Source organism: Schistocerca cancellata, chromosome 3 (genome assembly GCF_023864275.1).
Source record: "Schistocerca cancellata isolate TAMUIC-IGC-003103 chromosome 3, iqSchCanc2.1, whole genome shotgun sequence".
Taxonomy (NCBI): Eukaryota; Metazoa; Arthropoda; class Insecta; order Orthoptera; family Acrididae; genus Schistocerca; species Schistocerca cancellata.
Genome location: NC_064628.1, coordinates 617,074,352 through 617,196,247, shown reverse-complemented (window position 1 = coordinate 617,196,247; position 121,896 = coordinate 617,074,352). Strand labels below are relative to the sequence as shown.

Below are 121,896 nucleotides of genomic sequence, written 5' to 3'. Positions count from 1 at the left end.
TTATCTTTTCAAAATCAGCTGCATACAGTGGAAAGAGTTGTTTTGTAGAAATGTTAAAAAGGTCCATTTATTCTTAGCCATTGAATTTTATTTACATTGGTTAGTGTAGCTAACAATCCAGAACTGTTGATTCTGTATAAATAATTACTACTTTTAGAAAATATTTCACATTTTTCACAACAAAATATTTTTACTTTAAAGTGCTGCTGATGTTGATCGTAGTATAAGCTCATAGGCATGCATCACAAGCACACACCTTATAGTAGTCCTGTGAATTAATTCATTTCTTTTTTTTTCATTTTATTACTGTATGTACTGTTATTTTTCTGCTATACTGGAGGTAAGTTTCTACCAGGATCACTAACTGATGCTAGCAATGAATAGCAGATACTAAAGATTCAGACTATTTGATGATATTACACTTTTTAAATACAGTTGGCTTTTGTGATGAGATGGCACTTAATAAAAACTGAGTAGATGATGTGCATGTACCTAAGATAACTGAGAACACATCAACACTATGTCAGCATTAAATTTCACATGTTCCTTATCTTAATCTTGTAGCATGCACGGATGTCTTTGGCAGAAAACAACAGGTCTTATCTCAAGGACAATGATGCTGCTGGCCTATAAGCAGGCAGTATTTCTACAACTGGGCAGTAGTTGCCCAGCTGTCGTGTAGAGCACTCAGTCCAGTAGCTAGCACACAGTGTCCCACTTGTTTCCACCATGGAGTGTACAGTACCACCACCTGACAGACTCCGCAGACCCCTGGTTATCCCATACAAGTACATGATGAGTGCCGGCCCTTCAAATGCCTCTGCACGTGTTCTTCATGCTCTTTCCAACCCTATTATTGGTCCACTACATAAGGAAGCATATGAGGTGAGTCTAATTTACAAGACAGTAGAATTAATAAGCATACAAATGGTACATTGTAGCACTTTGAAATATTTAGCTTATTTGCATCACTTGTCCTCAGTACATTTTTAAAATGATAATAAGAAGAAGAATAATAACAACAACAACAACAACAATAATAATATAATAATAATCTTTAGTTTCCTGTAATAACACTTGAACATCGTCATTTTTGTACATTTACATTAGGAAATGAGTAGTAAAAGTAGTAGATGAATTTTGCTATTTGGGCAGAAAATAACTGAAGACAACTGAAGTGGAGAGGATACATAATGTAGACTGGCAGTGACAAGAAAAATGTTCCTGGTAAAAAGAAATTTGTTAACATTGAATATAGATTTAAGCATTAGGAAGTATATTCTGAAGACATTTGTCTGGAGTGTAGCCTTGTATGGAAATTAAATCTGGATAATAAACTGTTCAGATGAGGATAGAAACTTTTGAAATGTAATGCTACAGAAGAATGATGAAGACTATATGAGTAGATCATGTAACTAATGAGGAAGTACTTAATATAATTGGGGAGGAAAGAAGTTTGTGGCACAGCATTAAGAGAAATCAAAGGATCACCAATGTAGTTTAGTATTTAGGAGTAGTGTGGAGGGTAAAATTGTGGAGGGAGGCCAAGAAATGAATATATTAGGTTGGAGTATAATAAGCTCATAGCATTTTTCCATAAATTTAATAATCACAACAAATACACATAACAGAGACTTTAGTCATCAATAATATATTCTCCTTCACTATTTACAACAGTCTGCTAAGCTGGGGTAACTTTTTGATTCTGCGACTGTGGAAACCATGTGCTTTTGAGATGAAGAACTTGTCAAACCATGTTCAGAACATATTTTCATCCAGTAAGGAAGTTCCTTGAAGATTGTTCGATAGAGAGCGGAAAGGGTGAAAATCTGATGGTGCAAGATGAGGTGAATAAGGTGGGTGAGGAATGATTCTCAACCCAACTCCTCATTAGTGTTTTCTGTCAGTCTAGCAGAATGTGGGTGGACATTTCGTGGAGTAGGTGTGGCACTGAGTCAAATGATTTTCAGACATCAAGAAATACAGTATCTGCTTGACTGCCTTGATCCAAGGCTTTCACTGTGTCATGTGAGAAAAGTAAGAGTTGGGTTTCATGTGATCAACGTTTTTGAAATCCATGCTGGTTGGCATTGAGGAGGCTATTCTGTTCAAGTACCTCATTATGTTTGAGCTCAGAATATGTGATAAGATTCTGTAATAAATTGACCTTAAGGATATTGGACTGCAGTTTTGTGTATCACTTCTGGTACCCTTCTTGTAGACTGGTGTGGCCTGTGCCTTTTTCCAAGAACTGGGCATGGTTTTTTGTTTGAGGGATCTGCAATAGATTATAGTCAAAAGAAGGTAAACTCAGCCACAAGTTCAGTATAAAATCTGACAGGGATTCCATCGGGGCCTGGAGCTTTGTTCCATTTTAACAATTTCTGCTGTTTCTCAACTTCACTGATTCAAATACTTATTTCATTCCTCTTTTCAGTGGTACAAGGATTAAATTGGGGCAATTTTCCTGGGGGTTTCCTTTGTAAAGGAACATTTGAAAATAAAGTTAAGCATTTCAGCTTTTGCTTTGCATCCCTCAGTTTGTTCCTGTCTCATTCACTAGGGACTGGACACGAACTTTGGTACCACTAACAGCCTTTACATATGACCAGAATTTCTTTGGGTTCTGTGAATGATCAATTCACTGTATTCTGCTATAGTAGTCATTGAAGACATCATGCATTGCTTTCTTGACAGGCAAATATGTTTCACTCAGAATCTCTCTATCTATAGCCCTACACTTTATTTTACACCTATTATGCAGTAATCTCCATTTCTGTAGATATTTCTATGCTATGAACATTCCTTCCCATCTTGAACTGTTCAACTGGGTACACATTTTTTTTCTATCCAGTACATGTTAATTATTCTTTTAAACTTCACCCAGAGTTCTTCTACATGCTCCTGACATGTGCTGAGCATTTCAAGTTCCTCACTGAGGTAAGACAGTATTGATTTTTTATCTAGTTTACTGAATGTATATATTTTTCTGCTTGTTTTAGTTGTCCTTTGTACTTTGGCACTCATTGGTGCCACAACTGTGTTGTGGTCACTGATACCAGTTTCTATGTGGACATCCTCAAAGAGGTCAGGTCTATTTGTTACCATTAGATCCAATATATTTCCATCATAAGTGGGGTTCATAACTATCTGTTTTCGGTAGTTTTCAGAGAAAGCATTTAGTAAAGTTTTAGAAGATGTCTTATCATGCCCACCACTAACAAAACTGTAATTTTCCCAATTAATTGTTGAATGATTAAAGTCTCCACCAATGATTATAGTATGACTGGGGAACTTGCATACAAGTGAACTGAGGTTTTCCCTAAAGTTTTCAGTTACATCAGGAGGTGAGTCTGGTGGGCGATAGATGGATCCCATTTTCATTTTATGTCCACCCCGATGCTTTGTCTTGCTCAAACAACCTCACATGCAGTTTCAGTTTCTACCTTGGTGGATCTGAGTTTCTTGCCTACTGAGACAAATACATCACCTCCCTTTCCCATTTCCATATCCTTTCCATACACACTTAAATTTTCCCCATTATTTCAGGTCTGACCAGCACATACTTAGCATCTTTAAGTTCTGACTGAACTTCATGCATTGCATATGGTGATAAAACGTTCACTAAAATTGACTCACATTTTGTCCCAGATCATAAGGACTTGTTCTCAAATGGGTCTCAGATGTGAAGACCTGTGCAGTCCATTGAAAGGAAAGAATGATTGTGTTTTGCAGTCCAGATCACAAACAGCCTTTGTTTCACAGTGATAAGTCTATGTTCCTCTGTTTGCAGTTTATTTGTACTTACAAAGAAATTTATGCTGCTAGAAACTGCCAACAGGTGCTTCTCTTTCTTAATGTGCTGCATTATATCAGCATGTCCTCCACGTTCAATTGAAAAAAGTGAATGACACACTGTACAATCTAACTTCATAGTCATGGTTTCCTTCAGAAAAGGGAACTCTTCTCTCAAACATTTTTGAGAAAAACACTTCCTTTTCCCATATTAATGGCCATAAGTTAGTTTCACCCACAGCAAACAACAGACAATGGAGCGCACTAACGCAGGCTCACCAAAGCTCGCCAAAGCCAGTGTTGAAACTATTGCCTTCTTCTCATTGTTGTCTGTAACAGTCCAAAGACACTGTGCCAGTTGCATCTACTACAAACTCATGTCATCTAACAGTTAACATCTAACTCGTAACTGCAAATACAATTGAGTATTGATAGCCCTATAAAGTTATTTAATGAAAACTTGTTACATCTGTCCACCATTTTTGCATTAGCAAATAGTTGATATGAATTGCAAAGCTCATGCGTAAATCACTGACACTGAACATTATGATGAAAACTCATCTGTTCATATCTCTCCTCATCCCATGACCAAAATAATACTTCTCCATTCCATCATAGCATTCAAGAAAACACAAGACTCAATAAATTTAAAAAAAACTATGTTTGTGACACTAAATTGACATATAAATAAATAAAAACACAGAATTAAGCAAAAATTTGAAGTTTACTGCTGATTATGAAGAAACAAGGCTTTTGCATGACACTGGGAAATGGAACAAATAAAAGGACAGTCCCGTTAAAAACAGGATGTTTGGTCACCCAAATCTATATTGATACTGGCAAGATATTGGTCCCAGGAATTCCAAGACCATATCAACATCTCTACAGTAGTTCCTCAGACTAGAGATGGGCAAAGTAACTCTTTCTATGGAACTATACCTTTTGAGGTAGTTACTAGTTCACAGAGCTAGTTCAAAAGAACTGCGCAGTTCATTTTTATTGTTAAAGTATCAATTAGGAAGAACAATTAGAAAAATTCTTAAACTAATAAAATGAAAAACAAAATTTTGGAGTGAGGTGTATTCAGTATCAAGAGAAGTGAGATTCATTTGTAGGCATTCCAACTTTCAATAGATAGGGGAAGTGAGGAGTACATGACCTGCAGTTCACTAAAAGAAAGACCACTCTGAACAGTTCCTCTCCCAGAATAGTTCATAAACTACACATCTCTACCTCAGGCTAGCTCGGACATACAAGAAGAAGTGAGCAGTGGACTTCAGTTTATCTATAGAGAGAGAGAAGATTTAATAAAAAAAATTTTATTTAGACTAAAACCTAACTATGACTTACATTTTATGTTTGCAGGCAGTAATGTTCACCTGATGGATGATGAATGCAGTGTACATTCAGATAACAAACTGATATTTCCTTATCTGATATAATTACAATTTAACAAGTTTCAGATTTGTTACACCTTACTTTCTGCAAAAAAATACTTTATAGGTTTTGATGAGAGTCTGCAAGTATCAAAGTATGTGACATAATGACCACATCTTTTGATTGCATTCATTTAGAATCTTAAATTATTTACACCATAAAGGGACCATAGACTTTAGTAAGTGACATAAATTTGAACTTGATACACCAACCTGTTCCAGAGGAAAAGTGGTTTTAAAACATGAACAGACAGATGGATGAAAAATGACAAAAATAGTTTTTGTGATATATAACTACAAATTAACAGTTTTCTGATTTTTTCCTTTACTTGTAGTGTGAAAATTTGCTTCTTGACAAATTTCATGATTCTAGGTCAACGGAAAGTATCCTATACGTTTTCATGAGTGAGTTTACGAGTATTAAAATATGTAACACAAATGGCCATGTCTTTTCACTCGACTGACTTAAGAGTCTCTATGTTTTACATTGGCTTCAATATCTGACATAAATTTTAACTTGATACATCTGCCCATTCCTAAGAAAAAGGGTTCATAACAGTTGGACAGACAGACAGATGGACGGAAAACAAAGTAATCCTACAATGGTTCTGTTTTTACTGATTGAGATATGGAACCCTAAAAGTTAAGTAAACTGTTTATTATTCCAAAAGCTGTCACCATAACTGTTAATATATTTATCCCACTGTGAAACGAGATGGTCAATGCTACCATAAAAAATGTTTGCACTTGTCTACAAAACCATGATTGTACCCAGATGTGCACCTCTTCATCTGAAGCAAATCAATTGCCACAAATGTCTTTCTTCAGTACTCCAAAAATGTAAATCACATGGTGAGAGAGTAGGCTTAATGGAGGATGTACATTGGTTTCCAAGTGAAACTTCAGTATTGTATCTGAAACAATTTTGGGAACATGTGGGTCTGCCAAGGCTGTTTTGACTTCAATGCAAAAGTTTTGTAGGAAGCCCTTAAAAGCCCTCCATACAGTCCCACTCTCTCCATTCAATAGCCCTTTTTGAAGCCCTGAAGAAAGACATTCATGGCCATTTATTTACTTTGGACATAGAAGTGGATGCCTGGGTGCAATTTTGGTTATATACATAACTGCAAAAATTTTTGCGTGAAAACATAAGACTAGCTTGTCTCACAGTGGGGTAAATATATTAACACATATGGCAGTTACTTTTGAATTAATAAACGTCTTCCTTAGTTTCTTTCCATCTGTCTCATTTTTATTTGGCGGCCACTTATACATCACAAGACACAGCCGGAATGGAAATATCAGTGAGGCAACAGGGAAGCAGAGCCATTGCAGCTATAATGATCCAGTCACTTCACATCCACGCCATGGACTTGTTATGGCTTGTGTGAGCAGAACTGATGCAGTAGCAAAACAAGTACACACAAACCAGTGTAAATAACCCTCTTCAGACTCCACAACTGCTTGCTGTGACACTGCTGATTGTGTCATATCCAATGCTGTAGACTTATGTCCTCCAGCTGGCAGGTTACTTCAACTGCTGCCATCTTCCACCCTGGAGGTCTCTGGTTCCCATCTGGGGCCACACAGCCATTCATCCATCATCAGCTGTATGGCTGGACTCTGATGTTGGGAGCTGCCACTTCAGCACGGGTTCATTAATGTGATCATGCCTGCCTTGGCTGTCCCCACCTGGGGCTGCTAATGGCTTCTAACAGGCACATCTGATTCATAGATCCTCTCCTGATGGGTCAGAGGCCTTACTGTACCATTGGCATCTGCAATGGCAAGTTGCAGTGCCTTCCCTGCCAGGGCATGTGCAGTTCGTGTCCCATGAGTGTTGGCATCATAGGGCAACACGACACAAGTACTTGGAATAATAAATGATTAGTTCTCCATTCATTCTCATTCATCTAACAGGCACCCATTCACTATGCCACTGCAATGCACACCTGGGTGGACAATTCCCAAAATCCAGGTAGTCCACCACCCACCACAGCAGCTGACCAACTTGGTCATTGTATTGGTATTGGTTTTGGTATAGTATTTATTGGTCCTGTTGTCTACAAAAACATCTTTTGCGTAAGACATTGGACAATTCAAGTTATATGTACAGTTCTGAACGTGATTTCTAGGCATACTTATTTAAGATTACAGTAAAACACTTCATGCCTTAAGTATTTATATAACACACTTTATAAATTTAAATATTCTTCAATAAAGTAAAAGCAGTGGTGTTGTAAATATGACTTTGGAGATTTTCCAAAGGTTTTGATCTCAGTAATAGCTTTTATGTTTTCAGAAAATGTGTTATACAGTTTAAGTCCCATGTTGGAAGTACCTTTTTGACACAGAGATGTGTTGATTTAGTTATATGTAAATTTTTGTTTTTTTTCTGTAAAGTGATCATGTATATACAGTTTTCTTGCAGGCTGCATTCCTTTCCTATTACATTTATTTTAAAGAATATAAGGGTTTCCATAATGTATACAAATGATAATGGGGGAATACCAGATATCTTAAACAGAGGTGCGCAAGAGACTCTAGATTTGTGCCCAAATATGATTCTAATGGGCCTTTTTTGTAGTCTGAAAATGCTGTTAGCCATTTTAGAGTTTCCCCAGAAGGTGACTCCATATTTAAGGTGATAATGAATTCGTTACTGTTTTCTCGCTACAGACTGATTTTAGTCTCTTGCTCAGTTCTACAATAAGGTATTCACTATGATTCCATTTTACATTCCTCTGCAGCCAAAGTCCTACAGATTTAGTTTCAGTACTGTTGCAAACTAGTTCATCATTGTTAGGGACCAATGGGATAAACATGCCCTTGTTTGGACCACTGTGAAATTTTACTGCAATGGTTTTTTTCTATTTATTCCAAGCTGATTATTCTGTGCCCCACTGCTAAGTTGTCCCATAACTGATCCTTGGGGTACACCATATTTAATTTGTTTATAGTCTGATAAGTGTTCAGATATAGTTTTACATGGATATTTGTGTGCTTGATGCACACTTCCTGCTTATGGTTGCTCAGAAAGCAATTGATCCAGTTGTTGGACAGACTTGAATACCATATTTTTCAAGATTTGAGAGCATAATCTCATGGTTCACCATGCCAAAAGCTTTTGACAGGTCAATAAAGACTGTTATTGATCCCTGTTTCTTGTCCCTCAGGCTTAATATGGAGCTGATACACTAATAAATAGCAGTTGTTGTTGACCTCTTATTTCTGAATCCATGTTGTCCATTGCATAGTATATTGGTTTTATTTACAAATTTCATAAGTTCATCCTACATAACATTTTCTAATACTTCACTATGATTCCATTTTACATTCCTCTGCAGCCAAAGTCCTACTAATTTAATTTCAGTACTGTTGCTAACTAGTTCATCATTGATAGAGACCAATGGGATAAACACACCCTTGTTTGGACCACTAATAAACTAATACACTAATAAATAGCAGTTGTTGCTGACCTCTTTTTTCTGAATCCACGTTGTTCATTGCATAGTATATTGGTTTTATTTACAAATTTCATAAGTTTGTCGTACATAACATTTTCTAATACTTTTGAAATGCAAGAGGAAATTGTGATGGACTCTAGTTATTTATGGTATCTTTCTCACTGTTTATATATACTGGAATGACTTTAAATGTTTTCAATAAATCAGGGAAAATGCCTGTCTGAAGTGAGCATTCACATAACTATGTAAGTAATGCAATTAGGTTTGATGAACTCTTCTTTAAGATTGTTGAAGGGACACCATGAATGTCTGCAGAGTTGGAATTTTTTTGTCCTTGTATTGCAGTAGCTACTTCATCTTGTGAAACAGAATTGATGTACATTGGCCCCCTACAAGCACTTGTTTTGTATTCATTGCCTTGGGTATTCCTGTGTAACTTTGATTGTTTCATATTATCAGCAACACTTGTGAAAAAATTGTTTAAAGTACTGGCTACTTTTAAGAGTTTTGTTACTTTTTTATTTTTTTGTGATAGTGTTATATTTCTGCAAGATGATCTGTGTTCTCCAGATTCTTTTTTTATAACACTCCACACTTTATTATCTGACCTATAAATGTATTTCTCATTATGCATTATTTTTGCCACTCTTATTTATTTTAGTAGTATTTTCGAGTAATTTTTATAGTGTATGTGTCTTTCAAGTTAGGAATTTTTTGATTTACACATTTCATGAAGTAGTCTTTTTTTTCTAGCATGAAACCCTTATTACCCTTGTGATCCAGCTATTTGTTCTAGGATTCCCCCTTATGGTTATAGTATTCAGTGAGAAGGTAGTTTGAAAGAAATGGGTTAACGTATCACTGAAAGTGTTGGATTTTTCATTGATATCATTAATTTTGTAAACCTGTGACCATTTTTCTTTCTGTAATAAGCTGTTGAAGTAATTTACATTATCGTGAGTGTACCTTCTGCTTGTGGTTCTTAAAGACATGTTGTTAATAATATTGCCTTTCATTTTTAAGCCCAAACTTTGAGCAAGATGTTCACTAAAATGTGCACTGAAAATTTTTAGTGAAGTATTGTGTAAACTTTTCTCAGCTAGAAATTGATCTAAACAGCCCCTTTGCTTCCTTATAGGCTGATGCAAGATTCACAAGGGCCTGTCCACTTCTACTGTTTGTGAGGAAATAAATATTGAAGTCACCACAGATCATCAACTCACAATCCATTTTATTTGCCTTGTTTAGCAATGACTCCATTCTGTCTAAGAAAAGTTCAAAATGTACAGATGGTGATCAGAAGACTGTAGCAATAAACAGGTTGAACTGAAGAATTTTTATAGCTGGAATTTCACAATCCTTTTCAAAATTTGTTCTAGTTAAGTCAGGTAGGGTAGTAAAATCTATATTTTCTTTTATGTAAATTGCTACCCCACCCTTCTTGCCATTTTTCCTGCAGTAGTAGAATGACAAAATGACTTTATTTATTTTCATATTCTAAATTAATTCTGGGGTAAGGCCAGTGTTCAGAAATGCATAACAATGAGATATCTTTTAATTCATCAGTTAATAGTATGTTAATTTCATCGATATTATTACACAGGGATTGCACATTATGGTGATAAATTTTTAGAGTGGGTGTATTCACAACTTGATAGTTGGGAGTCATAGTTACAGCATCACATACCTTTAGTTTAAATTAGGATCACCAGCTGTGTTGTCTTTTCATTCTCCTTTCTTGCTCAGTTTACTTTCCTCACTTTTGCCAGTGGCATGTACAGGAAGCTGATAGATTGTTCTGTTCCTTAATACTGACAAGGGCAAAATTGATGTATAATACTTTGTGTCAGTTGTTTCTCCCTATTTATATACTGGTCAAGGTCAGTAATTTTTGATAGGTCAGCAAATGTTGTCTAATCAATTGAACTGGAAACATGTTACTGATTTTATTACTCCATTTTTGTATTATTCATTAAGAAATCTACTTACCAGTGATTAGATTTTATTTATTTATTTATTTTTTTAGTTTTGAACTTTAAAATAATTTTCATGGAATTACATTTTACAAAACTCATCAGGAGAAATGAACTGAACTGGTTGAGAGTTTTTGTTGGTGTTGATTCATCCATGTTTCTCTGTAAGTGTTTTATGCATCCATCCATTCACAGTGTGTCTAATAAATCCTGTCATGAAGAAGCACTAGCTGGGAGATGAAACAAGTCAAGTTATACATTAAGAAACAAAAGAAGCCACTGCAGGCTACTGCTGTAAAGCATACTGACAACAAATTATGCTTATTGCTAATTTAGCAATACTGATAAATGGGAATTACTTAACACATGGTTATGTATATTAGGTAAAAAACAAATACTTTGGGAAGAAAAGGGGACACTGTTCCTCCCCATCTAATAATCAGCTGCTGTTTTCCTCAAATTCTCCAGACGAAGTATTTATGTAACTTTACACGAAACACTAGTAGCTGTCTGCAAACTGGCGAAATCAAAACCTGTTTAGTATAATCAGAGCTATGCTGAATTTGCATCCCTGAGTCCAAATATTCTAATAAATTGGAGGAAGATATGCTAATGATGTATTCCCTTGTACTTTCGTTTTGAATTTCTGTGGATTTTCTGTTTCCTGCCTGTCTGCTAGTTACCTGTAACAGACTTTTGCACCACAGTATACAACTACATTAACTACTAAATACAGACACTGCTACCTGTTTGTTTAACGTATGCTAATAATGAATCACAAATAGTGGTAATCTACTGATATTGATAATTATATGGATTTCTTCCAGATTACTTTATCGACATACACAGGCGTTGGACAAAAATATAGAAACACTGCATGAAACACATGCTTGACCATTAATGCAGAAGCTAGCCAAACTTGCAGGTTGTGCTGTCATATTTGACCATGAATTGCACCTATGCAATGTCCTCTTTGCATTGCATGTTTCATTTGTAGTCAGATCAGTGTTCTATGCAGTTGTGATGCATTATGTCAGAGATAAGTGAATCCAGTGTGGGCACATTGTTGGTGCTCCTATGGTGGGTGCTGCCATAACCAAGATACTAAAGATTTATACTATATACAGGGAAAGCAGAAAAACATCATCTGCTAAGTTGCAAAGCAGACAACTGTATGTTGAGGGATCATGACATATAAGCATTGAAGTTGCAATCCAAAATAAGAGAACGACAACTGCAAAAGTCATTACAGAACTGAATGTCACACTCTGGAACTCTGTCAGCATCAAAATACACTCCTGGAAATGGAAAAAAGAACACATTGACACTGGTGTGTCAGACCCACCATACTTGCTCCGGACACTGCGAGAGGGCTGTACAAGCAATGATCACACGCACGGCACAGCGGACACACCAGGAACCGCGGTGTTGGCCGTCGAATGGCGCTAGCTGCGCAGCATTTGTGCACCGCCGCCGTCAGTGTCAGCCAGTTTGCCGTGGCATACGGAGCTCCATCGCAGTCTTTAACACTGGTACCATGCCGCGACAGCGTGGACGTGAACCGTATGTGCAGTTGACGGACTTTGAGCGAGGGCGTATAGTGGGCATGCGGGAGGCCGGGTGGACGTACCGCCAAATTGCTCAACACGTGGGGCGTGAGGTCTCCACAGTACATCGATGTTGTCGCCAGTGGTCGGCGGAAGGTGCACGTGCTTGTCGACCTGGGACCGGACCGCAGCGACGCACGGATGCACGCCAAGACCGTAGGATCCTACGCAGTGCCGTAGGGGACCGCACCGCCACTTCCCAGCAAATTAGGGACACTGTTGCTCCTGGGGTATCGGCGAGGACCATTCGCAACCGTCTCCATGAAGCTGGGCTACGGTCCCGCACACCGTTAGGCCGTCTTCCGCTCACACCCCAACATCGTGCAGCCCGCCTCCAGTGGTGTCGCGACAGGCGTGAATGGAGGGACGAATGGAGACGTGTCGTCTTCAGCGATGAGAGTCGCTTCTGCCTCGGTGCCAATGATGGTCGTATGCGTGTTTGGCGCCGTGCAGGTGAGCGCCACAATCAGGACTGCACACGACCGAGGCACACAGGGCCAACACCCGGCATCATGGTGTGGGGAGCGATCTCCTACACCGGCCGTACACCACTGGTGATCGTCGAGGGGACACTGAATAGTGCACGGTACATCCAAACCGTCATCGAACCCATCGTTCTACCATTCCTAGACCGGCAAGGGAACTTGCTGTTCCAACAGGACAATGCACGTCCGCATGTATCCCGTGCCACCCAACGTGCTCTAGAAGGTGTAAGTCAACTACCCTGGCCAGCAAGATCTCCAGATCTGTCCACCATTGAGCATGTTTGGGACTGGATGAAGCGTCATCTCACACGGTCTGCACGTCCAGCACGAACGCTGGTCCAACTGAGGCGCCAGGTGGAAATGGCATGGCAAGCCGTTCCACAGGACTACATCCAGCATCTCTACGATCGTCTCCATGGGAGAATAGCAGCCTGCATTGCTGCGAAAGGTGGATATACACTGTACTAGTGCCGACATTGTGCATGCTCTGTTGCCTGTGTCTATGTGCCTGTGGTTCTGTCAGTGTGATCATGTGATGTATCTGACCCCAGGAATGTGTCAATAAAGTTTCCCCTTCCTGGGACAATGAATTCACGGTGTTCTTATTTCAATTTCCAGGAGTGTAATATGAAGGGAGCTCTCTTTGCTGGGAATGCAGGGTGAGCAAGCATTTCAAAATCACTAAGAAGTGATGCAAATGTCCATAACAGATAAACTTGGTCCTGCAGCCATAAAACATGTACAGTGGAGCAATGTAAGAAAGTCATTTGGTCAGATGAGCCCTGTTTTATGCTGTTTTCAACTTCTAGACAAATTTACATCTCAAGAATGAAACAAAGACAGGGTTTGGTGATGATTTGGACAATTGTATCATGGTATTTCATGGGCCCCATGATTACTCTATAAGGATTATGTGACCACTTTGGCTGATCATGTACATCCCATGGTACAATATTTGCTCCCAATGGTGGTGCTGCATTCCAAGACAACAGTGCCTCTGTTGACACACCTCACATTGTTGAGGGCTGCCTTTGTGAGCACAAGGATGAATTTTCATGTCCCATAGCCACCATAATCAACAGATCTCAAAATTGTTGAGACTTTGTGGTATACTTTGGAGAGAAAGGTTCATGACTGCTATCTACTGTCCTTGTGGTTGCTTGAACTTGTCACTATTGTGTTGGATTAATGACTAAGAAACCCTTGAGAACCAAACATGACCTGTATTTATCCAATCTGAGACAGTTGGAAGCTATTTTAAATGTCAAAGTGTTTCCTGCACTATATTAGGTTTTTGGTGTTTCCATATTTTTGTCCAGCCCCTTGTAAGCCCTTTGCAATTTTACATACAAGATGACCAGCTGGCTATATACTGGTAAAGATAAAATCTACTGAACAATAATGGAAATTCCTGGATGGGAAGACACATGAAATAAGATAAGAGCAACCATTCACCTATAGCAGACTGATGTGTGCCACATAGAAACATGCAACAGAAAACAGTATTCACACTAGCTGTCGAGCTCTTGCTCTATTTCTAGCAGAAGTACACACATTCACACACACCGAAATGCACACTCCTACAGCCACAGCATAGAATCTGAAACCAAGATGGGAATCCACAGTCCATATGGAAATTATATTTTTTATTTCTAGTATTGTGTGTCTGTAAATTTCACAGTTCATCTTAAATTCACTCTTGCAGTAGTAAGTACAAATACTATAAGGGAGAAAATGTGTTAGTATGTAAACATAAGAACCCCAGTGTCCCAGAAAGCTTCTACAAAATGTTCAGTTATTAACTTAACATAATACACCTTAACTGCACTGTACCAGAAAATTATGCCATAGGACTGTACTGAGTGGAACTATGCAAAATATTCCAACAATTCTGTTTTCAAGTCAATATAATGAGAGAGATATCTAATGTGAGTGCAAAGCAGGCAAAAAGGGCTGTTTTGTTAACTTATGTACATTTTGTGTTATCTCTGTTGTCCACCTATCTGGATGGCTAGTAATTTCACATATGGAACCTCATAAAATGTGTACTCGTTGACCTCTACTTCTTATACCTTTAAATCATTTTTATTCATTTGGAACTGCATAGTATTAGCCATCTTTAAGAACAAGCTTTTAGCCATTTGATATGAACGAGTTGTAACTCTGTTTCTGGCTGTATCTGGTATGAATCTGTTTAGGTCATTTATCATTCTATTTCTAGCATCAGTTTTTGAAGAACCCTCCAGTTCCTGTGGTAAATCATTTGGCTAGCTCAAAAACGAATGCGCGAATTGCCAAAGATTGTGGGCCAACATACTTAATGCTTTCACATTTTGAATTTATTTTTATTCATCTGATAACATTGCTAAATGTGAATCTCTGTTTCTTGTTGTTGAGATATGCCACCATCCATGTAGGGGGGAGGGAGTTATTTTAATATCATATTTTCATTTCCCTTGTAGAACTGTATAATCTGCACAAATGAAAGCCTTGACAACTCACATAAAATGCCAACAGGGTAATTTTCTTCTTCTTTAGTTTTACCAGTGTTGAGCTCATGGGATTCACATACTGACTTCTCTGAATTCTGACTGTATCGTTTAGTGTCCATGACCCAAACTGAATTTCTGTAGACAATCCTTTACAGAAGCCAAATTGAATACTTGTTATTATTATTGACAGAAAAGTGGTTCAATATTTTGTTATAAGCTACTGTCTCCTAAGATAATGAGAACATTGGAGTGATTGGCCTTCATTCACTTGCTTATTTGCACTTTGGTAAATGAATGATCCCACCGAAGACTTCAGTATTTCAGGAAATACACCTGATTCCAAAATTAACTCAGAGTGGTACTACAAAGTCAGGGCTAGTTTTCAGTACTTTGGTTGAAACAGCTTTGTAGCCAGAAGAGGTACTACTTTAAAGTGACCTGATGGCTTTTGCGGTCTTTCTGACAGTTGACTTGGTATAACTGCTGTATGGTAGTGGAGTGTCTATGTAAATCTAATGGTTCTGCTTTTTATGGCTGATTTTTTTTGTCCCTGTGTATCCAGCTAGCTTTTGGAAGAATTAAGTGAATTAATGGCTAATTATTTGTATCTAACATTGTCTCACAGGCAGTGTCATCTTGGAATTGAGTCTCATTTACGTCTTCTTTTTTTTAACTTTTTTCCATTGTTCAGCCAATAATTTCTCTCTGAATAGTGTGTGTGAGTGCTTTTCCCTTTGCAGCTGAATTTGACTGATGAGGATGCTTTATTGCTGCCTTTTGACTATTATGGACAGACACCTATTGTATATGGGGCTCATATCTATTTGATGAAAGATAATTGGATTTGGAATAAATTATCAATTGCTGCTGACTATTTCCTGTTCTTTTTTGGGATGTTACTGTGGATTATAAATCAGAGTTAGACATCAGTATCTTTGCATGCCCTGAACCAGTATTATTTGATATTAAGTATCTGTTTGTAATATCTTTCCAGTAATTTCTACTAAATCTAATTAGTACTGTCTCTGGTTGCCTAATGAAGGTGACATTTACTGTTGGGGGTGGTACACTCTCAGATGCCATGTCATTTATGCTTCCAAGTCTATTACTTATGTGGAGCACTTGAAAATTTGTTGCCGGACACTGTGGCCGAGTGGTTCTAGGTGCTTCAGTCTGGAACCACGTAACTGCTATGGTCGCAGGTTCAAATCCTGCCTCAGGCATGGATGTGTGTGCTGTCCTTAGGTTAGCTAGGTTTAAGTAGTTCTAAGTCTAAGAGACTGATGACTTCAGGTGTTAAGTCACATAGTGCTCAGAGCCATTTGAACCATTTTGAAAAGTTGTTCAGTGCAGTGCTTAATTATATGTATGGCCTCAAATGTTGCTCTACTTTATATGTACACAGCCAATCCTTTTCTCTTATTTTGTGCCTATAGTAATGTGATACTAACTCGTATCAATCTAGGTAGGTTTATCCACTTTTTATCACTGCCAAATGATGTTCTGTTATGAATAACACATCTGTAGAAATGTGTTCACATTTTCAGTTTCCTAACTAGTCTTCTTATGTTTTGATGAAAAAGTCTAAGTGTATTTTGTTTGTATTTTTAAAGCTGCAAAATCTGTAGTTTAATTGCTTCTCCAATAATTGCTACAACTGTTTCTACAGTTACTGGAAATCATGTCTTTTGAAATATGTATCCTGTGAAACTATTGGACAGACAGACAGTACTCACATTACTCTGAATGCTCTGAGAAATATATTGTGCAAATAACTGGATACTGGAAACATTCAGATGCAGAAACACACTTTGTTGTAGACTGTGTGAGGGATGAAACATCAGCCATGCCCACATGTGATCACTCCCATTCTGCTGAGCAACTCCTGAAGATCTGCAGTTATGGCTTTCCTAGAACATTTCATTCAGGACTTATTGTATCACTCAAAGAATTATATAATCTTCACCTTAATGTGATGAGCTTTCTTAATTGTGTGCCTGATGTCACCCTCAGAATCATAGTTGAGATCATTGAAACCACAGTTCATTTACCCCCTCCCCCCTCACCGTCCCCCCAAAGTAATCACTACATGATTTTCTTCACCAAGATCTTGCACCAGGGAACCTAAATGACAGGTGACATCCCTGAGCCCTACAGTTCACCTTAAAACTACTAGTTACTTGGTATTTACCTACCAAGCTCTGAGAACTGCACTAACTCTGGCTTTCCCCTGCCTTGACTACTTACCAACAAAAGGACATTCTTTTAGTCCTCTGAGAGTTATTATCTCAAATTTGCACTTTTCCCCCATGTTGTTGGACTGTTCCTGGACTCTTTAGGTTGCAGCAGTTAATGCTCAATGATAATGCGAATATGAATACTGAACTCATCTTATGCACACCCTGGGTCCCACATTGCTAGTATGAAATAAAGAAGATAAGAAAGGAAAACAAAGACTCTTGGGTAAGTAGAAAATTCAGATGAAAGTACCTTCAAAGCTGAAATACTGAGCAAAGGTAAAATGACCAGTAGAAAGAATGACATGAACGCCTCATCTATAATATAAATGAAGTAAAATCTAAATTTATACTGTTTCAGACATATTAAATGAATACTTTGTGAAAAATCCCATAGGGTCCAGCCAGTGGAATGACTTAGGCAACTGGCAACAGGGTAAACTTCAAATTTGTACTGTCCCCCTGACCCCTCTCCTTCCATTAATGACAAATATCCATTTAAAAATGTGTGCAGAGCATACCCTTTACACTTCCATTGAATTTCTTCACTTTGCATAACAAGAGTGGTTCCATCTAGTAGCTGAAAACAAGTCACAAGTGTCTCCACACCAGGGTGAGATAGGTCTTAAGAAACTGTTAAAATTTTTTGGAACATTGTTCCAGAAAAAAACAGTGATCTATTAATATTATAGCTTATTTCAATACCGTAAGTCATGATCACATTTAAGTTGTTTATTTTTATTTTTAGATGACTGATTTTGATCTTCTAAAAGAGAATCTTCAGATCATACGTTCCTTAATTACTGTAGGAACCATTGGCATGGAGGAGGTCCATCTGTGCAGGCATAGAGAACACTGCTTGAACAGTGTTCTCCATACCTGCACAGATGGATCTGCTCCATGCTAACGGTTCCTACAGTCGTCAAGGAATGTAAGATTTGAAGTTGATCTCATAGAAGATTGAAACTGATCATTTAAAAATAAAAATAAACAACTTAAATGCAATCATGACTGTGTGTATTGAAGTAAGTCATAAGGAGCTGCTGCTCAATACAATATAGTCAATATATATGTAGACTGAAGCAAGAAGTAAATTTATACCAAGGCCGGGATTCGAAACTGGTTCTCCTGCTTATTAGGCAGATGTGCTAAACACTACACCACTCTGGTGCAGTGGCTTTGCACAACTGAAGGAACTACCCTGTAATGCCTCCTCCCTCCTCAGTCCAAATTCTCATTCACACCTCAGCCCACTTGGTATTCCCTGTAACCTCAAACAACATTGCAGAGGCTCTCCAACTATACTGGTATAGCACCTCAGCATCAAACGTAACAGGGAACCCTACCTAAAACCCAGGCATAGATGCTTGAACCAAATAAAACTATGTGGTCCCAGAAACCTTTTCAAGTCTCAAACACCTATGATGTATATCTACAGACTGAAGCAACGGGTAAAAATTTGTACCAAGACTGCGATTCAAATCCTGGCATTGGTATAAATTTTCATTCATCGTTTCAGTCTGCAAATATATATTATAGATGTTTGAGGCTTGGAAAGTTCTCTGAAACCATATAGTTTGATTGAACAATTAGTTGGAATCACCTCATGATTTCCTTTCATAAATCTTCTTCTTCTCCTCCAAACCCCACCCCCTCTGCCCTCCCTCATCTACTTTATCCTTCCTCTTTCTCTTTTCCATTTTCTTCTTGATTAACATTGCTGACTCTCAATCACAGAGCCCTGGATTCAATTCCTGACTGAGTTGGGAATTTTCTCCATTCAGGACTAGATGGATGTGTGTGTTGTCCTCATCATCATTGGTGCACAAATCACCAAAGCTGCAGCAAATAAAATCACTTGAACTAGACCAAACTTCCAAGAAGGAGCTCATGGCCAAAGATGCCATACACACATTTCATATTTCCTATCTCCTCCCTCCCCCTCTCCTCGTCACAAAGCTGCATCCACAGAAACAGCCCCTATGGTATACGCCCTAACTGCCATACTCTAACCAAACCAATGGGTCCAACTGGATTACAAATTTAAATGTAGTCAACTCAAGGAGAATGTAATCCACACACACACACACACACACACACACACACACACACACACACACACACACACACACACACAGCAAGGCATGTTTTGCTTTTAGAATTCTCCGTAATTCTAGTGGCATGAAGGCCATGACATTTTGCTCTCTGTTATCTTATGAAGTTATCTTCTACAGCAATGTAACTAAAATAAATAAAAACCAATCATGTAGTTAAGTGAGCATTAAGAATACTGAAAAGTAGACAAGCAGGGCTGTAGTCATTCTTCCTGCACTCCATTTGCAAATAAAATTGGAAGTACCCATAATTTATGATACATTGAAAGTACCCTCTGCCATGCTCTGCACAGTGATTTGCAGAGTATAGAATCAGATGTAGAAACATCCATGTAGTCATGACAGTATTTAGGTGGTCATGACAAATAAACAGCAGCTATTTACTGTAACTGTCGATGCACTAGATTTTTTTTAAGTGAGGAAAAATTTTGCTATGTAATATTTAACTTCATTAAGTGTAATTAGCTTATAGCAGTTTAAGTACAGTTAATTATCAATAAAATTTTCAAACTGTTTCTCTTTGTTAACGTAGTGCATGGCTTGTTCAGTACCCCCAAAAGTTCTCCTTTATGGTGGGATCTATGGAACAGGATGAATAAGTGAGTGTGTGAGTCAGTACTGTTAACACATTAAGATTGTGCTATAATGATAGCACTGAAACACGTCAAAGTCCTGTAAAAGTATATACCCTAAATTAGGTTCCCTCAGCCCATGAAATATAGAATAAATCAAGAGGAGACATTACAGCAGCACACAGAAGAAAACTGGCAGCAACATGTTGCCATTTTGTCTCTCTCTGACTTTCTTGGCATGATCAATGAATGGTGTACTTCTGGGTGTTCCATTTTATAGAAACAACAATTCAGCTGTACACCCAGAAGTATAACATTAATGTGGCTATCTTGCTTATTTATTTTTCATGTTGTTTCCATGGTCATCAATGACTGAAAACTCCTCGTGAGTGTCTGATATGTAGTTATTGTATACGTGTTCAACAGAGCTTAGAGTCACTGCCATGAAGGGCGCATCTCTCCTTGCTGATCATTCTGTACAGCACAAAAGTAATTGCCATGCCTGTTTCCATACATGGGTATGTGGCCTCATCCTCATAGGTGAGGAACATGTGATTTGTTGTCACCACTCACATGGTCATGACTTACATTTATCAGTCCTGTTGTTATCTACTTCCTTTCCATTCTCATTCCCACATTTCATTTCTTCCATAACTTCACTTTGTACTGTTTCCTATTTCCAGCTCCTTCTTATATTTAGTTGCCTCCCTTGTCTTTTCTTTCTATGGAAGCATTTTCACCAGAACATTATTCCTTCTTGTGAAACTCAGCTTGCTCTGTTCCTCCATGAAATACATAGCACTGTAGACAACAGTGCTCAGGTTGATCCCATGTCCTTTGACTTCAGATAGGTATTTGACACCCTCCCACACTACTGTTTAGTGAAGAAAATATGAGCTTATCAAGTATTGGGCCATATTTGTGACTGGATTCAAGACTTCCTTGCAAATAAAATTCATGTTGCCCTGAATGGAATAAAATCAACACGTGGAAGGGTAATTTCTCGAGTACCCAAGTGAAATATCATGCATCAACATCTGCATACATACTCAAGCCACTGTATGGTGCATGGTGGAAGGTACCTTGTCCACTACCAGTCATTTCCTTTACTTTTCCACTTGCAAATAGATCAAGAGAAAAACAACTGTCTGTATGCCTCCATATAAGCCCTAATCTCTCTGATCTTATCTTCTTGGTCCTTATGTGAAATTTACATTGTTAGTAGTACAATTGTTCTGCAGTCAGCCTCAAATCCCAGTTCTCTAAATTTTCTCAATAGTGCTCCTCAAAAAGAACATTGCTTTCCCTCCAGTGATTCTTATTTGAGTTCCTGAAATATCTCTGTTATACTTGTGTGTTGTACAAAACCACCAGTAACAAATCCAGCAGGCCACCTCTGAATTGCTTTGATGTCTTCCATTAATCTGACCTTGTGCAGATCGCAAACACTCTATCAGTATTAGCAATGGTTAGTACTAATGTCTTATATGTGGTCTCCTTCACAGAAAAACCACACTTTCCTAAAATTCTCCCAAGAAACTGAAGTATACCACTCACCTTCCCTATTACAATCCTTACATGCTCATTCAATTTCATATTGCTTTGCAATGTTATGTCTAGAAATTTAACCCATGTCACTGTGTCAAACAGAACAATACTAATACTGTATTTGAATATTATGAATTTGTTTTCCCTACTCATCTGCATTAATTTACATTTTTCTACATTTAGAGCTAGCTGCCATTCATCACACCAACCAGAAATTTTGTCTGTCATCTTGTATGCTCCTACAGCCACTCAACAATGACACCTTCCCTTACACCACAGCATCTTCAGCAAACAACTGCAGATTGCTGTTTATATTTGTCCACCAGAACATTTATGTATATAGAAAATAACAGTGATCATATCACCCTTCCCTGGGGTACTCCTGGTGATACCTTTGCCTCTCCCATACTGGGTTCTGTTACTTAAGAAGTCTCTGGACCACTCACATACCTGAGAAGCTATTCCACATGCTTGTAACTTTGTTAACAGTCAGCAGTGTGGCACCATGTCAAACACTTTATGAATATCTAGGAATATGGGATCTGCTTGTTGCCCTTCATCCATAGTTAGAAGGATCTCATGTGAGAAAAGAGCAAGCTGAGTTTTGCCTGAGTGACACTTTTTAAAACCATACTGATACATGGATAGGAGCTTTTCCCTCTCAAAGACATTTGTTATATTCAAACCAGTAATATAGTCAATAATTCTGTAGAAAACCAAAATTAAAGATATTGGTCTGTAATTTTGCATGTGTGTTCTTTTACCTTTTTTTTATATACAGGAGCCATCTGCACATTTTTCCAGTTGCTCGGGACTTTGCACTGAATTTGCAGTTCTGTAGAGTACTCTTTGTAAAAACCAAACTGTGATTCCACCAGGAGCTGGGACTTACTTAGTTTCAACTCTTTCAGTTGTTTCTCTATATCAGTGATGCTTATTACTGTGTCCTCCATATGGTGGTCTGTGCAATGTTCAAATACTGGTATGTTTGTATGATCTCCTAAATGAGTGATTTCTCAAATGAGAAATTTAAAACTTTGACTGCACTTTTGCTGTTGTCTACTGCCACACCAGACTAGTCAATGAGTAACTATACAGGGTGTTACAAAAAGGTACGACCAAACTTTCTGGAAACATTCCTCACACTCAAAGAAAGAAAATATGTTATGTGGACATGTGTCCGGAAATGCTTACTTTCCATGTTACAGCTCATTTTATTACTTCTCTTCAAATCACATTAATCATGGAATGGAAACACACAGCAACAGAATGTACCAGCATGACTTCAAACACTTTGTTACAGGAAATGTTCAAAATGTCCTCCATTAGCGAAGATACATGCATCCACCCTCCGTCGCATGGAATACCTGATGCGCTGATGCAGCCCTGGAGAATGGCGTATTGTATCACACCCGTCCGCAATACGAGCACGAAGAGTCTCTACATTTGGTACATCTACATCTACATCTACATTTATACTCCGCAAGCCACCCAACGGTGTGTGGCGGAGGGCACTTTACGTGCCACTGTCATTATCTCCCTTTCCTATTCCAGTCGCGTATGGTTCGCGGGAAGAACGACTGTCTGAAAGCCTCTGTGCGCGCTCTAATCTCTCTAATTTTACATTCGTGATCTCCTCGGGAGGTATAAGTAGGGGGAAGCAATATATTCGATACCTCATCCAGAAACGCACCCTCTCGAAACCTGGCGAGCAAGCTACACCACGATGCAGAGCGCCTCTCTTGCAGAGTCTGCCACTTGAGTTTGTTAAACATCTCAGTAACGCTATCACGGTTACCAAATAACCCTGTGACGAAACGCGCCGCTCTTCTTTGGATCTTCTCTATCTCCTCCGTCAACCCGATCTGGTACGGATCCCACACTGATGAGCAATACTCAAGTATAGGTCGAACGAGTGTTTTGTAAGCCACCTCCTTTGTTGATGGACTACATTTTCTAAGGACTCTCCCAATGAATCTCAACCTGGTACCCGCCTTACCAACAATTAATTTTATATGATCATTCCACTTCAAATCGTTCCGCACGCATACTCCCAGATATTTTACAGAAGTAACTGCTACCAGTGTTTGTTCTGCTATCATATAATCATACAATAAAGGATCCTTCTTTCTATGTATTCGCAATACATTACATTTGTCTATGTTAAGGGTCAGTTGCCACTCCCTGCACCAAGTGCCTATCCGCTGCAGATCTTCCTGCATTTCGCTACAATTTTCTAATGCTGCAACTTCTCTGTATACTACAGCATCATCCGCGAAAAGCCGCATGGAACTTCCGACACTATCTACTAGGTCATTTATATATATTGTGAAAAGCAATGGTCCCATAACACTCCCCTGTGGCACGCCAGAGGTTACTTTAACGTCTGTAGATGTCTCTCCATTGAGAACAACATGCTGTGTTCTGTTTGCTAAAAACTCTTCAATCCAGCCACACAGCTGGTCTGATATTCCGTAGGCTCTTACTTTGTTTATCAGGCGACAGTGCGGAACTGTATCGAATGCCTTCCGGAAGTCAAGGAAAATGGCATCTACCTGGGAGCCTGTATCTAATATTTTCTGGGTCTCATGAACAAATAAAGCGAGTTGGGTTTCACACGATCGCTGTTTCCGGAATCCATGTTGATTCCTACATAGTAGATTCTGAGTTTCCAAAAACGACATGATACTCGAGCAAAAGACATGTTCTAAAATTCTACAACAGATCGACGTCAGAGAGATAGGTCTATAGTTTTGCGCATCTGCTCGACGACCCTTCTTGAAGACTGGGACTACCTGTGCTCTTTTCCAATCATTTGGAACCTTTTGTTCCTCTAGAGACTTGCGGTACACGGCTGTTAGAAGGGGGGCAAGTTCTTTCACGTACTCTGTGTAGAATCGAATTGGTATCCCGTCAGGTCCAGTGGACTTTCCTCTGTTGAGTGATTCCAGTTGCTTTTCTATTCCTTGGACACTTATTTCAATGTCAGCCATTTTTTCGTTGGTGCGAGGATTTAGAGAAGGAACTGCAGTGCGGTCTTCCTCTGTGAAACAGCTTTGGAAAAAGGTGTTTAGTATTTCAGCTTTACGCTTGTCATCCTCTGTTTCAATGCCATCATCATCCCGGAGTGTCTGGACATGATGTTTCGAGCCACTTACTGATTTAACATAAGACCAGAACTTCCTAGGATTTTCTGTCAAGTCGGTACCTAGTATTTTACTTTCGAATTCACTGAACGCTTCACGCATAGCCCTCCTTACGCTAACTTTGACATCGTTTAGCTTCTGTTTGTCTGAGAGGTTTTGGCTGCGTTTAAACTTGGAGTGAAGCTGTCTTTGCTTTCGCAGTAGTTTCCTAACTTTGTTGTTGTACCACGGTGGGTTTTTCCCGTCCCTCACAGTTTTGCTCGGCACGTACCTGTCTAAAACGCATTTTACGATTGCCTTGAACTTTTTCCATAAACACTCAACATTGTCAGTGTCAGAACAGAAATTTTCGTTTTGATCTGTTAGGTAGTCTGAAATCTGCCTTCTATTACTCTTGCTAAACAGATAAACCTTCCTCCCTTTTTTTATATTCCTATTAACTTCCATATTCAGGGATGCTGCAACGGCCTTATGATCACTGATTCCCTGTTCTGCACTTACAGAGTCGAAAAGTTCGGGTCTGTTTGTTATCAGTAGGTCCAAGATGTTATCTCCATGAGTCGGTTCTCTGTTTAATTGCTCGAGGTAATTTTCGGATAGTGCACTCAGTATAATGTCACTCGATGCTCTGTCCCTACCACCCGTCCTAAACATCTGAGTGTCCCAGTCTATATCTGGTAAATTGAAATCTCCACCTAAGACCATAACATGCTGAGAAAATTTATGTGAAATGTATTCCAAATTTTCTCTCAGTTGTTCTGCCACTAATGCTGCTGAGTCGGGGGGTCGGTAAAAGGAGCCAATTATTAACCTAGCTCGGTTGTTGAGTGTAACCTCCACCCATAATAATTCACAGGAACTATCCACTTCTACTTCACTACAGGATAAACTACTACTAACAGCGACGAACACTCCACCACCGGTTGCATGCAATCTATCCTTTCTAAACACCGTCTGTGCCTTTGTAAAAATTTCGGCAGAATTTATCTCTGGCTTCAGCCAGCTTTCTGTACCTATAACGATTTCAGCTTCGGTGCTTTCTATCAGCGCTTGAAGTTCCGGTACTTTACCAACGCAGCTTCGACAGTTTACAATTACAATACCGATTGCTGCTTGGTCCCCGCATGTCCTGACTTTGCCCCGCACCCGTTGAGGCTGTTGCCCTTTCTGCACTTGCCCAAGGCCATCTAACCTAAAAAACCGCCCAGCCCACGCCACACAACCCCTGCTACCCGTGTAGCCGCTTGTTGCGTGTAGTGGACTCCTGACTATCCAGCGGAACCCGAAACCCCACCACCCTATGGCGCAAGTCGAGGAATCTGCAGCCCACATGGTCGCAGAACCGTCTCAGCCTCTGATTCAGACCCTCCACTCGGCTCTGTACCAAAGGTCCGCAGTCAGTCCTGTCGACGATGCTGCAGATGGTGAGCTCTGCTTTCATCCCGCTAGCGAGACTGGCAGTCTTCACCAAATCAGATAGCCGCCGGAAGCCAGAGAGGATTTCCTCCGATCCATAGCGACACACATCATTGGTGCCGACATGAGCGATCACCTGCAGATGGGTGCACCCTGTACCCTTCATGGCATCCGGAAGGACCCTTTCCACATCTGGAATGACTCCCCCCGGTATGCACACGGAGTGCACTTTGGTTTTCTTCCCCTCCCTTGCTGCCATATCCCTAAGGGGCCCCATTACGCGCCTGACGTTGGAGCTCCCAACTACCAGTAAGCCCACCCTCTGCGACTGCCCAGATCTTGCAGACTGAGGGGCAACCTCTGGAACAGGACAAGCAGCCATGTCAGGCTGAAGATCAGTATCAGCCTGAGACAGAGCCTGAAACCGGTTCGTCAGACAAACTGGAGAGGCCTTCCGTTCAGCCCTCCGGAATGTCTTTCGCCCCCTGCCACACCTTGAGACGACCTCCCACTCTACCACAGGTGAGGGATCAGCCTCAATGCGGGCAGTATCCCGGGCAACCACAGTCGTAGTCCGATCGGGGGATGCGTGGGACGAGCTGGCCGTCCCCGACAAACCCCCATCCGGACCCCCACAGTGATGCCCATTGGCAACAGCCTCAAGCTGTGTGACCGAAGCCAACACTGCCTGAAGCTGGGAGCGAAGGGATGCCAACTCAGCCTGCATCCGAACACAGCAGTTGCAGTCCCTATCCATGCTAAAAACTTGTGCAAAGAACGTCTGAACTAATCTACAGAGAGCGCAAACAAAATGACACAAAATTGAAGCGGTTATTAAAATACAAGATTGCCTAGTAAATGCAGTAATGCTGCCACTTGTGCACTGCTGACACACTGCTCGGCGGCGGAAGGAGACTATGCGATTTAACACTATTCGAGTACTAAAACGTGATGCTACAACTCTCAAACACTATAATACGCCCGAAATTTATGAATTAAACAATGCAAGTACCAAAAACACGCAAAGAAATTAAGAATTAAACTATGTAACAAATGAGTGAGCTAGGAGTATATGACTTGCTGCTGCAGCTGCTTATCCAACAGAGGCAGGGACCGGGGTTGCGTAGACAAGAGCTTTCAAATGCCCCCATAAATGAAAGTCAAGAGGGTCGAGGTCAGGACAGCATGGAGACCATGGAATTGGTCTGCCTCTACCAATCCATTGGTCACCGAATCTGTTGTTGAGAAGCGTATGAACACTTCGACTGAAATGTGCAGGAGCTCCATCATGCATGAACCACATGTTGTGTCATACTTGTAAAGGCACATGTTCTAGCAGCACAGGTAGAGTATCCCGTATGAAATCATGATAACCTGCTCCATTGAGCGTAGGTGGAAGAACATGGGGCCCAATCAAGACATCACCAACAATGCCTGCCCAAACGTTCACAGAAAATCTGTGTTGATGACGTGATTGCACAATTGTGTGCGGATTCTCGTCAGCCCACACATGTTGATCGTGAAAATTTACAATTTTATCACGTCGGAATGAAGCGTCATCCGTGAAGAGAACATTTGCACTGAAATGAGGATTGACACATTGTTGGATGAACCATGCACCGAAGTGTACCCGTGGAGGCCAATCAGCTGCTGATAGTGCCTGCACACGCTGTACATGGTACGGAAACAATTGGTTCTCCCATACCACTCTCCATACAGTGAAGTGGTCAACGTTACCTTGTACAGCAGAAACTTCTCTGACGCTGGCATTAGGGTTACCGTCAACTGCATGAAGAATTGCCTCATCCATTGCAGGTGTCCTCGTCATTCTAGGTCTTCCCCAGTCGTGAGTCATAAGCTGGAATGTTCCATGCTCCCTAAGACGCCGATCAATTGCTTCGAACGTCTTCCTGTTGGGACACCTTCGTTCTGGAAATCTGTCTCGATACAAATGTACCGCACGACAGCTATTGCCCCGTGATAATCCATACATCAAATGGGCATCTGCCAACTCCGCATTTGTAAACATTGCACTGACTGCAAAACCACATTCGTGATGAACACTAACCTGTTGATGCTATGTAGTGGTGTAGAGCAATGAGTCGCATGTCAACACAAGCACCAAAGTCAACATTACCTTCCTTCAATTGGGCCAACTGGCGGTGAATCGAGGAAGTACAGTACACACTGATGAAACTAAAATGAGCTCTAACATGGAAATTAAGTGATTCCGGACAGATGTCCAAATAAGATCTTTTCTTTATTTGTGTGTGAAGAATGTTTCCTGAAAGTTTGACCGTACCTTTTTGTAACACCCTGTATAATAGCCTTAGACCCACTCAGCAATGTTATGTTGGACCAGAATTTTCTCAGGCTCTTGCAAGATCTATTGCTAAGGTATGATAGTAGCAGCTATTGTAAGCTTCAAGTATTGATCTTTTTACTGATGCATGAGTTTCTATTAACTTTTGCCTGTCATCATTTCCACATTCTCTTTTGAATCAGGAATACTGAAGCCTTTGCATCCTCATCTTTTTTTTAATTTCATTGTTAAAACATGATGGGCCTTTTCTGTGCTTAATCCACTTACTTAGCACATACTTCTCTGGAGTACGATTTACAATCCATTAAAAACTTTGCCCATAATTCCTCTACGTCCATCATACTGGAAGTAAATCAACTGTTATTGTTTTCAATGTATATAAATGATCTAGTAGAAAGCCTCAGATGCTCTTTAAGACTGTTCACAGATGATGGGGTTGTCTATAACAAAGAAGCAGTGCCAGATGACAGTATCAATTTGCTGAATGACTTGCAGAGGATTGATGAATGGTGCAGGCTGTGGCAGTTGACGCTGAATGTAAATAAATTTAATATACCACGCATACCTAGGAAAAGAAAGCCATTACTGTACAACTATATTACTGATGGGAAAGTGCTGGAAACAATATCTACTGTAAAATATTTAGGGGTAACTATGCAGAGCAACCCTAAGTGGAATGATCACATAAAACAAATAGAAGGAAAAGAAGATGCCAGACTGGGATTCATAGGAAGAACCTTAAGGAAAAGTAACTCATCCATGAAGGAAGTGGCCTATAAGGCACTTGTTTGGCTGATACTTCAGAGTATTCTTGGTCAATATGGGATCCTTACTAGGTAGGACTGATAGAAGAGGTAGAGAAGATCCAATGAAGAGAGGCACATATCATCATGGGATCATTTAATCAGCACAAGAAGATTACCTGGATGCTCAACAAATTCCATTGACAGATAATACAAGAGAGGCATTGTGAGTCACAGATAGGTTTACTATTGAAATTTTGAGACAGCACTTTTCGGGAAGAGTTGTAGAAAATACTGCACCCTCCCACAAACATTAACAAGAATGATGAGAAAATTCAAGAAATTAGAGCCAATACACAAGCTACAGACAATCATTCTTCCCATGCAGCATTTGTAAGTCTAACAGGGTGGGTGGAGTGGTGGGGGTGGATGGGGAGCTGGTCAGTTAGTGGTACCAGGAGTACCCTCCACCACACACCAATAGGTGGCTTGTGGTGTGTAAAGATGTAGGTATAACTTTTCTCTAGTGCTGCCCTTTTTCCCTCATTAGCACTTCTATTTCCCAATAATTGTTCTTCAGTTACCTATTTCAGCTTTTGACCATGCTCTTCATAATTTCTTGTTTCTCTTCTCTTCAATTTATTTTCATGTTTTTTTTTTTTTTTTTTTTTTTTTTTTTTTTTTTTTTTTTTTTTACTCCTCTCCCTGATTATCTGTTGTATCTTCCTTGACATAACATCATATCATGGGTGAATTCCCTACTTAATTTCTGAACAGACTCAACGGACTCATTTACTTCACATCTTTTCTCTCTTTTGTCTGGTGGTACACAAAACATTCTAAAAGTTTATGGTTGTATCAACTTTTGGATGTTATTCTACTTCCTATGACTTTACAAATAGCAATCTGTTTCATTTTAGTACTCATTTCTGCATAGATGTTTTAGCAAAAATGTGAGAAAGAATATGCAGACAACATAATTACTGTAGTTTATTTTCATTTTACACTGAGGTGACAAAAGTCCTGGGATAGATATGCACAATGTATAAAAGGGCAGTGCACTGGTGGAGCTATCATTTATACTCAGGTGATTCATTTGGAAAGATGTCCAATGTGATTATGGCTGCACAGTGGGAATTATCATACTTTGAATGCGGAATTTTAGTTGCAGCTACACACAAGGGACTTTCCATTTTGGTAATTGTTAGGGAATTCAATATTTTGAGATCCACAGTGTCAAGAGTGTGCTGAGAATACCAAATTTTAGGAGTTCTTCTCACCACGGACAATGCAGTGGCTGACAGCCTTCACTTAACAACTGATAACATCCTTGTTTGTGTAGGGTTGTCATTGCTAATAAAAAGCAACACTTTGTGAAATAACCACTGAAATCAATGTGTATTGTATGATAAACATATCAATTAAGACAGTGTGGAGAAATATGGTGCTAATGACTGAAGAAATTTGGTGCTAATGAGCTATGGCAGCAGACAATTGACATGAGTGCCTTTGCTAACAGCACGGCCTTGCCTGCAGCAACCCTCCTGAGCTTGTGACCATATTGGTTGGACGCTAGATAACTGGGAAACCGTGGCCTAGTCAGATGAATATTGATTTCAGTTAATATGCTTTGATGGTAGGTTTTGTCTGTGGCACAACCCCATGAATTCATGGACCCAAGTAGTCAGTAAAGGACTGTGCAAGTTGGTGGTGACTCTGTAGTGGTGTGTGTTCTGTTATATGGGATGGATTGGGTCTTCTGGTCCAGAGAACTGATCATTAAGTGGAAATGGTTATGTTTGGCTATTTGCAGCCATTCATGGACTTCATGCTTGCAAATGACAACTGAATTTTTATGGATGACAATGTGTGATATCCATGAGCCACAGTTGTTCATGATTGATTTGAAGAACATTCTGGACAATTTGAGCATGTGAGCTGGCCACCCAGATCACCCAACATGGACATAATCAAGAGGTCACTTCATGCACAAGATCCTGCACCAGCAACACTTTCACAAATTATGCAAGGTTAAAGAGACTGTTTGGCCCAGTATTTCTGCAGGGGATTTCCAACAACTTATTGAGTCCATACCATATCGAGTTGCTACACTATGGTGGCAAAAGGAAGTCTGATTCAATATTAGGATATATCCCATGATTTTGTCACCCCAGTGTAGTATGAATAGCACTTAAACTATAAACCATATAGTGGAGATGCTGAGTCACAGATAGGCACAACAAAAATATTCTCACAATTATAGCTTTCAGCCATTAAGGTCTTTGTCAATAATACACACACACACACACACACACACACACACACAAACACACCCACACCCACACATGTGCACACAAACGCAACTGCAGTCATGTGTGTGTGTGTGTGTGTGTGTGTGTGTGTGTGTGTGTGTGTGTGTGTGTGTGTGTGTGTCTATTATTGAGAAAGACCTTAACTGCCAAAAGCTATAATTGTGAGAATCTTTTTTATGTGCCCAGCTGCAACTCAGCATCTTCGCTCTAATATTGTTACATTCCTTCCTGAATTTTCCATTGTTTGACTCATATACAAAAATTTTCGTTGTGTCATCTAGAAAATCTTGTAAGTATGGAGCTATTTAAATAACTGAGCATGACAGGTAATTTAACAGATCTGTTGATGTTCTAATTTAGGTGCTGGATGATATAAAAGCTGGTTTGCAGTACGTCTTCCAGACAAAAAATGAGATGACTTTTGCAATGTGTGGATCAGGTACTCTAGGAACGGAGGCATCTATAGTGAATCTGTACGAACCAGGAGATACAGTTCTTGTTGCCTGTAATGGAATATGGAGTGAAAGAGCAGCAGATATTGCTGAAAGACTTGGTAAGAATAATAATTATTCCTAGCTTATAAAATAATTCTCAATGTTTTCTTGCAGTCTGCTCATTATTTCTGTAGAAAATGTATTTCATAGCTTTTCTGATATTAAATCATTACTGCTAAATTAAATTAGTTCTAACTGCATCATTCTATAATGTTGTTGTTGTTGTTGTTGTTGTTGTCTCCAGGCTGAAGATTGCTTTGATGCAGCTTTCTATACTACTCTATCCTGTGCAAGCCTCTTCATCTCCAAATAACTACTGCAACCTACACCCTTCTGAATCTGTTTACTGTATTCCTTTCTTGATCTTTTCTTTCAGAAAATACTTCCTGACTTTTAAATCTATTTTGATGTTAACAAATTACTTTTCTTCAGAAACACTTTTTTTGCCGTTGCCAGTTCACATTTTATGTCCTCTCTGTCACCATCAGTTATTTTGCTACCCAAATAGCAAAACTTGTCTACTACTTTAAGTGTCTTGTTTCCTAATTCAGTTCCCTCAGCATCACCTGATTCACTTCAGCTACATTCCACTACCCTTGTTTTACTCTTGTTGATGTTCATCTTATAACCTCCATTCAAGACACGGTCCATTCCATTCGGTTGCTTTTCCAAGTCCTTTGCTGTCTCTGATAGAATTACTTGGTTTCCTTCACTAGTTGTTCCATGTACAGCCTGAATAACATTGGGGACAGGATAGAATCCTGCCTTGCTCCCTCCTCAAATATTGCTTTCCTTTCTTTTCCCTCGACTCTTATAACTGCCATCTGGTTTCTGTACAAATTGTAAATACCCTTCCACTTTCTGTATTTCACCTCTGCTGCCTTCAGAAATTCAGAGTATTCCAGTCAACATTGCCAAAAGCTTTCTCTGCACCTACAAGTGCTATAAACATAGGTTTGCCTTTCCTTAACACGTCCTCAAAGAGAAGTTGCAGAATCAGTATTGCCTCATGTACTCCTACATTTCTCCATGATCCAGATTGATCTGCTCCAAGGTTGGCTTCTGCCAGCATTTCCATTCTCCTGTTAAAAATTCATGTTAGTGTTTTGTAACCATGAATTATTAAAGTGAAAGTTAGGTAATATTCACACCTGTCCACACTTGTTTTCTTTGGACTTGGTATTATTTTATTCTTCGTGAAGTCTGAGAGTATTTCACCTGTCTCATACATCTTGTACACCAGACAGAAGAGCTTCTTCATGGCTGGTTCTCCCAAAGCTGTCAGTAATTCTAGTGGAACATTGTCTTCTCCTGAGCCTTGTTTTGATGTAGGTCTTTCAATGCTCTATCAAAATCTTCTCACAGTATCATATCTCCCAAATCATCTTCATCTATCTCCTCTTCCATTTCTATAATATTGCCTTCATGTTCATCCCCCGTGTATAGACCCTCTATTTACTCCTTCCACCTTTCATTCTTTCCATTTGAACTCTTAATATTCATACAGCTGCTTCTCTTTTCTCCAAAAGCCTCTTCAGTTTTCCTGTAGGCAGTCTCTGTCATTCCCCTAGCAAAATATATATCTAAATCCTTACATTTGCCGTCCAAACATTCCTCCTCAGACATTTTGCACTTCCTGTCAATCTCACTTTTTACACATTTGTATTCCCTTTTACTTGCTGCACTTACTGCATTTTTATATTTTCTCCTTTCATCAATTAAGTCTGTGGGATTTCAGTTGGTTTGTAGCCCAAGGAAACACGCTCATTTCTGTAAGACTCAGTATATTTCATATGGTTGTCCACATTACAAGCTGTACAGTGAACCAAACAAGCAAGATGGCATGGGCCATTAGGTTACAGAGTCAAAGAACTTGCAATAGTGGAGATATGTCATTCGTACTTGTCGATGCCACACAGACAACCCCCCGCAGCATGGAGCACAGTTTGAGCACAGTGGAAGGAGGGCATTTCAGGCAGTGAAGGCGGTGAGGGAGATGGCAGTGATGTGATGGGGATGTCAGTCTCTGGAGGTTATCATGGCAGGGACCATGGTGGGACGTCGACATGGAACTCCTGTACGTGGTGTGGGCAGATGAGGCATTGGCCCCCGTGTGAGGATTGTGTGGTGTGGAGAGGGACTGTGTCCCACATGAGATTGACTGGCAGCATTTGAACAGTTACCCTCCCTATGGGGGTGACTGTAGCTTGGAGGAGCATGTGATCGACCCTGGGTGGGAGCAGGTGAGAGCCAGCGATTAACTGATGAACTGGGTCCCCAGTCAGGTGGGGCGAGTTGTCTTGTATTTGATTTGATTTTAGCAGGGAAGCTAAAGTAGCTTTGGTTTAACCCGCCACTGCCTGCACCGAAACCAAGTTTATTGTGCGGTATCACTTCCTGTATATCTAGTAAAGCCAACCAATGCCCTTAAATAGTGCAAGGAGTCCCTTTACCAGTTATTTGTTAGTCACAGTTTCTTCAGGTCTAATTGTCCTGAAAAGTCTGTGCCTCTTGCTCTCCAGTGTAGTGCATTCGAAGATTATGTGTGATGCAGTTTCTTCACTATCATCACAGATCCTACATTTAGGGTCTTCTTCTGTTATACCCATTGCATGTAGGTGTGTTTTGAAAGTCCAATGGCTGATCATCAGTCCAACCATGAGTTTCATCTCTTTCCAGTTCAAGCCCAGGATTACAGAGCTACTTTTAAAACATGGCTTAGGCATCAGTATCTTGCAGTGTTGTAAGACCTTGGTTCAGTATTCTACAAGCTGTCTTCTGAGCCAGTTTTGTAGTTCTAGCTCAATCATAGCCTTGGTGATTGTCAGGACAGGTTCCAGTCCAATGAATGGAGTCTTTGCCCCCATCCTGGCCAATCTGTCAGTTTATTCATTGCCACTGATCCCTGAGTAGCCAGGGACCCACACTAGGTTCACCCTGTTGCCTCCCCCTAACTCCACCAGAACGCTGTGACATTCTACAACAATCTTAGATCTTGTTGCAGGAGCTGCCAATGATTTCAGGGCTGTCTGAATAGATGCAGATGTTGCGATCCTTGTAGCACTTATGCACATTCTCCTGCACACACATCCTAATGTCAGCTCGGAGTACTGAGGCCAATTTTCCTAGAGAGCTGATGCCCTCCAGTCTTGGCTGAACTTTGTACACCCTGGCCCCAGTGCCTTGGTCTGATTTTGACCCATCAGTGAACCAGACAATGTACCCCATACACTGTTGAACTGTTTTTTTCGCTTGCTTGCTGCTTACAATTATTATATCGTAAGGCTTGTTGAAGCAGTTGCGAGTTACTATATAGTCAGGCAGCATTTCACCAACCATTCCTATATTTACCTCACTCACTATTTTAGTGTGTGTTTCTGGATACCCAATGAGATCCAGTTTTTACCAGTTTTGAGTCTGCATGCACCAGCTGCTGCCTCCATCTAGACCCAAAGGTGTAATGGAGAGATGTCCAGCATGGTTTCCATCCCAGCAGTTGGTGTTTTGCTAATTCCATCTGTTATGGCTAAGCAGGCCAGTCTCTGCACCTTAACAAGCTCCTTAGCTGCAACCTGCTGTTCTATTTCTTCCACCACACTACAGCCCCATAGAAGATCCTAGGTCTAACCACTGTGGTGTATATCCAGTGCATACATCTGGGGCTTAGGCCCCAGTTTTAGCCACAAGCTCTTCTGGTGCACGCTACTTTCACGTTGGTGCATATGCTCTTAATGTGAGGGTCCATGTTAGTTTCTCATCTAAGGTTACCCCTAGATATTTCACTGTCCCCTTCACAGGTAGAGTTTCATTGAAAAGCTTTAGATTCTAACTTTGAGTGTTGGATATGCTTCTTTGTGAATGGTATCACAACAGCTTTGTGAATGGTATCACAACAGTCTTCTTAGAATTAACCCTTAGATCCTGTTTCCTGCATCAATCTTGTACAATGTCCAGCGCACTTTGTGCCACATTCCTGACTGTGTCAGTAAATTTGCCAAGTATTACTATGAAAAGGTCATCTGCGTATCCTTGTCAAAAGCACTGTCTGGAATTTAGTTCCTCAATGAGTTATTTCACCACTAGATTCCACAATAAAGGTGACAAAACTCCTCCTTGTGGACAACCTCTAGTGGTGTTAATTACCATCTTTTCAATCATGATGGTGGCCTCTACCTTCCTTCCACTAAGTATGGCCCCAGTCCACCTACATATAGTGGTCCCTAGATCATGCACCTCTGCTGCCCTAACCATGGAATCAAAGGTTGTGCTACTAAAAGCCCTCTCACTGTCCAGGAAGATGCAGAGGGCTATTTCCTGAAAGTGAAGTTCTTTCTCCACCTTCCCAATGAGTTGGTGAAGAGCAATCTTACATCATTTACCTGGTCGATATACATGTTGGTTTGAATGAAGAGGAGCCCTAGATAGCCTCCTCTCCCCGACATATACATTAACCAGTTTTTCCAATGTTTTAAGAATGAAGGAGGACAGACTCATATCCTTGGCCTTGGTATGATCAGTCTTCCCTGGCTTTGGAATAAAGAGAACCTTCACTGCCCTCCAGGCATTCCTGCAGCTAGGCTAACCCTGAGTAACTTGCGTAGGACTCTTATAAGATTCTCTACTGCTTGTTGCAGGAGAGCTGGAAAGATTCCATTTGTGGCAGATGACTTGAACATTTGGAATGATCCCACCGCCCATTGGATTTTTCTGAAGTCGACATACTCCTTGGCCAATTCCCAGTCCTCTCTTCAAATGCCTGAGATTCATTGTCTCTCAAGGGTTGCATTCTGGTCTGTGTTATGTACCAGAGTACAATGAGGGAAGTGAGTTTTGAGGAGCAATTCCAGCATCTCATCTGCTGTCTTTGTGTATTCCCCATCCTCCTTCCTCAATGTACCTCCTGGATTAGTTGGCACTATAGTGAGGATTTTGTGAAGCCTGGCTTGAGCAGCCAAGCCCTCCACTTCCTCAGAGAATTCTTTCCAGGAAGCCTGCTTTGCTTGTCTAATTGCAAGGTTGTAGTTGACAAGGGCCTTACAATATTTGCCCATTGTCCTGTATGTTTCACAGGGTTAAACAGTCTCCGTTCCATCTTCTTTGTGTTTCCAAGTTGTTGTTCCACCAAGACACACTCCTATTTGTGCACTTCTCGGTGACTGAGCAGTTGTCCTGGTATGACATAATTATGGCAGAGGTTACAGCCTCTGCTACTTCCTCAAACTCTACTTCCTTATTGAAGTTTTAGTTTCCAATAAGCTTAAGTCAAGGTCCCTCCTATATGTCTCCCAGTCTGTTTTCCTGGGATTCCTATAGGCCATGGTCTGTCTGATTCCCATTTCAACCTTGAATTTAATATACATGTGGTCCAATGAGGATGGCTCTGATGCCACATTCCTTTGTTTGACATAGCTGCCCATCATCATGAAACCTAAGGTTTTGTCACTTACTTCTTCCCTTCTGCTGTTCCTGAATGTATGTTCATCACCCCTATTCAGCACCTCCAAGTTGTTAGACAAGAGAAATTCAAGGAGGGACTCACCTCTACTGTTGGTGTCCTTGCTGTCCCGCACTAGCTTGTGGGCATTGGCATCACATCCAACCAACAGCTGGTCACCTTGCCGATGGCAAGCTTCCGTCAGTCTTCTCATCTCAAGAGGAGGAGGAGAGCTGTCTTTGTAAGGAAGATATGCTGAGGCCAAAACAATTTCCCTCGTGATACCTTCCTCACGTTGCTGCTTCCTGATGGTCAGCCGGTCCCTAGAAAAGAAATCCATCACTGGCATGAAAGAAATTCCATTTCTCACATAAATACATGTTCTGGAGTTTCTTAGATTTCTGTCATAAATCAACTTATCTCCTGTACCACTGAGGTCCAATACACCCCCTTTATATAAGTAGGGTTCTTGTATCAGGACCATGTCCACATCCTGTCTCCCCAGGTGATGGCTCAGGGCAGCAGTGGCACCTTTACTTTGCTGAAGATTGATCTGCAGCACCTCAGGTCTCCATCTTGCTGCTATCATTGCTTTTGAGGTCTTTGATTACCCTGACAGCAACCTGCAAACCCTAAAAACAATTCAGGTCTTACTCTTGCATTGCCTTCGGGGACTTCTCTGACCTCCACCACCAGGGTTCCTTTTGTTTCTGTTCCCTGAGAAATTTCCTCCTCTGGGCCCCAGACAAGGCTTTAATCTTGACCTGGTCCAACTTCTCAGCTACAGTTCCCACTTCTTGCTCAGGGCTACACCCTGATTCAGTAGTGAGAGTGCATTCCATCAGTCCTGACCCCAATGACTGGGGGTCTGAGGTCTTAGTTTGCCCCTCAGTTTGTTTTAAATCATTTTCATCAGTCGGGTTCATCTTGCTCCCACGAAATTTGGGGATCTACATGGTCCATACCACGGAAACCTTGCACGGTGTAAGGCTCCTTACTCAGGGAGGTCGCCCGGTATCCGTAGGCTTCATTTGCGACACATCTTCCTGTGTGCCACGCACCCCGTGGCACAGATCACATCATACCTTGGGTTGGGAAAGGGAATTGGGTAAAGACTAGGAGTGGATAAGGAAGACAGGACATTGTGGGACACTCTTAGTCTGATCCATCAGCTAAGGCCTTTCTGGCAGTAGGTCCTCTACCTTCAGCATAGCCCTCAGCTTCATGCGGATATGCAGGCCTCTCCGACCACATGGACAGTGTGCTTTGTTAAGGGGTGTCTCCCAGAGAGGTGCAGCAGGATGAAGATGTGATTGTCATCGATAAGGATGGTGATATCCTCCACATGTTTGGACAGTACATCGGTTTGCAGAACCACTAGAGGGGGTAGAGGGGATGAGGTAGAGAGAGAGAGAGAGAGAGAGAGAGAGAGAGAGAGAGAGAGGGCAAGAACCCGAGGAATGGCATTGATGGTGATGCAGATGCATGTTCAGGTGAAGGTTGTGGAGGCAGCTCTGAGGGGTCATAGCTTGAAGATGAATCCTCCGTGCTAGGAGGCTGCATAACATCATCAGACGTGAAAGACACTGGGTTGAGGTGTGAAACAGAGAACCTCGAACAGCATTTGAAGACAGTTGGTGGTGTGATAAGAAGTCAATTCCCAGGACTGGTTCTGCGATGTCAACCACAAGGAAGATCCAGGTTTCTGCATGTGGTTGAGACACACCCTTCAGTGCATGTGTCCAGGCCAGAGGTGGTGCAGCATAATACACTAAACAGGCTCATACTGCCGAGTTCTTTGTACATTTGGCTCAATTTTATAATACACTTCAGCCTAAGAAGTTTAATTTTGTTCCCTTTTCCCCTTCTGGGTGCTTCCTTTTTTTGTCAGGCAATGTATATATTCCTAAATGAAATTTATGATACATATCTCTTTTTCAAAGAAACAGCTCAGTGTGTGTAATCAGTACTAGAAATAAGGACAATCTACCTAAAGATATGAAGTCCATTATTAAGCCACTGTGAGAACGTTGTTTTGAAATATCACATTGCATGTGCCAAGGATGAGCTTGCTGTGATCACCGCCCACATCAATTCACACTGCTTGGCAGCACCAACACCCAAGCCTTCATCCACCTCGCCTGACAGCTCTGCCGACAACAGCACACAGGTTAGAAACACAAAACCTATCTCGTGTGACCCCAGTCTGTTTGTACAAACATGTGACACCACATTTGCATGAAATTTGGTATACTCCGGTCCTCCATAAGTATTGCCCACAAGAATTGTACTGCCCCATGTCCTTCAGCTTTGGAGTATGTTTCCAGTTAGCATGCCATTTCACTCCCAACACTGTGATGCACCTTCATTTATACCACGGCATAGCTGTGGCTCTAGGAAACCCAGAACATGTACACTCTTTCAATGCATAACTCTTGTTGTGCAATGGTCTCAGCATGAGATGACATGTGTACCTTACTTTCTGAAATCAGTTATCAATTTTCTTAGCACCAACCATAATCTGTTGTTAGTATACTTCTATAAAAAAAAAACCAAGCTCAGGGGTTGTAATATGTCAGAATGCTTGAGAGTTAAGGTTTGGGAGAGAGGGGTGACTCATGCAAAAGCATGCAGAGAAACATGGGCAAATGTGTAATTGACTTTATTACATTGAATGTACACAACGGGCCTTCCACTGAACTTGGTGATGCACAGCATGCATGCATGGGTCAGCACCAGTGACAATGCCGGAATATGCAGCATCTGCATCTGGTTGCCCAGCAATGCAGACATAGCACTCCTGCTCACACCACGCCTAAGTGACCGCTGTGTGCATTAGACACACCGATGGCCTGGAACATGGCTGACTGCTTCCACAAGTGCAACTTATGGATCCCATGTAGAGCGCTGGAGGGAAGCAACTGACCACTGTGATTTTAGTGAGCCTTAGCAACTCTGACTGTCCACCCAGAGCAGCTCGATTAGTGACCACAGACAGCTCTACACTTAGAAGGCTGCAAGTTCATGCCCTAGCTCTGCCCCTGCGGATGGCAGTTTGCAGTCAGACATTATCACCCAGAAAGTGGAGGCCATCAGTCCTCTTGTTATCAAACCAGTGCAGCTGCAAGGTGCAATGCGCCCCACCACAGCTATGATGCAACTGTGCAGCAGAAGTTGGTGGTAGTTTCAGTGGGCTGGTTGGCACTATAAGGTCATCATGGTTAGCCTGCAACTTCACCAGTGATCATTCTCTCCAGTTCTAGACACAGACAGAATGATGACACAACTGCCTCCTCTGAGCCTCTGGGCTCATATATACGTCTTTTCCCTACACCTCTGGTGTATCTCTTCTGGAAGGGACAAGTGGAGTGCTCTTTAATAGTTAGAATGTCAGCTCTTCTCAGTCTGCTTTGGCCCCTACACACATGTCACTATGCACTGTTGCAACTGCAACATATGGGTTCTTCACAGCATGTCAGTGCCCAGTGCTGCCCTGATTACTTCACACTTGTATACTGCCACTGGGTCATGCCTCTACACCCGCGAGTGGTGTTGTAAACCTGTCTCACATAATCATTTGTTAAATATCAGCACTGCCCATGCCTGCCATCTGGTGTTCCAAATCAGTCCCTTAACTACTGTCTTCCATCCATAGCTGCACAATATTTACAACAATTCTCCAAATCCATGCCTGTAGATATTCATGGCATAGCATACCTCCTCCCTTCTGAGAAGATTCATCCTGAATCTTTAACATTGTACTCCACTTATCCATCTTAACTCTAATAATTTACTTATTGAGGTCAGTCTCCCTAATTCATGATACCGGACTTCCACTCACACTTTACCTCTACCACGTACCCTGTATCATACCCTTATACACTAATCAAGGCCTTAAAACTAATTGCAGCCCTGACTAATGCTGGTCAAACATTCTACTGGTAATTGGTATGTTGGCATGCCCACAGCCTGTGCCCTCTTATGTCTTACCCTGAAATACAGTATGCAAAAGTGTGCTAGAAACATGCCACAACTGATGGCCAATATGCTCACCACTAACACTTTGTGCTCCTGTTCTTCCAGGAAATGGTGGATATTCTGTCACATTTGTTCCATCAAAATTCTCTGTACCTCAGACATTATTAATATGTCCAACAACTGCAAAAGCTTTGGATTGAGTGTGCTATTTAAATATGTCAAATTTTGAATGGGTAATACCCTCAAAGATACTTCTGGCCAATACAACATATTCCACAACAACATTATAGCAGTTGAGCCTGTAAGCATAGCCAGAAGACCAAAATCCATCCCAACTATCTCACAAGTTGTGCTATTAATGATCATTCTGCTTTCCTGAAGCTCCAGTTATTTTAGCCCATCAGTCTGCCTCATTCATAACATTTCAACCATACAGTTTTTGGCATGCATATGGAGTATAATCAGCATTTACGCACCTTCTGGAAGTATGTTCATGCTTGCAGAAGTTCCTTCCCACAACTCATTCCATTTGATTCCTACAGAAACAAACTTGCCTCACATGTCTACATATCAGTCTGTACTTAGCCTCCTGGACAGATCACAAATTGCTCTATCACCTCCTTCCTCCTTCTGAGAATGCACAGTCCACAAACAACAAATATCCCTATGGCAATAAAAAAATTCATATTCCCTGATATACTAAACCAAATAAAACCCAACAAATTACTATTATACAACTTACTTATTCTACCTCAACCCATACAGCATACCATGCATCTTACATTGCTCACCAATTCCAGGTTCCTTCTTTTTACTCTTTGTTAATTTCACCACCTGGTCAGCTACTGATGACTGTGGTATCCCCTCTATCATTCCTTTTGACCAGTGAAGCCATTTCCACGACCTGGTATGATCCCTGGTATTTTGTTAAAAATTTCTTCATTTTGCCCTTTGACTTATAGGGACCAGTGACCATTAACCACTGCCTAATGCAATATTACATCAATTTCCAAATGCATCTGTTCAGTTGTTCGTGGCATTCTAACCCTCCATGTTTGTCTTTTGTACATTCCTCCAAACTTGTCTAATTCTCCTGGCAAACTTCCTCACCAACTCACCATCTTGTCCTAATTTAGGAATCAAAACATTAAAAGGAGATAGCATTTTCCTCCTGTACACCAACTCAAATGGCAACAAGCCTGTTGCAAATATGAACTTTTGAATTACACACACACTGTATGTAAGGTAAAATAAGTGTCCCAATCATTGCGCCTGGAACCTATTTAGTAGCTCAACATCTTTGCGACTGCCTTGTACATGTGTTCCAGTCTCTCATTAGTCTGCAGATGAAATGGGCTCGTCTGTAACTTCTGTACACACAACACTTGTCATAGTTGTTTCATCAATTCCAAGACAAAATTTGTACTTATGGTCTCAGGCAACCTGGACTTTAATATCCAGTTGTTTACTAAGCTTGTGCTACAGTATTAGCCTGCTGGTCCAGCATCAGTACCATTGGAAAAAATGAAGAAAAATGATAAATGATCATGAGAAAATACCTATTTCCTGCAGGTGCTTTGTTGAATGGGCCAAGGACATCCAATCTTACCATAGAAAATGAACTGGACACTCCTGGTAACCTTTGCAGCAGCACTTTCTGATGTGTAATGTCGACCCTCTGTGTGCAAGGCACACAATCCTTAACATACTGCTCCATGTCACCCTTCCATTCCTCCACCAAAACTGCTCTGTTACATATCTGTCCATTGCACATTGCCCACCATGACCTGACAACATAAGGTTGTGAGCTTGAGGTGAAACTTCCTTCCAAACACCCTCTGGAACAACCACATGTGGTCACACATCATTTTTCTACACAACAAACCCTCATGCATAAGAAATATGGCTGTTGCGTAAATGCTTGACACAACTTATCCCTTTCCTATGCCTGCTGCTACTTTTCAGTGCTCCTCTTTGGTGTACTTAACATCACCAACCCGCAGCTTAACGAATCTGCATTTGCATGTGATTTCCCTGGCTTAAAGATCACCTCATACTCAAATTCACTAAGCTTACCTGCCCGCCAAGTTAATCTACTAACTGGATCTTTCAAAGTGAGCAATGATTTAAATGAAGCATGGTCTGTCATGACCTTAAACTTCCTACCATACAGATGACACTGAAAATATGTAATACCATATATGACCACCAACATCTCTTTTTCTGTTATTGAATAGCTACACTCCATTTTGTTTAACTGCCTTGAAGCATAAGTGATCGGATGTTCCTAACCATGTACCAACTGTCCCAAAACACAACCAATTGCCTCATTTGAAGCATCACATAAAAGGATAAACTCTGTCTCAAAATCTGGAAAAACCAATACTAGATCTGAAACTAAAATTTCTTTCAGTTTTTCAAATGCTTTCCAACATTCCTGTGACCAATGGAATTTTGTCCCCTTTTTCAGTAGCTCGTTGAAGGGTACGGCTATTACCGCAGAAACCTTCACAAACCATCTATTATAATTACAGAGGCCAGTGAATGACTGTACCTGCTTACAATATTATGAAAGGAAAGTTGCTGCTTACCATATAGTGGAGATGCTGAGTCACAGATAGGCACAACAAAAAGACTCTCAGAATTAAAGCTTTGGCCTTTGTCAAAGCTTTGGCCTTTATCAACCTCCAGCAAAGTTATCCATACTATTGGGAATTGTCTATTCCCCATTAATGTCACTCACATGCACTAAACTCTTGGAGATAAAACAGTGTGAACTATCCAACAGCTGGCCACTGTGGCCAAGCAGTTCTAGGCACTTCAGTCTGGAACCGTGCTGTTGCTATGGTCGCAGGTTCAAATCCTGCCTTGGGCGTTAATGTGTGTGATATCCTTAGGTTAGTTAGGTTTAAGTAGTTTAGGTCTAGGGGACTGATGGCCTCACATGTTAAGTCCCGTAGTCCTTAGAGGCATTTGATTTGAACTATCCAACACTTCATTGTTTAAGAGTAGGTCAGTCACATATAATGTTTCCCTCAGCTAGTTGGTTTCCACTGAAACCCACACTATCTTTCCTGTACCTGTTGGTATTTTATCCTGCTGATTGTTCTTTACTGAAAATGTATGCAGTTTAGTTGGTCTCACCCCCATGAAAGATGAACCTTGTGTCATTGTCTCAGTTGCAATTGTTTCCCCCAGTTGAAACAGAGTCCCACTGAGTTCCACTGGGCATTGCATAAGATCAATCTTAGCGTGATGTTTATTGAGAAAGTCTAGCCCAGAACTCAATGAATAATCTTTGCCTAAGCATGACAACATCTCCATGTATTCACTGCACTTAATTTTCCTGCTCAAAAACTCCAGTGCTGCTGTACCCAAGTACCCAACGATTCCACCCTTTATCACCAACACCACGTAACCTATTTACTTTGGTGGCTCTGGTCTCCATTTTCTCATGAGGTCCAGACTGATAATGGACACATTCACACCTTTGTCCACTAAAAATCTGTGTTTCCTGCCACCTACTAATCCCTCTAAGCTACATTCTGTCTGTGCATTAACTTATGCTGTATTATGGTTTACTGGGACTGCCTCTTGATGGTTGAAGCAGTCCCATTTGCATTTAATGGCTGCTTGCCTTGTTGGTGCTTTCCACCCTTCCCACATCTAAACTCAAATTACCAGTGGTCCACTATGCCAAATGCATAGCACTCTGGTTGCTTACAGTGCTTCTGTACATGCCCCTCCCGACCACATTCATAAAATTTGACTTCAGAAATGAACACGCAGTGGCCCACTCTCTGCTTTGTCACCATGTCTATCTCCTTTATAAGTGTTGTGATCCTAAGAACTGACTCTTCTGGGTTCTCCATCCATATCTTCTGTGACATTTCAAGAAGTATACCAAGCAAAAAGGCCGTTGCTCTATTTTCCTCCTCCTGTAACAGCACCATATTAGCTCCTGCATTCTGGGTCTGTACATATGTCTTTGCATTTAGTTTATGGATTCTATCCAAGAACGCTTCCACAGACTCATTGCACTGCATCGACATCTTACTTAATTTCTCCCCAAAAAATCACTCACTGTTCTGCTTGTGGTACCTCTGACACAATCCAGTGGCCCACTCCTGGAATGCATGTTCTTTGCTCAATGTCTCGTGGTAGATAACACACGCTTTGGCATCCTCTGACAAATGCATGTTAGCAACATATGGGTTAGCAACATATGGGGTTACCATCCATGTACTTAATGAATGTTGTCACATCCTCCATTACCTTACCCAAGAAGGGATTGACCAGTGTGACCACTGCCAGGTCATATAAAACAGAAGGCACCCTTAGTCCAGACTTACTTTCCTGTTGTGACTGATCATGACACTCCTTAAGAGCCTCTAACTCACAATTAAGTTCAACATATCTCTCTTTCATGCTCTCAAATTTCTCTGTTAATGCTTGCACTTGCTGAGTTAAAGCTGCAACTGCATCCAAGGTAGTAGCACATGTTTCCACCATTTTGTGTCTCTACTTCCACCTTAATTCAACTGATATTTTTCAAAGACAAAACACAAACTCCCGTTTAACCCTAAAAAAAAAAAAAAAAAACGTAATCACAAATCAATTTCTCTAGTGAATCATCACCCATCTACACTAAGTACAACTAACAGACAGATTACCAGTATGCCTACATACAGAACAAACATCTGCGACAGCTCTGGTAAACAGCAATCTGTGCTCAGACAAATTGCAAAATGAATACCTCAATGGCACTAAATTACCACATCCATCATTACCTCTAAAGAAAGATAAGTCCACAGGTTCCTATGGTTTCACAAAAGTAACTCCAAACATCTTGAATCCTAGCTCACACAGCTAACTCTGACAATAACTGCAGACATCAAAAAATCATAAATAAAACTTAGACTCACCATACTACATTGTGCTGAGCTGGTACCTACGTCAAGTGCCACTGCCTCACTCACCACTCACCAAAACCAACACTCCCACCCAGAACTTAGTGTTAGGCATGGACGGACACTTTCTGACACAACATTTTGTATTGGAAAGCAAAACAACCACTTACTGATCCCAAATTATTGCAACCCCCCAAACTCAGGGGTTTTAATATGTCAGAACAACCAGGAGGTATAGTTTGGGAGAGAGGTGTGACTCATGCCGAAGCATGCAGAGAAACACCAGCAAGTGTGTCACTGACTTTATTACTTTTAAGGTACACAGCGGGTCTTCTAGTGAACTCAGAGATGGTGCCGCACAGTGTGCATGAGTGGGTCAGCGCCAATCCCAGTGCCAGATTCTGCAGCATTGGCCTTCTGGTCATCCAGCCTTGCAGATGTAACACTCCTATTCATGCCACAGCTAAGTGGCCGTCACATCCTTAAGCTGTGCCCGTTGCCCTTAACATGGCTGACTGCTCCCTCAAGTGCCACTTGTGGGCCGCATGTAGAGTGCCAAAGGGAGGAAAGTGACCACCATCATTGTAGTGAGCCTTAGAAGCTCCAACCATCTACCCAGGGCAGCACAGTCAGTGACCGCAGACATACAGGAAGCCGTGAGTTCACTCCCTAGCCTAATCCCTGCCAATGGTAGCTTCCAGTCCAGTGGACAATGTCACCCAGAGAGTAGAGGCCAGCAGCCCTCTTGCTCCTCTTGCCGCTGTGGCTCCAAGGCGATGCAGCAGAGGTTGGAGGTACTTTAAGTGGACTGGTTGGTCAACAATATATCATCAAAAGTTCATTGCGGTTGGCCTGCAACTTCAACAATCATCATTCTGTCCAGTTCTAGACATGTACAGAATGTTGACACAACTGCCTCCTTTGAGCCTCCACACTCAGTTATTTATATGTCTTTTTCCTATATGGAGGGGAAATGTGGAGTGCTCTTTAATAATTACGATGTCAGTCTTCCTCGGTCCACTTCAGCTCCTACACACAGGTTGCTAGGCACTGTTGTAACAGCAATGTATGGGTTCTTCACAGCATGTCAGTGTCTTGTGCTACCCTGATTACTTCACACTTGTATGCAGTGCCAGCTGGGCCATGCCTTCCCACCTGCGGGTGATGTCACAAACCTGCCTTGCAGAATCGTTTGCTAATTATCAGCATTGCCCACACCTGCCACCCAATGTGCCAATCGGTCCCTTAACTACTACCTTCCAGCCATAGCTGCACAAAATTTACAAGTGTTCCCCAAATCACAAAGAAGTAATCTGCTGCTTCTGACTGCTAATATACAACCTTGACTCGTTCCTCTTTCTTGATGGCTCTCCTTTATGGTGGGATTTACAGAACACAGTGTATGAATTAACACATTGACTGTCAACACATAGTGGTGGATGTTTCACTGCCAGGTCAAGGCAGCCACAGCACCAGGTGTGAGGCTTTGCTGTGGCTGCCGGTGGACAAATGGTGTCAAGTGTAAGGTTCTGCTGTAGCTGGCCATGGCCTTGTGGCAGTCAATATAGTAATGAAAATTAATTAAAGATTGAAATCTAGCTTCCATATTCTGAGTAGAAGCTTTATCACTCAATTGAGCCACAATTAATAGCTTGACAAGTTTTATTTTGTATGCAGTATATTAAACACTTTACTGGATGATTGTTATTTGTTTCTGTTGGTCACAATCTTATTCATTCAGTTAAAAATGAGTTAATAGAGTATAGCTTCAGCAGTTGGTGAGGAAGTTGATCACTTCTTTCCCAGCATAGTTTCTAGACTTTAATTTTCACTTTCGTTTAGAGTTTTTAAATACAATTTTAACTGAAAAAGTATTATACTTATTTTAAGTTTCATCATTTAAAAAAAGTCGGTGTGGTTATATTTTTCAGGAGCAAATGTACATACAATAGAAACAACTCATGGAAAGACATTCACTTTAAAAGAGATTGAAGATGCATTACAAAAGTATAAGCCACAGATATTTTTCATAGTGCAAGCAGAGAGTACAACTGGAGTTTTTCAAGATGTGCAGCATATAGGACCACTGTGTCATAAGTATGTATTTGCTAAACATTTTTTTTTCTTCTAATGTGTGAAATGCATCAGATTGAAACTAAGAAAAGTACAGCACTACTTTATTATCAGTATTACTGCTACACAATAGCTGTATTGTTCTCACTGCTGACTGTAGCTCTTATGAATGTATTTCATTGATTTTTCTTTGTTTGTATTTGTAAAAAATTAGATAAATAGAATCATTAACAGTTGAAGTTCATGTATAATTTAGTTCTGAAAAAGAGTGAGTTTTATTTCAAAGCAAACAGTTATCATAATTTGCCTCTTGGTTAGTATAAACAATTTAGTTTTGACAAAGAGTGAGTTTTATTTTTGAAGCAAACCATTATTATTATTTGCCACTTGGTTAGTCTAAATTGTATCACAAAAATTTTCTGTGACTTAAACTATAAAGGCACATCATAGTTTACTGGTATATCTTACACTAATGTCCAAAAATAGACTGAGCACAAGCACTAGACATTACTGCCATGAGCATGGCAGTATCTTCCAGATATAACTGCTGCTTCAGTTTCATTCCCAGCCAATAAATTATGTTAAATTTGGCACTATAGGGCTCATCTTCATAACCTTTGATCTTCTTACCAATGGAAAAATAAATTTCAAACTTCTTTGTGAAAGGGTGGATCAAAATAAACTTTTCAAAATTATGAAAGAAGGGAAAAAGACAGAAAATTAGAGTTTAATACAATGTTAATGACTGAGTCATTGGAGACAGATTACAAGCTTTAATTGAAAAAGAATGTGGAAGGAAGACAAAAGTGCAGTTTCTCTTGGTATAGATGTACTAATTACTGAAAATTAAGGAACCTCATATCTGGATGGCCAGATAGGATTTGAGCATTTTTCTTCCTGAATGTAATTTCGGTTCCTTAACTGTCATGTCACTTTCATTATTATTCTCCTGGTGCTATATTATAACAGCCATTGTATTATATGAAACTATATTAAAGATCCAATTAATTGTCTCTATTCTCTCATATATATTCAGCCATTAGTGAATGGCTCTGAACTAAATTGGAATCCACTGAATACTGGCAGCGCACAGTGACAATTGGATATTCAGATGTAAAGAAGGACAATAAATTACAGATGTCTCTGACTGACTGCTGTCCTCCTTTAGATTTCAATGGCCATCATTTCAAGAAAATAACATCAAAAATTCAAAGACTGCTTTGTGAAAAACTCAGTTGCAAGATATGTTCCAAGTAGTGCACCAGATCCCATGCTATCAGCATGAGGTACACCAGCTCTCACAGCAGTAACAGCTCAATTTTGTGCATTGTGATTAGGTTACATTTTTATGTGCTTCTGATTGGAAGTAAGCAGCAAATAGTAACTGTATGTTTGTAGTGCTTTTAATCTCGAAATTTGTTTTTGCATTTACCATATTTCTAGGATCTCACATATTAGACATGCAATGTATGACAGTGCAGCTATTAGCACAACTGTTATCGATTGTTTGATACAGCAACCAGAAGTATCATTTAGTAGTTCCTCATGTGCCTAGGGATTCTGGCCATCATGAGGTCATGAAGAAGTTGACTACTGTTCATGGACAGCTAGAAGCTGGCTTCATAATAGTACTGCCTACTGCACCAGTAATGGAGTAGCAGTGTAGTTTCCCAATGCAGAAACACCTGGTGTGGCATTGTGTGGTCAACTGATGGTGGCTAGAAAGAAGTTCACAGGTGAGTAGCCTTTTCATGAGGAAGGTTGTATGTAGGTGATTGCCAGAAGTCTCTAGCAAATAGGCTTGAGACATTGCTTGCTGTTGATAATGAGAAAGAGCTAATGAGATTTTTCTCTCCTGTTTATATAGTGGTCTTTCTTCTATGATGGTCAGAATACCCACAAAGGAGGAAGAAAGGGCTGCTAGTGGTTGTCAGTCCCAATGCTGGGCATTTGATGGCTCCCCTTAGGGAAATACCATCACAGGAGAAAATCAGACCAAATAGCACTCACTGTGTATTCCAGGAGAAATTGTCCACCAAGTGGAAGGTGCCATGCATGACAGTTGTGCTGTGTTGGAATAGTACAGACCTGCCTCATCGACCTGCTTTGCTTATCCATTATGCACCCCCCCCCCCAACACACACACACACACACACACACACACACACACACACACACACACACACACACAAATAAAAAAAACACTCGGTTTTCAAGTTTGAGAGAGAGGAGGAGATGGACAGAGAGGGGGTAAAAGAGTATGAACATGGAACATGGAGAAAGGGGCAAGAGGGGTTCAACAGAGAGGGGGGGGCAGGAGTGGATGAATAGAGTGAAGGGAAGAGGAGGACAGGGACAGGGAGAGAGACAGCAGGAGATGGATAGAGATAATGGAGCAGGAGGAGATCGACAGAGAGAGAGGGGGAGGAGGAGATGGACAATGGGAGAGGGGCGTGTAGATGGACAGAGGGAGATGCAGGAGGAAGAGATGAGTCAGAGAAGGGGGGCAAGAAGGAGATGTACAGAGGGGAGAGAATTTGCTGACAGAGAGATGAGGTTAGGAGGATACAGTCAGTAGGAGATGGTCAGAGAGAGGAGGAAGTGGAGATGAGCTGTGAGGGAGAAGGAGATGGTTCAAGAGTGGCAGAGAAGTAAATTTGTGCAATACATGTGTCATATGTACATGGGTGAAGTACAGGGAAAAGGCTAGTGTATGAAGTATATAAAGCAGACTATATGTATGTATGTATGTATGTTTGTAAGTATATATGTCCTGGATCTCCTCTCAAACTCCTGGATTGATTTCAACCATATTTGGTACACAAGCAAAATTCACAAGTATCAGCACTGTGGCTTTTATAACCTCCTGGTTGCAATTGGAGCAGAAATACTAGCAGAAATGTGTTTTAGCTCCTGCTAAATATGCTGTTCTGCATCACAGCTTGGCATCTGGTTGGAAGTAAAATCACTAAGCTTTATCAATCTGCTTTCCAGGGCAGCCTAAACATCAGTGGCAAGAAATTGTTGACCAGCCCATGACGTGTAGGCTGCCCTGCAGAGGAAGGGTGTTGTGTGGAGTAGTATCAGCGAGTTTCAGCCATCTGTTTTGCAGGTGTTATATTTGTGGATGGACGTGGCTGGGGAAGTTTGAGATGGATAGAGGAGAAGATGGACAGAGAGAGGTAGGCTGGAGGCAATGGACAGAGGGAGGGGGAACAGGAGTGGATGGACGAAGAGAGAAGAACGAGGGAGGGACAGGAAGAGGGGGCAGGAGGAGGGCAAAGATGAGAAGATGAGGAAGAGATGGATAGGAATTGGGGGAGGAGTGCATAAGTAAGTAGAGGGTGAAGGAGGAGATGAATAGGGTGAGATGGGAATGAGGAGGTGCGAAGAGGGAGGGGTAGGAGGACATGGATAGAGAGAGGGGAACAAAAGGACATGCACAGAGAGACTATGGCAGGAGGATTCAGACAGAGACAGGGGAAGGATAAGATGGACAGAGAGAGCAGGAGGAGGAGGAGGAGGAGGAAAAGATGTGCAGAGAGAGATGGGAGAGGAGGAGTAGATTGACAGAAAGGGGAAGGAAGAGGAATCAAACATTGAGAAATGAGGAGAATTAGATGGATTCAGACAGAGGAGCAGGAAGGGATAGGCTGAGAGAGTGTGATATAGAGGAGATGAGCAGAGAAGAGTGGAGGAGGCAATGGGCAGAGAGATGTGGATGAAGATAATGGACAGAAAGGGGCCAAGAAAAAGGTGGGCATGCAGCAGGGGAGAAAGAGATTGGTGAGACGGGAGGCAAGGAGGATATGGACAGAGGTGGGAGAAGGGTACTAACAGAGAGAGGGGAAGGAGGAGATGGGCAAACTGGGGGGAACGGGTGGAAGAGATGGACCAAGAGTAGAGGGAGAAGAAGATGTGTACAGTATGTGTGTTGAACATATATGCAGGTGTAGCTGCTGGGGAGAGATTAGTATATATGTATCAAGCTGGCTATGTATCATACAGGGTGTTCAATTTAACTCAAGACATTGAAATATCTTGAAAACTACACATTAAATCAAAATAAGCTATAATTCAGTTTTTCCCCCTCTCAGAGAGGGACATCCGATGATACTACACTCAACCCACCAACCCACCCCATGTGTGGGTGGTGGGGGTGCAATTTTGAAATATTTGATGGGAACCCCCATTCTTTATTGCATACTATGATTCCACGGTAAAATCTATGTATGTTTTGTCTTAAGAATTTTCTTCATTTCACCACAGATGGTGCTGTAATTGGAGGAATAAAAATGAATACACAATTGTAACATACGACATACTACTCAATGACCCTCGAATATGCAGTAGCACAGAGGACCCCATCTCCATGCTGCATGGGTAGGACAGGCAAGTATTTCATAACTTCTAGTTAGAAAACCCATTTGCAATGTTATATTCCTCCGACATATTGAACAGGGAAGTACTCGATGCACCATCGTGCCTGTGTAACAGGCAGTACATTCTAACTCGAGTTCGCGTAGCGTGCAGACACAGAAAAGATAATGGCTCTAAATATTACAATACTGGCACAGTGTTTATTGCATTCACACCTACTTATCATTTGCAGAACAGACATCCAAGTGGACGATGATTGTTGCAGTCACAGAATAAAAAATTGAAATGATTCTGATCTACAGAGAATGTAGGAGATATGTTGAGCCTATTGTTGCCTTGTGCACTGAGTATTTTCTAGAGAATGCTCACCCTCATTTGTTCTTTTACAATGTTGTGAATGCCTTTATGTCTGATGACAGCATACAGACCAGCAAAAGGAAATGAAGCAAACATGTAACAAGATAAACTAATAAAATAGCTGTAGTAGCAGCAGTGTTCCACAACCCACAGATAAGCGCTCAGCTTGTACCAACTACACCATGTGTCACTGCATCAAGAACTTCATGGCATTGATTTCCATAACCAGGTAGTGTTTTGTGAATGGGCACATCAACAAATGCACAAACAACCCACACGTTCTTTGCGGAGGTATTATTTTCCAATGAGTCTCTACTCAAAAAACATGGTAGCATTAACCGGCATAACATGCATTACTGGAGTGTAAACAGTCCCCACTGAATATGGCAAGCTGACCATCAACATTCTTGGTTGGTTAACATATGGTGTGGTATCAGGGGAAACAAGTTCATTGGTTCATATTTTATCAGAAGCACGCTGAATGGGCACAAATATCAAATGTTTCTGGAACAGGAACTACTGGTATGACTGCAGGATGTTGGCCTGGACATTCAACAGTGTGGCTTCAGCAAGACAGTTGCCCAGAGCATTACGCAATTGAAGCACGGGAGGTATTAGACTATGTTTGCACTGGTCGGTGGATAGGCAGAAGCGGCCCTATTATTTGACCCACTAGGTTGCTTGATCTGACATCACCATAGTTCTGTCTGTGGGAATAGTTAAAAGATAAGGTCTACTATCAAGTGCCAACACCATGAAGACATGGTCAACCCCACCAGAAACACTTGTGCTGACATTTGCATAGATATGCTTCCATTCTGTGTATGGTCTTTTGAAAAGCAGATCACTAAGTGTACAGAAGTTGGTGGCACTATGTTTGAACACTTACTCTAATTGGAAAAGTATAGTTGCATTTGCTTCGAGCCATGGCCACAGTGATGCATCGAGTAATCCCTTATTCGATATATTGGAGTAATACAATGTTGCAAATGGGGTTTCTGTCCTACCCGTACAGTGTGGAGGTGGGATCCCATGTGCCAATGGATACTCAATGGCTATTGAGTGGCATGAGGTAAATTATGATTGTGTACCCACTCCTGCTCCTCCAATTACTGCACCATCTGTGGCGAAATGAATCAAATACTTCAGACAAAACATATGTAGATTTTGCTGCAGAATTGTAATCTGCAATAAAAAATTGGAGTTCCCACTGAAGATTTCAATGTTGCTCCCCCACCACCCATGTATGCAGTTGGGGTTGAGTGTAGTATCATTGGATGTCCCCCGCTGAAACGAACTAATTGGAATTATAACTTTTTTCGATGGGCAAACATATTTTTTCAGCCCCTGTCTAACAGGATGCCCTGCATGACAGTTGTGTTGCACAGGAGTAGTATAACCTGCTCATCGATGTGCTTTAGAGGGCAGCCTAAATGTTAGGAGCAGGAAACGGTTGTCCTACTCTTGACAAGCAGGCTGCCCTGCACTACAGGTGTGTTGCTTTTGAGTATATCAGCCTGCTTTCATCAATCTACTTTGCAGGGATTACACTTACAGATGGGCACAGTTGGGAGACACTTGAGATGGATAGAAGACAGGATGGGTGGAGTGAGGTGAGTCCAGAAGGGGATGGACAGAGAAAGGGGGCAAGCGGAGAAGGGCAGAGGTGGGGAAGGAGGAGATGATCAGAGAAATGGGCTGAGTGCGGGGAGGAGGATTTGGTCCAAGAGTAGGGGGAGGAGTATGTCTGTGCAATATACGTGTTGAATACATGTCCGGGCAAATCTGCAGAGGAAAGGCTAGTAATTATATGTGTTTACCAATGAATAGATTCTGACACCTTAGTCACAGTATCATGTAAAGACAGCCTAAACTTGATGGTATGGAAACACCCTGACCATATGGTAATAGCAGGTGGTGACTTTAATCTGCCCAATATCCACTACTAAAGCTACATGTATGTTATCAGCAGCAAGGGCAAACAGACTTGTAAAGTAATAATGGAAATGTTGTCTCACAACTGTCTCAGACAACTAGTCCAACAGCCCATACCAAAAAAAAATTTTAGACCTCCCAGTTATAAACAGACCCAATCTTTTCACGGTTTTCAGCAGTAAAAAGAGGGATTTGTGACCATTATGTTATTACTGGAACAACAATCACCAAAGACCAAAACATTATGAAAGTTTGGGAGGATATTCATGTTTGGTCAGAGCAACAGAATGTCACTGTCAACTTACACAAAGGATGATCAGAGAACATTTAGTGAACATCTAAGAACCTCAGGACAACTGTGGCTACAGCTGTAGGTACATCCCAAGTAAAGTAATAAAAAACCCATCATGGTTCAATAACATCTTTCAGAGAATATTATGACAACTACTGCATGAAAGTGAGGAAGATTAGAGTGTAATGTCCTGTTGACCACATGTCATCAGAGATGGGGCACAAGCTCAGATTAGGAAAGGTCCTAAAGGAAATCAGCTGTGTCCTTTCAAAGAAACCTGGCATTTGCCTTAAGCAATTTAGGGAAATCACAGAAAACCTAAATCCGGATGGCCAGACAGGGATTTGAACTGTTGTCCTCTCAAATGAAAGTCCAATGTGCTAAACACTGTGAAACTTCATGGGAACTGATGGGAAAAAGTTAATAGTAACTCATTTAACCGTAAGAAGAAGTCTGCAGGACTTTTCAGTCAGATCCTGTGAAAAGATTTATCATTTAATCCAAGGAAGTTCTGATCATGTGTAAAATGAGTGGACAGGTCCAAATCTTCCACTCAATCTCTATAGTGTTGAAACAAAAAGCAGCAGACAGAAAGCAGAAATACTAAAGCCTGTAGTGAAAAATGTACCCACACATGAGGATGCTACCACATCGATATTTGACCACTGCTTAGCAGCATAAATTACGGATCCTGGTATCAGAATTCCCAGTTTTGAAAAACAATTCAGACTACTCAAATCAGACAAGGCACCAGGCTACAAGAGAGTTCCATTTGGAACTTACATTAAATATGCTGTGGAATTAGAATCTGTCCCAGCTTACGTTTATGGCAAATCTCTTGCACATTGAATAGTCTCAGATGAATAGAAAAGGATACTCCTGTCTACAGAGAGCATAAAAGATTGGATGCACAAAATTTCATGTGTCTGGAGCAGGATCCTCAAGCATATTCTAAGACTAAACATTACAATGTTCCTGGATGAAAACAATCTTATCTCATGAAACTAGCACTGACTCAAGAAAAACTTGCTTTAGTCACTTATGTCATCTTGTAAGCAACAGACGCAGATGAACACATTTACAAAAAGCATTCAGTGCTTCACCACTTTGTTGACTACTAACCAAGATATAATTATATGGAGTATCTTGCCAAATATATTATTTGCTCAATGACTATTTGATTGATAGAATCCTGTATGTTGTTCTGGAGAATGAATATTCTACAGAAATGAAAGTAACAAAGGGTGTGTCCCAATAAATAATAAACAGTTCATGTGATAGGATCAGCAGCACTATAAGAGTAGTTTCTATCAACGCTGTTGTCTAGCAGTGTATCATTGTTGGTTCATCACAAGATAAATGTGAAGAGACTTGGCCAAAATTTCTGGTTTTGTAATGAATAGCAGTTCTCTTTAAGTATGGATGGATGTAAGGTAACACTTGTAACAAAGAGGACAAGTGTGATAGTATCTGATTAAAAGATAACTGATGAATATCTGGAACATGTCACATTGAATAAGTATTCATGTTAAATCAGTATTACAAAAGGTGAATGTAAGACATAGATTTGGAAAGATTCCCAGAAGGAAAATGCAGTGCATCTCGACAGGAAATCATATACAAGTTGTTAGGCTATGGCCGTATGAGCATTTTTATAACTTTTGTTGTTGTTATTATTACCAAAAATGCATCTTGCACTGGAAGTCACATTGACAATGTATACTGTTGTTTGCTGAATGAGGCTGGCTACACAATGCTTTTTCACTGCATTCCCACAGATTGCTGCACTTACAAGAGTGCGGAGCAAACTTCCTCCAGCCAGAACACATATGGTATATATACAGCTACAGAACATTCCAGTACAATGATTCTTGCCATATATGGATACTTCTAGAATGTATTCGAACTGAATACATAAATTAAAACTTTTACTGTTCAGGTGAGTCTTGAACTCACAACCCTCCATGCAACAAATTAGTATCATAACCACTACACTATGGTGACTGGGCCGTTCATCTTCTGTGACATTGCTGCCTCCTTAAGAGAACAGCGTCTCAGTGTTACGTCCTCCTAGTCCGGGAACGAGTCATTGGTCCTGCATACTCTGACTCCCGATGACTGATATTCGCCCTGGCAGTGATCTTCTTAGAACTTCCCTTGCCACTATGTTCTTTGCCACCTTTCTGCTTGTTGCCTGTCACTGGAGCTTTGAATTTCCCCTGGGTTGCAGGATCCTTATAGGGCTTCATTCAAAGGACGTGGACCATATCTCTGATGTTTCGCCATCTTGAGTCAGGGTCAGAATCTTCAACTTCAGAAAAAATATGAGACAACTGTCTTACAACCTTATAAGGTGCAAAGTAGCGCCTGAGTAACTTCTCAGAGAGACCAACCTTCTGAACAGGAGTGAAGATCCAGACGAGGTCACCAGGCTGGTAAACAACAGGGCAGTGGCTCGCATCATACCTTCGGTGATCGTTTTCTTGAGCCTGCAGCATTAGGAGTTGAGCTAACTGCTGAGTTTCCTCAGCTCTGGTTAACACTTGGCTGATGTAGTCATTGTCCATGTCATCAGGATCTAATGGAAACACAGTGTCCATCGTCGTCATCGCCTCACATCTATGCACCAGGAAAAATGGCATAAATCCTGTGGTGTCATGTTTGGCAGTGTTGTAGGCAAACGTCAAGAAAGGTAGCACCTCATCCCAGTTGCTCTGCTCAATATTGATGAACATTGATAGCATGTTGGCCAAAGTCTTATTAAAGTGTTCAGTAAGCCCGTTAGTTTGCGGATGGTAGGCAGTCGTTATGTGATGAGTAATGTTGCACCGATGGTTCATTTCTGTCACAAGATTCGATTGAAAAACTTTCCCTCAATCTATAATTAACAACCCTGGGGCACCATGTTTTAATACAATGTCTTCTATGACGAATTTGGCTACCTCGAATGCTTCGGCTGTTTTCACAGCTTTTGTAATGGCATAGCATGTCAGATAATCAGTGCAAACAATAATCCATCTATTGCCACTAGCAGACATTGGAAATCGTTGGAGGAGGTCAATCCCAACATGCTGGAAAGGCATTTCAGCTGGTGGAATTGGTATGAGTCGGCCAGGTGTTTTCTGAGGAACTGTCTTTTCCTTTGGAACTCTTGACAGTGTGACACATAGCGATGGACATTCCTAAATAAACCTGGCCAGAAAAATCTCTTGTGGATACTATCATATGCCTTAATAAATCTAAAATGTCTGGCCTCAAGTGTGTCATGGAATTTCTGTAGAACATCTAAGCACATGTGTTTAGGAATCACTGGTAGCCACCTCTTTCCAAATGGATCAAAGTTTTTCTTGCAAAGTAATCCATTAACTACCTTAAATTGTCCTTTCACATCCTCTGACTGATTTAAGGCAAACATAATTTGAGATATCTCGGTGTCCTTCTGCTCAGCAGAAAGATCCTGGAGTGCAGTGAGACAGCCACTATCTTCATCAAAATCTTGATGGTCTTGCACAGGGTTTCTTGAGAGACAGTTGGCATCTTGGTGTTTTCTTCCACCACCTGGTGACTCATCCTGTTGGATCCTTAAGACCTGTCAACCAACAAAGTGAACGATGGTCTGTAACCACTGAGAATGGCCTTCCATAGAGATACTGTCAAAATTTGCACATGACCCAGATCACAGCAAGATATTCTCTTTCTGTAGTTGAGTAGTTTCTCTCAGCTTTTGTAAGTGTCCTCTTTTCCATCAGAAATCTGCACCAGAACAGCACCGATCCCATACCCACTGGCATCTGTGTGTAGTTCTGTGGGTGCTCTCTCATCATACAGACGAAGTACAGGGTCAGTTGTCAGAGCTTTTCGCAGCACATCAAAAGAATCTTGTTGAGCACCACCCCAGATAAATTTAGCATCAGCTTTTAACAACTCTTGGAGTGGCCTGGGTCTGATACAAAAGTCTTTGATAAAATGATGGTAATAAGAACATAATCCGAGGAAGCCTCTCACATCTCTAATACTTTTAGGAATAGGAAATTCCGTTATAGATCTCACCTTTCCTGGGTCTGGCTGCACACCTTCGTTTGACACAAGGTGTCGAAGTATTTTGATTTCTTTTGCTCCAAAGAGACATTTTCTTGGATTAAGTTTCAGTCCGCATTATTGGAGACATTTAAGAATGGCCCTCAGTCTTTTTATGTGTTCATCAAATGTCTCTGAGAGTACTATAATGTCATCTAAATAACAAAGACACATCATCCACTTCAGGTGCCTTAGAAGATTATCCACCATCCGTTCAAAAGTTGCTGGTGCATTACACAAACCAAACGGCATTACCTTAAACTCATACAGGCCCTCAGGGGTGATGAATTCAGTTTTCTAATGATCAGCCTCATCTACTTCAATTTGCCAGTATCCCAAGTACATGTCCATGGTTGAGAAAAACTTAGCCCCCTTCAGACAATCTAGTGTATTATCAATTCATGGAAAAGGGTAAATGTCCTTTTTAGTTATCTTATTAAGCTTCCTGAAATCAACACAAAAATGCCAACTGCCATCCTTCTTCCTGACAAGAATCACTGGTGACGACCATGGGCTCTGCAAAGGCAGAATGATGTCATTCTTCATCATTTTCTCTACCTTGTCATGAATTATTTGATGTTCTGTTGCTGACACACAGTATGCTGTCTTGCTTATTGGTTGATTGTCTCCACTGCTAATCTGGTGCTTCACCATAAATTTTTCTAATTTGCTCTTCACCTGTGGATTGAAGCATTCAGAGAACTCTTGAAGAATGGCAAGTAGTTTCCTCTGTTGTTCCTTATTGATATCTGGTGATAATCAAGCTGGAAGATCTTGTCGTGTAGTGTTAGCACTAATTTCATCCACAGACTTGGCACGTTTGCTATGCACATGGATCTTGGAAGGATCTGCAGTTCTTGGTGACAGTTAACTATCCACAATTCACTGAATCCATTCTTAAATGAGATGGCAGAGGCTGGGATGATCAAGTTATTCTTCAGTGGTATGCTTCTCTTACATTCCACTATGATCCAGGGGTTGATGTATGGCATGACACATGACAGTTACCTTTCTAGCGCTGACTGCAGGAATGATCTCTTCATCCAGCACACGTAGTCTCCACACACTCAAATGCGCATCTTCCTGTCCACAGTATCTCACCTCATATTTCATAGTCTTTGAGTGACCATAATCTATAATTGCCTGAGTAGCTTTCAAAAAGTCCCATCTGAGAATGACGTCATGACTACAATCTTGTAAGGCGATGAATTCTAAATGATGTGTATGGCCACTTATACCCACACAAATGGCACATCTTCCTGTAGGTTTTACATATTTCCCATTAGCCCCCTTCAGCAGAGATGTTTTGCTGTCAACGAATATGGTTTTCTGCGACTGGCGACGGTACTTCTCCTAAATGACTGAATATGATGCTCCAGAGTCCACAAGAGCTTGGGCTGGTCAGCCATCCATGAGGATATCAACGTAGTTTCCAGTCATTTTTGTAGTGATCGATGGTGGAGGATTTTTCTCTTTGGTGGCCTCACTTCCGAGGAAGGTTGCACCATTTAGTTTTACAGGTTGCAGTGGCTAGGTGATCGGCTGGAGCTTCTAAATGGCGGCAGAGACCTCGATTGGCGTGTTGGTGTGGCTTCTGAACTTTCTCTATCACTATCTGATGAAGAACACTTGTGAAACCACTTTCTTCCTCCATCACAGACATCGATACGATGTTTGGAAGCCATTCAAACTTCTTGCATGTAATTCTTTTTCGATGCATTTTCTCGATATACTGGCACCATTTTATGAAGTCGTCTACTGTCGAAACCTCCTTCAGGAGTAGGGCTTGATACATGTCTTCAGCAACACCCTTCATGAGATGTGCAACCTTATCTTCCTCCTTCATACTAGGATCCACTATTTTACACAGCTCCAAGAGGTCTTGAAAGTAGGATGCTGTTTCTCCTGGCCACTGTGCTCTGCACTTTAATTTATCTTCAGCCTAGCACTTCTGTCATTGTGTGTCGCCGAAATACTTGTGCAGTTCTGCCTGGAATACTTCCCAGCCTGTGAACTTGTCCTCATTGTTCTCATACCATTGCTTGGCAGTGCCCTCCAAGTAGAAAAATACATTAGCCAAACACACGGTGTCATCCCATTTGTTAAATTTGGCTTTACACTCATATACCTTCAGCCACTTGTTTGGATCTTGGCCACTGTCACCAGAGAACCCAGAAGGATGTCTCATGTGGTGGCACACAGTTGCTATCATCGTGATGTCCTCTTCTTCTTCTGTCTCTGATAGATTGCGATCTGTTGAATATAGCTCTAACTCAGGTTTCTCGCCGTGTAAAGGGTGGCTCTGTCGTGGCCTGATGGATGTCACTGTGTCATTGATAATGTGTGGTATCACAAGTTCCAATACCCAGCATCTCCACCAGAATAATGTCACATAGAAGATGAACACTAATGATGAACACTAACTTCACTTAACAATGATTTATTCAGCACTGGCACATACAAGAGCACGGAGCGAACTGCCTTCGGCCAGAACACGTATGGTATACATAAAGCTACAGAACATTCCAGTACAATGATTCTTGCAATTTGTGGATACTTCTAGAATATACTCGAAGTGAATACAGAAATTAAAATTTTACGGTTCAGGTGAGTCTTGAACTCATGACCCTCCATGCAACAGTCTAGTATCATAACCACTACACTACAGCAAATGTGCTACTGAGTTCCTTCTGTGACAATATATAATAGTTTAATTACTTCAAAACTAGTCTATGATATCAAACCTTAAAGTCCTACAGCATTGCAACATCCTAGACATTATTGTCCAATACAAATGTATACTCATAGTATGGGAGTAAAAAAGGCTACCTGCTCTTGTTTTTAAGACATCTGGCTGGTTAGATGCAGCCTGCCATGAATTCCTTTCCTGTGCCAACCTCTTCATCTCATAGTAGCACTTGCAACCTATGTCCTCAATTATTTGTTGGATGTATTCCAATCTCTGTCTTCCGCTACAGTTTTTGCTCTTTACTGCTCCCTCTAGTACCATTGAAGTCTTTTCCTGGTGTCTTAACAAATGTCCTATCATCCTGTCTCTTCTTCTTATCAGTGTTTTCCACATATACCTTTCCTCTCCAATTCTGCGCAGAACCACCACATTTCTTACCTTATCATTCCACCTAATTTTCAATATTCATCTGTAGCATGGCATTTCAAATGCTTCGGTTTCTTTTGTTCCAGTTTTCCCACTACCAAACAATGCTGTGCTCCAGACATACATTCTCAGAAATTTCTTTCTCAAATTATGGCCTATGTTTGATATTAATAGACTTCTCCTGGCCAGGAATGCCCTTTTTGCCGGTGATAGTCTGCTTTTGATGTCCTCCATACTCCATCCATCATTGGTTATTTTGCTGTCTAGGTAGCAGAATCCCTTAACTTCATCTACTTCTTGACCATCAATCGTGATGTTAAGTTTCTTGCTGTTCTCATTTCTGCTACTCCTCATTTCTTTTGTCTTTCTTTGATTTACTCTAAATCCATATTCTGTACTAATCAGACTGTTCATTCCTTTCAGCACATCCTGTAATTCTTCTCCACTTCCACTCAGGATGGAAATGTCAACAGAAAATCATATCATTGATATCCTTTCACCACAAACTTTAATCCCACTCCTGAACCTTTCTTTTATTTCTACCATTGCTTCTTTAATACAAAGATTGAACAGTAGGGGGGAAAGACTACATCCCTGTCTTACACCTTTTTTTAATCCAAGCACTTTATTCTTGCTCATCCACTCTTACTATTCCCTCTTGGCTCTTTTACACATTGTATTTTATCCATCTCTCCCTACCGTATTTACTCAAATCTAAGCCACACTTTTTTCCGTTTTCTGTAATCCAAAAAACCGCCTGCGGCTTAGAATCGAGTGCAAAGTAAGTGGAAGTTCTGAAAAATGTTGGTAGGTGCCGCCACAACTAACTTCTGCCTTCGAATATGTGTAGCGCTACACGGGCATACTTTGCAGGCACAAAGACAAATACTGGCACCAAAACCTCTGCATCAGTAAAAAAATTAAAAGAAAGGTGGAAGACGAGCTTTTTTCTCCGCCCCGAGTTTCGAACCACTGCATTTTCGTACATTATCCGACGAAGTAAATACAAATTCCGTATTGTTCATCTTCGAATGTAGCAGCATTTCTATGTACTACGAAAATCTGACTGGCAAGACTGTTTGGGATGTTTGTCAATATGGCCAACTCTAAGTTCTGAATTTTTTCCTACCTGTCAGAAGAGATGGTTGCTAATAGGAACTTTTATGAATTGTGAATCACACGCAGTATTCTCTTCACCATAAGAATAATACGAATATAAACATTTTACCATGCATTCTTTCGTATTTGCTGCTATCTCATTTAAATCCTGTCTGCCTTATAAAATACGAAACTAGAGTGAGACAACAACAAACGCGGAAGAATATACATATCATGTAATGTTTTTATTCGTATTATTCTTATGCCTAATAGTGATACAGTCAGAATTGAAGCACGGCAATTGACTAGATTTTTAAATCTAAGATGACTTATTTCTGTGCAGAATATAATGTACTAAAGAAGCGTCTGCAAAGATTTTCAAACTGAGAAAAATTTTTGCTAAACTCTCGTTCAGAACATCTTCTATCATACGCAGCCTATTATTTGGTTCTTGTTGATCATTATCAAAGAAAGCAGCAGTGTACGTAACAACAAATAGCAGTCTCTTGTCATTGTTTTGATAATGAGACGATTCCTATCTTTTTTTTTAATTGTAAGCGCCTAAGCGGCGGTAGCGCGCACAAAAGCAAGCCATGCCGCAAACGGTGACAGGTCGTAAACACTCATTATCAGAATGCGACAAACAATGCATGACAGTACAGTAATGCATTTTCAGCTTAGAGTGATGTAAACACCTATAACAAAGAGAACGACACTTATCAGTTCAAAGAAAAATAAGCAGTCAATTCAAACCAGATGAAGCACGTGAAAAAGAAGGGTACCCGTATAAATACGGACGGAGCGACTGACGCCTAGCAATGGCTATCTGGTGCAGCTTAACTGCTAAGCTTACGACTCGAACCAAACTACTGTAGCTGTATCGTCATTTATTCGACCTAAATTGAGTCTCATATTACAATGGACCAACTTTGTTTCGATTTGGATGTGTGGCCTAAAACTTTTCTCACCTCTTGAATTTCGAGTCTCAAACTTCAGGTGCGGCTTAGATTCGGGAAAATTTTTTTCCTTGATTTCGAGTCTCATTTTTCAGGTGCGGCTTAGATTCGAGTGCGGCTTAGATTCGAGTAAATACGGTATATCTTATTACTATTTTTCTCAGAATTCTGAACATCTTGCACCACTTTACACTGGCGAATGCTTTTTCCAGATCCATAAATTCTGTAAACATGTCTTGATTTTTCTTTAGTCTTGCTTCCATTATCAACTGCAACATCAGAATTTCCTCTCTGGTGCATTTACCTTACCCAAAGTCAAATAGATTGTCATCTAACTCATCCTCAATTTCCTTTTCCATTCTTCTGTATATTATTCTTGTCAGCAACTTAGATGCATGAGCTGTTAAGCTGATTGTGCAATAATTCTCACATTTGGCAGTTCTTGCAGTCTTGGGAATAGTATGGATGATAGTTTTTTCTAAGTCATGTGGTATGTTGCCAGACTCTTACATTCTACACACCAACATGAATAATCATTTTGTTGCCACTTCCCCCAACAATTTTAGAATTTCCAATGGAATGTTATCTATCCTTCTGCCTTATTCAATATTAAGTTCTCCAAAGCTCCTTTAAATTCTGATTCTAATATTGGATCCCCAATCTCTTCTACATTTACTCCTGATTCTTCTTCTATCACATTAGACACGTTTTACCCCTCATAGAAGCCTTCAATGTACTACTCTTTCCACCTATCCACTCTCTCCTCTGCATTTAACAGTAGAATTCCCATTTCACTATTAATGTTACCACCCTTGGTTTTAATTTCACTGACAGTTGTTTTGACTTTCCTTTTTGCTGAGTCAGTCCTTCCATCAGTCATTTCTTTTTCAATTACTTCACATTTTTCATGCATCCATTTTACTTAAGCTTCCCTGCACTTCCTATTTATATCTTTCCTCAGTGGCTTGCATTTCTTTACTCCTGAATTTCCCTGAACATTTTTGTACTTCCTTCTTTTATCGAACAACTAAAGTATTCCATCTGTTACCCATGGTTTCTTCACAGTTACCTTATTTGTACTTATGTTTTCCTTTCCAACTTTTGTGATTGCCCATTTTAGAGATATCCATTCCTCTTCAATTGTGGTGCCAATTGAGCTATTCCTTATTGAGCTATTCCTTATTGTTGTATCTGTAGCCTTTGAGAACTTCAAGCATATCTTATCATTCCTTAGTACTTCTGTATCCCACTTCTTTGCATATTCATTCTTCGTGACTAATCTCTTAAATTTCAGCCCACTCTTCATCATTACTACATTGTGATCTGTATCTGCTCCTGGGTATGCCTTACTATCCAGTATCTGATTTCGGAATCTCTGTCTGAACTTTATATAATCTAATTGAATCTTCCCATGTCACCTAGCCTTTTCCATGTATACCTCCTCTTCTTGTGGTTCTTGAACAGGGTATTCACTATTACTAGCACAAATTTATTGCATAACTCAATTAGTGTTTCTTCTCTCTCATTCCTTGTCCCAAGCCCATATTCCCCTGTAACTATTTCTTCTGCTTCTTCCCGTACAACTGCATTCCAGCCACCATGACTATTACCCACAACTTGTAGAACATTATCCTTTCGTTGATTATTCAATCTTTTTCTCATGGTTATCTCCCAATGGAGAGATCATCATGACACTTCTTCAACTACAGGCCACATGCCCTGGGAATACACATCAAGTGCCAGCCACTGCATGAGAAACACTCCTGTGTGGCCAAGGCCTTAGTGTGACAAATTATAGAGTATTGTTCCTGTTTTTGGAGTCCTTATGAAGTAGGCATGGCGACAGATATTGAACAAACTCAGAGATGACCTCCTAGGATCATACCAGGTTTGTTAGCCCATACGAAAGTCCAACACAAATGATCAGGGAACTTAACTGGGAATCGATGGAACAATGATGACATAATTCTTGAAAAATCCTGTGGGATGACTTTAGGAGACTTGTATTCGAAGCACACTCCCATCCCTCCAAAGTACACCAAAAAGTGACAATAATACTGAGGTGCATTGACTGTGATGGCAAGGGCGGTGCAACAATTCATTCAGCACAAAACCTGTCCTGAATGATGTGAGCTGTGTGAACAAGGGGTCTGTAATCTTGGAACACAACATCACCATTGAGGAACAAACATAGTACCATAGGATGGGCCTGATCAGCTGAAATTGTCACATAATTGTCAGGGCTCAAATCGTCACCAAACCTCAACCATGTTTCATTCTTGGTATGTTAACTTGGCTAGAAGCTGGAAACTGTAACACATGACTCACCTGACCAAATGACTTTGTTTCATTGCTCCATACTCCAGGTTTTATGGTTGTAGTACCATGTTTTTCTATTACAGACATTTGCGTCACTGATGAGTGGTTTTGAAATTCCAGCTCACCCTATAATCCCCGGCTTATGGAGCTCCCTCATGTTGTTTTAGTGCTAGCAGGGTTCACAAATGTTTCAGTTCTGCAGTGTCTTTTGCAGTTGTCATCCCCTTATTTTCAGTCCAGTCCTCTTCCTTTTCAGTGACTGTCTGTCACAATCAATCAACAAACAATCAGCCTCTCTTGCAACTTAGCAGTTGCTGATTTTCTGCTTTCCATATATGCAGGATAAATCTTTGATAAGTCCCTCTTGAAACACTATACATCTACATCTACATCTACATTTATACTCCAAAAGCCACCCAACAGTGTGTAGCGGAAGGCACTTTACGTGCCACTATCATTACCTCCCTTTCCTGTTCAAGTCGCATATGTTTAGCGGGATGAATGACTGCGGGAAAGCCTCCGTGAATGCTTGAATCTCTCTAATTTTACATTCATGATCTCCTTGGGAGGTATAAGTAGGGGGAAGCAATATATTCGATACCTCATCCAGAAACAAATCCTCTCGAAACCTGGACAGCAAGCTACACCGCAATGCAGAGCGCCTCTCTTGCAGAGTCTGCCACTTGAGTCTGCTAAACATCTCCATAAGGCTATCACACTTACCAAATAACCTTGTGACAAAATGCGCAGCTCTTCTTTGGATCTTCTCTATCTCCTCTGTCAACCTGACCTGGTATGGATCCCACACGGATGAGCAATACTCAAGAATAGGTCAAACGAGTGTTTTGTAAGCCACCTCCTTTGTTGATGGACTACATTTTCTAAGGACTCTCCCAATGTATCTCAACCTGGCACCCGCCTTACTAACAATTAATTTTATATGATCATTCCACTTCAAATCATTCTGTATGCATAATCCCAGATATTTTACAGAAATAACTGCTACCAGTGTTTATTCTGCTATCATATAATCATACAATAAAGGATCCTTCTTCCTATGTACTCGCAATACATTACATGTTGGTTACCTGGGTTATGAATGCTCCCATCATGTGAGCACCAAGAATTAGTGCAGGTTGAAATTCACTTAGCTCCAACATGATGCCCGTGCAGCTGAACAGAATAGTGTTCTGACCATAACTGACATTTTAACATATTGAGCATGTTGCACAGGTGTTGTTCATGCTCAGATACAACAGTGCAACCTCCAGGCTTGGCTAGCATCAGCATTTATGTGCAAGCATGCATTTCTTGTGGTCTTTCCATATTTTAATCCTGAAATGTATTTCTTGCACAGGGATCTAGAGAATAAGGTGAAAGATATTAGGGCACATAAAGAGGCATAAAAAACAATAACTTTCACCCACACTATACATGAATGGAATACAATGTAAAATCAATCAAACTGGTACAATGGACCTTATTCTATGCACTGTACAGTGTCTTGCAGAGTGTCCACGTAGACATAGAAATATTCACCTACCAATTTTTGTTCCATTTCTGTCACTGACACATTCTGTACAATTAGAATTATGGCCATTAATTAAACAGTTATAACTGCTTTAATTAAAGTTCTTTCATCTAAATTATGACTGTATTATTCAACTATCTTTTGCTTCCCATATTTTTGAAACAAAAATTGCTATGTATTTCTCAGATTCAACTACATTTCACTTCCCATATTTTACAAACAAAAATATCTATTTATTTCTCAGATTCCTTGAGTTTGTATGAATCAAAGCTGCTTGATCATGAAATGAGTACCTACCTAATTTTCTGAACACTTGTAAAAGAATTTGTAAAGAATAGACTTCTGCAACTACATCTAGGGTCTACACCGCACATCACTCTTACAACACACTTCTGAGCAATGAATATTTTCTTTGCAAGTGGTTGATTTCCCCAGAAAACAATTCAATATGCTGTCAAAGAATGGAAGTAACCATAGTATGCTGCTTTTTTAATGCTTAAGTTTGCACTGTCATAGATGATCCGCATTGCAAAAATTGAAGAGCTGAGTCTCTTGTAAAGATCTAAAATGTGATGGGACCAGTTTACTCTACAATCAATCTTCATGCCTAGAAACTTCATGACTTCCACTCTTTCTATGACCTGTGTGGCATATTTAACAGTCATTTCTTTCTTGGTTTTGGCAGTTGGGATGGACTGAATATAATTTGTCTTACGAAGGTTTAGTGAAAGACCATTTGCAGTAAACCATTTCATTAAATCTATAAGAATAATATTAACAGACTCTTCAACATTTCCCATTTATGATCATTAACCATTATGTTTGTGTCATCTGCAAAGATGATAAAATTACACTGTATCATGGTAGAATAAGGTAAATCATTTATAAATAACAGGAACAGTAAAGGAACAAGAACAGAGCTCTGTGGCACTCCATTCTGATGAAATCATTCCCCCACACAAATTGTCTGACTTACCTAAGACTACTTTCTGTTTCCTATCTGTCAGGTATGATTGACACCAGTTGTTTGTTACACCGCTTATTCCTAGATGGTCTGCCTTTAGTAATAGTATTTGGTGGTTTACCATTTTCTCATTTAGAGATTCCAAAACCTTATCAATAAAGGCATATATCACTTGTTCAGTTGACAGACCTTTCTGGAAACCAAACTGATGTTTGCTAAGAATATTGAATGTATGTAGGAGTTCTAAAAGTGTAGAACACATAAGTTTTTCTAGTACCTTTGAAAACATAGTCAGGAGAGATATTGGTTTGAAATTTGTAAAATCAGTTTTCTCCCCCTTCTTAAAGAGAGGCTTTATGAAATCGTACTTACGTCTATCAGGAACAATTCCTTGTTGCAAAGAGGCATTGAAAATATGACACAGTATACTGCTTACAGGTGTACAATACTGTTTTAACAATTTACTAGAAATATTGTCTACTCCACAGGAGTTCTTGGTTTTGATGGAGGCAATTGTTCTTTCACTTTCTAATACTGTAATAGGCCTAATATGCACTTGAATGAAATTGTTAGGGACAGCAGTTTGCAGAAAGGTCAAGGCATCATTCTCCCTTGCAGCCTATTTGCTCAGACATTGACAGGAAGTGTTTATTAAAGATTTCAGCTATGATCTCAGGATTTTGCAGAAGATTCACTTCACATTTGATTTTGAAGTTTTCTACAGGCCTTTTTTTATTGTTCCCTGTTCCTTGCTAACTGTTCGCCAGATGTCTTCATTTTATTATTGGAGTTATCAAGTTCTTTTACATAATACAGTGCTTTTGATGTCTGAATAACTTTCTTTAGGATTTACAATACATTTTATAATGGCTGATTAATTCTCTGACCCTGGACCCTCTGGTTGCAATATAAAGTTCCTTCTTACATTTACATGACACTCTAATATCCTTTGTGATCCATGACTTCTTTAAGGATGAGGAAATCTTGTTCCTAACAAACTTTTTAGGAAAAGCTTCTTCAAAGCAGGATAGGAATTCATTTATGAATATCTACATCTACATCTACATCTACATCTACATCCATACTCCGCAAGCCACCTGACGGTGTTTGGCGGAGGGTACCTTGAGTACCTCTATCGGTTCTCCCTTCTATTCCAGTCTCGTATTGTTCGTGGAAAGAAGGATTGTCGGTATGCCTCTGTGTGGGCTCTAATCTCTCTGACTTTATCCTCATGGTCTCTTCGCGAGATATACGTAGGAGGGAGCAATATACTGCTTGACTCTTCGGTGAAGGTATGTTCTCGAAACTTTGACAAAAGCCCGTACCGAGCTACTAAGTGTCTCTCCTGCAGAGTCTTCCACTGGAGTTTATGTATCATCTCCGTAACGCTTTCGCGATTACTAAATGATCCTGTAACGAAGCGCGCTGCTCTCCGTTGGATCTTCTCTATATCTTCTATCAACCCTATCTGGTACGGATCCCACACTGCTGAGCAGTATTCAAGCAGTGGGCGAACAAGCGTACTGTAACCTACTTCCTTTGTTTTCAGATTGCATTTCCTTAGGATTCTCCCAATGAAACTCAGTCTGGCATCTGATCATTCCATTTTAAATCACTCCTAATGCGTACTCCCAGATAATTTATGGTATTAACTGCTTCCAGTTGCTGACCTGCTATTTTGTAGCTAAATGATAAAGGATCTATCTTTCTGTGTATTCGCAGCACATTACACTTGTCTACATTGAGATTCAAATGCCATTCCCTGCACCATGCGTCAATTCGCTGCAGATCCTCCTGCATTTCAGTACAATTTTGCATTGTTACAACCTCTCGATACACCACAGCATCATCTGCAAAAAGCCTCAGTGAACTTCCGATGTCATCCACCAGGTCATTTATGTATATTGTGAATAGCAACGGTCCTATGACACTCCCCTGCGGCACACCCGAAATCACTCTCACTTCGGAAGACTTCTCTCCATTGAGAACGACATGCTGCGTCCTGTTATCTAGGAACTCCTCAATACAATCACACAATTGGTCTGATAGTCCATATGCTCTTACTTTGTTCATTAAACGACTGTGGGGAACTGTATCGAACGCCTTGCGGAAGTCAAGAAACACGGCATCTACCTGGGAACCCGTGTCTATGGCCCTCTGAGCCTCATGGACGAATAGCGCGAGCTGGGTTTCACATGACCGTCTTTTTCGAAACCCATGCTGATTCCTACAGAGTAGATTTCTAGTCTCCAGAAAAGTCATTATACTCGAACACAATACGTGTTCCAAAATTCTACAACTGATCGACGTTAGAGATATAGGTCTATAGTTCTGCACATCTGTTCGACGTCCCTTCTTGAAAACGGGGATGACCTGTGCCTTTTTCCAATCCTTTGGAACACTACGCTCTTCTAGAGACCTACGGTACACCGCTGCAAGAAGGGGGGCAAGTTCATTCGCGTACTCTGTGTAAAATTGAACTGGTATCCCATCAGGTCCAGAGGCCTTTCCTCTTTTGAGCGATTTTAATTGTTTCTCTATCCCTCTGTCGTCTATTTCGATATCTACCATTTTGTCATCTGTGCGACAATCTAGAGAAGGAACTACAGTGCAATCTTCCTCTGTGAAACAACTTTGGAAAAAGACATTTAGTATTTCGGCCTTTAGTCTGTCATCCTCTGTTTCAGTACCATTTTGGTCACAGAGTGTCTGGACATTTTGTTTTGATCCACCTACCACTTTGACATAAGACCAAAATTTCTTAGGATTTTCTGCCAAGTCAGTACATAGAACTTTACTTTCGAATTCATTGAACGCCTCTCGCATAGCCCTCCTCACACCACATTTCGCTTCGCGTAATTTTTGTTTGTCTGCAAGGCTTTGGCTATGTTTATGTTTGCTGTGAAGTTCCCTTTGCTTCCGCAGCAGTTTTCTAACTCGGTTGTTGTACCACAGTGGCTATTTTCCATCTCTTACGATCTTGCTTGGCACATACTCATCTAACGCATAATGTACGACGGTTTTGAACTTCGTCCACTGATCCTCAACACTATCTGTACTTGAGACAAAACTTTTGTGTTGAGCCAACAGGTACTCTGAAATCTGCTTTTTGTCACTTTTTCTAAACAGAAAAATCTTCCTACCCTTTTTAATATTCCTATTTACAGCTGAAATCATCGATGCCGTAACCGCTTTATGATCGCTGATTCCCTGTTCTAAGTTAACTTTTTCAAATAGTTCGGGTCTGTTTGTCACCAGAAGGTCTAATATGTTATCACCACGAGTCGGTTCTCTGTTTAACTGCTCAAGGTAGTTTTCAGATAAAGCACTTAAAAAAATTTCACTGGATTCTTTGTCCCTGCCACCCGTTATGAACGTTTGAGTCTCCCAGTCTATATCCGGCAAATTAAAATCTCCACCCAGGACTATAACATGGTGGGGAAATCTACTCGAAATATTTTCCAAATTATCCTTCAGGTGCTCAGCCACAACAGCTGCTGAGCCAGGGGGCCTATAGAGACATCCAATTACCATGTCTGAGCCTGCTTTAACCGTGACCTTCACCCAAATCATTTCACATTTCGGATCTCCGTCAATTTCCTTCGATACTATTGCACTTCTTATCGCTATAAACACACCTCCCCCTTCTTTTTTCTTTGTATCAACATCATCTATTCTGTGCACTGAATTCCAGTCTTCATGCTACAGGTTATAATTAAAAATTTCCAGGGACTCTTTGTTCATAAGTCTCATTGCCTTCCAGGATGGGACTGTTTTCTTGAGAGGTCTGAAGTCATGTAGAGTGAGGAGCTGTCCATCATGGTCCGATATGCCATTTAAGATCGAGGTGACAGTGAAGTTCTGGTATAAACTTACATCTAAAAATATATTGTCTACCAGAGATCGACAGTCAGGTGTGATCCTAGTAGGAAAGTCAACCACTGATGTAAGATTGTAGGAACTCAGCAAATTCTGGGGCTCTACTTTGTTGTTGCATTCGATTGTGAAGTTGACATTAAAGTCCCCAAGTAAGATAATGCCATTATACACTCCTGGAAATGGAAAAAAGAACACATTGACACCGGTGTGTCAGACCCACCATACTTGCTCCGGACACTGCGAGAGGGCTGTACAAGCAATGATCACACGCACGGCACAGCGGACACACCAGGAACCGCGGTGTTGGCCGTCGAATGGCGCTAGCTGCGCAGCATTTGTGCACCGCCGCCGTCAGTGTCAGCCAGTTTGCCGTGGCATACGGAGCCGGGTGGACGTACCGCCGAATAGCTCAACACATGGGGCGTGAGGTCTCCACAGTACATCGATGTTGTCGCCAGTGGTCGGCGGAAGGTGCACGTGCCCGTCGACCTGGGACCGGACCGCAGCAACGCACGGATGCACGCCAAGACCGTAGGATCCTACGCAGTGCCGTAGGGGACCGCACCGCCACTTCCCAGCAAATTAGGGACACTGTTGGTCCTGGGGTATCGGCGAGGACCATTCGCAACCGTCTCCATGAAGCTGGGCTACTGTCCCGCACACCGTTAGGCCGTCTTCAGCTCACGCTCCAACATCGTGCAGCCCGCCTCCAGTGGTGTCGTGACAGGCGTGAATGGAGGGACGAATGGAGACGTGTCGTCTTCAGCGATGAGAGTCGCTTCTGCCTTGGTGCCAATGATGGTCGTATGCGTGTTTGGTGCCGTGCAGGTGAGCGCCACAATCAGGACTGCATACGACCGAGGCACACAGGGCCAACACCCGGCATCATGGTGTGGGGAGTGATCTCCTACACTGGCCGTACACCACTGGTGATCGTCGAGGGGACACTGAATAGTGCACGGTACATCCAAACCGTCATCGAACCCATCGTTCTACCATTCCTAGACCGGCAAGGGAACTTGCTGTTCCAACAGGACAATGCACGTCCGCATGTATCCCGTGCCACCCAATGTGCTCTAGAAGGTGTAAGTCAACTACCCTGGCCAGCAAGATCTCCGGATCTGTCCCCCATTGAGCATGTTTGGGACTGGATGAAGCATCGTCTCACGCGGTCTGCACGTCCAGCACGAACGCTGGTCCAACTGAGGCGCCAGGTGGAAATGGCATGGCAAGCCATTCCACAGGACTACATCCAGCATCTCTACAATCGTCTCCATGGGAGAATAGCAGCCTGCATTGCTACGAAAGGTGGATATACACTGTACTAGTGCCGACATTGTGCATGCTCTGTTGCCTGTGTCTATGTGCCTGTGGTTCTGTCAGTGTGATCATGTGATGTATCTGACCCCAGGAATGTGTCAATAAAGTTTCCACTTCCTGGGACAATGAATTCACGGTGTTCTTATTTCAATTTCCAGGAGTGTATTTTTTTAAAATAAGGTTGATAGTAACAATTCTAACTGCGCCATAAGGACTGTGAGACTGGTTCCTGGTGTCCTGTAGACTGTAACCACTACTAATTTTGATCTGTTTAATGTCACTTCTACTGCACATACTTCAAGCAGTTGGTCAATGCAATATTTCCTTACATCTACAGACCCAAAATTATTTTTAATGAAAATAGCTACTCCACCTTTTCCCATGCTATCTCTACAGCAGTAGGTGGCAAGGCTATTATTGTCTATATGTAACATTTCAATTCCTTCTGTAATATGGTGTTCTGAGAAACATAAGATCTGAGCATTGTTCATAAAGTTTTTTGTCATTTATGTTAACTTCCAATTGTTCTAGTTTGTCTCTTATTCCCCTTATGTTTTGATAAAAAATGGAGAAGTCGTTTAGGTTGTTACCTATTTTGGTGGTTTCTTCTTGCTCATGCCTGTGGTTAAAAAATTCTTCAGATGAGGAGGACACACAACTTTACGTTTACTTGCTGTCCTCTGTGAGGATGTTGATTTTTCTTCAGTAGATGTTGCCTTCTTTACTGAAGATGATGAAGATGTTGACTTGCTTGTTGATTTACCTTGAGCTGATGCTGTCATTTCCCTTGAAGATGATGAAACTATTGACTTGCTTGTAGGTGGGTATAAGATTGCTGTTACCGTAGATTCTGGGGGTCTTACTGCTGTTGAAGCTGGCCTTTCGAATGACGATGATATTTTTTATGAACTGCATGTAGGTGGGTGCTCAAGTAGTGTTGCTGTAGGTTCAAAGGGTGAAACTGCTGCCTTTTCTTCTTCAATTGCGATTTCTTCTGAAGTACATGTAACCATAGAGTTAACTCTGTTTTATGATGAAGCTGAATCATCTGAACATCTAGCTACTTAAACTTCTAATGCATTCATTTCCTTCATTTTTGTTATTAAGCTTACTGGCAGAGGGATTACAGCATGACCTTCCACTGTGTTGCAGTTAATAGCATTTGAAACTTGTTTGCACATAACTTCCTTTCCCTGTGTGTTCCTGTGCATATGACGCTTTTAAAGTGACCTCTCTCCATGCTGTATGCATCAATAAAAGTAGCCTGTTGGAAACTATGGCAAAGATTTCTTATTCTTCTGTTGACTTTGTTAATTTCTAAGTTAACACATGAGCTACTTATTAAGTCATGCCTATGTGGAACACTAAGCATGAAAACTTTTATATGTGAGAGCTTTTCCAAAGTTTCTTCGAGTGATCTTGTCACATGATGGCTTTCATTATGATAAAGTCCGCCCCAGTAGCTGAGTGGTCAGCGTGACGGATTGCCGTCCTCCGGGCCCGGGTTCGATTCCCGGCTGGGTCGGAGATTTTCTCCGCTCAGGGACTGGGTGTTGTGTTGTGTTCATCATCATTTCATCCCCATCCGGCGTGCAGGTCGCCCAATGTGGCGCCGAATGTAATAAGACCTGCGCCAAGGCGGCCGGACCTGCCCCGCGAGGGGCCTCCCGGCCAATGACGCCAAACGCTCATCATCATCATTATGATAAACATCATTTGCCCCACCTATTATGACACAGACAGAGGAATTCTTTGTTAACTGTTCACAGCTGTTCACAGTCTTGCCAAGAGGGACGGCACGGGAGCGTTATCCCGTACACGTGCCTAAATCGTACTAGGAGCACGCGTACCCGCTAGCGAGCCGGCCCAAGCGGGTTGCATCATGCAGCCTCGCAGGTGCTCAGCGGCCAAAGTGGCACTATGTTTTCAATGTTTTTCAATTTGTTGCATCCTTGAGACCCCGTTCACCAGATGTACATCTAGCGATTGGCGGCTGACGCTACAGATCAGACTTTATTAACAATTATAGTACAGGGTCTTGTAGGTGATGACATCTCAGTTGGTGAATGATTCCAATCCAGATAGAGAGGCATTCTCACATCAGACAATAGCGAGTGTAAACCAACCACTTACAGTACTCCCTGTTGCAATGTCAAGACTGAAATTAACTCAACATCCGCGGAAAAAAATCGGACGATTCAATATGACAGTTTGTGCAGTTCCATTTGTGCCAAGTTTATTCTCCAGGCTTATAATGTGTTTGTAGACAGGCATGCGATGGCGATGTTGATGATACACACTTTGATGAGGCACAGTGCTTCAATGCTATTGTAGATATACCGTATTTACTCGAATCTAAGCCGCACTTGAATCTAAGCCGCACCTGAAAAATGAGACTTGAAATAAAGGGGAAAAAAAAAATCCCAAATCTAAGCCGCACCTGAAATTTGAGACTCGAAATTCAAGGGGAGAGAAAAGTTTTAGGCCGCACCTCCAAATCGAAACAAAGTTGATCCACTGTAATATGAGACACAATTTAGGTCGAACGAATGACGATACAGCTACAGTAGTTTGGTTCGAGTCGTAAGCTTAGCAGTTAAGCTTTACCAGGTAGCCATTGCTATGCGTCAGGCACTCCGTCTGTATTTATACGGATACCCTTCCTTTTTCACGTGCTTCGTCTGGTTTGAATCAACTGCTTATTTTGCTTTGATCTGATAAGTGCCGTTTTCTATGTTATAGGTGTTTACGTCAGTCACTCTAAGCTGAAAATGCATTACTATACTGTGTCATGCATTGTTTGTCGCATTCTGATAGTGCGTGTTTATGGCCTGTCGCTGCTCGCGGCATGGCTAGCTTTTGTGCGCGCTACCGCCGCCTACAATTAAAAAAAGAGAGGAATCGTCTCATTAGCGAAACAATGGCAAGAGACTGCTATTTGTTGTTACTTACACTGCTGCTTTCTTTGATAATGATCAACAAGAACCAAATAATAGACTGCGTATGATAGAACATGTTCTGAACGAGAGTTTGTCGAAAATTTTTCTCCGTTTGAAAATCTTTGCGGCCGCTTCTTTAGTACATCAAATTCTGCACAGAAATTAGTCATCTTAGATTTAAAAATCTAGTCAGTTGCCGTGCTTCATTTCTGACTGTATCACTATTAGGCATAAGAGTAATACGAATATAAATATGACACGATACGTATATTCTTCCGCGTTTGCTGTTGTCTCACTCTAGTTTCGTAGTTTATTAGGCAGACAGGATTTAAATGAGATAGAAGCAAACACGAAAGAATACATGGCAAAATGTTTATATTCGTATTATTCTTATGGTGAAGAGAATACTGCATGTGATTCACATTTCATCAGGTTCCTATTAGCAACCGTCTCTTCTCACAGGTAGGAAAAAATTCAGAACGTAGAGTTGGCCATATTGACAAAAATCCCAGTCTTGCCAGTCGGATTTTCGTAGTACATTGAAATTCTGCTACATTCGAAGATGAACAATACGGAATTTGTATTTACTTCGTTGGATAATGTATGAAAATGCAGTGGTCGAAACTCGGGCGGAGAAAAAAAGCTCGTCTTCCAATTTCTTTTTTTTTTTTTAATTTTATTTACTGACGCAGAGGTTTTGGCGCCAGTATTTATCTTTGTGCCTACAAAGGATGCCCGTGTAGCGCTACATATATTCGACGGCAGAAGTTAGTTGTGGCGGCACCTACCAACATTTTTCAGAACTTCTGCTTGCTTTGCACTCGATTCGAAGCCGCAGGCGGTTTTTTGGATAGCAAAAACCGGAAAAAAAGTGTGGCTTAGATTCGAGTAAATACGGTAGCTCACAGCGGAATGATTCCACTGGTCTATGTTGGCCGCTTTTATACTGAGCGCATGGCCTTGATTACATAAGAGCGCTGATAACAGACTTAGTCACTGCAAGGGCCATACTAGGAGCACGCGTACCTGCGGGTGAGCAGGCCCAGCGGATTGCATCATGCAGCCTTGCAGGCACTCAGCGGCCAACGCGGCACTATGTTTTTGATTTTTTTCCAATTGTAGCATCCTTGAGCCCCCGTTCACCGGATGTACATCTAGCAATTGGTGGCCGACACTACATATCACACTTTATTAATAATTATAGTACAGGGTTACATCTCTAGTTACAGTTACATTCTCAGCAAGTACACCAAGTCCTTTCATCCATACATATATTTTTTCATCATTACTAACTTTACAAATACATGTATGGATGAAAGGACTTGGTGTACTTGCTGAGAATGTAACTGTAACTGGTGATGGAACCCTGTACTATAATTATTAATAAAGTCTGATCTGTAGTGTCACCCGCCAATCGCTAGACATACATCTGGTGAATGAGGGCTCAAGGATGCAACAATTGGAAAAAAATTGAAAACATAGTGCCACGTTGGCCGCTGAGTGCCTACGAGACTGCATGATGCAATTCGCTGGGCCGGCTTGCCCGCGGGTATGCGTGCTCCTAGTACGACTAGAGCATGCATATGGGATAACGCTCCCACGCTGGCCCTCACAGCTCAGTATAAAAGTGGCCAACGCAGACCAGCGGAATCATTCCACTGTGAGCTATATCTGCAACAGCATTGAAGCACTATGCCTCTTCAACATGTGTATCATCAATGTCGCCATTGCATGCCTGTCTACAAACACATTATAAGCCTGGAGAATAAACTTGGCACAAATGGAACTGCATAAAGTGTCATATTGAAGGGTCCAATTTTTTTCCACGGATGTTGAGTAATTTCAGTCTCGACATTGCCACAGGGAGTACTGGAAGTGGTTGGTTTACTTTCGCTATCGTCCGATGTGAGAATGCCTCTCTACCTAGATTGTAATCATTCACCGACCAAGATGTCATCGCTTACAAGACCTGGCATTGTGAAATAGATGCTAAGACCCAATCGAGACCTAGTTATGTATATAGAAACATGCCTTTTACATTGTATACCCTGTCATAAAGTTACCAATGATGAAAAAATACATGTAAGGATGAAAGGACTTGGTGTACTTGCTGAGAATGTAACTGTAACCTGATTTCCAACACTTGTAATTTTGTAGCCAGAGTGCATAACTATCATTGTACTGGCTACTCCTTTGGCATGCCTATCTCCTAATATACATATTTCGCTTTTATCTGGCACTGAATTGACATTAAAATTCTTCACTGTAGCTTACTTGTTAAGCTCACGTATTTGTGGTTGATTTTTTCGTCATTGGCAGACTTAAAACCACACATTCACAACATTTAATTGTTCAGTAGGCCTATATGATAACAGATTCCTGCACTTGTTGTTAGTATTTGCTGAGAATAATGTTAACACAGGTTCATGAGGTTTTGAATGGATCTTTTCTTTAGGATCAGGGAAACGATTACAAATAATACTTTCTTTTGAATTTATTCTTTTTTCAAGTACTTACCACTTTTTCAATGTGGAGGAATATTTTCGTGCATTCTGTAAATCCTGTTTTAAGCAATCTTCAATGGATTCATTTTGACCATTTAAAAATTTCGAGAGAGAAGTTACTTGTGGATCACATTGCGCCTGGCCACAACAATGTGAGTGATCAGTCATATTTATTTTACACAAACACAATGAGTGAATCCCCTTATTAATCACTGCACACAATCTGATACATTCTATAATGTATTCATTGTATGATATGCAATTTATAGTTTTCATTAATCTTTTTCTGATCTCAGGGTTTATAATTTTGGTGATAGTGCTGTTTCATTTTACATAAAGTCTTTTTGCCTTAAGCCCTGCATGCTACTACATTTTTTCTTGCATCTTCTTTCTCTGTCCATTCAACTTTCAAGATAGCAGTATTGAAACACATCTTTTATGTTAATTTTTTTCCTTGATTTAGGACATGTCTGAATGATATGTCATATTTATTGGTTTTTTCATGTTTGCACTTGAAAATGGCTTAACAGTTAAAAAAACATGATAGCAAAATAAATTAATAATAAATATTTAGTCAGATGGTGGTAATGACTTCATTCAAAAATCTCTTTTAGGGTCTCTTTCCCCAAGTTCAACCGTCAGCCATCCAACAAATCCATCTGCAGCAGACACTGTTACCTTAGTTTAATTTTTACATATTATCATATTATATCCATAATGTGGCACATGTTCCATATCATAATGCTCCCCACTCAATTCCTGTCAATTTTCAGAAACTCCTACTATACTACCAGCAGACTGTGTCACAGTAAATTCCTGTCTGTGATAAAGAACACCTACATTGAGGTAACCCTTTACTTCCCTCACTGACTCTTCAATATGCAAATCAAATACCAATAGGGACACTGAGAAACCATACCCTTCATCTTTGCTTGTTTTGGCACCATGCATCATTCCACCTGTGCAGACTACTCCAGTCTGCTATGCAGAAAGAAAATGTATCACTATTCTATTCTTGTACGAGGGTAAGTCAATTATTATCTGCAAAGTAGTTATAAAATATTATTGTAATCAAATAGAAAATTAACATCATTTTTCAACATAGTCTCCTTGCATTTTAACACACTTGGTCCATCATTGTACAAGTTTCCTGATGCCCTCATAAAAGAAGGTTCTCGGTTGAGCTGCAAGCCAGGAATGCACAGCTTCTTTCACTGCTTCATCCGAAGCAAATCGATGGCCCCTTAACACCTGTCTAAGTGGACCAAACAAGTGATATTCAGAAGGGGCAAGATTGAGACCATATGGAGGATGATCCAATAATTCCAATTTGAGTTTCTGGAGTGTTTCAGCAGTGTGGGCAGCAGTATGCAGACAGGCATTGCCGTGCAACAACACAACACCTTTTGATAGCAACCCTCAGCATTTGCTTCAAATTGCAGGCTTTAACCTGGCAGTAAGCATTTCACTGTAGCATACACTGTTTACTGTTGTGTCCCTTTCCCCATAATGTTCCAGTGCTGGACCTTGTGTGTCCCAAAAAACCATAAGCATCAGTTTTCCTGTGGACAGTTGGGTCTTGAACTTTTTCTTGCTCAGCAAATTTGGATGTTCCCATTCCATATTCTGCCATTTACTCTCCAGCTTGTAATGATGGAGCCACATTTTGTCACCAGTAATGTCACCTAAGACGTTGTCACCTTCATTACCATAGCGATCCAAATGTTTTTTGCAGATGTCCAAGTGCATTTGTTTATGCAACTGTGTGAGTTGTTTTGGAACCCATCTTGCACAAACTTTATGAAACTCAAGTCTGTTGTGGCTGATTTCGTAGGCAGAACCATGACTAATTTGCAGATGATGTGCCACTTTGCCAATAGTTAATCGTCTGTCTAAGAGAATCATTTCACGTGAACACTCAATGGTTTTTTCATTTGTGGCGGTAAACGGTCGTCCGGCTCCTTCATCATGCATAACAATTGTGTGACCATTTCAGAATTTTTCAATCCATTCATAGACAGTCCATTGTGGCAAAACACTGTTCCCATACTGTACTGAAAGTCTTCAATGAATTTCAGCCCCTGATATGCCTTCCAACCACAAAAAATGGATCACTGAACGTTGCTCTTCTTTGGTGCAAATAGACAGTGGAGCAGCCATGATTAACAGCACGTCAGCAATAATGAAACTAACCTAGCAGCTTGAAAATTGCAAAGATTAACAAAGAATAAACAAAGCATGTGTCATTGATGGAAAATGACAGTACTACCAAAATAAACAAAAATATAACTAAATTGCAGGTAATAACTGACTTACCATTGTAGGTGATCACCCACTTCCTAAAAATGCAAAATGTTTTTAGAAGGCTTTTGTTAATATGAATGAAATAAATTCCATCCAGATTAATGAAAATCTTCTCAAAATCTGTGAAAGTCTGTATATCCCCATGTTTTGTTCTAAATCTTTCTTTTTTTTTTTAATAGTCACAATGCAAAATTTGCTCGTTCAGCGTCCCTACCTTTGCTAAAACTGAACTGATCCTCTCCCAATGTACTTTCAATTTTGACCTCCATTCTTCAATAATTAACTTCTATATTTTTGAGACCTTTGTAGGCCAATTGTGCAGAAACTTTCATATGTACCAATTCTTACTTGCATAGAAAGTATAAAAATTAAATTATTTTCATAATCTCATACAACTCCCCTAGTTTCTCTTACTCATTTCTTTGGGTTGATGCCTATAAGAGCTCCTCATCATCATTTTCAATTGGCTAAATTTCTCTAAAGCTTCTCCAAGTTTCATTTCCGTCTACTTACCTAATTTCTGCTTTCTCACCTTTCTCATCTCTTCACCATTCCCCTTGTTCTTTACTCCCGAATGTGATTTTTATTAGTCTATGTGCAGAATTTATATTACCATGTTTAGATTTTGTGTCAATTCTTCTTCAACTATTCTATGTTTCTGGCTAACTTCATGTCTGAGAAAGCTACATTTTTGCTGTACACTTTCAACATTTTTACATTTTTGTTGTTTTTATGAATTCCAGTATATCGCCTGTTATCTATGGTTGCCTTTTTCAGTGCTAGTGTTTTTCTGCTGCCTGTACTGCACCCTTTTAATGTCATTACATTGTTTTTCCATGCTAGTAACACTGTGAAGTATCACTGTTTCTTTTCTCACCAAGGAAGTCAGAGTTTTTGGTTCATTCACTTTCTAGGTTCTTTTGTGTAATGTCTTGAATTTCAATTGACATTTTGTGTAGCCATTTGCTATAAATAATAGGTATCTGGAACTTACTTGTACAACTAATACAAACTAGTACATATGTTTTTGTAATCTTATTTCTCAAATTCCATATTGATGTATTTTGCAGATACAATTGTCTTCTGATTGTGGATACAGTAGTAGGAGTAGGTGGAGTTCCAATATTTGTTGACAAATGGGACATCGATGTTGCTTTTGCTGGCTCACAGAAGGCACTTGGAGGACCATCTGGTCTTGCACCAATTACATTTGGTCCTCGTGCAGTGTAAGTAGAAACCAAATTTTCTTTGTATTTCATTTTCCTGTATATTTCAAATAAGCATGTACAATGAGTGCAGGAAACATTGTCTGGAAGCTTAAATTTTGCATTGTGGAGTTGTACACAAACTGTTCTTGTTGTGTGAGAATACAAGGTGATAGGCTGCCATGAGGAAACAGTTAAAAGTTGCATTGGCCACACTCAACAACTTTGTAGTATTAACTGCAGCAGCACTGGGAGCACCTATGGTTATCAATGTGACAGTTTTGGTGCATCTGGCTTTGCCTCTGATCTCTCATACTATCGTGTGTTTTGATAAGCATGATTTGGACATTTTGTCTTCACCCAAGCCTAACTGGTGGACACTGGGACACTGGCAGACATTGAGTGGGAGCTATGAATCTCTGAGCAAAAGATGAAAGTATTCGCTCCACAGCTGTCACCTTACACCTCACCAATAGATAAAAAGTTCTGTTCATTGTTGAAAGTACATCTGAGCCAGGAAAGGATTCCTCATTTGTCTGGACTTCTGACCACCTTCCTGTACCTTCAACCACCTTCACACAAAGTCTGGAGAAGCTCAGAAAGTTGGTCATTAAGCAAGTGATGGTGCCACTGAGGGAAATAGCTGGAAGTTTGAAAAGGGAGACTAATGTGCATTAGGCTTTACAACATCTGCTGCCTGTGTCCAAATGCCTTCTTCATTTCCAGTACATAACTGGCTGAACTGATGAAGATAGCTAACTTGTAATTTGAAACTTCATACTCTGAAACAGCTGTGGTGCTCTTGTTTGTAACGTTGAGAGCTGAAACCAAATCCTCAGATGAGTTTGCAATTATCTTTGATTGGATTTCTTGATCTTCCATAGGTCACGTGTGCACTAGTCACAGGAGCTACTCAACTAGCAGAGTATGTGTGGCATGAACATGTGATTACTGGAGCTCAGTGCTGAATTAAGCACAGTATTTAGAAAGCACATTAATCACAGAGAAGAACATTATTCACAGAAAATCAAAAGAGGAAATGTTAATTAACTGTGGGATAATCCATGGTAGGGTCCCAGAAATATTCTCAATACTAACTCTAATGCTCACATAGTCACAGGAATAGAATGCTGATTGGAACCAGAAATGGGCAATAGTGAAATCTCAGAGTTACAATTGGAACACAAAACATCAGTGGTGGGATAGGCTAATACCAATGGCAGTGGTGCACTTATAGCCATAAAGAAAGTCATATTATCTATTGAAGTTACAGCAGGCTCTGATTGAGAAACAACCAAGGCTAAGGTAAGTCTCAAAGCTTGCTGAAACATGGTAGTCTGACGCTTTTATAGGTCACCTGCCTGAGGAGTTGAAAAAGCTAGCCAGCTATAGACTGGGAAACTTACATAAACTGAACAACTTCCCTGCACAGGTAATTTTATGGCAATGCACTTCCCTTTACTTTCCTTGACAGTTAGTTAGAAACTTAACTCATTACAGTAACACCTCAGATCTCCTGGTAGCTATGAAAATCAAAATTAATGTAAGGATAATAGTGTGAAAAACATTCAAAGGATCTGAAAATAAAATTCTGCCAATCAGTGTGACAAAAAGTTCTAAGAAGTTTTGACCTTACCATAAGTTCAGTAAATTGATCAAAGTTATTTATACAGTTACTCAGTGGCCATGCACCAAAATGGAGGGTGGAATAGAGGTGGGCTCTGAATGCAATCTTCCACAGTTATTTCACTGTGAAGATCATAATACAATCCTTCCTTTCAATCCTTGCACAAATGCTGAAATTATATATATATATTGAAAAGTGATCATGAAATAGAAAATCAACTAGTCACTCAGCAGAATAAGGTCACTGAACCTGTTGCAAACCTATAGAATATTATGCAGATTATTAAAAAAATGCTCCACTCCTTACAGCAGTTTTCAAACACTGCTGAAGAAAAAATTGTTCCAAGTGATTGGTCTAAGACTCAGCACACTCCTCCTTTCAAGAAGAGACATTGCACATATATGTACAAGAGTAATTTAATAACAAAGAAATCAATCAGTTGTAGCACTGTGAAAGAAGTTTTATGATCCCACATTATGATTTTTATGGAGACCAAAAATATCTTCCATAGAAGTAAACATGGGTTCTTCAAACAGCAGCATTATGAAACTCAGCTAATTATGTTCATCCATGAGATTCAGAAGTCAATAGATACCAGTGCTCAGGTTGTTCAATTTTCCTTGACTTTCAGAAGGCATTTTAGACAATTATCCACTTTCACCTAGTGAACAAATTACAAGCTTACAGAACATCATATGAACTTCATGACTGGATTCAAGACATACTGATAGATAGAACTCAATATATCAATCCTAAGTGAACAAAATCATTACACATAAAAGTAATTTTGGGTGTACTTCAAGGAAAGATTATTACTGTTCACAAAACATATACATAATTTGCTGGGTAACATCTGTGAAGCTGCTTCAGATGCTGCTGCTGTTTATAGAAAAGTCAAAATGCCAGAAAATTATAACAAAATAGGAAGATCAGCAGAAGACTGTCACTTGATATAGAAACTGACTGTGTAACTGTAGCTCATGATAGGTAAATGTAATGCATTTTGCATAAATACTCAGACAAACTCTTTATTTTTTTCACTACACAATTGATAACAAACTGTTCAAAATAGCAACAAATGTAAAATATCTAGTAGGATGAACCCAGAGTGGCCTAAAGTGAAACAACTGCATAAAAGTTGTTGGAGGAAAGCTGACTTCAGACTGAGATTCACTGGAAAAATCCGAAGGAAACAATATGCCTACAAAAGAGATAGCTTAGAAAAATCCTTATCCAACTGACCCTTGAGTACTGTTCATTAATCTGAGATTTTAACATGTAACATCAATAGAAAAATTAGAGATGATCCAATGAAGAGTATTATGTTTCTCTATACGTTTTCTTAGAAAGCATTAGAGCATCACAGAAATGATCATCCAGATGTCACTAGACAAGCATTGTCAATCATAGAGAGCTGTGCTGTTAAAATTTGGAAAATATCCAGGCAACATTCTTTCTTCCCAAATACATTTCACAAAAATGACTATGATGGGACAATCAGAGGAACTCGAATTCATATGGAGTGTTACCGCCATCTCTTACCATGAACTATTCACAAACGTTATAGGAAAGGAGGTTTATCATAGCAGCATCAAGGGTATTCTTTGCCTTGTACCTTAAGGTGGTTTGTGGAGTATAGATCTAAATGTAGACACAGGACCACTTATCATCATTATTATTATTATTATTATTATTATTTAGTTAAGTAGATCAGTGTGAATAGTTGTGGGTATTAACACACTGCTTCCTGAATTCAGGAAGCACACTAGCCCCACATCAAATCCACCTGGCAAGTTAATGGTGAGGATTGGTGTGCCAGCCAGCCTATATGTGGTTTTTAGTCAGTTTCCCAGATCCAACTAGATCAATACCAGGCTGGTACCCACAGCTGCCCTCATTTACATGATTCACAGGTGGTGACAGGCCACCCTCTAAGATTAATATTGCCAAAGTGAGATTAACAGGCTGACCCTGAGAAGACAAGGGATAAGGCCAGGAAAAAGGAGAAGATTATTTAATAAAGTAATTCAGGAAATAATGGGTTGCTACTATTTTCATGGATGAGCATCAAGTGATGAAGGGACATATACACCAGAAAAAATGTTGTTTTAATTGGTCAGAAATGGGGACAATATTACACACATGAGCAGACAGACAGCTCCATTTTTGTGACTTGACAACTTAATTGAAAGCACTGAGATATGCCATACAGAGGAAAGGAAAGAGAGAAAAAGTATGGAAGGAAGAAATAAACTTGAAAGTGTCTTTATCAAAAAGTGTGTAAGAGAGATAAATTCATCTTAGCTGTAAGTCTGCGGTTATACATAAAGCAGCTTGTTCTACATGCCTGAGCATTTTCATTCATTACAAGGTTGCTGAACAAAATGTATGAATCAATCGTACTAAAATTTGGATGAATGCATGAAGAAGGCAGGTGTTAGATTGTGGCAACATGTGGTATGTCAAGCACAAAAGAGTTCTCAAGAGCTTCAGTCAGCAAGAGTGTAGAAGTGTCAAAGTCCCAAGAATTACATTGTGTAGTGTATTCAAACAACGGATGGTCCATTTTATGTGTAATCTGTATAGTGGTGACTTGTTAGTCTCATTGAGAATTTATTGATAATTCCTTCTACAGAGAATGCACAGCACTGATGGCAGCATAACTACTATATTTCACATTATCTGGTGACTCGCATTTACTAATCTAATGCCAGTAGTGCATGCAGCAAGTACATTGGGTTGTGGTGAGTGTACTGTTGGGTGGGGTGGTTAGAGGGTGAGAAAGGTGGGAGGCATGGAGAGGGCTTCGGGGTGGGCGGCTAACAGCTTGGAGGGAGGCAGCCAGTTTGCCAGCTAGGAATGCAAGAGGGAAGGTTGGCAGGTATATGGGCTAGGCATTTGATTCATGGTTGTCGGAGGCAGTGGGAGCAGGCTGCACAGAAGATGACACGCGAACATGAATTAAGAAGGGGTGACAGGATGGGGGAATGGAAAACTGGTGTGTAGAAGGTGTGGGGACAGTGAGTTACTGGAGATTGAGGCCAGGATGATCATGGAAGGAGAAGTTGTATCGTAAGGATAACTCCCATCTGCACAGTTCAGAGAAGCTGGTGATGAAGGGAAGGATCCAGATAGCCTGGAATGGGAAGCAGCCTTTGAAACTGAATATGCTGTGCTCAGCTGCATCCTGTGCCACCAAGTGGTCGACTTTGTTCATGGTTACAGATTGGTGGTGTTCATTCATCCTGGTGGGCAGCTGGTTGGTAGTCATACCAACATAAAAGGCTGTGCAATGTCCACAGTAGATTTAGTATATGTTATGTACAGACCAGATTACATGCAAGATAAAAAGCTCAAAATATGCATGCAAATATGTGTGAAAAATGCTTAAAATATCCATAAAAACTGTCAATACAATCAGGAAAAAGTAATAAAAAGCACAGTAGTTACTGCATGTGATATATCTCAATGCTGGACCTGTGCATATCGATTTTGTGAAAGAGCAGTGGCCAAACAAAAAAAATGGGACATTTAGAATGCTGATCTCATGATCTATATTATCTATATAATTTGTGGCAGGGGTTAGGCAAGATCCTTTTTGAGAATAGTTTTTAAAAGATTGCAAAAAGGAGATGCACGCTGTGTTTCAGATATAGTTGTATACCTGTATACTTCGTGATAGGGGTTAGGCACAGTCCTTTTTGAGTTTAGTTTTTAAAAAATTGCAAAAGGAATATGCACAATGTGTTTCAAATACTGTTCTTTCTTTGCTATTGTTTTCAGTAACAAGTGACTGTGATGCAAGTTAGTAGCTGTGAAACAATCAATATACCGGTACACAGGTCCAGCTCTGAGACATATCACATGCAGAGGGGCATGCATGAGAACGCCATAATATTTTATTTCAAAAACAACATACAATCAGGAATTTTTTGAACAATGTTAATGTTTAATGAATATTACCAACTGAATATCATTTACAAATTATTTTACATTTTGATACTATTGTAACATAACAGTCAGGTACTGCTCTAAGTGTTCGGTAGTAAGACTGTGTCTTGGATCACTCAAAATATTTTTTCAAGCAGAAAAGGATCATACTTTTCTGGCAGAAGCTCACACATCTCATTAATAAAACTATCCATTTGGGACAAGAGCTCAAAGCTGGGGTTGTTCAAAATGTTGTCAATTTTTTTTCTTTTTTTTTAAAAAAAATTTTTTTCCTTGGAATACCTCTGGCAGTGAGGAGTTCACTAGATGTATTTTATTCATTAACTGAACAGATTCATTCAGCACCAAACCTTGAGTTTCAAGCTTTTTGATGCTCACATGTATATGGGAAAAATGAGTGATAATCACAGCTATGTTTTTTTACATTGGAATCATTAAATGCTTCCTCAAACTGGCATATTGTCAAAGCTTCTGCACTATCAAAGTCTTTTACTATTCCTTTGATGCCATTGAAATGCTCATTGTAAAACAACTCAGCTTCAACCCATGAACCCCAATGAGTTACCACTGGTTCAGGAGGTAAAGGCACATTTGGTGGTTTTCCATTGTAGGTCTTGATGTGAGAAGGTGCCTTAAAATAAATCCAGTTTTTTTTGCATTCTGAAATGTGCATTGTGCTTCTTCAGCAAGGTGATTTACTGCAGGGGCAAAACACATCACATGAATCTAATTCGGATAAAATACTTTGAGGGCTTTCCCTGCTTTGATCACGTAGGGAGCAGCATCTGAGAGAAACACAAATACACTTTCATCTGGAGAAGATTCTGGAAATATTTTTCTAATGCCCACATTCACAAATCTGGTGATTTGTCTTTTCAAGTTCTTTGGAGGCCACTAAATAGCAGGAGGAAGGCTGTTGTTTTAATGCACAAAAATTAAAATTGCAATGTAATGGCCACAAGTGTCAGTAGTTTTGTCAATTGAAATGCAAATAATGTTGCCTTGAGTTCATTGTATATTTCTTCCAGAACCTGTAGTCAAATTGCCGGTATGTAATTTTTATGCAATGTTGATTCATCTGGTTTGCTTTGATTTAAGCAATATTCATGCATGAAACCTTTGAGGATATTGTCTGTACGTTTGTGAAGAGGAATATTGCCTGCAATGAATGCTTCATATAGATCCACATTAAAGCAATTTTTTTTGGTTACCTTTGGAGGTTAAATTCCTGCTACTACTACTTGCTACTGTCAGAAGTTGTTGTCCTGGACCTTTCTTCTGCATTCCTGTGACATGAAGACTTGTCTTGGCAAGCTGGTCTACTTGAAACTTTTTTTAAGCAAACCATTTTTCTCACTAACTCAACAATATCAAACATTTTCGTCATATGTTAATGTTCCAGGATTGTCAGCTTGCCACAAAATGGCATTTCTTTTTTCAGGCAGGATGGTGCACAACCCATTACACACTACACGTAAACATGTTAAACTTCATATAAATAAGAAGAAAACTAAACTGAAGCAATGTACGTGTGACTAACAACTTGTGTAATTTACTTTAATTGTGGCCAAGGTGTGCAGTATGACAGGGGAGGGGATCAACTGGAGGCACAAGCACCAGACGCATAGGCACAGGTACCAGATGCATTGACTCTGCCTGCCTATTCCTGTTCAGTAATGAGATCGTTAGCCAGTAGCCTCTCAGTTGGCAATCGCATGCAGTTGTAGGTCACAGTCACTCTGTGAGACATCAAAATGAGATCAAGTTAGATTTTTAAAATATTCTAAACATAGAGAGAAAATATGCATCATTATTAGTTTTTAGTTAAAATATACAATAACACTGAAAAGGAACCAAATATGCTGATACATATGCAACCTGCAAATGCATATAATCTGGTCTCTAATGGTATGGCTGCTTTCACAGATGACCTGGCCTGTAATGGGGCATGATAAGCTTGTGACAGGACAAGAGTAGGAGGAGTTAAGTGGGAGGATTGGGCAGGTCTTGCACCTTGGTGAACCACAGGGATATGATTCCTGTGGCAAGGGGTTGGTTGTGGGAGCGGCATAGAAATGGACTAGGGTGTTGTGTAGGTTGAGTAGGTGATGGAACACCATTTTGGGGAGGTGGAAAGGATCTTAGATAGGATTTCCCTCATTTCAAGGTACAATGAGAGATAATCAATGCCCTAACAAAGGATATGGTTCAGCTGTTACAGTCCTGATTGATACTGGGTGATGAGGGGGACCCTTGCCACAGTGATCACATCCCTGTGGTAGACCAAGGTGCAAGACTTGCCCAATCTACCTAGCCAATCTACCTAGCCAACACCTCATGATCCAGTCTTGTCACAGCCTTATCCTACCCCATCAGAGACCTGGCCTGCTGTGAAAGCAGCCTTGTCATATACCAGCTCTGCTGCACACACTCCACAGCCTTTTTGTCAGTACGACTGGCAATCAGCTTTCCACCAGGATGAATGGCCACAGCCAAACTGTTGTCAAGAACAAAGTTGACCACCCAGTGGCACAACATGCAGCTGAGCACAAGAGCACAACATGTTCAATTTCAATGACTGCTTCACAACCTCGGCCATACGGTCCCTTCTCTCCACAGCCCACTTCCATAAACTATGCAGATGAGAGTTATCCTTACAACACATCCTCCACTCCCATAATCATCCTGGCCTCAGTTTCCATCAAACCACTGTCCTCACACCCTCCATCAAATGGTTTCCAGTTATTCCAACCTCTCACTCCCTCCCAAAACATATATTCTATTTCATCTTTAGCATGTGGCACTACCCACTAGTTATGGGAACTGTGCATCACATGCCTGTGTACCTGCCACCCCTCCCTCTCTGGTTCATAGCTAGCAAATTGGCTGCCTCCCTCCAAGCTATTAGCCACCCAAACCCAATCCCTCCCTGCCTCCCACCTCTCTCTCCCTCTACCAAGCCCAACTGACACTACACCCACCACAACTTAACCCACCTGCTGAAACACAGCACTGGAATTGTTCGGCCAACCAGCACCTTGGACTCAACATTTCTGCTTTTCATGAATGGTCTCCTTTAATCCAAGAGTATTTACATTCTACCAGAACTTTCCTACAATGTACTGTACTGTAACAATAACTCAAACAAACCTAACTGTGGCGATCTATACGAATACTCATAAAGGAATATGTTTTTTTCTATTTCAGAAAGAAGATGATGAATCGTAAGACCAAAGTCCAGAGTTTCTATATGGATGCTTTGGAGTTTGCTAAGAACTGGAAGAGCTTGGGACCTGAAGTTCCCAGAGGGTATGTGCTTTAATTTAAAAAAAATTTAGTTCCATCTTATTCCAACTCATTAAGATTTCAGTCATGAATGTTTTGAATGATGAAATGCAATTATTTCATGTCTGTACACTACATAACACCCTGCTGACAGTTATTTCAGAATGTACAGTTTAATACAATAGTGTTAGAACTATGAGAACTGTTGATGAAATCCTTATTTTCCATGTAAAGTTTTCAGCACAAGTGACAAATTCCCCCTGCTCTCTCTCTCTTTCTATTAAAATAACTGATTATAGGACTTGTTCCACAACATGAAAATAATTACTTAAAATCTAAATTGTGGGCACTTTCTCCAGTTTCTCATAATACATTGTAAATTGAGAAACTTACTTTGCCTATAATAGCTTTAGTCCATGGCCTTACAGATGTAAAGCCTTCCATCAAATATAAAAAATCCTGCTTGTTAAATAATGAGCTGCTGCCTGCCAAAAATTCTGTTCCTGTAAAGCATACCCTGCACAGTAAGTTCTGCTTGATATTTCTCACAATTTATGTTCAAAACTTGTGAGTTTACCACAGTAACTATGTTGAGGAAAATACCACAGCGATTTTAAAGTGATTAAGTGGCTAAGATACCACAATAAAAGGAGTACAAATACACCTTTCCCCCCACTTACTTTCCTTTGCACAACCACAAGAAGAGAGATATTAACAAGTTGAGGGTAAAGAAGGTTTCATAAAAATGGTGAAAAATGAAATAACCAGCCACATGTGTAGCCCAAATTACTCAACATAGGAGGGACTATTTATAGTGACAGACAAAATGTGTACTGTGCTCAATATGAATGGTGGCATCATAGTTTAACTTGCAAAGTGACAGCAGATATGTATTGATTTATTAAGAAGTACAGACTCAAAGAAATATCCATGTATCTGTGTGTGATGTGCAGCCATAGATCACTATGCCCTCTCCTAGGGGGATGTTACATAGATCTAAGAGGTGACATTCTTAATGTCTGCACAGATGCTTACACTAGTGTAATTAGTGATGATTGACTCTTATAAAGCAAAGCTACATGAATAAATTGTACTTCTCTCACCAGTGAACATCTTTAACTGCAAAAAATTCAGGATACAAAGCCGCCTGCTTATTCTGCTGAGATGAAATGAAGCCTACCACCTCTTTGATACTTTCAGGAGGCTGTCCTCTGTCAGTCTCTCTTGCTGTTACGAGTACAGATCAGTTAGAAAAAGGGCATTCACCTTTATGGAGGCCATAGTCATCATCATTAACAGCAAACCTCACTACAGAGTAATCACATTACTTGAGCTATTTAAAACTAATACATTAATTTTTCATTTTAAAATAAAGTCTCTTTTCGAAACCATGTTTTATTTTTGCCATATTTTATCCAATTTTTATCACATTCTATACAAAGTGAAGTCACCTGAGTTGTTATTTTTGTAAGTCTTTCTTGATTCATATAAGTCAGATTATAATGGCAATATTAATACACTTTGTGGCAATATACATTGTATTTTAAGTATTTGCTTCTAACATTACAGTATAAACAAGTGCAATATCAGAACTGCTTTTCTTTGCGTGCATGTTTATAATTTGATGCGTATCAGAATATACGATTATCAGGGGCTGTATCAGCTTTTAGTTAAAGATTTAAGAGAGATAGATATTTTGATGATGTGGGACTGTTAAGAGAGTGACTTAAAGTTACATATAATATGAAATAAGACATTTGATCTCAGGCATATTAAGTACTTGGGAACCTGATATTTTGCATGTTCCTTTCTGAAATTTAATTTAGTACACTCTTTTGCTGTGCATACTTGGTAAATATTTACTCTTGTTTTTGTTTCAGGTATCACTATACTTTGTCTATGAATCTTCTTTTTGCACTGCGTGAAGCTCTAGCTGAAATTGTAGAAGAAGGGCTGGAAAACCGATGGAAGAGGCATCATGAAACTGCTGAGAGAGTTCGTGCAGGTGTTCATAAGCTTGGTCTTGAATTGTTTCCACATGAGGGAGAAACCCCTCTTAACTGTGTGACAACAGTCCGTACAAAGCCAGGAATTGATTGGAGGAAACTAAGACATTATGCAATGGATGTGTAAGTATTCATTTTCAGTTCCAGAATTATTGTCAAAAAGTGAAAAGTAATTGTGATTTTTACTATTGAAGGTGGCACGTAAAATATTTAAATGTATTCCAGTAGCCACATACTTGATTCATTTATAGTAATTTTCCTTCATGATAGGATTCCAGTAAAATAATGATAGCTAATAATTTTCTCTGGAATTTCTTTAAATAATACATACTTCCTGAGGAACTAGGCCTAAGGAATTTATGATTATACACAAGAAAACTTGCTTTACTGAATATCGAACAAGGGAAGATGGTTTCCCTCTTACCTCAGATTTTTTAAGTGATTCACTAGCAGGAAGCATTTGATATTTCATTTGAAATGTGAACAATGAAATGGCTTTGTATTACACATCTGTATGAAGGACTGTCAAATGTGAAATTGACATCAGTGGAATTCATGACCTCCCTCATTTCTGTCCTGATGCCCTGAATGTGTTAGCAAATAGTCCATTGTTTGCATTTCTATAGCTCGCATGGCCAGAAGACTCTACTCATATTTCAGAGTAATAATAAGTGGCATTGTGTACAGGAGATTGGTGAGTGACAGCTATGTGCAGAGAATAAACAGCAATACTAAGGAACAGTGCAGTAAACTAGGAGTCGTTTTCATTGACCCCAACAAATTTCTAAGCGCAAAATATCTTGCCAAAGATGGTCTACATCTGAATAGGTTGAGCTCAAAAATATTCAGTAAGATGTTCCTAGATACTTGTCAGGTCATAAAAAATAAGGGAAACTGATATGTAGTGATGGGTGTGAAAAACTTACGTAGCATTAAGAAAGATAAAACCAAACCATTATGTGGCAAGAAATGTGCTAAAACCCATAACTAATAGTCAAAGTAGGTATGTTATCCACTGGAAGATAAATGGTTTAAACCCTGATGCTTCAATCAATAAAAGCTCCATTAATTGGAAATCATTCTGTCAGAATGTGCAAGTTATTTGTTTAAATGAGCACTGGTTTACTGTGGACATAATTAAAATTCTAAACAAAATAGGGAACTTCAGATTAGCAAGTAGCTTCTGCAGGAGAAACAAGTCAAGTGGAGGCTCATGGTCACTTCTACATAGTGATATAAACTATGAGACCATAAACTGTTTTAATTATTTAAATGAAGAATGTGTGTTTGAGAGCTGTTGTGTAGAAATAGTAGAATCACTAGCAAATGTTATAATAATCTCAATATACAGAATTCCAGGGACATCAACAGCAGAACTATTGTTTTCTAAGCTTCATATTATGGTAGAAGACCCTTGTAGAGAAAAAAAGAAAAAAATTGTAATAGCTGATGATTTTAATATTGATATCATATGTGATAATAGCCATGCTTCAAGATTCACTGACTTAGTAAAGAAATATGGTTTCAAATTTAATTTTTTTTTTTAATCTACCAGAGACAATGGACAATCAGCAACATGTATTGACAATGTCCTAATTAATTATGTATATGAAGATGTGTATAAATTTTGTCTAGATCTAGGTATTTCAGATCATTGTGCATTGTTCATTGAGCTTCCACAGACAGACGGGAACATTTCACATATGAGAACCCATACAAGCTGGAACTTTAGGAAAGAAAACTTGCTAACATTTAGTGAGAAGCTAAAAGAGACAACATGGCCTTTTGATTCTTGTAACTCAAGTGATGAGAACTTTGAGAAATTCCTAAATAGTTTTCTTGGTGCCTTTAATGAAACATTTCCACCTAGACAGCAATAAAATAACAAATAAAAATAACAAATAAAGTAAAGTGGATTACCCAGTGCATAAAAATTTCCATTGTAAGGAAAAGGCAACTGCACAGAGAACTAAAATATAATAAACATACTGATTTCACTAAATATGTTAGACTCTATAAAACCATATTTAAAAGAGTTGTCGGGGCAGCGAAAAACCGGCAAATGACAGACTAATTTTAAATCATAAAAATAAGACACAGGCTGTGTGGTCAGTCATTAAATCAGAGTTAGGTTCAAAAATTGACATTGAAGGAAATAATATTGTAAATACAACTCAAACATCAGAGTACTTTGATGGATTCTTTATAAATGTAGCAAAGTCTGACATAGATGTAGCAGATTATCACAAAAAAGTAAATCCCTTTGGCCTAAGTAAAAACTCTGAAAACTTTACAAAACTTAAAAAGTTTCTGTGGAGGATGCAGAAAATGCTTCTCTAACATCGAGAAACAAAAAATAGGCAGGTTGGGATGGAATACCCACCAAAGTTATTAAAGTGGTACACAACAGAACTGCAAACCCACAAGCTCAAATTACACTCCTGGAAATTGAAATAAGAACACCGTGAATTCATTGTCCCAGGAAGGGGAAACTTTATTGACACATTCCTGGGGTCAGATACATCACATGATCACACTGACAGAACCACAGGCACATAGACACAGGCAACAGAGCATGCACAATGTCGGCACTAGTACAGTGTATATCCACCTTTCGCAGCAATGCAGGCTGCTATTCTCCCATGGAGATGATCGTAGAGATGCTAGATGTAGTCCTGTGGAACGGCTTGCCATGCCATTTCCACCTGGTGCCTCAGTTGGACCAGCGTTCGTGCTGGACGTGCAGACCGCGTGAAACGACGCTTCATCCAGTCCCAAACATGCTCAATGGGGGACAGATCCGGAGATCTTGCTGGCCAGGGTAGTTGACTTACACCTTCTAGAGCACGTTGGGTGGCACGGGATACATGCGGACGTGCATTGTCCTGTTGGAACAGCAAGTTCCCTTGCCGGTCTAGGAATGGTAGAACAATGGGTTTGATGACGGTTTGGATGTACCGTGCACTATTCAGTGTCCCCTCGACGATCACCAGTGGTGTACGGCCAGTGTAGGAGATCGCTCCCCACACCATGATGCCGGGTGTTGGCCCTGTGTGCCTCGGTCGTATGCAGTCCTGATTGTGGCGCTCACCTGCACGGTGCCAAACACGCATACGACCATCATTGGCACCAAGGCAGAAGCGACTCTCATCGCTGAAGACGACATGTCTCCATTTGTCCCTCCATTCACGCCTGTCGCGACACCACTGGAGGCGGGCTGCACGATGTTGGGGCGTGAGCGGAAGACAGCCTAACAGTGTGCGGGACCGTAGCCCAGCTTCATGGAGACGGTTGCGAATGGTCCTCGCCGATACCCCAGGAGCAACAGTGTCCCTAATTTGCTGGGAAGTGGCGGTGCGGTCCCCTACGGCACTGCGTAGGATCCTACAGTCTTGGCGTGCATCCGTGCATCGCTGCGGTCCGGTCCCAGGTCGACGGGCACGTGCACCTTCCGCCGACCACTGGCGACAACATTGATGTACTGTGGAGTCCTCACGCCCCACGTGTTGAGCAATTCGGCGGTACGTCCACCCGGCCTCCCGCATGCCCACTATACGCCCTCGCTCAAAGTCCGTCAACTGCACATACAGTTCACGTCCACGCTGTCGCGGCATGCTACCAGTGTTAAAGACTGTGATGGAGCTCCGTATGCCATGGCAAACTGGCTGACACTGACGGCGGCAGTGCACAAATGCTGCGCAGCTAGCGCCATTCGACGGCCAACACCGCGGTTCCTGGTGTGTCTGCTGTGCCGTGCGTGTGATCATTGCTTGTACAGCCCTCTCGCAGTGTCCGGAGCAAGTATGGTGGGTCTGACACACCGGTGTCAATGTGTTCTTTTTTCCATTTCCAGGAGTGTATAAATCAATGTTTTTAAGAGGGCTGTTTCCCAGAGATCCTGAATTATGCTGAAGTCAAACCACTCTTCAAGAAGGGATCAAGAGAGATCATGGGAAATTATCGTCTTATCTCGATTCTCCCAGTCGTATCTAAAATATTTGAAAAAACTTGCTGTTGCACAAATCCAAAACTTCATTGCAAAATATTCTGTTATTCTACACAATCAATTTGGTTTTCAGCAGTGGAAAAACACCATAGATGCAGTAAACAGTTTCATTGAGAAAATAATTACATCATTAGACAAGAGAAATAAGGTGGCAGGAATTTTCTGTGACCCCTGACTCTGTAAACCATGCATTGCTTGTTTACAAACTTTAAAAGTATGGCTTTATCAGCAGTGCCCTACAATGGCTTAAATCCTACTTATCCAATAGAAAGCAAAGACTGGAAAAAAAAGAGAGTGAGAGAGAGAGAGAGAGAGAGAAAATCTCAGGGTGTTCCGCAAGGCTCCATATCAGGTCCAGTCCTATTTCTCTTCTATGTTAATGACTTGCCATTAAATGTCAGCTCCCCATTAGTTCTGCTCACAGATGATACTTCAGTCTTAGTTGAAGATCAGGACTCATAAAAAATTCCCAAATCTGTGATCGGTGCCCTCAGTACCTTAGAAACTTGGTTTCAGCTAAATGGGTTGAATCTAAACATATTTACAACTCACGTGTTGTAGTTCAAAACCAAACAGTCAAAATGTGAGCAGATTAAGATTGTACACAACAACCAAAACATAGAAGAAGTTGACTCAATCAATTTCTTGGTTTAAATGTAGATAAAAATTTGAGCTGGCAGGCACACATTGAATATCTGGAAAACAAACTGAGCAGCATTGCCAACTGTAACAGACATGGACACACAAAAAGCAGCATATACAAGCTACTTCGAATCCATTACTAGGTATGGTATTGTTTTTCAGAGTAACTCGACAAACATAGTGAGGATACTAAAAATACAGAAAAAAATAACTCGAAATATGTGCACTGCAAATCACAAAGAACCATGTCGACCATTATTTAGAAAACTTAAAATATTAACTCTGCCATCCTCATAAATATATTAGGTTATTATATTTTTGTACACCTGACATGAATTATTTGAGGGAAACCATTTTGTCCATTCACATGATACTAGAAACAGATAATTTTATGTTCCCCACCCACCACCTCAGACTGTATGCGCAAGAACCCCAATACATGGGAATGAAACTTTGTAATAAATTAAAAGGGAAAAAGTTGATGCAGATGAATTTAGGTTCACTTAAAAGAAAGCTATATGAGGTACTGACACTGGAGTGTTATTACTCAGTGGATAAATTCATGCAGGACAAACTGAAAATTTTAGCTGGATACAATGTGTTACACATTCCAAGAAATATCCTTATAGTGTTGTTATTTATTGTAGTGCTATTATTTATTAATGTAAGAATAATTGTAACAGAATTACAAATTTTTGATATGTCTCCTGTACGCAAACCAATTGGATTGCAAATGTACATCATGAGATGAATAAAACACAATTCACAATTAGAAGAATAATTTACCTCTGATGTTATCGTTGCTTACTGGAGATAAGAAACTAACAATGTGGCCACTTACTTTACTTTACAAACATTCACATCAACATGTAAAAATTATCCAGTAGCTTCTGAAACTGCTATGAAAGCCACTTCTTTCCACTAAGGTAAATGTAACAGGAATTCTTGGTGAACCTAAATAGAAATACTTGGAAGAAAACTGATGTAGCTGTAGCAAAAACTGTTGGGCACATTAACAGAACTTGCATCCAAAATAGCCTGTGCAATCATTATTCTGCCACCAATGTATCTATGTATGTCTTGCATACGAACTAAAATAATAAGATAAGAGAAATTTGGGTGTCATTTTTCCCTTACTCAATATGCGAACTGAATAAAAAAGGAAACTGATAATATTAGTATAATGTACCATCCACCATGCACTGTACAGTGACTTGTGGAGTATATGCAGAGGTTCTAACCTGAAATGCTACATCATGCCGGCTGCAAATTTTTCATAATACTAAATAGTATAGGGCAGTCGGTTTCACAACAGAGGTGGAAATATTGTTCTGTTACAAAACAAATTCATTTGGTCACTAGCTGTGTATTGTAGAGACTTGTACTGCAAGGAAGCAAGGGAGGGAATGTTGTTATGAGTGGCCGGTATCCTCTTTCTACAACACAAACGCACACGTGGATTGATATGGTTCTTTATTTACATGAGCTGGAAACAATTATGTAAGTTGAATACAGTCCATTTTTTGTGGTACAAGCTCATCAGTAATAATCCTCTTGCAGACTGGTGTAATGTCAATATCGGTAGTCTTGCTATTACAAATTTTAGCTTCTCACTGCTAGTAAACAACAATTCTGGTTGAGGTAAACTACTCCCACTTTAGTCACTAATCTGCTCACTATCTACTGTCATAGCCGGTGACAAACTAAACCCGCTCTGCGAGTAAACTGACAGACTCTAAACTGGATGATTGAGTGAGACCCTCCAGTCAGCGGCAGTGGCCGAAATACATGCTGTCGAGAGGACATTGGTGGAATGTTGCTTGTAGGTGTGTCTCTGGCCTCTCTCATGATAAGCGTACTTGATCCAGTGCCTACTAATCGATCTTTGCACTTCATATTTACCAACCAGTGTGCTGACAACAGCTTATGCCTGCACGTGTATCACACAAATTATTTTGCAAATGATGAATTATCATTTATCTAAAACAGGTACAGAACATCACAATGAAAAGACGCTTGTACTACAAGAGATATCCTCACATGATAAGTTTATAGGATGAGATATAACATAATTTGTCTACACAGGAATAAGGCAGACATATATTTACCAATCTCAAGCCTGCCACAGGTCCAAAATTTCATCTTTAATGAAAGAAATGGTTGTAATACCATCATAAGTTTCATAGGAGACTTCCTAATGCAAATTTCAACTGTTTTACAATCATTTCTTTCATTAAAGACAAAGTTGTAAACCACTTCACAACCGACATGCTAGAGACTTCATATTGCAACTTATGACAGTGTTACAACCATTTCTTTCATTAATAAATCGAGTATAGAGGTAGCTTACAAAACCCTTGTTTAACCATCAGTTGGAAGTTGTTCATCGGTCTCGAATTCATGCCATATAGGACTGGCAAAGGAAATCGAGAAAATGCAAAGATGAGCTGTGCATTTTTATAGGCATATTTAATAAACATGAAAGCATCATGGAGAGGCAAAGTCAACTCTAGAGGCAGACACCATAAAAGAGGCACTGTGCACCACAGTGTGGTTTACAGTTCAAATTATGAGGGCATAAACTCCTTGAAGAATCAACCAATATATTGCTTCCTCCCACATACATACCACATAAAGACAGTTAAGGTAGAATTAAAGAGATTTGACCTTACACAAAGACTTACTAACAACAATTTTACCTACAGCCTATTCACTATTGGAACAGGAAGAGGTGAAAATGCTAGTGATACATAGAATACCCTGCACCAACACCAAAAGGTGTCGTGAGGAGTATAGATCTAGACCAATATGTAGTTTTTACCTATTCAGTTACAGACAACATAAAGCTTTTGCTGTTAAAGTAACCCAAGTTCATGCCCTGAAATACCTCACTTGTAGTATAGTAGTTTTATGATCTGGGAAACACAGAAACCTTGAGTTCTGACCACCAACTAATCAAGGCAAGCTAAGATTTTCGGAGTTCAAAAGCATGTAATACAAATTATTTGTGGTGTGAACACGAGAACATCCTGCAGAGACCTGTTCAAGAAATTGGGGATACTAACTACTGCTTCCCAATACGCACTGCCAGACAAACAAAGGGAAGCATCCAGAATACATAATCAGATGTCAGTGTATCTTCATACACGTACACACCCAATTGGCAGGTTTATAAATAATTGGAGTTGCAATTCTCTGTGACAGGTAGAGTGGCCACCAGACTGCATTAGTCTTGGTTGTGGTTAGTTTTGTTATCATGCGTGGTAGGGCACATAACGAGCATTAAAAGTGTCAGACATTGAGTGGTCACTGTGCAGGGCATGGGGATGCCACACACTTGTATGACTTGGCATTATCAATACCTGACAGTTTGAAAGAACACTGGTATACATTTGATGGCCGATTGAACTGTGCAATATTCGGGTTTGTGGGCAGTCAGATATGACCCTGGCTCATTGCTGGAATGGAATCAAGGGCAAGCATACTCATCATCAAGTTGTATTCTACCATAACCAACTACCATAAGGAAGGATTATAGTATTGTGCTCTAAGCACATCATAGCTCCTTCCACGTAGATGTAGATGACATCAGAGAACAAGTAATGGACTCTCTACAACATTCTGTGTCATCCCACACCATTGGTCGGGGACTAGCAGTAACCAAGCTAGGCAATTAACATCTCATGCTTGGCTGCCACTAACACTACAATACAAATGGCTGCATTTGGAGCCATGCCATGATCGAGAAGCATAATCTGCTGACAAATGATGTTGTACTGTGTTCAGCATTGAATCGCAGTTCTGCACCACCCTGGATGACCACTGTCGGTGAGTATGGTGGTGACTTGGGAAGAGGTCCCATTCTTCCAATGTTTTGGAGAGGCACAGCAGAGTTCATCCTGGCATCATGGTGTGGAAGCCATTGGGTGTCACTTTAGATCATGGCTGGTAATGACTGGAGGAACTCTGACAGAACAATGGTATTCCATAGACATGCTACATCTTCATGTGTTACCCCTCATGGAACAGTATCGTAATGCCACTTTTCAACAGGACAATGCCCATCCTCATACGGCACATGTGTGTGTGAATTTTAAGTGTTATGTTGAGGTACTGCCATGGCCAGCAAGATCCCCAGAAGTGTTTCCAATAGAACGTGTGTGGCCAGCTCAGAAGTCAGCTTTGTCCCAATGCCAGTACCCAGCATATCAAGGACTACGAGGACAGTTACAACACTTATAGCCCAGCTTGTGTCAGGGGAGGGTACAACAGCCTTATTACACCCTTCAGTGCATGTGTCCAGGCCAGAGGTGGTGCAGCATAATACACTAAACAGGCTCATACTGCCGAGTTCTTTGTACATTTGGCTCAATTTTATAATACACTTCAGCCTAAGAAGTTTAATTTTGTTCCCTTTTCCCCTTCTGGGTGCTTCCTTTTTTTGTCAGGCAATGTATATATTCCTAAATGAAATTTATGATACATATCTCTTTTTCAAAGAAACAGCTCAGTGTGTGTAATCAGTACTAGAAATAAGGACAATCTACCTAAAGATATGAAGTCCATTATTAAGAAACATTTAACTTGCCAGCAGCTTTAAAACATTTATCTACTAATTAAGTTCAGCTGAAGAGACTACTAAAGGATTTGTTGGTACACAACTCCAACTACTTCTCTGACAAATCTCCTGGTAGAACCAAATAGTATATATGTTTGTTAATAATTAAAAATGATATATAAAATCACATTTCTGCACACCGAAGTGTAGTAATGTGTCAGAAAAATTGTAAACTGCTTCCTAATTGATGATGCATGACTACAACAGCCTAACAATTATCTAATGCAACTTACAATTATCTAATGCAATTTACAATTATCTAATGCAATTTACATGTTTATAACAAGTTTGGTAAGTTTCAGATTTAATACTTCTTCCATATCCACAAGGACAATTTCATTTAGGACCTTCTCTCTCAGGGCAATGCTGTGTCCATGAGTGTATTTGTCTCATAGATCATTATATTCGCAAACATCGCTCTATCCTTTCTGGTGATGTTACAGACTTGAAATTCCACATGAAAAACTCTACAGAATGTATACTAGTACAGCTGTTCAGCTGTTATATGAGCAATTTTGCTTTCATTTATAGACCAAAGTTGAGTTTGCAGTTACTCAACATGTGTTCTACCATGCACATTTGTTAGAGGAATAGATTGGGGAGGAGAACACAGTCGAGCGGAAACAGATTGGTCAAGCCAATCTGTATCACTACCTTGGCTCCGTAAAAATAAAAACTATACACATACAAGTTAATTTTCAGTACAAGTAATCATGGGAAAGCTGTAAAGGGGTTGGGGGCAGTGCATCTTGTTAAATGTTCATTGAACTGTCATTTTCTCCTTCATTAATTATATTCCATGTTCATGCTACAAGCTGTTACTGTGAAAACTTTCTTATCTTCCTTGCCTGGAATTCGCTACATTGTTGTCTTTACCTATTAAGGCAACAAGGATATTTAGCAATTCTGCTACAGTCGAGTTTAGAAACTGTGCTGTTTAAAACTTTCGGGATGTGGTAACTGCTTTATTGGTTCACAGGTGCTGCATCAGATAATGTTGTGGAGGTTACACAATATTTTGACAAGACAGATGCATATCATCTTCAGGTGCTGCACCTGAAGATGACAAGTAGCTGTCTCATCGAAATATTGTGCAGCTTCCACAACATTATCCAACGTGATGTCAGTGAACCAATGAAGCGGTTTAGAAACTACCTCACATTCCTCATAAGGGCGGTTTTAACTGAATGGAGTTCACAGACCCAGACACTTTCAAGTATTATGGTCATTCTCACTTAGCTTATAGCTAGATAACTAAATGCTGCCTTGTCTCAGCACTGTAGGCTATTTAATAGTTTTTGCACCTTCACAATTAAGAGGTTTCTTTATGTGATGAAGTACTGGTTTTCACTCTAACTACCCAGTCCAAGGGAACTTACTGTGTAAAAGAGACACTGATTTGATCACTGCATCTTTCTATCTTTGTAAATATAACTGTTGTATCATTCTTTTTTAAGACCTGCTTGCCAGGGCATAAAACAATTGATAGGCAGGAGAAGGAAGCAAAACTGCATATGGTCTAAATTGTGTGAAAGCTATTTATTTATTTACTTACTGCTTTCATGAATTTCTCACTTACATCCACAGTCATTAACATTGGGATGTCTCTTCTGTAGTAGGAGAAGATGGGTCACATGCTCTATCATACATCAAGGGTTCAGACTATTTCAAGAGGCTAGATTTAAGCTTGGCTTTTCTCTGCTCAGTACAATATTTTTTATAAAGTAATGAAGAACATTTTGTTATAGCAGCCAAACAAGGAGACAAAAACCAATTTGTATTATGTCACATATCTCATATATATACTTGTATCTGAACCTGGAATTCACACTTTTCTGCAGTCTCACATTGAAGACCTTCATTTTGTATTTATGTAGGTTTTTCATTAAACTAAAATGTGTGTGTGTGTGTGTGTGTGTGTGTGTGTGTGTGTGTGTGTGTGTGTGTGTGTGTGTGTGTGTGCTTTACATTAATTTAGTTATTACTGTCATTATTTTCAGGTACATAAAAGCCTTACAACATTCTTATGTTATGTTACAGTTACAAAATGGATCTGCCTGGAGGATTTGGCAAAACGGCAAAACAGGTACACAGAATTGGTCTTATGGGAGGCAATGCAAACCCATACACTGCTGATTTCACTCTGGAAGTCCTCAAGGATGCAATAGAACACTCTAAAATAAGTGAATGATCTAAGCAACAGAAGCATTCTTAGTTACAATAATTTCCAAAGCCAGTTTCAAATAATATCTGTGCAAAAACATGTGACTGTTTACGTAAATTATTTTCAAAATCACAAAAAAGTTCACTAAGCCTTTCTCCTACTAATTATGCCAAAGAATGTGTAAAAAAAAGTTTGTTTGTTACCAAAGGAGAAACATTACGCAAAACACTTGAATTATTTGGTTCCCTTCATAATGTCATGGATTAATTTTCCACATTATTCTTTGCTTATTTTGATATGATGCTAAAATAGATCAAAAATGTAACACTACATTACCAAAATGTAGAAAACAAAAGGAAAAAAATATTCAAATAAATCTGTATACAAGAAATAGTTATCTCTTTGGAATCCCAAAAATCCTCTATTGCCCAATTGTGATATTATTGGAGAGTGGCATACGAGAAATGATCTAACTTCAGAAGAACTCGATACATCAATTACAAAGGGCTGGTAATGATACTATTTATCTTAACAGTAGGACTGGAGAACTTGTGCAAGCCAGATAAGTGACACCTGTTTCAGAAGTTAGTTAGATATATGTTCTATAGATTATTTGTATAATTTATAAGAAAAAGTGAAATGAGTCAGTTTACAGGCTACATATGCAATATTTGTTTGTGTGCATGTCTGCATGGTGGCTGTGGCGACTGCAGACCACCAGTAACTGCTGACTGCCATGTGCAAAGTAAATTGTCTTTGGACTCGGTGTTCTTTGGTTGTTGTGTGCTTTTGACTCTGGTGTAGATGTTTGATTTGTTATTGTCTGTAATGTTTTTCCTGTGTCTCATATAATTATATGAGCCATAATAGAAGTGTCTGATCCTAATCAGTTGGAGATTTATGTGTGCAGTCAGTTGCTATACCTAGAAAACCCACATTGGTGACCCCGAGTTGTGAAAATACACTCCTGGAAATTGAAATAAGAACACCGTGAATTCATTGTCCCAGGAAGGGGAAACTTAATGGACACATTCCTGGGGTCAGATACATCACATGATCACACTGACAGAACCACAGGCACATAGACACAGGCAACAGAGCATGCACAATGTCGGCACTAGTACAGTGTATATCCACCTTTCGCAGCAATGCAGGCTGCTATTCTCCCATGGAGACGATCGTAGAGATGCTGGATGTAGTCCTGTGGAACGGCTTGCCATGCCATTTCCACCTGGCGCCTCAGTTGGACCAGCGTTCGTGCTGGACGTGCAGACCGCGTGAGACGACGCTTCATCCAGTCCCAAACATGCTCAATGGGGGACAGATCCGGAGATCTTGCTGGCCAGGGTAGTTGACTTACACCTTCTAGAGCACGTTGGGTGGCACAGGATACATGCGGACGTGCATTGTCCTGTTGGAACAGCAAGTTCCCTTGCCGGTCTAGGAATGGTAGAACGATGGGTTTGATGACGGTTTGGATGTACCGTGCACTATTCAGTGTCCCCTCGATGATCACCAGTGGTGTACGGCCAGTGTAGGAGATCGCTCCCCACACCATGATGCCGGGTGTTGGCCCTGTGTGCATCGGTCATATGCAGTCCTGATTGTGGCGCTCACCTGCACGGCGCCAAACACGCATACGACCATCATTGGCACCAAGGCAGAAGCGACTCTCATCGCTGAAGACGACACGTCTCCATTTGTCCCTCCATTCACGCCTGTCGCGACACCACTGGAGGCGGGCTGCACGATGTTGGGGCGTGAGCGGAAGACGGCCTAACGGTGTGCGGGACCGTAGCCCAGCTTCATGGAGACGGTTGCGAATGGTCCTCGCCGATACCCCAGGAGCAACAGTGTCCCTAATTTGCTGGGAAGTGGTGGTGCGGTCCCCTACGGCACTGCGTAGGATCCTACGGTCTTGGCGTGCATCCGTGCGTCGCTGCGGTCCGGTCCCAGGTCGACGGGCACCTGTACCTTCCGCCGACCACTGGCGACAACATCGATGTACTGTGGAGACCTCATGCCCCACGTGTTGAGCAATTCGGCGGTACGTCCACCCGGCCTCCCGCATGCCCACTATACGCCCTCGCTCAAAGTCCGTCAACTGCACATACGGTTCATGTCCACGCTGTCGCGGCATGCTACCAGTGTTAAAGACTGCGATGGAGCTCCGTATGCCACGGCAAACTGGCTGACACTGACGGCGGCGGTGCACAAATTCTGCGCAGCTAGCGCCATTCGACGGCCAACACCGCGGTTCCTGGTGTGTCTGCTGTGCCGTGCGTGTGATCATTGCTTGTACAGCCCTCTCGCAGTGTCCGGAGCAAGTATGGTGGGTCTGACACACCAGTGTCAATGTGTTCTTTTTTCCATTTCCAGGAGTGTATATTGCATTCTCTCACTGTGTATCACCAGTTTCAAGCCAATAGATAATGTCACAACCTCTGCTTTTTCCAGCAGTGCACATTATTAGATTAGATTAGATTAGATTTACTTTCATTCCAATTGATCCGTAATATAGAGGTCCTCCAGGATGTAGGACATGTCAGAAAAACTATAACACATGACAAATATTTATATCTAAAACAATTAAGCTAATGTACCCACCCATTTACTAAGATTGCATTAATGTACTGAATTTAAAATTTTTAAAAAAGTTTTTTATTTATTTATAAGTAACAAACATATAATAAAACTATGACAATACTTACAATGAACACACACACATGAGGGTTGGCTCTTAAATAGTGGCAACTATTTATTCACAACCGATACAAAAGAGTTACATGTTTGCACCTGTAACTGCCCTTCAAAGTAGTCACCAGCATTGTGTAGAACCCATTGTCAGCAATGGGAAGGGGTAGTATACCATTAGCAGAGCCTGTTCTGTTGATGGTGTGAATGAAGCAGTCTATAGTTATGGTGACTTTCGTGTATGACTGTGATGGTGTTATACTAACGAATTACGTTCCTCCACAGCAGACCATCAATGCACACTATTACTGTTTGTTTTTGGACCATCACCTGTGAACAGCTTTGTGAAAGAAGACACTTTCTGCACAACCCACTCATTATTTTGCATGACAAAGTGTGGGCGCATACAGCACAAGCTGTGGCTGCTCTGTTCAGTCGTTGGGACTGGAAAGTACTGTACCATCCACCATACTCCCCAGACTTAAGTCCTTGTGACTTTGATTTAATTCCGAAGATGAAGGAACCACTTTGTGGCATTCGCTTCAGAACTGTTCCAGAGATTTGACAGGCAGTAGACTGCTCCATTCACACCATCAACAGAACAGGCTCTGCTAACAGTATACTGCGCCTTCCACATCACTGGCAATGTGTTCTACACAATGCTGGTGACTACTTTGAAGGACAGTAACATGTGCAAACATGTAACTCTTTTGTGTCGGTTGTGGATAAATAGTTGCCACTATTTAAGTTCCAACCCTTTCCTTTAGACTTCTCTTAAACTGAATTTCATTGGTTGTTAAGCTTTTTATGGCTGCTGGCAAGTTATTGAAAATGTGTGCTCTGGAATAATACACACCTGTTTGTATGAGAGTAAGTGACTTTAAATCCTTGTAAAGCTTATTATTATTTCTAGTATTGATTCCATGACTGAGCTGTTGGTTTTAAAAAGTGATATATTTTTAATGACAATTTCCATCAAGGAATAAATACATTGGGACGCAGTAGTTAGTATCCCTAGTTCCCTAAACAGGCCTCTGCAGGATGTTCTTGAGTTCACACTACATATAACTCTTATTGCACGTTTTTGTGCCCGGAAAACTTTAGCTTGTCTTGATGAATTATCGTAAAAAATAATCCCATATGGCATTATGGAGTGAAAGTAAGCATAGTATGCCAGCTTTTTCATTTTTATATCCGCTATGTCTGACAGAATTTTCATTGCAAATAGAGATTTGTTTAGACGCTTCATCAGTTCCGTTGTGTGTTCCTCCCAGTTGAATCATCATATGTTAGGCATATATTTGTGGGACAACCCTTACAAGTTCTGAACTGCATGTAGTGTGTTTTTTCCCACCATGACCATGGAATGGACCTTTGATTGTGAAGCACAATGCTTTACCCCATGTGCTACCAATACACCAGGAACGTTTGTGTGTCCAGTGTTTGTTTAGACAAGCCAGATGACCCTAACCTCTGGCAGCACAACACACCAGGTCTTGTACACATAGGTGCACACATCTTCTACAGCATTCTAAGCTTGACAGGATGCTTCACCACGACAAGACTCTGGATTCCCCTCACCCAAGTTTCTACTGCACTCCAACATGGACCACACAGCTGTCCAGTTTCGGGGTCCACACCCATGGCTGCCCTCTCCTCAAAGCAATCTATCATTTAAACTGTTCCCTCCATGCTGGTCAAGGGGATGCTCTCATTAACTATGCTGGGCTACCCCACACACGCCTCAAGCGACACACCTGAAATGGTTCTGCCCTGTCACTCAGTGCTGAATCACGATTTCACACCTCTGCTCGAGATTTCATCTGCAGCAGCCATTGATCCTTTTCCGTGCCTGCCATGCTATGCTTGTGGTGTGACCAAACAGATTTCCTTCCTATAAGGACTGAACACCATGTCTCAACTGCACAGCTTCCAGATGTTCAACACACCACATCGCCTGACACTGAGCCACAGTTTGTGTCAGTGAACACTGTGCAGAACCCCCGCATGATTCGTGCCTTTCCTACACCCCTGCAAGAACTGGCCCCAGGTGATTTTCTGAAGCTGCCACCATTACATTAGGACAACCCAGTGATGTGGTTCACCTTGGTGGACAACATGTTGGACATACAGCGCATTGTGGGAGATGGCACTTGTTTTGTGTGTTCAGTGAAACACCTGCATGACCATCCTGATCTTATCAGTGACTTGTTGCTGAACCCACCCAAGAGCACTAATCATTAAATACCTTTCTCATCTGCCAGCTAATACTATTCACACTATTATTTATGATGAGACTTTAGATCACTGCCTGAGAGGTCACAGCTTGTAGTAACTGACGGAAAGTCATCAAGTAAAACAGAAGTGATTTCTGGCATTGCCCAAGGTAGTGTTATAGGCCCTTTGCTGTTCCTTATGTATATAAACGATTTGGGAGACAATCTGAGCAGCCGTCTTAGGTTTTTTGCAGATTATGCTGTCATTTATTGACTAATAGTCACCAGAAGATCAAAAGAAACTGGAAAACAATTAGGAAAAGATATCTGAATGGGGCAAAAATTGGCAGTTGTCCCAAAATAATGAGAAATGTGAGGTCATCCACATGAGTGCAAAAAGTAATCCATTAAACTTTGGTTATGTGATAAATCAGTCAAATGTGAAGGCCATAAATTCAACTAAATACCTAGGAATTACAATTATGAACAACTTAAATTGGAAGGAATACATAGAAAATGTTGTGGTGAAGGTTAACCAAAGACTGCATTTTATTGGCAGAACACTCAGAAAATGTAACAGGTCTACTAAGTAGACTGTCTACACTATGCTTCTCCATCCTCTTTTAGAATACTGCTGCACAGACAGGATTGATGGAGTACATCAAAAAAGTTCAAAGAAGGGCAGCATGTTTTGTACTATCACGAAATATGGGAGAGAGTGTCTCTGAAATGATACAGGATCTGGACTGAACATCATTGTGATAGAATCTTCTCATGAAATTCCAATCACCAACTTTCTCTTCCGAATGTTAAAGTATTTTATTGATACCAACTTACATAGGGAGAAATGATAACCATGATAAAATAAGGGAAATCAGAGCCCGTATGGAAAGACATAGGTGTTCGTTCTTTCCGTGCACTATATGAGATTTTAATAATAGAGAACTGTGAAGGTTGTTCAATGAACCCTCTGCCGCACACTTAAATGTGATTTGCAGAGCATCCATGTAGATGCAGATGTAGATGTAGGTGACAGAACCCCCTCTCAGCTGTGATGACACTTGCATGCGCAGATCACTACCGAGATCTTGCTGAACTTAGCACTCTGGGCAGTGTGAAGCAGCTGCAAGAACTACAATTACATTTGCTTCCCCATACTGCAGCTTTGCTCAAGGATAAACCATGGCTGGCAGACCAGGCATACGCCATTATCCAGCACCACCACTTCTCTTCGCGTAGCACAGCGCCTAATACTGCCAAGGTTGATAATACTGTGACTATATTTCCACCATCGGATGGTAGAGGCCGAGTACATGTGTGTCACAGACAGCACATGGAACAGCAGCCACATAGTGGCCAGGACCGGAAATCACGAGCGGTTCAGCACTAGCGTCTCTCCACCCCAATCACGCTAGTGCCTGCCCTCCGTGCCTTCCCTTTGCTTGGTGCTTCAGTTGGTGGGACGAGTACAACTGACTAACACATATACTGGTTCCACTCCACTTATGGGGATGCTGCTCACAACTGTTGCCTGCCCTGCGCATTCCCAAATGCCTCACATGGGTTGCAGTAGTTACTACAGCTCGAAGGTATATGGAATGGCGCCCACAGACGTTGCATTCTGTCAGATGCTCCACCTCACGAGGTCATCTGCACACCTTGGATTTAGGTTCACACCAGTATTTTCTTGTCGACACCAGAGCAGACATTAGCATCATACCTCCCTCATTTACTGTAACGGACATGACATCAGCCAAACTGTTTCTTCAAGCAGCAAATAAATCGCCACTTCATGTCGCTGGTTTTGCCGAGTTACCTACTGAACTCTAACCTGGCAAACCTTTCACTCAGTCCTTCTATGGGGTTGATGTAGAAGACCCACTTCGGTCTGTCTCCGGATCTCCAGTTGGCTGCATTATTGCATCATGCCTCATCTACTCATATTGTGTGTTCAGTCACCTCATCAACTACTACTCATCCCCCTCGGATTCCCAATGATTTCAACAGGGCTCTCATCAAGTGCTCTTCACTGGTGGACAGCCTCACAGCTTCCATTGCCCAGCTTCCATCTGACCACTCTGCAGTTGATGATGTCTGCACTTGCAGTGCCGATCTGAACTGCGCCATACCATTGCCTGTCAATGCCACAGCCCCCTGCCACCGGTGACGCACCATGTGGATCTTTGACACCGCCACCCCCAACACTGGCGACGCACCTCGTGGAACTTTGATGCCACCAATGTGGACAGCTATACCTGCACATCAGGTTAGTGACTCTTGTGTGATACTGATTCCCATTCGCAATGGCCCCTGAGTGAGTTCATCAGCCCAGCTGAGTGCTATCACGAATGGAACGACACACAAAATTGAGCCACCAGTGCCTCATAAAACATGCTGACTATGCTGACTACTGCCACATAAACTATGCCTTGCTAGGGCCACAGTGGTGGAATTTCTGTGGGCAGGTATTGTCTATCTGTCGGGCAATAACTGGTCTTCGCCCATACATTTAGTTCCCAAAAAGGACAATGCACCTCTGTGGTGACTATTGCTGCCTTAATGCATGGACTGCATTAGACAATAATCCTGTACCTCATATACAAGACTTCGCGCAAGTGCTAAGTGGAGCACGCATCTTCAGTGTCTTGGACTGCTGCAAGGCATACTTACAAATATCCAAGGAACAAAGTGACATACCAAAGACAGCATTGATCACACCCTTTGGCTTCTATGAATTTTGTTACATGCCTTATGGTCTCAAAACTGTGGCCCTAACTAGGCAACATTTTTAGACTCACTTCTGTTTAATTGTTAATATTTTTATGCATACTTGAATGATATACTCATTTTTTCCTCCTCTGACAGAGAACACAAACTCCACCTGGCCATGATATGGGACCTATTGACACACAACGGAGTCGAATCGGTAATGAAAAGTCACAACTTTGATGCACCACTGTCACTTTTCAGGGGTACACTGTCTCCTCTGAAGGCATACACTCCCCTCAGGAGTGGGTTGACTGCATTCATGATCTTCCTCTTCCAGTGTCGTTTCATGAATTATGCTGGTTTTTTTAGGAACCATCAATTTCTACTGTTGTAAACTACTGATAGTGGCAGCCATTTAAATCCCTCTGACTGACGTATTGGCTGATAAACAAACCTCTGGCAATCACCAGGTACAGTGGTCTCACAATATGGTGAGAGCTTCCAAAGATGTTAAATCAGTGTTAGCACATGCTGTCACTCTCACCCACCCTTTGCCAGATGCCCACATCTCTATTACAGCAGATGTGAGCGATTTTGCAATTGGTGCAGTCTTCCAACTGCAAGTCAGTGACTCAATGCAGCCACTTCAGTTTTTTTCCAGAAAACTATCTACAGCTCAATGTAAATGGTCAGCATTTGACAGAGAATGCTTGCAGTGTAAGAAGCTGTAAAAGATTTCTGCACAGACATTGAATGAAATAACGTAACAATTTTCACAGATTGTCACCCCCTCACAGATGCTTCCTCCACATAGGTTTTCGCGGATAGACTTTATTAGCCAGTACACAATAGACATCCGTTACATCCTAAGTTCAGAAAATGTGACGGCTGACTACCTATCATGTATCAATGCAATTTTGTCCCCCAGAACAATAATACTGAAATGCACAAGCTCTGACAAACCCTGCTACTTCCCTCCAGATCATTTCCTATAACCTACCAGACTCGGTCAAGCTACTATGGGATGATATGTTCATGGTCACTGCCCAGCCTATTGTTCTGTATATGCTGCATTTCCAAGTATTCAGTACATTATATAATCTTTCACATCCTGTTGCTACTATGCGCTTTGTCACAGAATGCTTTGTGTGGCCTGGCGTGAAGAGGGATTGTCGTACTTGCGCTCATGATTGTACACATTGCCAGCACAGCAACATCGGCAGGCCCACACAACCCCCTTTATGTAAATTTGACATGCTGAAAGGCCACTTCCAACATGTGCGTCTGGATCTCATAGTACCATTATCTGTGTCTGATGATTTCAGGTATATCCTGTCTGTCATCAACCGTGTTACACATTGGGTGGAGGGCGATACCCCTGCAGGACATTACAGTGGAGTCCATAGCACGAGCATTTGTATCCTCCTGGATAGCTTGATTTGGCTGCCCTACATCCATCACCACTGATGAGTGTAGACAGTTTGAATCCCTGCTGTTTAACAAACTATGCATGCTCTATGGGGTAGATAGATTCCGCATTACAGCTTACCATCCAGAGAGCAATGGACTGGTCAAGCATTGGCACAGGATTCTGAAAGCGAACCTCATGTGCCACATTGGTGAGTGGTCCTATGCCCTTCCCTGGGTTATAAGATAGACCTCCAGGCTTCACTTGTGGTATGCTGGGACCCTAGTTCTCCATACAGAGTTCGCCAATGACAAATCAACCATCAAACTATCTGGCCTCCCCAGTCTAGTAGACCGTGTCTGGTTGCACATAGCCACACTCCACATGCCTCCTCCATGACCACACACCCTTCCTTGGATTTTTCTGCATTTGGCTCTGGACCCTTTCAAGTTCATTATGTCACAAGATGACACAGTCATCCCGCATTACAGCAGACTTACTCTGATCCACACCGAGTATTGGTTTGCACAGACAATACTATGGACATTCTCATCATCAATGGCTGTTCACAGACAGTTTCTCTTCAACATGTGAAACCGGCCTGGATGATTGAGGAATCTATACCACAACCTCTCAAGTTGAGTGCTTCTCTGTCATGCAATGGCTCCAATCTCATGCATACCACCCGCTCCTCTGCATCCCGACTTGATCAAATGTGCACCAAGCCTAAACCTTTGGGCAGCTCAGTTGTTGCATGTGATGATATTCTACCCTCACTCCACTCAGGCACTGCATGTGGTGATCCACAACCTCAGGCCCAACCACATTTTGTGTATGACGTTACCCCGTCACATTTGTTGGCACCTAATGCCCCCACAGTGTGTCCTAGTGCTTCCCCTGAACTACAATATTCCCCCCCCCCCCATTCCCCCTACATTCACTATTGACAAAATTTGCATCACAATCAATGCCTGTGGGTGTCCACATGATGAGATTTCCTTACAGCTCCATGAGCGATTCATATTCATCCTCCACATAGGGGATGCTTCGCATGAGTCCACACCCACATCACGTATCACCATTCTGCGCACAGTCCCTATCCCAAATGGGTTGGATATGGCTGGCATAGCTGCAACTTTCAGCACCGATGGGACGCTCAAGATTTGCATCTCCATCTCCACCAGTATTTCAATGTTGACGCCTTCTGTGCCAGTCCAGTTCATGTGTGCAGGTCAAGCAGTCTGACCTCTCCATTCGATAGCGGGGACTATACCATTGCTAGTCCACCCTGCATAGACAGCATGAACGTTTTGCACATGCCTGTATCAACCGGCGAGTATCCCAAAAGACAACCTCACAGGAAGACACCCATGTCCCCCCCCCCCCCCCTCCCTCTCCACAGTGCCCTGCACTCCAGCGGGGATGGGGGCTCTGTGGTGACCATCAACCACCAGTAACTGCCACCTGCCAAGTAGAGAGTAAATGGTCTTTGGACTTGGTGTTCTTTGGATGGTGTGTGCTTTTGACTCTGGTGTAGGTGGTTGACGTGTTATTGTCTGTAATGTTTTTCTTGTATCTGGTGTAGTTATACAAGCCATAATAAAAGAGCCCAATTGTAATCAGTTGGAGTTTTCTGTGCACGGTCAGTTGGTATATCTAGAAAACCCACAGTGGCCACTTACAGATTACTGAAGAACACAGTGGTTTAAATTTAACAAAGAGGACCTCTCTCGTCACTAATCTAACACAAACTTAACAACAAAGGCGCCTACGCACATGCACATTATACAATAGAAACTGAGGTTGTAAGTAATCAAATAAGAAAGGAACAAAAATAGCAATGTACATTAACTGAATGAAGTGGACATTTTTACTGTTTAGGCTATTATTTATTTAATCTCCCTTTCTTTCTGTGAATGAAACTAAGTTCCCAGAAAAAAGGTACATCAAAACAATCACACATTGAAATCTTTGGCCAACAAATTCCATGATTACTTCCCTACAGTGGCAACAATATTACAGCCACTAATAAACAACCAAATACAAATGCAATGGATTTACTTCTGAACACTGCATGCAGTACCAACAGAGATTATGGTCAAAAACAAATTCCCTAAGGATCTTAATAAAATTCATTGGCTCACTAAAAAGTGGTAAGTCTGCTGTTTATATGGTTTTTCTAGTAGAGTACTGGAGTCTTGTGCTGCTATCTTCAGAATCTGTCAGTGACTGGAGGCATTATTTCCTGACAGGATTATATATGCTGTGTAATAACACCAATCTACAAAACCACAGAAAAGAAAAAAACATTCATTACAGATCCATTTAACTCCATAGAAATTTTTCATAATTACAAGGGGGTTAGACACACAAGAAGGTGGTGAATACGGCCAACCATGTTGTATGAATGCTATGAAGTTCTGCAAAATGGGATCCAAAGCTACAGCCTTTGCGATCTGTGTGCTAGTTACGAGAAAACCATCAGTTGTCTACTGTGTGGTGACATCATAGTGCAAACAAAGAAATTCCGCCTGATCAGTCCCTGGGTCTAGACCAGCCTGCAGGTGAATAAAGCATCGGCATTTGTGTGTTGTTTTGCACGGTAGAAATGAATCTCATAGTTGTAATGTGAAAGAAAAATGCTCAATGTCAAATGTGATGTGGCACTCTATCTGGTAATGATGCAGAAGTGAATAAAGAAACCAGTGGTTTGCAATCAGCGACCTGGTGGAAGTTGGTACCATAGAGAAAAATATGGAATTTATTCACAGCATATACAATGACGAATACTTCCTTTTCTATCTGAGGGTACCTAGTTTGAGTAGGATTCAGCATTTTTTAGGCATAAGCAATAGACCACTTGGAGCCATCAAGATATCTATGAGCCAGTACTGCCCCCACCCATACTGCGAAGCATCTGATGTGACGACCAAGGGGAGCCCTGGCTTGTACGTCACTAAGCAGGGCAAAAACTGTAACATGGTCTTAAGGGTGAAAAATGTGCTTTCACAACCTGGTGACCATCAAAACTGAGTCCTTTTGCGCAGCAACACTTGTAATGACTGCACAATTGTTGCTGCCCCAGACAAAAATTTGTGGTAGTAGGCCACTTTGCTTAGAAAAAGCTGAAGTTCTTTGACTGACATAGGGCATGGAAGCAACACAACAGCAGAAACATGTAGATGCAGGGGTTGGAGAACATTATGAGAAACTTCAAGCCCAAGACAAATGACAGAAGGTTGAAAAAATTGCCATGTTTCTGAATTACACTTCAACTGAACCACTTGGAGAACAGAAAAAAAGAGTACAGAGATTTGTGTAAATTTCCTCGGTGGAGGCACTGGAAACTACAATGTCATCCAAATAGTTTGCACAATCCGGCACACACGCCGTAAGTTGTTCAAAAAAATGTTGAAAGATAACAGGAATGATGGCGACCGCAAATATTGATACAGACCAAAAGGGGTATTGACAACTACCATACATTGTAACTGTCAAAAATGGAAACTTCTACATGGAAATGTAGGAAAAGATAGATTGCTACTTACCGTAAAGAAGCCATGTCAAGTTGCAGAGAGGCACAATTAAAAGACACTCACATGTAGCTTTCAGCAATAGCCTTCATCAGTAAACACACACACGCAACGTGCACACACACACAACACACACACACACACACACACACACACACACACACACACACACACACACACACACACACAACATTAACACGCACACACTTCGTGCATGCACGATCCCAACTCCAGCATCTCAGGCCAGAATGCAATGTCACGTAGGTCACAAACAGCAATGTGGATGGGGTGGGAAAGGAGAAGCGGGAGGGGAAGGGATAGTAGTGTACGGGTGGGGAGGGAGACAAATGCTGTCTGGGGGTGTGTGCAGGGACTGGACTCCAACAGGTGCAGTGTCAGGAGGTCGTGGGGCATGGAGGTGGGGAAAAAAGGAATAAAAAATGAGAGTGTTATAGCGTCAAGTTGAACACATTTATTTCGAAACGACACAATACATGTAAGTCACTGAGCAAGTTGACAAAGCAAGACATGCGAACACAGTAACATTCAAATCAGCACTGAGTCCATGTCTAGTGGCTGCTAGCTGGCTGGCCGCTTAGGTGGCACAGTTGCTGCATGGCTGGCAGACAGCGCCGCATGTAGAGGACGCGCGTAATTGCGTGGCGGCACTTTGAATGATCGGCGAGTCACAACACTTTCCCCCCTATGAAATTTTTGCACTGGTCTTGATGGAGGTGGCCTGTAGATTGCTAACATCCATAGGCGTTGTTTGACTGGCCACAAAGTCTCGAGGAGGAGGCTTCCCGTACGGACGAAAATGTCCCCGATGATAACGGGTCGAAATGACAGGAGACGTAGGGGTCGAATCTGCTGGGGCCCCATGCACCAATCTGCCCATTGCGGCAAGTCCGGTTGTTATAACAGGAGACATGGGCAATGTGTCAGCGTCCATAGGAGAAGGAGACAAGTAGAGTTGCTCCGACAATTGATGGTCATCTGGTTCCTGCATGGGCATGTTTCCTGGTGGCGTCCATTCTTGTGCTGGCACCGAGATGATGGTGAGAGGGCTGCATTGTGAGTAATGAGAGATGCCAAGATCCTGAGTGTCAGGTAGAGCGGAAGGTGGTGTAGCGGCGTTTGGAACAGGCATTGCTGGCACACGAGGCCGAAGCTGGTCCGAATGACACATTGCAACACCCGTGTCCGTATGGATTTCATATAGGCATCGGCCACGGTGTCGTAAGATGTGGCCAGGACTCCATTTTGGCCACCTGCCATATCCCCGTACCCATACAAGGTTGCCGCAGTGAGCCGGCCAAGCGAAGGCACCCGCGGCCGTGAGGTGGAAGGCTGCAGAAGATGAAGCAGCATGCAGGGCTGTCGGCCATGTAAGACCTCAGCCGGGCTGTGGTCACCCATGGGGATGAAACGGTAAAAAGCCACAAATTGGAGAAGCACATCAGCAGCAGCAGAAGAAGTCAAGAGTTTCCTCATCTGAGCCTTAAATATGCAGACCAGTCGTTCAGCCTCACCGTTTCACTGTGGATGAAATGGAGGGGCCGTGACATGCATGACACCGTGACGAGCACAAAAATCCGCAAATTCGGAAGGGGCAAATTGCAGACCATTATCAGTAACAAGAGTAGAGGGAAGGACTTCCAAATAGAAAATGCGGGCGAGAGCGTCTTGTGGTTGCCGCGGTGGTAGCAACGTGCAGCGGACAATGAAAGGAAAGTTAGAGTAGGCGTGAATTATGAGTAGCCAATAAGTACCTAAAAAAGGTCCCGCGAAGTCAGCGTAAATGCGCTCCCAGGGCTTCTCGGGCGAAGGCCACAGTGACAACGATGACTTTGGGGTGGCGGCCTGTGACACACAAGGGCCGCAGGCAGCGACCGTCTGCGATATTTCAGAGTCAATGCTGGGCCAGTACACATGACGGCACGCCAGAGATTTTGTGCGAGAGACACGCCAGTGCCCTTGGTGAAGGAGGTGCAAGACCGAAGCACGCAAAGGTGCAGGTATCACTACACGCGGCGAAGCATTATCGGTGGAATGGAGGATAACACCATTCCTAGCCGTGAGGCGGTAGCGCAAAGCATAGTAGTTCCGCAATGGCTCAGAAGTCTTAGCGGACAGACGATCTGGCCAACCCTTCTGAATACAGTGTAAAACCCGGGAGAGGGTAGGGTCAGAACCCATAGCAGCCGCCAGCTGGTCCCCGGTGATGGGGAACCCGACCACAACCCGCTGCTCGGCAACATCCAGGTGGAAACACAAAAGTTCGTCCCTATCGAATGCCAGATCAGGACCCATGGGAAGGTGAGACAGTGCATCAGCATTCACATGTTGAGCCGTCAGCCAGAAATGGATCTCATAATTGAAATGAGACAAGTAAAGAGCCCAACGCTGGAGGCGGTGTGCAGCCTTGTCGGGAAGCGACGTTGATGGATGAAACAAGGAAACAAGTGGTTTGTGATCCGTAACAAGATGGAATTTGGATCCATAGAGAAAAACTTATGAAGAGCATAAATAATGGCCAAAGCTTCTTTTTCAATTTGAGAATATTTTCGTTGGGCATCCGTGAGCGTTTTGGAGGCATAAGCAATGGGTTGTTCAGAACCGTCAGAAAAATGATGCGCAACGACTGCGCCAACCCCGTATTGAGAGGTGTCCGTGGCAAGAGCAAGATGTTGGCCAGGTCAATAAGTAGCCAGGCACGGAGCCTGTTTCAGCATAGTCTTCAATTTTTGGTAAGCCGCATCGCATGACACGGACCAGTGAAAAGGCACTTTTTTATGCAACAGGTGATGCAACGGCTGAGCCACCAAAGCTGCAGACAGTAAAAACCTGTGATAGTATGCTATTGTCCCCAAGAAAGCCTGCAGTTCCTTAACGGATGTAGGGCGAGGAAGGGTATTGATCACAGCAACAGTTTGCTGAAGCGGATGAATACCATCCCGAGAGAGTTGGAACCCCACGTAATGATAGATGCCTCAAAAACTTGTGATTTCTGAAGATTACACTTAAGAACGGCAGTCTCTAAGACATGAAAAAGTGTGCGGAGATTCTGAAGGTGTTTTTCAGTGATGGAGCCAGTGACAACAATGTCGTACATGTAATTGATACACCCAGGGACAGGGAGCAATAATTGTTCCAAGAATCGCTGAAAGAGAGCAGGGGTGCTAGCAACTCCGAATGGCAATCGTTAGTATTGATAGAGGCTGAAAGGCATGTTAAGGACCAGAAACTGCTGGGAAGCAGCGTCGAGAGGAAGTTGATGATAAGCTTCAGACAGGTCAATTTTAGA

General features: G+C 41.0%; 1 protein-coding gene across 1 annotated transcript; it reads left to right on the top strand.

The window, feature by feature from the left end:
• Nucleotides 1-648: 648 nt before the first annotated feature.
• On the top strand, nt 649-106,420 carry LOC126175522 (alanine--glyoxylate aminotransferase-like). Its single transcript, XM_049922349.1, has 7 exons — nt 649-885; nt 32,027-32,219; nt 48,414-48,579; nt 83,596-83,751; nt 92,516-92,617; nt 94,474-94,722; nt 105,906-106,420. The coding sequence occupies exons 1-7, from the start codon at nt 730-732 to the stop codon at nt 106,054-106,056; spliced, it is 1,173 nt and encodes a 390-aa protein (XP_049778306.1). The 5' UTR covers nt 649-729; the 3' UTR covers nt 106,057-106,420.
• The last annotated feature ends 15,476 nt before the right edge of the window (nt 106,421-121,896 follow it).

Bases quoted from the DNA above. Each gene is read 5' to 3' on its own strand.
- LOC126175522 (XM_049922349.1), top strand. From the start codon at position 730: ATGGAGTGTACAGTACCACCACCTGACAGACTCCGCAGACCCCTGGTT. The intron at 32,220-48,413 runs GTAAGAATAATA...TATATTTTTCAG, and splicing joins AGATATTGCTGAAAGACTTG to GAGCAAATGTACATACAATA. The intron at 94,723-105,905 runs GTAAGTATTCAT...GTTATGTTACAG, and splicing joins AGACATTATGCAATGGATGT to TTACAAAATGGATCTGCCTG.